At 44.6% G+C, this 110,685-nt stretch overlaps 2 protein-coding genes across 3 annotated transcripts; one reads left to right on the top strand and one right to left on the bottom strand.

Annotated features, from left to right (window-relative positions):
- Positions 1-237: 237 nt before the first annotated feature.
- LAS1L (LAS1 like ribosome biogenesis factor) lies at positions 238-71,102 on the bottom strand. Of its 2 annotated transcripts, none has more exons than XM_077285086.1 (13): positions 70,900-71,100; positions 66,608-66,733; positions 61,009-61,078; positions 60,128-60,209; positions 53,018-53,185; positions 28,603-28,649; positions 24,119-24,225; positions 21,016-21,101; positions 15,328-15,534; positions 14,425-14,572; positions 13,759-14,111; positions 9,575-9,713; positions 238-526 (listed from the first exon to the last, which is right to left on the bottom strand). In XM_077285086.1, the coding sequence occupies exons 1-13, from the start codon at positions 71,028-71,030 to the stop codon at positions 442-444; spliced, it is 1,749 nt and encodes a 582-aa protein (XP_077141201.1). In that variant the 5' UTR covers positions 71,031-71,100; the 3' UTR covers positions 238-441. The 2 variants fall into 2 exon arrangements, with proteins under 2 accessions (XP_077141201.1, XP_077141200.1); XM_077285085.1 differs by lacking the exon at positions 238-526 and adding an exon at positions 8,553-8,716 and having other exon boundaries at positions 70,900-71,102.
- Positions 71,103-74,405: 3,303 nt separating this feature from the next.
- Positions 74,406-79,100, top strand: C1GALT1C1 (C1GALT1 specific chaperone 1). The gene is made up of 2 exons (XM_077285092.1): positions 74,406-74,540; positions 78,008-79,100. Exon 2 carries the CDS (start codon positions 78,013-78,015, stop codon positions 78,964-78,966), a length of 954 nt encoding a protein of 317 aa, XP_077141207.1. The 5' UTR covers positions 74,406-74,540; positions 78,008-78,012; the 3' UTR covers positions 78,967-79,100.
- Positions 79,101-110,685: the final 31,585 nt, after the last annotated feature.

The raw sequence follows: 110,685 nt of genomic DNA on the forward strand, positions 1-110,685 counted from the left end.
CGGGACTTCAGTCCTTAAGACAACTAAAATGGCCCTGGATGTGTTAATTTGTTACGGTCATGACAGACGCACTAGTACGATGGAATTAGACCTACCAACAATTCGGTTTCCAGGAGTCCATCAGGACACCACCCTTATGCAATAAAGAGTTATTGTTTTTTTATAAATCCAATGTATCCATTATCTATAACCTTATATCCAGAATTGGGATTGTAAAAACGTACACTACAGAAGCTTATTAATAAAACACAATATATTTTAGAACGAGGGGAACTTTGAATGGGTGTAGGGCAGAACAGTGCATACAAACATTATAAAAGAAAGAAAAAAAAATACAATAAGTGTCTTTCTGTTGTAAACTTTTGCAAAGAATAATATGAATATTTCCACAGCCACATCACAGACTTGTTGGAATTGTTCTTTGCAGGTGACGACAGGACTTTAGAAGAGCCGCAGACCGGCTTTAATGTGATTCAGTTCGCTCTGGCTCCAGGACATGTCCGTTGCAGTGGTGATGGCAGAGGAGCTACAGATATACAAATTCATGGTTAATACAGTAGAATACTGCAGGGACTTGTTTTTTTTAATCAATCAGGTCACTAATCCTCTGCACAATTCGGCTCGTATTACCTTACTCAGGTCCTTTGTGTGGATATTCATGGATTCTCGCTCTCCAGTTGGGTTATGTGGCCACATGGTGACCCCTGGGAATTACATGGCTGTGTTCTCTGAAGGGGTCACCATGTTAGTTGGCAGAATTGACTGTATGATGCAATTGCATAGACTGTATCACACACATTCTCTACAGACTCTGTTCTGAGCTATGATATTCATTATAACCAGAATAGGAGTCTTTCCCAGTCAGGGAGGAATGAGCCATTAGCTTATTGAGGAGAACATAAGGAGAAGGATCATTGTCACCACAGCAGACAGAGATAATCCGAGCTGCCCGGGTGATGCTACACTGAAGCAAGGGATTGATGGAGCAGATGAGTAAAAACAGGGCAAAATTTGGGAATGAAAATGGAGGCCAAACTGCATAGGAGTTAGTACACAATGTACAACAGAAGGGAATCATGTTGGGGGTTCAGGAGTGAAAGGAATATCAGCTTGACCGATTCTTTAAAAAAATAAATAAATAAATAAAGCCTTTCTACAATCCTGGCAGTAATGTGGATAATGGTTCTGATGATACAGACAGCAGCGTGTCCGGTGTGTTCCCAGCACACTAGCGTGGACTCACACGTAATGTGTAGCTTTATGGCATAGATTTAACCTCAGGAGTAGAGTTGAGCGACTTACTTTTTTCGGATCGAGTCGGGTTTCGCAAAACCCGACTTTGTCAAAAGTCGGGTCAGGTGAAATCGGCCGATTATTGCGTAAAGTCGGGGGCAGACTGAAAAACGAAACCCAATGCAAGTCAATGGGGAATCAAAGTCGGCAGTGAGTGGAGGACATGAAAACACCTACAGTGCCCATTTTAATGCCAAAAACATCAATTCTTATTACTGAAGCTTGTCAATCTTAATTTACTTTATAATAATAGTTAGGCATTGAAAACTGGGGGTCATTTGCCCAAAGTTGTGGGGGGGGGGGGGGTAGGGCTGGCTCAAGATTTTCGTGGGCCCAGGAAACGCGGAATACGTCACGGCGGTGGAGCAGGGAGAGGTGAGTATTTCAACTTTGCAAGTGCTGTGATCCTGAGCAAGCAGGGGGGGCCCACTCGTTGGCATTGGCACTGGCACAGGGCCCCTCATAGTACGGCGGTGTGTTTGACGGCGGGTGGCGCCTCCCACCGGCAGAGACACTTTTGCGTACTATGAGGGGCCCTGTGCCAGTGACGTCACCAACGACTATGCCCCTCACCTGATGAAGGAACCTGCACTTCCATCTGCACCTTCCTCTTTGTCCCTGTGTAAGGTGGTATAGTATGCGGGAAGGGGAACCTGGCTCAGCAGGGTCAGATTCTGGCTGTGTAGAGTGCAAGGGGAATGTAGTGGTCTGGGTCAATGTACCAGCAGACTCATCTAGCAGTGGCTGAGCAATGGGCAGGATGAGGAGGAAACACAGTTAGTAGGCCCAAATAATAAAGTGGGCTAAATGCAGTTCAAAATTGGTAACAGGACTAAACAGGCTGCATTGCTTTGTTCAGCGGAGGACAACTGTAATGAGCGGCAGACACAGTTAGTAGACCCAAATAATAAAGTGGGCTAAATGTCTGCCAAAAAATTGTTCATAAATAAACAGGTGGCATAGCTAGGTACAGGGGTGGGCTCCTCTGCTGAGTGTCAGACAGTGGTAGTAGGCGCAAAGTATTAACTGGTCTAAATGGAGGCCTGGGCCCCTGTACATTTTAACTATCATTTCAACAAATTTGTATTGGCAGTGCCATTGAAGGATTTAACAGCCCAGACTACAAAGTGGTGGAGCAGGGAGAGGTAAGTATTGCAAGTGGTAGAGCACTGTTCGAGCGGGGGGGGGGGGGGGGGGGGGGTGTTTTGGGGACGACACTCTCGTGGGCGGCGGTACTGGCACAGGGCCCCTCATATTACGACGGTGTGTCTGATGTTGGTTGTGCACCACCACGGTCAGAGACACTTCATTGTACTATGAGAGACCCTGTGCCGTCGCCCAAGAGTGGGCACACGCACCTGTCCAGGCAAATGGCACTCGCACGGGTGCTTGCACCAGGTGGCGACCACGGCCCTGTTGGGGGGGGGGGGGGGGGGGAGTCAGCCCATTTAGGGAGGTATAAAAATGGCCTATGGTGGACATTCAGCAGCTGCAAATGGAGGAATTGGAGAAGTCAGTTAGAGGAGGCCAAAAGCAAGACATTTTTCAGGCAAGCTACGTGTCAGCAGGGGAAGGTGGGGCCAAATAATTTGAAATCCATGATTGGTTCATTTTAATGAAGGTTAGATCATCAACATTTCAGGTAGCCAGACGTGTCCTTTTTTCGGTCAGTATTGAATCAGCAGCACTGAAGACTCTTTCTGATAGCACACTAGCAGCAGGGCAAGCGAGCTCCTGTAATGCATATTCTGCCAATTCAGGCCAGGTGTCTATTTTAGATGCCCAGTAATCAAAGGGGAATGACCTGTGAGGGAGAACATTGATAAGGGAGGAAAAGTAGTTCGTAACCATACTGGAAAAATGCTGTCTCCTGTCACTTTGAATCGATGCAGCAGTACCTGTCGTGTCAGCGGTCATTGCGAAATCACTCCACAACCTGGTCATAAAACCCCTCTGTCCAACGCCACTTCGGATTTGTGCACCTCTAACACCTCTGCCATTTGCCCCCTACAGCTCGTGTGAGAACCATCACCGCCACTGTGTGCTGGGAATGCCTGAACCAAACGGTCTACAAGAGTTGCTTGTTTAGTAGCCAATATTTGCTCAAGGTTCTTATGTGGCATGATATTTTGTAATTTTCCTTTATAATCGTGTATCCAGGAGGCAGGCTAACCAGTAATAGTCATCGGTCATCATTTTGATAATGTGGGGGTCCCATTTTAGGATACGCAAGGCATACTCAGCCATGTGGGCCAATGTTCCTGGTGTCAACTCACTGGTCCTGCTGGGTTGAGGAGTACTTTCTTGCAAATCAACATCACTTGTGTCCCACAAAAACCCTGTACCTGACCTTGCAACGCCACCAGTTTCTATTGCCCCCTGAGAAGCATCCTCCTCCCATAAATATTCATCCCCATCATCCTCCTCCTCTTCGTCCGCCACCTCGTCCAGGACAGTTCCCTGAGCAGACAATGGCTGACTGTCATCAAGGCTTCCCTCCTCTTCGGCTGCAGAAGCCTGCTCCTTAATGTGCGTCAAACTTTGCATCAGCAGACGCATTAGTGGGATGCTCATGCTTATGATGGCGTCGTCTGCACTTACCAGCCATGTGCACTTACCAGCCATGTGCATTCCTCAAAACACTTAAAGACTTGACAGAGGTCTTGTAGCTTCGACCACTGCACACCAGACAACTCCATGTCTGCCATCCAAGTGCCTGCTCGTGTATGTGTATCCTCCCACAAATAAATTACAGCACGCCTCTGTTTGCACAGCCTCTGAACCATGTGCAGTTCCACCTTGTTGCAACGTCAATTATTAGGCGGTGCTGGGGAAGATTCAGTGATCGCTGATGGTTCAGCATACGGCTGGAGTGTACGGGCGACCGGCGGATGTGCGAGCAAAGTCTTCGAACCTTCAGGAGCAGGGCTGGTAACCCTGGATAATTTTTCAGAAAACACTGCACCACCAGGTTCAAGGTGTGAGCCAGGCAAGGTATGTGTTTCAGTTCTGAAAGGGCTATGGCAGCCATAAAATTCCTTCCATTATCACTGACTACCTTGCCAGCCTCAAGATGTACACTGCCCAGCCATGACTGAGTTTCTTGCTGCAAGTACTCGGCCAGTACTTCCGTGGTGTGTCTGTTGTCGCCCAAACACTTCATTTCCAACACAGCCTGCTGACGCTTACCACTAGCTGATCCATAATGGGACACCTCGTGTGCAACACTGGCAGCTGCGGATAGGGTGGTGGTGGTGGTGGAGGATCGAACGCCTACTGCCAACTGTTTCCTAGACCGTGGGCTAGGCAGAACTGACCCACTATGGCTGTCCCCTGTGGACTCTGCATCCACCACATTAACACAGTGCGCCGTGATGGACACGTAACGTCCCTGGCCATGCCTACTGGTCCATGCATCTATTGTGAGGTGCACCTTTCCACTGACTGATTGCCTCGGTTCTGTGTAGGCCATCAGGTCTTTGAAAGCTTCGCTTTCAACCAACCAGTAGGGCATCATCTCTAATGAGATTAGTCTAGCAATGTGGGCGTTCAAACCCTGTGTACGCGGATGAGTGGATGAGTACTTTCTTTTCCTAACGAGAGTCTCTTGTAGGGTGAGCTGGACTGGAGAGCTGCATATGGTGGAACTAGCGGTAGTGGTGGACATGGCAGATTGAGAGAGGGTTGGTGATGGTATTCTTGATGTTGGCCTACATACAGTGTTTCCCACCAAAAACCTTGTGATTCCCTGACTGCTTTGGCCTTGCGACGATACCTCCACATTTGCTGCTGGTGGTGTCCTAACCGGTGGGGCTTACAGTGAGGGAAGCAATGTAGCGTTGCTGACTACCTTCATTCTGAGCACGTGCACCAACGGAACGTGACGTTTGGTAGTTAGTCCAGGCTTGCAAGTGCATGCTGGTTAAATGTCTACACATGCACGTTGTATTTAAATTTTGAAGATTCTTCCCTCTGATAAAGGTCTTTGAGCATTTCTTAAAGATAACTTTGGCAATTTTTTAACCAAGATCCGAATGATCAGTGCACACTGCACTCTTCCTACTATGGAATACCTTTTCAGGCATTGCACGCTGTGCTACTTTCACCGGATGGCCACGCTGTCCTTAAACTGTTTTTGTTTTTGACACACGTTTTTGGCCTGATACGGGCCTGCCAGATGACAGCTGTTACGATGAAGATGGCTGCTGCGGATCATCTACCTCCGTCTCTGAGCTACTGGCAGCAGCACCCTCTTCCCCCAATGGCTGCCAATCTGGGTCAACAACTGGGTCATCTATCACCTCCTCTTCAATGTCATGTGCACCTTCCTCTGTGTCACCGTGTAAGGTGCTATAGCGTTCGGGAGGGGGCACCATAGTCTCATCAGGGTCAGATTCTGGCTCAGTACACTGCGAGGGCAATGTAGTGATCTGAGTCAATGGAACAGCATAATCTAGCTGTGGCTGTGCATCAGTGCACTCCATGTCCGATTCATCTTGTAATGGGCTGCTAACAATTTCCCTTTCTAACCCAGGCACGGTATGTGTAAAGAGCTCCATGGAGTAACCTGTAGTGTCACCTGAGGCATCCTTCACTTTTGGTTTGGGTGAAAGACACAAGGAAACGTCTTGCTCCTGACCGGGAGCATCCACTGCCTACTCGCTGCGTTTATATTTGGAACTTTCTGAAGAGGAGGCGAAAGAGCTAGAGGCTGAGTCAGAAAGGAAAGCCAAAACTTTTTCCTGCTGCTCCGGCTTTAAAAGCCGTTTTCCTACTCCAAGATAAGGGAGCCTTCGAGGCCTTATGTAGCCAGACAATTACGCTGGCTCAACACCTCCAGCCTTAGGTGCCATTTTGCTTTTCCCACTACCACCAGATGCTCCACCACTACCACCACCATCATCAGTACCAGCTGGCAACGACCGCCCACGGCCTCTTCCACCAGACTTCCTCATTTTTGGGAAAATCTAAACCAAAATAACAACCGTTATATGGTACTGTAAAACAAGGTAGAAGGTGTATATAAACTTGAGAATTTAAATCTCCCTTTTTTTGGGGGGGGGGGTGAGACTGCACCCAAACTCAGGGCCAGTGTATAACACAACACAATGTAAGTGGCAGAACGAGGCTGGCTGATATACGACAAACTAACAGAACTGACGTATATCCACTTTGTGACAATTTGAATCTCCCTTTTTTGGGGGGAGACTGCACCAAAACTCAGGCCCAGTGTATAACACAACACAATGTAAGTGGCAGAAAGTGGCTGGAAGATATCTGAAATTGTACTACAGTCCTTGTATTTTTTTCAATCTCCCTACAATGATCTCAGGACAAGTATGGCAGCAATACAAAGGACTGCTGCACACAAAAGTGTGGACAAAAACAAGATAACTGTGCAAAAAGGAGCAACAGGATTTTTGCTTTTAAAAAAGCAGTTGGTTTGCACAGCAGCGTGCAAACAGCAATGCAGCTATCAGGGAGCCTTAAAAGGCAGCCTAATAAGTTACAGAGCTGATGCACAAAAATATACCCTCCACTGTCCCTGCAAAAAAAAGGTGGTGTTGGACAGTGGAAATCGCTACAGCACAAGCGGTTTGGGGGTTAATCTTCCCTCCCTAACTATATCCCTTCTGATGAAGCTGCAGCAACCTCTCCCTATGCCAAGATCGGCAGAAGTAAGATGGCGGTCGGCGTGCACGCCCCTTTATACCCCGTGACGCCGAAGAAAGCAAGCCAATCACTGTCATGCCCTTCTCTAAGATGGTGGGGACCGAGACCTGTGTCATCACGCTACCCACACTCTGCGTCCTCCTTCATTGGCTGAAAAATGGCGCTGAACGCGTCATATGAAACACGACTTTGGTGCGAAGATCGGCGACCTCATGGCCGATCCCACACTAGGATCGGGTCGGGTTTCATGAAACCCAACTTTTGCCGAAAGTCGGCAATTTTTGAATTTGTCCGATCTGTTTCGCTCAACCCTACTCAGGAGATCTAGAATAATTCTACACTTCTCAGAATCATATACAATTCAGCATGCAATATGTGGGTGTTACAGCGGATTCACGGTGACCTCATCTGCAATGTAACAATATGCTGGGTGTGAATTCTCCCCCAAATTTTTTTTTCTCAGCAATGTATGAAGGATCTTAAAATCCACTTTTTTTTCCACTTCCCCTTGTTGACCAGTTTCAGGGCAGACAACACTTCACCTTCTGCCTACCGAGAAACAAGATATCGCAGCCCACGTTCTTATTAATCCATCCGTTATGTTCAGGAACCGAATTAGAGCAAGGTAAACAATAGTCACCCTCCTCACTGTAGGGCAGCTGCCAGCATGGACCAAGTATGCAATACAAGAAAAAGAGGCTTTTATACACAAAATGACATCCAGTAAAGGGAGAGATATTGTACTACATAGCCCACCTCATGCTGCCCACCCCTTCTCTCCCTGCCTGTACAAAGATGCAGCAGACACCTTATCTTAAGTGAATGCGGCCAAGTTTCTGGATCCTCAGTGCCTGGATGGGCCTAGCAGGGATCCACGCTACTCTAAAGGTACCTTCACACTAAGCGACGCTGCAGCGATATAGACAACGATGCCGATCGCTGCAGCGTCGCTGTTTAGTCGCTGGAGAGCTGTCACACAGACGGCTCTCCAGCGACCAACGATGCCGAAGTCCCCTGGTAACCAGGGTAAACATCGGGTTGCTAAGCGCAGGGCCACGCTTAGTAACCCGATGTTTACCCTGGTTACCAGCGTAAATGTAAAAAAAAAAAACACATACTCACATTACGGTGCCCGGCGTCCGCTTCCCTGCACTCCTCCTGCATCCTGTGTCTGCACTGTGTGAGCGCCGGCAGTACAGAGCACAGCGGTGACGTCAACGCTGTGCTCTGCTTTTACTTTACGGCCGGCGCTCACAGTCAGTGCGGGAAGCAGACGGCGAGGGACGTGTGACAGACAGCAGGAGGTGAGTATGTACGGTTTGTTTTTTTTACTTTTACAATGGTAACCAGGGTAAATATCGGGTTACTAAGCGCGGCCCTGCGCTTAGTAACCCGATATTTACCCTGGTTACCATTGTAAAACATCGCTGGCATCGTTGCTTTTTCTGTCAAACACAACGATACACGCCGATCTGACGACCAAATAAAGTTCAGAACTTTCAGCAACGACCAGCGATATCACAGCAGGATCCTGATTGCTGCTGCGTGTCAAACAACGATATCGCTATCCAGGATGCTGCAACGTCACGGATCGCTATCGTTATCATTGCAAAGTCGCTTAATGTGAAGGTACCTTAAAGCTTTGTTCTAGCATACTGCGGGGGTCCTGGCGATCAGTCCTCCAGGAATTGTTTTTTGGTGGGACTGGTTGCACTTTTGAATGACACCATTCATTTTACCATATAGTATACTGGAAAACAGGGAAAAAAAAAATTGCAAATGGGGAAAATTTGTGAACAAAACGCAATTCTGACTGTTACAGTGTACATTGTGGTAAAAATGACGTTGCAATATGATTTGGTTCATCAGTACGATTCCAGCGATACCAAATGTATCCACTAAGGCTACTTTCACACTAGCGTCGTTCTACGCACGTCGCAATGCGTTGTTTTGGAGAAAAAAAACGCACCCTGCAAAGTTGCCCGCAGGATGCGTTTTTTTCTCCATAGACTTTTATTAGCGACGCATTGCGACAGATTGCCACACGTCGCATCCGTCGTGCGACGGATGCGTTGTGTTTTGGCGGACCGTCGGCACAAAAAAAGTTACATGTAACGTTTTTTGTGCGTCGCCTCCGCCATTTTCGACCACCCCCTCCTCCCCGGACTGCAGAATGGGCAGCGGATGCGTTGTAAAACTGCATCCGCTGCCCACGTCTTGCAGAAATTTCACAGCATGCGTCGGTACGTAGGCCCGACGCACTGCGACGGGCCCGTACCGACGCTAGTGTGAAAGTAGCCTAAAATAAGTTTTTGGGGGGTTGTGTTGCCACTTTGAGACCAGCAACATTTTCAGTCAGCCTTTGATAGCGGCATTTAACAGGTTAAATAATCATAGGTGTTAAAGGCAGGTCCCCGTGAGCCCGTTCCATACACCAGTTTCTGAACATGTACGGCAGATGTCGTGAAGGGGTTAATACAGTTTCTGCTTTACGTCGGAACAATCCCCCCCCCCCCCCCCCTCCACTGCCATCATGGCAGGTGCTATGCTGCCAATCTATGTCAGACATGCTAGCCACTGAGAAAAATAAAACTAAATGGTCTCCCACCTCATTGGGATATCCCGGGACTCAGAGTCCTGCTGTTCCAACACAGTCATCATAGAGTAACTGTCAACCAAAAGGCAGCCAGGGTCTTCAGATTGTCCAGGGACCACTCCTAGTGGATACTCGCCCCACTTCACAGATTCTGCAATACAGTAGAGAAATGCAGTCCAAGCACTGGGAACTAAAAGATCTCATCCCGGAAAAATAGGATAGTTATCGAATCATACCAATAGGAAAGAGGCTTATATACAATTGTGCTCAAAAGTTTACAGGCACAATTTTTGCTTTCTTGGCCTTTTCTCAGAGAATATGAATGATAACACCAAAATGTTTTCTCCACTCATGGTTAGTGGTTGGGTGAAGCCATTTACTGTCAAACTACTGTGTTTTCTCTTTTTAAATCATAATGACAACCCAAAACCTCCAAATGACCCTGATCAAAAGTTCACATACCCCGTTTCTTAATACCGTATATTGCCCCCTCTAACATCAATGACAGCTTGAAGTCTTTGGTGATAGTTATGGATGAGGTTATTGTCTCAGATGGTAAAGCTGCCCACTCTTCTTGTCAAAAAGCCTCCAGTTCTTGTAAATTCCTGTGCTGTCTAGCATGAACTGCATTGCTTGAGATCTCCCCAGAGTGGCTCAATAATATTGAGATCAGGAGACAGATGGCCACTCCTGAGCCTTCACTTTTTTTCTGCTGTAGCCAATGACAGGTCGACTTGGCCTTGTGTTTTGGATCACTGTCATGTTGGAATGTCCAAATACGTCCCACGTGCAGCATCCGGGCTGACTGCAAATTTAGTAACACGTATACATAAACATATACAAGGTCGCGCTGGAAAAAAGCCACTAAAAACGCTAAATGGGCATCCACAAGTAATACTTAGATAAAACTGGATAATTAGTAATAAAAAAATTATAGTCCATGATCAAAACAGCCACAGTAAAAACAGCCACAGAAGATGCAGAGTTAGTTGGTATAGGTATGTTACCTTGCAATATAAAAAATGCTGGTAGAAGGAGGATTCTCTTACCCGCAGTGTTGAGCTTCTACGAAGACCAGGTGTCTTTAAGTTGCCATACGGCGGTAGTTTCTAGTCCAAAATGTAAAAGTCTTTCTCCAGGTGGCAGCCCCGGCTGGTGGCAGCCCCTATTCACCAGGATGCAGGTAATAGCGGGGTCCTGCTGAGCCGACGCCACATGTGGTATGCACGGTGATTCCAGCTAGTCTGCAGGACCTTTGTGACGTAGTGACCCACGTGACCGCTACTACAACCCGGTGATGTGTACGAAGTGCGATAGGGACCTCTATCCTACGCGTTTCGGAGACGCCTGTCTCCTTCAGGGAAGTTTTTATTGTGGCTGTTTTGATCATGGACTATATTTTTTATTACTAATTCTCCAGTTTTATCTAAGTATTATTTGTGGATACCCATTTAGCGTTTTTAGTGGCTTTTTTCCAGAGCGAAATTGTAGATATGTTTATATATACAATGTGTTCCAAATTATTATGCACAAAGAGTTTAGGAGTGATAAGGTTAGAATTTTTTTGTTTGTCATTTAGACTCATTGATGGTGATGTGTGTCAGGGCTCTTTATATCACTGAAAGCAATTGCAGATACCTGTGCAAATTAGTTTGGCAGATGTGTCCAAATAAACGCAAGACTACTTAAGAAGGCTGTTCCACATTATTAAGCAGCTTACATTTTTTGCCAAAATGGGAAACAAAAAGGATGTGTCGGCTGCTGAGAAGCAACAAATTGTGGAGTATTTAGGTCAAGGCATGACTACAATCAACATTGCCAAGACACTTCATCGTGATCATCACACAATCAAGCAGTATGTAGCTGATTCCCAGCACACACGTGTGCGTGCTGATAAGGAAAAATTGAGGACTCTTTCCAACAGGCAATTGCGTAAGGTTAAGAGCAGCTGCAAAAGTGCCTTGTCATAGCAGCAGACAAGTTTTTGAAGCTGCTGGTGCCTCCAACGTCCCCAGAACAACAAGATGCAGGGTCCTTCAGAGGTTTGCAGCTGTGCGTAAGCCATCCTGTCGACCACCTCTATCCACTGCACACAAGCAGAAACGGCTCCAGTGGGCCAAACGATACATGAAGATTGACTTCCAAACTGTTTTGTTCACCGATGAGTGCCGTGCAACGCTTGATGGTCCAGATGGATGGAGTGGAGGATGGCTGGTTGATGGACACCCCATGAAAACACGGCTAATGCACCAACAAGGAGGAGGTGGAGTAATGTTTTGAGCTGGAATCATGGGGAGAGAGATGGTCGGCCCCTTTATGATCCCTGAAGGGGTAAAGATGAACTCCATAATCTATGTGGAGTTTCTAAAACACTTCCTGCCATGGTTCAATAGGAAGAACCGTGCTTTCCGCAGCAAGATCACTTTCATGCATGATAATGCACCGTCTCATGCTGCAAAAAACACATCTGCATCTCTGGCTGCTATGGGCATAAAAGAGGACAAACTTATGGTGTGGCCACCATCTTCCCCTGACCTCAACCCCATTGAGAACCTCTGGAGCATCATCAAAAGGAGCGTTTATGATTGCGGGAGGCAGTTCACATCTAAGCAACAGCTCTGGGAGGGTATTCTGTCCACATGCAACACAATTGAAGCAGAAACCATCCAAAAACTGACAAATTCAATGGACGAGAGAGTTCAGAAGCTTCTTTCGAACAAGGGGTCCTATGTGCAAATGGAACATCACCTAGAATAAAGTTTTCACTTGAAAACTGTTTGATTTCATTTTGTAATAAGCTGATAATGCTTATAACTTTACAATTGACCATTTTTTTGTTCAAAATAAAAAAAAAAAAAAAAGTTGAAAACTCTGCTGTGCATAATAATTTGGAACATGCATTTTGAGTGTTTATTTTTTTTAAAAAAAGATACTGTTTTCATAGGCAGTTTGTTCCAAAACATTGCAATTATACTAGAATAGTAGATGACTGGAAAACAACAATGACTGCAATTCAGATAGGTAATTTAGAGAAAATATGAGGAAATATTATTTGCATAATAATTTGGAACACAGTGTGCGTGTTACTATATTTACTCCATTATTGTACAATTTTTTGTGGGAAATTGTTGGATCCGCTGCAGGACAATAAGCCTCTGTGACACTTTGCGCCACTTTGTTACATTTTGATTGCAAATTTGCCTCCAGTATTTCCTGACAATGTGCTGCATTCATCTTTCCTTCAACTTTGACCAAGTTTCCTGTGCCTTTATAGCTCACACATCCCCAACCCATCAGTGATCCACCTCCGTGCTTTACTGTAGGAACGGTTTTCCTTTCATCATAGGCCTTGTCGACCTCTCTCCAAATGTAACGTTTATGGTTGCCGGCAAAAAGTTCAATTTTGGTCTCATCACTCCAAATTACCTTATTCCAGAAATTTTGAGTCTTGTCTCTGTGCTGTTTTGCATATTGTAGGCGAGATACTTTGTGGCATTTGCACAGTAATGGCTTTCTTCTGACGAGTCGACCATGCAGCCCATTTTTCTTCAAGTGCCTCCTTATTGAGCATCTTGAAATAGCCACACCGATAGTTTTCAGAGTCCTGTTTCAGGTGTTATTTGTGGGTTTTTCTTAGTTCAACTAGCTTTTCCTGTAGATCCGTTGACAATTATTTTGCTTTCCCCATGATTCACAATCCAGAAACGTCAGTGGCTGGATGAAAGATGCAAGAGTCTGTCTGGATCCCACAAACTCACTCAGCTTTTATGCACACACACTGATTACAAGCAGAGAGGTCACAGGTGAGGATGTTACCTTTAGTAGCCAGTCAAACCCATTTGTGTCAACTTGTTATCAGGCCAAAATCACTAGGGTATGTGAACTTTTGATCAGGGTCATTTGGGTGTTGTGGGTTGTCATTATGATTTAAAAAGAGAAAACACAGTAGTTTGACAATAAAAGGCTTCACCCAATCACTAACCATGAGTGGAGAAAAAGTTCATATTCTCTGAAAAAAGGCCAAGAAAGCAAAAATTCTGCCAGGGTATGTAACCTTTTGAGCACAACTATAGGAAGCAATCCAAGCAGCTCTGCCCTAAAGCCACCAGTGATGGAGCTGCACATATACCATCTGCCATAGAGCTACATTCTACACATTTACTGTGAACATGTGTTCTGTACTCTGCTGGCAATACCTGAGCTGACACCCCAGACAGAGCCTTCAAGGGCTGCTCTCCTCTCGGTCGCAGCTTTCGCATTAATCATCTGAGTGTATTCCTCCTCGTAAGACTCTGTGATCATCTCCTCGTCCTCTGACTGTTCACTGCTCTCTTCTTCCTCGTCAGGTTGTGCTCTACCCCACTGGCTGAAGGATTGACTTTTAGTATCCTGCTTTATTCTCCACTGCAAGCTCTCCACGGTGTAGATGGGCTGGTCATTGTAGTCTACCGAGCCATCAGCCCCTTCATCCTGGATGAAGATGAGGCAGAGGCACAGCAGCTTCTCCTGCGTGGTAACTGCCACATTTGTTCTCAAATTTGAGAAAATCCTAAATAAGAAAAATGATGAGTAATGTTGGAAATAATCATATGATAGCTGTGATTATGATGCTTGGGGACATAGGACACTTTAGTTACATTTTGTTTTTATAGTCCGGATTCAGTTTTCTAACAGGACTTAAGCATGTATCAATTTTCTGCTATGGAGGGATCCCCAACCCTCCCCCCAAATAAACAAAAGAAAAAACACAAACACCACTACATAGTAACCAAACAAATATTCCTCCTTTCCCCAGGCAATAGAAGTCATACTTCAATTCTGAGTTCCATGGGTGCTTCCCTCCTGGTAACAGGACTACTTACAGCTGTAATAGTTGTGGGGTCGTCCGGCATGGGGATTCAAGACACTTCTGCAGCAGATTCTTCCACTGTAGAGGCACGCTGTAGGTAAATAACTTCCATTTGCTTTTCACAGATATTTGGTTACGAGAACCACCAGAACATTTTTTGTCTGAATAAAAATAAATAAATAGATTTCTAATGACATTACATTTTCACAGTAAGATTCATTGTTACAACTTTGCCATTCATGAAATGCAGCTGTTCTATCTCCAAGAATCCCCATCACCCATGTAAGGCTGCTAGTAATATAGCTTGTCGGAAAGAAAAAGCGCAGATAGTGTCTTATCTCACGATTTAAAGGAAGATTCGCCAGTAATGTAACTGCTCACCTGATGTAGAAGATTCTTAGGCATATAGTGCCGGCTGCCGCAGATCCACCGGTTGACCGTAGCTAAATCACTGAATAGGAGGATTTGTGGGTTGTGGTATTTTCCTGAAGGAGTCATATGTACTCCGAAACGCGTAGAATAAACCACTGTTCAGTTGAACACTTTGTCTGTTTCTGGATGAGCTGGCAGTGCGGATCATAACCCACAAATCCTCCTATTCAGCGATGTAAGGCTGCTGTGATATGGCTGTGTGGGAGCCAAACATTTAGTGCCAAGAACAAGGTTGAACGCCATAAGCAGACAGGTGGTAAACCCTTCTGCAAAGGTTTTGTAGCTTTGTTTTGATGGGATTCAATTCTGTTGTTGGCACCAGACATTCAGCTGGACTGGTTCTACAACCATCTGAAGGTGGTCTACTGGCTTGTATACACTGTCGGACACTGTATACTGACGCCAGACTCCCTTTCATGACGCCAACACCAGGTAATATCTCGGCAAACATAGATTCCGGATAGGTCATATAATGGCCACACACCTGCTCTGTAGTTGGCTTGTAAAATCTCAGAGATCCAGCAGCTGAGATAGTGGACCCGCGTTTGTGTCTTCCTCTCCTTGGACTTCCCCAAGCCAGCAAACATCATCTCCAATAACTCCTGAGTGAACGCTTGGGAGTGCAAGACCTTCAGCAGTGGCTGCCAGAAACGTAGGAGAGTGCGGGGTAGGCGAAGTTCTTCTCCTTGATCTAAATGCATAGGGGCAACCCACAATAGAATCATTAGGAAATACAACCTGGAGAAATGTACTTGAGCAGAACTGCAGAAGTATATTAGTTGTGTAAATGGGAAAAAAATTACATGATTTCATTTTAGGGGAAAAAACCAAATCAAGCTGGTTCCAATTTATTCCTCTGGAACAACAGATTAACAAGGTTTACATTACAGCCTCATGTACAGACCAGTGCCCGAATACGCATGAGAGCCATATACAGGGGCCAGCCATTTATACCCAACTATAGTTCATCAATGTTTGTTTTTTTTAACACACTTTAGCAATAGACCCCAATTAAATCTACGAAAAGAGACTCCCTTTTACAACCATGTTATATATTAGCTACAAAAAGTGGTAACACAGCACAGTAGGACACGACAGTTGACACCATAATTAGTCGGTCAATTTTCACCAACGACAAGCGTTTTGTGTATCTACATGGAGCAATTCAGATTCTAATCACCGAGAACCATAATTATTGGTTCTTTCCATAACCAAGGCTGTTATGTCCCAATACTCATAGGAAAGTGTAGGGCGGATTTCTTTAATGGCAGAACATTAGGCCCTGTGTTCTAGTATGTAGGCAATGGTTGATTCACAGTCACAAAGATACCTTCATACAAGTCTGCAGACCTAAATTGTTTTACCATAATCAACTTTGTATTTATAGGTATAATAAAATAAAAAACACTTATTGGTTTTCATTAAAAAGTCAACCAAACAAGAAGTGAAAAACCAAAATAGAACCACCACCACCCAAAATGGACAACACACTGCAAAAAGCCTGGGGGCCGTGTCTGACCCTGATCAGCTTACTGTACTCGCTCTGCCTTGCAGCAGAGGTTAGCACCCTATAAGATGCGCAATTGGCGCTCCCGCTCTTCGACGGCTATCCCATCTAGCCCTATCAGGCCCTGGTAAAGGAGGCAAGAAAAGAACATGGGGACACACATGCTGGGTACATTGATGCACATGTGTAAACCATGCTATGACACTAGAAGGGATTGTAAGGGTCAGATGTATGAAACTCAGCATTAACAAATCTATGTGCAATAAGGCCCCAGCTTGATAAAGTGCAAAAGGGAGTTGTGTACATGAATAGTCTCACGAATCGAAGTCTGACCGATTCAAAATAGGGGGCTGTCCCTTAAATTGCCCCTGCATACCAGTGGAGGTTGCACCCTATGTAAGTGCAAGAGACGCCCCGCTCCTGATGGCTGACCCTTCCGTCCCCATTTACACAAATCGGTGAGGGGATAACAACCAATTTGACAGATAAGGATACATCAATATGAAAAGGGGATACACTAAATTCATTCAAATATAGGATAAAAAAAAAAAAAAAAATATTCAAGCTACCAAATTGGCAATAGGGTCATTCCATATCAAGCGATCCAAAATATGAATATTTTATTTACCCGACGTCTTTAGATTTTTTTTATTTTTTGTTTTTATGAAGTACAACTTTATTTAACCCCTTAGTGACGGAGCCAAATTTTTGAAATCTGACCAGTGTAACTTTATGTGGTAATAACTCTGGAACGCTTCAACAAATCCCAGTGATTTTGAGACTGTTTTTTCATGACACATTATACTTTATGATAATGGTAAATCTAGGTCAATATGTTTTGTGTTTATTTATAAAAAGTAACACATTTTAGTAAAATGTTAAAAAATTTGCACTTTTCTAAATTTGAGTGATTATCTCTTTAATCCAGATGGTCACACGACCGCGAACCATTAATAAACAACATTTCCCACGTGTCGGCTTTATATCAGCACCATTTGTAAAATGTTATTTTGTTTTGTTAGCATTTTATGAGGTTTAAAAATGTAGCATCAATTTTTCATATTTTCAAGGAAATTTACACAATTTCTTTTTTTAAGGACTTACCCATGTTTGAAGTGACTTTAGGGGTCCTATATATTAGAAAAACCCCAAAAGTGATACCATTTTAAAAACAGCACCCCTGACATATTGAAAACTGCAGTCAGTTAGTTTGTTAACCATTCAGGTGCTTTACAGGAATTAATGCAAAGTGGCATGACAGAAATGAAAATGTGTATTTTTACCACCTAAATGCCTCTAACTTCTGAACAGATTACTACAGCTGTCAGACTGTAAGGCCGCTATTTGGTCATGAACTGACATGGCAAACATCAGGACCACACAATCATGATCTGAGGGCACCAATTTGGATAAAGAGGAAGCCCTCACACTCTGTTAACCATTTATAATGATGTAGTCACTACTGACAGCAGCATCTAAGGGGTTAAACAGATTTGGACGGTGCAAACACTGATCATTGCTGATACAGCAAGTTGTCAGCTATAGTGCATAACCGACAGCTGCTGGATTGTCACCTGTATGGGGAGGCTATTCTCTTATATCTCAGGTCAGTTAAAAGACGTATTGGCGGTCATTAAGGGGTTAATTACAGATTAAAAGACTTGAATTTTTTCTTCATCAGCTAATTATTATTTTTTTTTTTACAGATTTCTAAAGTTTTGAAAAAGCGCGGACTTTGGCCTGGTATGGCTTTTTATTTTTTTATCATATCTCGGGCTAGAATTAAGATAAAGAGTTGGGAGAGGCATTATTTTTCTCAGAAAGGTACCAGCTTTTATTTGATATGTCACAAGACTATGTGTCTTTATATTTTGTTTTCGAGAAATCAAATTCAAAATTTTGATGCGCAATTGTGAAAAAAGCGTATGTTTTAAAATTGTGAAAACATGCATGCGTGTTACTTGTGTTCTTGATTATATTTGTACAGGGATTCAACTTGGGACCTATCAAATTTGTATTTTAAGCCTTGAATCATCTGATTTTATGTTTGTCTGAGTTTCTTCCTTTTTTCTTTTCAAGTTACAACTTATTGAATTCAACATTTATATGCAACAATAAAGAAACACAAAAAACAAACACCGAAGTGCCTGAATAAATACATCTTAATCATCATAACACAACTTGCTCAGCATTTTCAACCTGAATGCATTGAACAAGCCAAAAGATAAACAGGTCATCATAGCCTCAAGTGTGATTCTCTAAATACAGTCTGATCCTAATTATATGTTAAAAACCAGATTAAAAGAACCAATATTTTTATGACCTATTTATACTTGCAACAATTTTGTTTCTACTATATCACTAAACATGTAATTTCTGAAGTGTTTAAGAAGAATAGTACAGTAATTAAATCCTCGTACTATAAAATATGAACTAATCAAACAATTAATAGTAGGTTTTTACACTGGCCTGTTATCATCAATGTGTCCCTTCTAGTGGGTGAAATGTCATCTTGTCCATAAGCGCTCACTAGCAATGGGGGTTTCCTTCTGTTTCAGAGTATGTGCGGCTGTCATGGTGCTCGGCTCCACCTGAGTTATATCTGATTTTTGTAACTTTTACAATGTCTGGTTTTCTTGGATACACAAAGGACGGCGCTGGACCAGAAAAGTCACTTCTACGTCTTCATTTTCACAATCTTTGGAGAGTCCAGTAGCTGCCACCAGTGCCAATCATATTCACAGGTCACATCACCAGTTCTGTCATCCATTGCCAATCTTGTGCCGCCTTCTACCACCTCATGGTCTTCCCTGTCTTTGCTGAATGAAGAAATCCTTGTCTTTATTTCTGTTTCACTTCATGTGATGACAGTCCGGTATTGCCGAGTCCCTGTGATGGGTTCGGCTTCCTGTAACCGAGGTTTTTGAAAACTCTCCTCCGCTTAGTAGTCCTGGTTCGTACAATACATGAACTGGATGTTAAGAGTATTTTTTCTCCCTCCATTTGAGGAGTTGCCTGGGTGATAAGATTTGGTGTGAATACGGCCTCTGGAGGCTCTCATCTGCTCTGCAGTCACCGTCTACCCCTGGTCATTCTCAGCCCTAACAAAGCTTCTCCTCTGTCCTCTCCTGCTTCTAATACTCTAACATAATAAAATACAGTAATATCTAAAAATCATGGATTATTTGGTAAATATGGACCCCACACTTTTGGACCACCGGCTGAACAGATCTGAATTGGAGATTTTCGAATTCAGACTAATAGTTTTATTTTTTTAAATATGATCCAATCACGATCCCAACTTGTGTTTTGGTACAGATGTGGCTAGGAGCATAGCAGGCACACAGTTTTTGAAATTTGGAAATAAAACGCTTTTTTCGGAAATGCGTTTTAAAATTATACCGTATAGTAACATGCTTATGGCGATAAGTTCGTATTACTTATCAACAATGAGATACTACAAAGTCTTATGTCTGTTTCATAAATCGAGAAGTGTTTGGCCATGAACCTGCTGAAAAGTGACCATAACAAATACAGTTTGCTGGATTTTACCGCTGCAATGCATCAGCAATAGTTGGTGTTGGGGTTACCGTTGCACTGTGAGCATGCATATAGTTACTCAGTCCTATTAAAACCTCAGTAGTATGTGCCAAACAATAGCCGACATCACAAAATGGTTTACACTTACAGGGGTCACATGTAACAGCAATAAGTAGCTGTAGGAAGGGGGATGAGTTATGGGGCAATATACTTGGGACAAGGACAGTATAGAAGATTTCAGACATTCAGAAGATGATTAAAAAGTTGATAACAGGAATATGGTTTGCATACAGATATTTGCACTATTTAAGTTTCAGGCAAATTTGGCAAAAATGACAACAGGAATAAATTCGTTAAAAAAAATTAAAAAAAAAAAGAAGAAGTGAAAGAGGTTCTATTTAAAACCAAAGCAGCTGTGCACATGACAATGCATTTGCCCTTTTGTTATATTGGATTTTAGTAGAATGGTGTAAATACAATAATTTTGATTTCACCAACGTGCAAGAGCGCTGTAAATGGCCAAGTGCCATGGAAGCATTAACATTGATGGCGACAGACAGGGCAACTCAAGTGTCTTATACAAGAAAATTCCAGGCAGGGTCCAGTCTCTCTAGTTCTAGTAATATAAAGTGCACACGTTTCTATCATGGGTGAAGACAATATTTCTGAAACAGGAAGTCTCTTGTCCCTGCATTTATCATTCCCCTCCTCACCCAGCTGCTCCCTCCTCCCCCTGCCAGGGACTTTTGCAGTGACTCATGACTTGTGCAGGGAAAATTGACCTCCTGTTCTACATAGAGCTTAGAAGGATTCAGCTAGTCAGTTTTTAATCATGTGATGTCATAGAGCTAATGAAAAAAAGAATTATTTGGGTAGAAAGGGCAAAATGAGCAATTGTAAGTACATAGTGCTATATCGTATGATAACTGCAACATATTAATAGGAGGAGTGCTTCTTTAATATTTGATCCCATGTCAAGGCCACATAGAATGACAGACAGACATGAGCGCTGCTGCATGTACACATACTAAGCTTGACCACAAAGTGGAGAATTACTATTTGTGTCACATTATAGTCAAATCACCAATATTAAAAACAGTGGTGCACATGCATTGGGTACATTACCTGGCTCTATCTTCAGGGTCAATAGTTGTTTTCCAGTAGGTACAAGTAAACCGTCTTCAAGGAGAACATCTACTGCAGTCTGAACGCTGGGAGGAGAAAAACACAAGTTTTCTTTTTTTAATACATGCAGAGATTCTTCATATATTCTGAGACCGATATATACATATCCATCTCTTAACTTGACGTGTGACACAATTGTTCAGAACGTTTAATCACTAAAATAATCACTCTCGCAAAGCTTGCATGTTTTTGGTGGATTCAGAAGAAAAGGTTGTCGGAGGGTGTGCTCTGATGCCTGAGAGGAAACATTTCTCTGCTGCTAAGAAAACTGCCAATCTGACTGTAATCTCTCTCTGGAACTGAGGAATCAGTAGAGCATCACTTCAGGAATACCCTGCAGCAGTTTTGGAGCGGTGCTTCCTCACAGACCAGCGTTTTGTGCTCTGGCCTACCCTGGTCCCGGTCCTGGCTGCTGAGCTTTGTAGATTCTGTTGAGTCAAGTGTGAAACAGCTGCTCCTTCCACTTGGTGAGCTACAGAATCGTGGAGGAGAGTGGCGAGGGTTAAGTCCAGGGTGCTATGGTGAATTGACAGCAGTAATCTACAAGAAAAGCTAGGTGAAGGGACTCCATTAAGGTCTCATGTGGGGCCCAGCACAAAGATGGACCTGGTGCTTCCCCCTAATCCAAGCATATATAATAAACCACTGAAGTAAAAATAAACACGGCCCTCGAGGCAAAAACAGGAAAACAAAAAAGTAGCACAAAGCACAGTCCTTGTGGTAACGGGGGATCTGCCAGCTCAGAGTTGACATAACATACAAGTTCAGGTTAGCACAAACATGAACACTTCTCTGGAGTAAGCCTGTCCATGCACATTGAATGCCTCAGGAGGTTGACTATTAAAACCCTAGACCACACCCTGGAGGTGGAGATAAGGTGGACAACCTCCCACCCACTCTATGGTTCTTATAAAGGGCTAATTAATCTAATGCAATGCCATCAGATCCAGTCCCTCTAAAGATAGTAGCTAGAGTGTGGGCAATAGCACAGAATAGATTGAGGGGCTCGGATAAGTCACTAATTTCACCCAGGGTACCGCTTTGGTTTAATCCTCACCTTCCACATGTATATTCTCTGCCTGATGTGGTCCTCTGGGCGAGGTATTTCTCAGATACATCTGATTGGCTTACCTTTGAGGATTTCCAAGCTCGATACAGGATTCCTTATACCACTAAGTTCCTATATATACACACTCACACAACTTCGTCACGCAGTGTATGCACAATTTTGGAAAGCCAGTCCCTAGGCTTTTTTCAAAATTGGAGGGGCTGTTGGGGACATCCTATTTACCTAAACCCCACACAAGCTTATTCTCTTCTCCAGTCATCTGTTGACAAGCCTTATGATAAGGTGAAATTGGTGGCGGATACATCTGACTTAACAGTGGAGGGAGAAGTGGAAGATACATTTTATTTCTCAGTGGTGTGCAAAACTGCCTCTTCAGAGAGGAAGAGGACTTTAACTCTATAGCACCACCTGTTGGAGGCAGCGATCCAACAAGTCAAAAATCGACCCTTCAACGAGCCTTGCAATATGACGCATGATAAAAGCCAAATCAGAATCTAAACTTTACACTGATGAGGGTCAAAACACCGTGTCTGCAAAGTTGAGATTCTGATTTGGCTAGGAGAGAGGCTCTGCACTGAGGTCTAAGGAGTAAGGTTTCTCCTTGTGGAGAGAGACATACCAGCCCTGTCATGCCAATGTAAGAAGGATTGCTGGGTCCAACAGGTGGCGCTATAGAGTACTAGGCCTCTTGCTCTTTGAAGAGGCAATTTCCTTATTTATTTTCCCAGATGAGCAATGCCCATTGAATAAGCCTCCTTACATTGACATACTGGCCGTGGTATGCCACTCTCCACAAGGAGAAACCTTACAAGTCATTCCTCAGTGGCGAGTGCTATGGACAAAGTTTCCTACACTCCGGAAAGATTGAGGGGGTTTGGGATGGCTCTGGTTAATTTGTGTTTTTATTGTCAAGCGGCGGTGGGCTCCTCTCTGCACTCAATTTGGTCCTATCCAAAAATTCTTCCATTCTGGTCTGAGCTTCTCTTTATTCATGAACGCTCTGAATTTAGGTGTTGTCCCCTAAAGTGTGTATTATAGTGGAGCTTATTGATGGCTCCGACGATGGACTATTTTTTAGATTTCTGTTCTAGAAAAATAATTACAGTATTTTTCAGATTATAAGCATTTTTGAGATACATTTGGGAAAATTGCTGCCGGAGGCTGTGCATGAGCAAACTGAGATCTCAGGAGATGCACGACGGGACACCCCATCCTCCCAACCTGGATTCCGTTGAACTGCCCCATTCCTGCCACCAGCCTACTGAAGCAGCAACCTTGCCCAATCAACGTCAACCCCCCGGCAAGCTGCAGTAAAATGGGATTAGAAGACGTACCACCATTTTATTTCAAGTATTTTCCCCTATTTTGCGCCCCAAAATTTGTTAAGCGTCTTGTAGTCCGTAAAATACGGTATAATGGCATGGAAATCCACGGAAGTCCCCTGAATGATCCACTGGCTGCAATTAGTCAAATATACTCCACTATATAGCCCTCTATATAAACAGGAGATGTGGTTATAAGTTTGATAAGGTTTGGGGGACGGCGATTAGTAATAGACACTGCCCATTAGGACTCCCAGCAGAGCCTTCTGTATGGTCAGTGCTATCAGATGTCTGCAAAAGGTATTAATCGCTGCCGCGATGAAAACTAAATCTCCGAGCAGTCAAATACTCGGAGGTCACCCGTGCGGGAAAACACGAGCAACGAGTACACTCGCTTATCAGTAAGTTACCACCTTTTCTAAAGATAGGTGATAACTTATTTTCACGGTCACACACAGCAGATACGCCGAGAGCCACAGCAGCCTTCATTCCGGAGTGATTTATATTAACCGTGAAGGCACAGTTTCATCTCTATAATTAAGCGATCCTACATCATGCAGTTTGTTGCGTGCAGCAGCACAGGGCCCCCCTTTTTTGGCCACGAGCATGTCAGCCCGAGACCTTCCCCTTACAATGCTCTGCCCTGCATTACCTGCATTGCTGAACTAGCTCTGTGACTTGTGCTATAATCCACTCCAGATTAGCTGTGGCAGTCCATAATTTTCGAAACGCAGAATCACACTGTAGTTCTCCAAAAATCTGTATTTGAGAGAAAAAAAAAAAAATTACATATGTAATAAATTTATTTTCAAGAAGACAAACCACACGATAAGAATTTGTTTTTGCTCGCATTATGCCATGATCCTGTGGGATTCTCAAGGACTGAGCCAACGATGAGTCGCCCGTGGTGCGGCATCTTGTGTCCTTCCCCACTTTCCATTTTGGAATAGAGCCATATGATTAACGGAGAAGAGAGATAAACACTCCCCCACACTGAGTCACACAGATCAGCAACCAAGCAGCCACCAATACAGAATATGCCCCTACTAGTAGCGTAGCTACTGGAGGGTGGGATAGAGGGTGCCCCGAGCCCCCCACTCAGGGAGGCACACTCAAAGCTACCGCTATCGTTAACTACATCGGCATGCACAACAGGTAGTGCGGTAGTGTAGGGAGACAAGATCCCCATGCACTATTGCTGTCCGTTGGCAATACAGTGGCATAGACACCAGCGCACATGTAGGGCTTCAGAGTCCTGGCGCGGTGATGTCATCTGTATGAGCTGGTGCTATGACATCAGCACATTAGTCTGCCGCAGCCGAATCTATGGACTCATCAGGATCCAGGACTAGGAAATTATATGATGAAACTTATTATGAGATTGTGGGGGCATCATATATAATGGGAGACCCTGAAACTGTGTGTGGGGTGTCACTCAAAGTGCAAGGGCCATTATACATTTTGGGGGAGTTGTGGGCCCTTCATACTGTTTTCAGGGACGTTTTTTTTTTTTTCATACACATACACCACACCAATTGTAGGTAAAAAAGAGGCATAGGCATATATGATAAATAAAATCATACATTATAAAAGTAACACTCATTTTAAAACAAGACAAGGAAATTTATAAAATTACTGATGGCAAAAAACAGGAAAGGATGAAACGGATAAAAGCCGCAAAAAATGTACCGCCCTTATACTTTTATACTATAAACAATATAACATGCATTATAGCTCATTAAATAGTATATATACGCGGGGCATACTGCTAAATAACCTATCCTGAGGACAAACAATTTTTTAATAACAGTATTTTATATTATAAAATAATTTATGTGCATATACTACTCTATAAATATACGTTTCTGGGATTCAATTTTAATTAAAAAAAAAAATGCATAGTGCTAAATCCTACGGTTATTATGATGCAAAACCTATTAAAGTTTTACACCTCCCAGGACAATATGTCCATCTATACGTATAACAACTGCCATAATGGCTTCCTCAAATAGGGGTACGCAACTTGAGGAAGCCATTATGGCGAAACGGCGCTGTGGGGGTCACTGACACACTCAGGAGAGGACACATATGTATGTGAGTAAAATAGGATTCTAGCTGCTATGGTTAAATTTGGATCTGCTAATTTTTTTGCACTGGGCACTTTCATTTTAAACAGTTGTTATACGTATAGATGGACATATTGTCCTGGGAGGTGTAAAACTTTAATAGGTTTTGCATCATAATAACCGTAGGATTTAGCACTATGCATTTTTTTTTAATTTAATTTGAATCCCAGAAACATATTTATAGAGTAGTATATGCACATAATAGTATTTTATATTATAAATAATTATAAAATAATTTATTAAAAATCGTTTCTGTCCTCAGGATAGGTTATTTAGCAGTATGCCCCGCATATATACTATTTAATGAGCTATAATGCATGTTATATTGTTTATAGTATAAAAGTATAAGGGCGGTACATATTTTGCGGCTTTTATCAGTTTCATCCTTTCCTGTATTTTGCCATCAATAATTTTATGAATTTTCTTGTTTTGTTTTAAAATGAGTGTTAAATAAAATCATACTTTTATAATGTTTACATATATGCCTATGCCTCTTTTTCACCTACAATTGGTGTGGTGTATGTGTATGAAAATTGCCTTTGGGAGGTGGTAAGTCCACTATTAGATTTTGGTTATGTTTTCAGGGAGGTGTACATTGGAGGTCTCAGGGGACATTATTAAATGTTAAGTGGGCACCTAAGCATTATTTTTATAGCGGCACTCCGGGTATCGAGACCAGAAAAGATGCACAGGGAAAATTATTACGTTCTAGGGGCAAAATGTGGACACCATTTTCTAGGACATTAGTATTTTCTAGGAGGCAATGGCAATTTAACCATCTATAGGGCATATAAGAGGCTTTATTACTATGCAAGGGGCACAGTGGTGGCATTACAATGTGGGGCAGTAAGAGGAGCAGTCATTGTGCCAAACAGTAGGCGCAGGAATAGGGACACATGGCAGCAGCGGCCCAGCATTGGGTTGAGGAGTTTGTGCAGGTTGGGGATAGATTGAGACAGTGCAAGAAACGTGAGATGTCAAATGTGTCTTTGTTGCAGTCTCTGCAGATGAGTCGCGGCTGGAAAAGGTTAATGACTCCATCAGAAAGAACGCCAGCAGTAAGTCATTATCTGTAACTGTACTGGGATCACTCGCATATTCTGCAGGACAGGTAGTTTCTGCCACTATATGGCGGTATTATCAGTTTTCGTCTTTGTACTGAGATTTATTTTCAGTTATCGCTCTGTCACCTGCTGAGGTTCCCTTATACCCACAATTAGGGTCTGCTACCATAGATGTAATCAGGGTTAGCTGGTGAGGGGCGCACTCAGATGTTTTAACCCCCCTGAGCTGAGCCCCTAGCTACGCCTCTGGCCCCATCCTCACATTTCGGGGTGTAATGTGGCTGTAAAGGTATATGGAGTTGCCTAGTTACTGTGTAGGTGTCAGAGCAGAGAGTCCCCACTTCTGATGTAAAATGGGATTATTTGGTTTCCTGGAAAATCTCCTGAGTGTGAGTTGCTGGTTTGCACATTAGGGAAGCTGTAACCGGAGCCGTACTATGTGAGGCAATAATACAGCAGCAATGAACGTCAGCGGTGAAGTCCCCGAAAACTGTCAGCAGCAGCATCTCAACTCAGGAAAACCAATCCCCTTCGTGTGTTATTGAGATTAACTGTTCACCAGCAGAGAAGGTTATTAAGAAGCCGACAAAGAACTTCAGTCTGTGTTTAGGGAACGGTGGGTGACAAAGTGGTTCTGCATAATTGAACAATTTTGGGAGAGTCTCTGGTCATGGACTTGGGATTCTCAAATGGGACGACATAAGTGGGTTTCAAAGTGGGTACGGCAACGGCAGAGCCGCCACTGATGACATCCCATGGAAATCCCCAGCCCATGCCCAAGACTCAAACGAAAGGTCACTGAATGTAAGCAGAAAAACAAAAGCAGATCGTAAGTTACAGTAGTGAGGGAATGATAGGGACATTTTAATTTATATTAAAGATTCAAGGTTATTATTGTCGTCAGCGTGCCCGAGTGCTACATTCAAGTCGCCATAGCTGCCTAACAGCCACAACACATGCAGGGGTAGCCCAACAGGCAGTCCAGGCATCTGCTGCGGCTGTTAGTCAGCCAGGGCGACTTCAACATAACACATTCCAGCACGCTGAAGACTATTGGCACGTAAGTGTGCTTATCCAAGCTCGCTCATCACTAGTCGTTCGTTTAATATTAATTGTTAATTTAATATTAACAACTGTTTGAAAACCTAAGACCCCTTTTATGTGTCAGTTGGTGGAAAAAAAAAAAAAAAGTTGTGTTACTTCAGTTTTTAAAAACATATGGGGGGGGGAATGGGACATTCTGATTGGATAGAAGATTTAGCCAATCAAGGGTTGCAGATCAACACTGTGCCATTGTAAGCAGGGCTGTGGAGCTGGGATAGAAGGGATGGAGTCGGTATAAAATATATAATACATTGGGTACAGTAGCTCATTCAGTGCAGGAGGTGCTTTAAGTGTTTTCAGAATAATTTGGGAAAGTTATGAACTGTCTTATAAATGTCTGTTCTGTTCCTGATCTAAGGATCTGGGCTTTTAGTTGAGATGAATCTGTGCTGGAGTTGTGGAAATTGAGGAGTTGGAGGTTTGGTTTATGGACTCCACAGCCCTGATTGTAAGCAGAGTGTGGCTTTGTGTTATGATGCCTTGAATTTACCATCGCCTGGAGAAGATGAGATTATATTTAGTGTGCATAAAAAAAAACAACTGGAATCCATTCTCCTTACATGCTTCCTAGTGATATTACGGTGCCTGTAACCAATGGCCCAGGTGCAGCTATGAGGACATCTCGGCTACTTCGCTGCAGTAGACCCTGGGAGGTGACGGCATTACTCGCTCTCAGGAGGTCACTGTGTGTCAGCTGCACACTGGCCCAATGATTCATGATAAAAAACCCTGGCCTGGAATCCCCTAATGGATAAAATGACCAGAACACCAGGCTGATGTGAATGACGGGAAATAACCTGCCCGGCTGCTGAGTGCAGGGAGGAAGAGGCGCAGGACAGTACCTTGAACTGCTCACTTTTGTAGGATCGTAACGTCTCTCGGAGCTTCACTGTAAGGAAATGAATAAAGTAAATAAAAAAAATAAAGAACTAGACGAGATTATCTGCCAGGAGGAAAATTAAAAGCAGCAAGAATTAAATGTTATCTGTTTCCTGGTGAAGCAATTCAGCCACAACTGCAGAGTGAACAGCGTGACACTTATTGCAGAAGTGACGAGGCGGAAAATTCCCCTAGAAAAGCCAATATCCCCCGCTAATACAATACAGGAGGCATTGCTCAGACTAGGACTCTACCTAGAAAATACCTATAGTGGACATCAATGAAAACACACCAATACAGGTCACCAGTCTCATATCTAAAGGGGTTTTCCATGAATGCATTCTAAGTCAATGGATCTTTGAATAATATTTCCACAATAGGATGTGTTTCTCTCAGCACAGGAACATTTTAGGCTTCTTTCACACTAGAGTCGGGCTCGGCCCGTCGCGGTGCGTCGGGCCGAGGTCACCGACGCCAGCGTGGTCTCCGCCGCACAGTGGGTGCATTTTTCCAGCGCATCCGCTGCCCCATTGTGAAGTGCGGGGAAGTGGGGGCGGAGTTCCGGCCGCACATGCGCGGTCGGAAAAAGCGGACCGTCAGGAGCAAAAAAACGTTACATGTAACGTTTTTTGGTCCCGACGGTCCGCCACAGCACGGCGCAACCGTCGCAGGACGGTTGCGACGTGTGGCAATGCGTCGCAAATGCGTCGCTAATGTTAGTCAATGCTAAAAAAACGCATCCTGCAAGCACTTTTGCAGGATGTGTTTTTTCGGCAAAACGACGCATTTGCGACGTAATGCAGTTAACGCTAGTGTGAAAGTAGCCTTATTTAAACACATCTAATTGTGGAAGTTACTACAATTCCAAGATCTATTGATTAAAATCAACTTTAAAATTAACTTTGTTCGGGGTTAACCCCTTAAGCCCCGAGAGTGGTTTGCACGTTAATGACCGGGCCAATTTTTACAATTCTGACCACTGTCCCTTTATGAGGTTATAACTCTGGAACGCTTCAACGGATCTTGGCGATTCTGACATTGTTTTCTCGTGACATATTGTACTTCATGTTAGTGGTAAAATTTATTCGATATAACTTGCGTTTATTTGTGAAAAAAAACGGAAATTTGGCGAAAATTTAGAAAATTTCGCAATTTTCCAACTTTGAATTTTTATGCCCTTAAATGACAGAGATATGTCACGCAAAATACTTAATAGTAACATTTCCCACATGTCTACTTTACATCAGCACAATTTTGGAACCAACATTTTTTTTGGTTAGGGAGTTAAGGGTTAAAAGTTGAGCAGCAATTTCTCATTTTTACAACACCATTTTTTTTTTATTTTAGGGACCACATCTCATTTGAAGTCATTTTGAGGGGTCTATATGATAGAAAATACCCAAGTGTGACACCATTCAAGAACCACATTCAAGAAGTTTATTAACCCTTCAGGTTTTTCACAGGAATTTTTGGAATGTTTAAATAAAAACAAACATTTAACTTTTTTTCACACAAAACTTATTTCAGCTCCAATTTGTTTTATTTTACCAAGGGTAACAGGAGAAAATGGACCCCAAAAGTTGTTGCACAATTTGTCCTGAGTACGCTGATACCCCATATGTGGGGGTAAACCACTGTTTGGGCGCATGGCAGAGCTCGGAAGGAAAGGAGCGCCATTTGACTTTTCAATGCAAAATTGACTGGAATTGAGATGGGACGCCATGTTGCGTTTTGAGAGCCCCTGATGTGCCTAAACATTGAAACCACCCACAAGTGACACCATTTTGGAAAGTAGACCCCTTAAGGAACTTATCTAGATGTGTGGTGAGCACTTTGACCCAACAAGTGCTTCACAGAAGTTTATAGTGCAGAGCCGTAAAAATAAAAAAATCATATTTTTTTCACAAAAATTATCTTTTCGCCCCCAATTTTTTATTTTCCCAAGGGTAAGAGAAGAAATTAGGACAAATTGCACAACAACTTTTGTGGTCTGAGTACGCTGATACCCCATATGTGGGGGGGAACCATTGTTTGGGCGCATGGCAGAGCTCGGAAGGGAAGGAGCGCCATTTGGAATACAGACTTAGATGGATTGGTCTGCAGGCGTCACATTGCATTTGCAGAGCCCCTGACGTACCCAAACAGTAGAAACCCCCACAAGTGACCCCATATTGGAAACTAGACCTCCCAAGGAACTTATCTAGATGTGTTTTGAGAACTTTGAACCCCCAAGTGTTTCACTACAGTTTACAACGCAGAGCCGTGAAAATAAAAAAAATCTTATTTTTCCCACAAAAATGATTTTTAGTCCCCCAAATTTTTATTTTCCCAAGGATAAAAAGAGAACTTGGGACAAATTGGACAACAACTTCTGGGGTCCGAGTACGCTGATACCCCATATCTTGGGGTAAACCCCTGTTTGGGCGCACGGGAGAGCTCGGAAGGGAAGGAGCACTGTTTTACTTTTTCAACGCAGAATTGGCTGGAATTGAGATCGGACGCCATGTCACATTTGGAGAGCCCCTGATGTGCCTGAACAGTGGAAACTCCCCAATTCTACCTGAAACCCTAATCCAACAACACCCCTAACCTTAATCCCAACGGTAACCCTAACCACACCCCTAATTCTAATCCCAACCGTAAATGTAATCCAAACCCTAACCCTAACTTTAGCCCCAACCCTAACCCTAACTTTAGCCCCAACCCTAACTTTAGCCCTAACCCTAGCCCCAACCCTATCCCTATCGGGAAAATGGAAATAAATACATTTTTTTAATTTTATTATTTCTCCCTAACTAAGGGGGTGATGAAGGGGGGGGGGGGGTTGATTTACTTTTATAGTGGTTTTTATATCGGATTTTTATGATTGGCAGCTGTCACACTAAGACACTTTTTTTTTTTTTTAGCAAAAAAGTTTTTGCGTCTCCACATTTTGAGACCTATAATTTTTCCATATTTTGGTCCACAGAGTCATGTGAGGTCTTGTTTTTTGCGGGACGAGTTGACGTTTTTATTGGTAACATTTACGGACACGTGACAGTTTTTGATCACTTTTTATTCCGATTTTTGTGAGGCAGAATGACCAAAAACCAGCTATTCATGAATTTCTTTTGGGGGAGGCGTTTATACCGTTCCGCGTTTGGTAAAATTGACAAAGCAGTTTTATTCGTCGGGTCAGTACGATTACAGTGATATCTCATTTATATCACTTTGTTTTGGCGCTTTTATACGATAAAAGCTATTTTATAGAAAAAATAATTATTTTGGCATCGCTTTATTCTGAGGACTATAACTTTCGCTGATGATGCTGTGTCGCGGCTCGTTTTTTGCGGGACAAGATGACATTTTCAGCGGTACCATGGTTATTTATATCCGTGTTATTCCACTTTTTGTTTGGCGGTATGATAATAAAGCGTTTTTTGGCTTTTTTTTTTTTCTTACGGTGTTCACTGAAGGGGTTAACTAGTGGGACAGTTTTATAGGTTGGGTCGTTACGGACGCGGCGATACTAAATGTGTACTTTTGGTTTTTTTTAGATAAAGAAATGTATTTATGGGAATAATATTTTCTTTATTTAGGAATTTTTTTTTTATTTATTTTTTTTACACATGTGGAAATTTTTTTTTTAACTTTGTCCCAGGGGGGGGACATCACAGATCGCCGATCTCACAGTTTGCATAGAACTCTGAGATCGGCGATCTCACTCATCGCTGCAGGCTTACAGAGCTGCAGCTGCAGCCTGCTCCTGACCCGGAAGTACTCCCTGCAGGACCCGGATGCAGCCCCGCAGCCATTTTGGATCCGGGGACTGCAGGGAGAAGACGCTCGGTACAAGGTGAGTACATTCCCTTGTACCGATCGTCTCAGGGAAGCCCGCAGGGAGCCCCCTCCCTGCGCGATGCTTCCCTGTACCGCCGGCACACTGCGATCATGTTTGATCGCGGTGTGCCGGATGTCAGCTGCGATAGTCAGCTGACACCCGGCCGCGATCGGCTGCGCTCCCCCCGTGAGCGCCGCCGATCGCGTATGACGTACTATCCAGTTACTGGGAATTAAGTCCCAGGTCACCTTGACGGGATAGTACGTCATATGGGATTAAGGGGTTAAAACCCTTTTGAAAGCAGAAAGGTCAGGAGAGTAGACCACGCACCTCATTTAAAAGGGGTTTGACACTATCAGACGAGTTGAGTGCATGATTTGTAACTCTCACTAATATACAAGTATTACAGATTCTTCTTCCTAACAGCCATTCTGTTCTTAAAGGGGTATTCCCATCTATAAATATCCTATCCCAATATTTAGAAGGAGGAATAACCACCTCCAGTGAGAAATGTAGGATAGTTCTTCTGATTTGCTACGTTGCTTACCCCGTGTGATGGGCATTGCAGTGTAGCTTAAGTATCCATGGTTACAACCACTCACAGTGACCGTTAAATGAGAGTTGTTGTAACCATGGATACCTAAGCTACTGTAAAGCCCTGCACATGGAATAATCTACATAGTGAAGTCAGAAGAACTATATATTTCTAATTGGAGGTATTTGCTAATATTATTGCACTTATTACTACCTATAGGGATAGGATCTTGGAGATGGGAATAGCCTTTTAAATGGCTGCTGATGGAGGTGTTTGTGACCATACCAGGCCATCAGCTTCCAACTGGAAAAAAACAAAACAATTTACATGGAAGTGTATGGTACGGTCACAAACTCCTCTACTAGCAGCCATTTTGATAACAGGAGTCTGTGAGGAAGGCAGCACTAAAGAGGGCAAGAGAAAAAACATGAATTAGTGTCACAAATCATATGCATAACACATGTTAAAATACAAAAAGTGAGCAACAGACCTATTCATCATAGGATAATGACCCCCTATGAAGCAAAGATGCAAAACACACCGGTTGGGAGGATGTCACTGCCCTATTCATGAGTAAGATCTTTATTAGATTTTAGGTTTTAATAACCTTCTGAAAACGTACTTGTTGCATCCAGATGGCCCAAGAAATGAAGCGATACATCGTGACATACGAGTACAAGCGATGTCATTACAAATTATTGGGCGACAATGGCCCCGGGTGTCACTCCTCAGTAACTTATTTGCCAGGTGCTGAATGGTCTCTTCCTGTATTTTGCATTGCCATCATGAGGATTGTGACTTTGCATCTTCTTTTTTGTACTATAAATGGGGATAGCACAGTCAATCGTATATTTAGTCTTGTAGATAGATTTATATTTTTCAGATTTTTAATGTTCTGATTTTTAATGAACCTGAGTAAATTAGTTTTTTTTACGTAAAACGTGTTCGCATGTCGTGTAGATGGCAGCACAGTCGTGGCAAAATGGTTTGAAATGGACACAAATGTGGGTTTTCATAACGTTTCCCACTTGTGTCTTAGATCTGTTAGAGGTTTATGGTTTGTGTAGTACAATTAAGGATTTCACAACTTTTTAAACTTTTGACTTCTGTAAAGGCTCAAAATTGACAGTGTTGACCCTTATATTGCCTAGATTTCTGCATTTCGCCCTGGCAGCTGGATATCCGGTCTAGGTCACATTCTGACTGATGCCAATACATTTTTTGCCTAATCAGGGCTTTACGTTTAGCACAATAAGTGTGCCGATCTGCTTTTTGAGGACTGATCATAAGTTTTGGAAAAAGAATGCCAGAAAAATCACCAAATTGCTCTTGGAGGGCGATTAGATTCCTTTGCTTATTCATGCCAGTGTTCTCCATGGATGAAAAGCCCCCACACATCAGGATGCTATGCAGGACTCCTGGTAGCGCTCACCTTTTCTTCTCCAATTACTCTTCCAGAAGTCCCAACAGGCTGAAGGAGGCTTTATCAGAAAATAACGTTACCCCTGTTCTCTGCAGTGCAGAATATCAGTCTGTCCATGATGGGGTTTAGAAATGGCTTCTTCGTTGCCCTCCTTGACATCAGGCCAGCCTAGAAAAGCCTTTGCCTCACTGTGCACCGACTCCTGCCATTCCTGAACAAGCTCTGCACTGGTGTGGAAGCGATCCTGTGGCTGAACCCCCTTATAAAAGACTGTCGCTATACATAATCAAGCGTTAATGCAAATTGCCAGTATATAAACTGAGGCAGCAAACCTTGAAAATGCTAAACTTGTGGCCACAACTGTATTTTAGAGTCTTTATCCCAGCTATGTGAAGAATTAGGAGGAGTGGATAATCTTTTGATCATTGTACTAACCCAAATAATTGGAGTTTTGTGAATCTGGTAGTAGGGGTGGTAAGAAAGGGTAGCAGCGAATTTTTGCTACTCTGTTGCTCCTCCGTAATGCTCCTGTAGAATGTTAGAATAAATTGACAAGTGGGTGTCGTTGTTCCCTTTGCCCTACAAAGTCTAAAATGTTTATCCCTGACCTCAGGGACCGGTACGTTTTCACGGTAACTATGCAGTCAGATTCTACATCCATAAACATTTTTTAGTCAAAACCATATTTGTACTAGAAAAAGGTCTTTCCCAGAAATGCTCAGTCCTTCCCTGGAGTGCCACCTAGTGGTCATGCACTACATTTCCTCCTAATATTCACAATTGCTTTATTACAGTAATTGGAGTGTCTAGATTCCTCACTAATATCTTTAAGCAAGACGACAATTACTAATTTCACTGCTGAGTAATTAAAAAGGAGAGGTGTGGGGGTGGGGGACAGATTCTATAAACTAAAACCTTGAAAGATTTTAGACTGCACATTACAGAACTATGTACTTAATGCTTTCACATACTTTACTAGATGTATTGAAGTACAGCTCTTAACTTGCCCCTGATGGAGCTGGTGCGCACAGCGAAACACACATGGGTTTACTCCACATTCTCGTTTTCCCAGGCATGGTGGTCTTCATTTCCTCCCCTTATGAGGGTGATGTCATATTCCGTAGTTTTGCATGTATTTTACAATGTATTGATTTTTTCCTATATTATTCATGTTTTGTTAAAAAAGGGGAGTCCTTCCCCAGAACATGAAACTTCAGGAGCGCACTACTGCCAGCCCCCGGCTTCCTGGCTCTCAGGGACTGACGCTCCTGAGAAGTGACAAATCAGACTAGTGGCAGGTCACATTGCTGTTCTGAACTAAACGCTCTCCCAGGCTGCTGGCAGCTCACACTCCTTACCTAGGTTACCAGCCAATCCCACTGCAGGGTGGTCGGTAACCTAGACAACAAGCTGTATAACATACATTTACAGGTTCATTTGTTTTGGGCACAGGACAAGATTTTATTAATATTGGGTAAATAGCATATAGCTTGTAAAACCAAGCAACATTGCAATCTTACTCATTAAGAAGCTTGAAACTGCACCTTTATTATCTTTTGTTTAGTTTGGATTTTTTTTGGGTTTCCCTGGAAAGAGTCTACACCAGTTTGTGTTTTATATACTTGCCGTGCGGTCACCTCTATATTTAACTTATGAAAGTAGCATTTTTTATATTCCTGATGAGCCATTCTGCTTTGCACATACAGCTTTTTGTGATTACTTATTCATATCCATATATTTGCATGGTGCCCCGCTGCTTTTGATAATCTGCAACTATGGGCCCAATTCATTATTGTATTTGGCGTATCTAGTTTTTTCACTTTAAGTCCATTTATGTGTTCCCGTTTTATTTGGGCCACGTTGTAAGGTTTCCTGTAGATTCATCAGTTGCAACTTAGAAAGTTTTTTTTCTCTCGCACAAATGTACTCTAGTCCTCCAATGATATTTTATGCATGTCTGGATTTTTCATCTAATTTTCAGACATTTTACTGTAACTTGTGATTTAAAAACAAACAAAAAAAACTGTGAAGACCAAAATATAATAATTTTAAAATTTGGCAATAAATGAATGATCCACTTGTCATTTTGAAGAATTTGCTGCAGAGAATATCAAAGAATAAATGTGTTTGAACAGAATAAATTTAAAAAAATATTAATATAAAAAAAAAAAAAAAAAAAAAAAAAAAAATCGCTGTGTGCACACGGCAATACTGGAATATTAATTACTGAACGCATTGTCAATTAGTCAAAAGAAAAAAATCTAATTTTAACCAAAATATAAAAGATTTAAAAGATTGTCAAACGTCATCAATAAACATTTTTCAGCAAGTTTTCTTGATTGTGAAGGACAGCATAATACAAGTAAAGGCGAGACACTGCATACACTACTAATACAATAATTTTGGAAGTTTTTCCCTAATTTCTACTGACAGGATTCAGAAATCTGAGAGTTCTCTCTCCCTGGGATCGAGGATTAAGGGATGCAGTTTGTTTTGTCAGATGCAATCATACCAGACCTTAAAGGGGGTTTACCCACAAAAGTACATTTTAATCAGTAGATTATGGAATAATAGTTTCCGCAATTGGTCTTTCTGCACGAGGTCTGTCTATTGTACTAAAGAAAGCAACCAATACAGTGTGTTCCTTAGGGTACTGTCACACAGTGGCACTTTTGTCGCTACGACGGTACGATCTGTGATGCTCCAGCGATATCCATACAATATCGCTGTGTCTGACACGCAGCAGCGATCAGGGACCCTGCTGAGAATCGTACGTCGTAGCAGATCGTTTGGAACTTTATTTCGTAGCTGGATCTCCCGCTGTCATCGCTGGATCGTTGTGTGCGACAGCGATCCAGCGATGTCTTCACTGGTAACCAGGGTAAACATCGGGTTACTAAGCGCAGGGCCGCGCTTAGTAACCCGATGTTTACCCTGGTTACCAGCGTAAAAGTAAAAAACAAACAAACCGTACATACTCACATTCCGGTGTCCTTCAGGTCCCTAGCCGTCTGCTTCCCGCTCTGACTGACTCCCGGCCGTAAGGCAGTACAGAGCACAGCGGTGACGTCACCGCTGTGATCTGCTTTCACTTTACGGCGGCACTCAGTCAGTGCGGGAAGCAGACGGCAAGGGACCTGAAGGACACCGGAATGTGAGTATGTACGGTTTGTTTGTTTTTTACTTTTACGCTGGTAACCACGGTAAACATCGGGTTACTAAGCGCGGCCCTGCGCTTAGTAACCCGATGTTTACCCTGGTTACCCGGGGCCTTCGGCATCGTTGGTCGCTGGAGAGCTGTCTGTGTGACAGCTCCCCAACGACCACACAACGACTTTCCAACGATCACGGCCAGGTCGTATCGCTGGTCGTGATTGTTGGAAAGTTGCAGAGTGTGACAGTACCCTTACTCCTCAGTGCTGACTTGATAAGGAAGGAAGATGTTTGCGGACATCCTCAGTCCTGAAGCATCTTTTTTGTATGTGTTTTTTTGCAACATATTTGGTAGCGGAATTTTTGGTAAAATATTGAATAAACTAGTAAGCACTGCCATAAAAATACACCAGTCACTCCTTTAACCACTTGTAACCATGTTTTTAACTCCGAAGTGCTTTAACCCCTTTGTGACAGAGCCAATTTTGACCTTAACCCCAGAGGTATTTTCAGTTTTGCGTTTTCATTTTTCGCTCCCCTCCTTCCCAGAGCCATAACTTTTTTATTTGTCTGTCAATATGGCCATGTGAGGGCTTGTTTTTGCAGGACGAGTTTTACTTTTGAACTACATCAATGGTTTCACCAAATTGTGTACTGGAAAGCAGGAAAAAAATATAAATCCAAGTCTAGTGAAATTGCAAAGAAAAGTGCAATTTTTTTTTTTTTTTTTTAACTAGGCTCACAAAATGCTAAAACTGACCTGCCATTGTGATTCTCCAGGTCATTACAAGTTCAGAGACACCAAACATGTCTAGGTTCCCTTATCTAAGTGGTGAAAGAAAAATCCAAAGTGTGTAAAAAAAAAAAATAAAAACATTTGCACCATTTTCCAATACCTGTAGCGTCACCATTTTTCGTGATCTCAGGTTGGGTGAGGCCTTTTTTTTTTTTTTTTTTTTTTATTTAGGGACCACATCACATTTGGAGTGACTGAGGGACATATATGCCAGAAAATACCCCAAACTGAGAGCATTCTAAAAACTGCACCCCTCAAGGTGCTCAAAACCCACATTCAAGAAGTTTATTAACCCTTCAGGTGCTTCACAGGGGAAAAAGATAGAAAAAAAAATACGTACGCTACTTACCGGGTAGCAGTGTTTTTTCAGGAGCCATGACAGCACAACGAGAGAGGGGATCCGCCCTTCAGGGACAGGAAACCTCAGACATAAAAGGGCGGCACCTCACTCCCCCGTCAGTTGGTTTACAGAGTATGAAAGGACCTTCTAGGTTAGTAGCACATAAACAATTTTAAAACATGGTACAATTCACCCAGTGAATAAACTTAGGAATTAACTAAAGGAAGTGTCGACCCCAATAAGCAAAGAGGGTAGGGAATATAAGGGTGCTGTCATGGCTCCTGAAAAAACACTGCTACCAGGTAAGTAGCGTACGTATTTATTCAGTCGCCATGACAGCACAACGAGAGACTTTCAGAGAAGTGAAAAGTGACTAGGGAGGGACCACTGCCTCCAGCACCCTTCTCCCAAACGTGAGGTCGGAGGAGCCACCTAGATCTAATCTATAGTGCTTAAGAAAGGTAGATGGAGAAGACCATGTGGCCGCCTTACAAATGTCTTCAATCGACACCTCTGCTCTCTCAGCCCAGGATGTGGCTACCGCACGAGTGGAGTGAGCCTTTATACCTTCTGGAATTTCCACGCCACCTGCGGTATAAGCGAGAGATATCGCCTCCCTAATCCATCTGGCTAGTGTATTTTTTGATACCCTAAGCCCCTTCCTAACTCCCTGGTAGGATAAAAATAAGGAGTTATCTTTTTTCCAGGTGTCTGTTACTGAAATGTATTTGAGAAGACACCTTCGTACATCCAAACAATGAAATCTATGTTCCTTATCATTAGAGGGATTAGAACAGAACGAAGGTAGGACCACCTCTTGGGATCTATGAAATTTTGAAGCAACTTTTGGAAGATAAAGGGGGTCAGGTTTCATAACAACTCTATCTTCCCTAAACTGCATATATGGAGGTTGTCTAGACAATGCTTACAGATCACTAACCCTTCTCGCGGATGTGAGGGAAACTAAGAGGGCTGTTTTGACCGACAGGATTTTGATTGGGACAGTATCAATAGGCTCGAACGGGGCTTGTGTTAGGGTACTGTCACACAGTGGCACTTTTGTCGCTACGACGGTACGATCCGTGACGTTCCAGCGATATCCATACGATATCGCTGTGTCTGACACGCAGCAGCGATCAGGGACCCTGCTGAGAATCGTACGTCGTAGCAGATCGTTTGGAACTTTCTTTCGTCGCTGGATCTCCCGGTGTCATCGCTGGATCGTTGTGTGTGACAGCGATCCAGCGATGCGTTCGCTTGTAACCAGGGTAAACATCGGGTTACTAAGCGCAGGGCCGCGCTTAGTAACCCGATGTTTACCGTGGTTACCAGCGTAAAAGTAAAAAAAAAACAAACAGTAAATACTTACATTCCGGTGTCTGTCCCCCGGCGTTCTGCTTCTCCGCACTGTGTCTGCGCCAGCCGGAAGACACAGTGCGGAGAAGCAGAACGCCGGGGGACAGACACCGGAATGTAAGTATTTACTGTTTGTTTTTTTTTACTTTTACGCTGGTAACCACGGTAAACATCGGGTTACTAAGCGCGGCCCTGCGCTTAGTAACCCGATGTTTACCCTGGTTACCCGGGGCCCTCGGCATCGTTGGTCGCTGGAGAGCTGACTGTGTGACAGCTCCCCAGCGACCACACAACCACTTACCAACGATCACGGCCAGGTCGTATCGCAGGTCGTGATCGTTGGTAAATCGTATAGTGTGACAGTACCCTTAGAGCTGAGAGCACAAGATTTAGGTCCCATGGGACTATTTTCTGTTTAATAACCGGCCTGGATCTGGTAACCGCCTTGAAGAACCTAGATATCCAGTGATTACAGGCTAAGTTGGAATTATATAGCGCCCCCAGAGCTGAAACCTGAACTCTGAGGGTGCTGGTGGCTAAGCCCATCTCTAGGCCCCTTTGTAAAAATTCTAAAATTTGAGTAATATCAGGTCTTTGATCAATTTGCGCTCCTGAACTCGATAGGAACCTTCTCCAAACCCTGACATAGATGTTTGTCGTGGAGGCTTTCCTACTCTTAAGCAGTGTATTTATAAGATTTTGAGAAAATCCCTTCCCCTTTAGAAGTGACCTCTCAAATTCCACGCTGTTAGGTGTAAGTTGGCTACTCGTGGATGCAGGATTGGACCCTGGGAGAGGAGGTCTGGTATTTCTGGGAGGATCCATGGCTGGGAAATGGACATGTTCCTCAGCCATGGGAACCACGATCTTCTGAGCCAGAATGGGGCTATTAGTATCACTCGGGCCCTGTCTTCCTGAATTTTCCTCAGAACTATAGGAATTAGGTTTAGAGGGGGAAAGGCATAGGCGAGACTGAAGTTCCAGGAGATTAGGAGAGCGTCGACTGCATACGGGTTGTCCCTTGGATTTAGGGAACAGAATTGATGTAGTTTTCTGTTTCCTCGACTGGCAAAGATCTATTTCTGGACATCCCCACAAATGTACGATCTGATTGAAGACAGCCGGTTTTAGAGACCAGTCCCCTTGTTTGAGTTCATTGCGGGTTAAATAATCGGCCATGGTATTTAGTTTTCCCTTTATATGAAGAGCCGTAAGGGAAAGTAGGTGATTCTCGGCCATCTGAAAAATACGATTCGCAACGTCCATTAACGACCTAGACCGCGTACCTCCTTGATGGTTAATATAGGCAACAGTCACCTGGTTGTCAGAGAGTAGTCTGACATGTCTACCCTGCAGAGGTGTAAGGAACCCATTTAAAGCGCGTTCTACTGCCAACAATTCCTTTAGATTGGAGGATGTGTCTCGTTCAGACTGGGACCACAGACCCTGAATACAATTATCCTCCCAGTGTGCCCCCCAACCCATGGGGCTAGCATCAGTTATTACTCGCGTTATCCGATTTGTCCAGGGTACCCCTCTACGAAGATTCGGAATGTGCGTCCACCAAATTAGTGAATTCGTAGTCTCAACAGATAGTGAAAATTTGTTATCGAGATTAGCGTCCAGCCGACGAAAATTATGTAGAACATCCCACTGCAGAGACCTGGAGTGAAACTGTGCCCAGAGCACCGCCGGAAAACAAGTAGTAAGAGAACCCAAAAGTGACATTGCTCCTCTTAAGGAGACTACGGGATTACTAATCGCTCTGGTGACCAGCCGATGAATACTGTCCACTTTTGAGTCCGGCAGGCGACATTCCTGCTGACCCAAATCTATAATAAGACCTAAAAACTCCTGTGATGTTAAGGGCTGAAGGCGCGATTTCTTGAGATTAATAACCCATCCTAAGTTATGTAATGCTGCCATCACCTTTTCCAACTGGTCTTTACAGTGTGACTCTGAACATCCCACAATTAATAAATCATCTAGGTAGGGAATTATTAGTACGTTTTGTTCGTGAAGGTGTGCCATAACCTCTACCATGATCTTAGTGAAAACCCGGGGTGCAACTGCAACACCAAAAGGGAGTGCCTGATATTGAAAGTGCTCTACTGTGCCGGCAAGAGAAACCGCCACCCTGAGAAAGCGCTGATTTACATGTATTGGGACATGGTAATAGGCGTCTTTCAGATCTAAGACAACCATGAAGCAATTGTGAAAAAGAAGCTTTATTGCCGTTTTCACAGATTCCATTTTAAAGGATGGGATCAGCAAGAATTCATTCAGGCCTTTTAGATTGATGATGGTACGATATGACCCATCAGGCTTTTTTATCAGGAATAAAGGGGAATAAAACCCCTTACCTCGTTCTTCCGTGGGTACTCTAATCAGAACCCTCTTTTGTTGGAGATACTGGACCTCTGACTCCAGTGCCAATTGTTCTGCAGGAGAAGAACGGATGGGAGTTAATTTAAATTGGTCCTGAGGGATATGATGGAACTGGAATTTTAAACCTTCTTTAATGATACTGAGAATCCATGGACTATTGGTGGTGATCTTCAACCAGGCTGGGTAGAAGGCTAAAAGCCTACCGCCCACCTGGGCAGCCAGTCATTGAGGTTTTTTAGAGTCCCGAGGGGAGTTAAACATATATCCTCTACCTCTTCTTCTGCTGCTGTTATATCTGGTCGATTCTCTATTTGGATCTCTGTCAGATCTTCGGCGATAAGACCATCCTCTGTTGTAATCTCGCCTATAAAAGGGTTTTCTCAATAGAGGGAACCGCTTTTTACTGTCACCTGCCTTCTCAAGCAGCTCATCTAGCACCGGTCCAAACAAATGAACCCCTTCACAGGGGATGCCACATAGCTTTAATCTGGCCTGTAAGTCTCCTGGCCAACATTTTATCCAAAGTGCTCTGCGGGCTGCGTTGGATAAGGCTGAGGATCTTGCGGCCAGCCTAACAGAATCCGCTGACGCATCTGAAAGGAAGGCTGCTGCATCTTGAATTATGGACATAGAAGATAGGATTTCATGCCTAGGAACTTTATCCTTGAGTTGGTCTTCCAGGTGGCCTAGCCACACCATCAATGACCGGGCTGTGCAAGTGGCCGCAATTGCTGGCCTCAGGGATCCCGCAGATGTGTTCCTTAAAGGGGCTTGGGAGACATCAGCTTTCCTATCAAGCGGGTCCTTTAGGTTTCCTAAATCCTCAAATGGGAGAGAAGACTTCTTGCACGCTTTGGCCACTGCTGCATCCAATTTCGGGACTTTGTCCCAAGAAGATGAAGCCTCTTCCTCAAAAGGATACCTCCTTTTGAATGCTGGTGGAAGTGACCCCTTCCTTTCGGGTTTCTTCCATTCTTTCGTAATCAGTGACTTGATTTTATCTACCACAGGAAAAACCCTTCGGGATTTACGATCTATGCCCTTGAACATAATGTCCTGAATGGAACATTCTGACTGGGTCTCTTCAATCCCCATAGTGTTGTTGACAGCCTTCACTAGGTGATTAATCCTATCTAGTGACAGACAGGCTGGGCTGGATTCTATATCCTCTGAAGATGAAGATGATGGAAGAGAATCCGAGCTCACACCACCTGACTCTGAATCCACATCTGAGGCTGGGGATGAAGTTTCCTTCCTTTTTTTGGAAACTGTCTTGTGAGACCTGGACTTCATGGAATCTCTGACCTCCTGTTTAACCATGTCCCTAAGAGCAGACGTAAGGTCAAGAGCCTCCTCCTCAATTAAACGCTGTATGCAGGATCTGCACAGCTTCTTTTTATGCCCATCTGGTAGTGGCTCCGTACACATGGCACACTCCCTATGCTTGGACTTGGAAGCACATTTTCTCCCCTAATAAGGAGAGAGGGAATACAAGGAGGGACAGCAATCAGAAAGCGTACTTTCACATAGCTCACTTACCCATCCCTGCAGCGAATGGTACCGTGATCGGGGGGTCCTTCTTAGCCGGAGAATCCTTACGGCCTGAGGACTTGGTAGATTTCTGAGCCGCTTTAGCTCCACCAGCGCGACTACTGCCACTAGAACGCTGCTGGGAGCTTCTCAGAGACTTTCCTGTCTGAGGCTGCTCAAGTGGTTGCTGCTGATGTTCACCGCACAGCTGCGGTGTTCCCTCCGGTGACTCCATACAGGAAAAATGGACAGGAACACGCAGAGGCGCCTGTGCACCTCTTAAATCCATCCCCCTGGGTACCACCCCCGGATGGGGGTCAGCAGGGAAAATTTCTCCAGGTGCCGCTGATCAGTATTTCACCGATAGGCTCCGTCCACCGCGAGCCGCGCCCCCATGATGAGCGCCGGACACCCTGAGGCCAAAATCCCCCCTGACACTGGGCGCCGCCATTAGCCGGAAAATCAGCGCTACCGCGCATGCGCGGCTGCGTCATCACCCCGTGCCGCGTCACCCGGACACGCCCCTTCCGGTCGCGGCTGCGGCGCTGAGAGCAGACGCGCCGAACAAGGACGGCAGCACTCCCCAGCCAATGCAGACTGCAGTGCCAGCGGCGGACAGACCCCAGAGGCCCAGCAGACGCGGCACCATGGGCTACCTACCAGGTATGAAGCGCGGGCACCAAAGAAGCTAACCCATTTACCTTGGGTTGCTTCCTCCTGCTGCCACCTACACCAACAGTCCCCCTGCCGTGTGGTGCTTCCATCATCCTGACCAGGCCGAGGTAGGGGACCCCCGCTACCTGCACCGGCCTGTCAGGAGTGGGACAACTTCTTTTCTTCAACCTTCTTCCTAAGGCCTGTCTGAAGAGGTTCCGCTGTCAGGGACAGGAAACCAACTGGCGGGGGAGTGAGGTGCCGCCCTTTTATGTCTGAGGTTTCCTGTCCCTGAAGGGCGGATCCCCTCTCTCGTTGTGCTGTCATGGCGACTGAATAAAAATGAACATTTAGCTCTTTCACAAAAAAATAAATAAATAAATCACTTCAGACCCCAAATTTTTTATCTTCACAAGGGTAACAAGTGAAAAATGGACCAGAAAATTTGTTGGGCAATTTGTCCCGAGCAAATTTGTCCCATATGTGCAGAGCTCGGAAGGGAAGGAGCACTGACTTTTTGAATGTGTTTGGAGAGCCCCTGATGTGCCTAAACAGTGGAAAAACCCAACAAGTGAAATCATATTGGAAACTAGACCCCTTAAGGATTTTATCCAGGGGTATAGTGAGCATTTTGAACCCACAGGTACGACACAGAATGTGATAACATTAAGTTGTCATATTGAAAAAGTCCATTTTTTGTTCACAAAAAAATGTTTTACTTTAGCCCCAAACTTCTCACTTTTGCCAGAAATAACACCAAAACGTAGACCACTCAATTTGTTACCCACTTTCTTACGAGTGCTACGATGTCATGCACGTACTCAAAAAGTTCTGTTTGGACTAACGGCAGGGCTCAGATCAGAATGGGCACAATATGAACGTTAACGCCTTCACATGTTTTGAACAGCTGACATGTGCCCGCAACAGCCGCGGTTGTTAACCCGTTAAATGCTGCTGTCAATCTCTGACAGCAACATTTAATGTAATCGCGCTGGAAGCGCATCACTAATCCCACCCATCGGTGACCCCGTCACATGATGGCGGGTCACCGATGGGTCAGCATGATAACCAGAGGTCACAATCAGACCTTCATGGTTGTCATAGCAAGTGAGCATTTCTGCTACATACAAGCGATCTGATCATCGCCTGTGTATAGCAGAGGCGATCAGACAATTGCAGCTTCTAGTCTCCCATGGAGATTATTGAAGTGTGCAAAAAGGAAAAAAAAAAAAAAAAAGGTTTGATTTCAACCTTCATGAAATTTTCATATAAATATATATGAAAGTTCAAATCACGCCAGAATCACACTTTTTTGTTTGCCGCAACATTGAATTAAAATGCAATAACAGGTGATCAAAAGATCGTATCTGTACCAAAATGGTACAAATTAAATACGTCAGCTTGATACGCAAAAAATAAAAAAAAAAAAGCCCTCACTCAGCCCCAGATCACTAAAATGGAGACGCTATGGGTCTAGGAAAATGACGCAATTTAATAAATTGATTAATTAAATGGTGAGAAAAAAAAAAACAAACAAAAAAACAACAGTTTTGGAACTGCACTTTTTTTGCACTTTCACCGCACTTGGAATTTATTTCCTGCCTTCAAGTACACAATATGGTAAAAATTAATGGCGTTGTTCAAAAGTACAACTCGTCTCGAAGAAACAAGCCCTCACATGGCCATATTGGAAAAAAATTGGAAAGGGCTGTGGCGTGAAGGGCTTAAAACTCAGATTTGGCTCTATTTGGGATAGATTGTCATATCTGCAGAGCCTGTGTGGTTCAAGAGCATCAGAAATCCCCCATGTTTTTTTGTAAATTATACCTTCTAATATATGTTTCTTTACCATGAGTAGTTTGATGCCACACAAGTATCAAAATTTAAAGTTGGAATTTTTTTTCACTGTCACTTTTAGGAATCCTTTACGTTCTGAGGAACACACCTCCGATTTGATTGCACTAGATTTCCAGTGTTCAGGTATACATCCAATATATACATCCAATATGGCACCAATGTTACTACTGGACACACGGCTGTTCCTATAATAGATGGTGCACCATTTGGTCTTTCGGGTAAAAATTATGGAATTCCAGGACCCATTCAAAACTTCTAGAGACATTGGAGCGACCAAACAAGAAAATCCTTCCAGGAATTATGACCCACAGAGGGGGGCATGCCCATAAAACACATTTGCTGATTATACAACTTGGTCTTTCTAACAAAACATTTGTCTTGTAATTGCGAATTATTATAGCAGGAAGAATAAACTGTACTGGAATGAAGGGCAAAGTGTGGAGGAAAATGCAGCCAACTACAGTGGGGCAAAAAAGTATTTAGTCAGTCAGCAATAGTGCAAGTTCCACCACTTAAAAAGATGAGAGGCGTCTGTAATTTACATCATAGGTAGACCTCAACTATGGGAGACAAACTGAGAAAAAAAATCCAGAAAATCACATTGTCTGTTTTTTTATCATTTTATTTGCATATATTATGGTGGAAAATAAGTATTTGGTCAGAAACAATCAAGATTTCTGTCTCTCACAGACCTGTAACTTCTTCTTTAAGAGTCTCCTCTTTCCTCCACTCATTACCTGTAGTAATGGCACCTGTTTAAACTTGTTATCAGTATAAAAAGACACCTGTGCACACCCTCAAACAGTCTGACTCCAAACTCCACTATGGTGAAGACCAAAGAGCTGTCAAAGGACACCAGAAACAAAATTGTAGCCCTGCACCAGGCTGGGAAGACTGAATCTGCAATAGCCAACCAGCTTGGAGTGAAGAAATCAACAGTGGGAGCAAGAATTAGAAAATGGAAGACATTCAAGACCACTGATAATCTCCCTCGATCTGGGGCTCCATGCAAAATCCCACCCCGTGGGGTCAGAATGATCACAAGAACGGTGAGCAAAAATCCCAGAACCACGCGGGGGGACCTAGTGAATTAACTGCAGAGAGCTGGGACCAATGTAACAAGGCCTACCATAAGTAACACACTACGCCACCATGGACTCAGATCCTGCAGTGCCAGACGTGTCCCACTGCTTAAGCCAGTACATGTCCGGGCCCGTCTGAAGTTTGCTAGAGAGCATTTGGAAGAATGTCCTATGTCTGATGAAACCAAACTGGAACTGTTTGGTAGAAACACAACTTGTCGTGTTTGGAGGAAAAAGAATACTGATTTGCATCTATCAAACACCATACCTACTGTAAAGCATGGTGGTGGAAACATCATGCTTTGGGGCTGTTTCTCTGCAAAGGGGCCAGGACGACTGATCCGGGTACATGAAAGAATGAATGGGGCCATGTATCGTGAGATTTTGAGTGCAAACCTCCTTCCATCAGCAAGGGCATTGAAGATGAAACGTGGCTGGGTCTTTCAACATGACAATGATCCAAAGCACACCGCCAGGGCAACGAAGGAGTGGCTTCGTAAGAAGCATTTCAAGGTCCTGGAGTGGCCTAGCCAGTCTCCAGATCTCAACCCTATAGAAAACCTTTGGAGGGAGTTGAAAGTCCGTGTTGCCAAGCGAAAAGCCAAAAACATCACTGCTCTAGAGGAGATCTGCATGGAGGAATGGGCCAACATACCAACAACAGTGTGTGGCAACCTTGTGAAGACTTACAGAAAACGTTTGACCTCTGTCATTGCCAACAAAGGATATATTACAAAGTATTGAGATGAAATTTTGTTTCTGACCAAATACCGTATTTTCCGCTTTGTAAGACACACTTTATTTCCCCCAAATTTGGGGGGGAAATGGGGGTGCGTCTTACAAAGCAGATATACCGCTTACCGTTACAGGCTGGGATGAGGGGGTGTCCGCTGCCGCCCGCTGCTGCTGTTGCCCGCCACCGCGGTTGTCCGCTGCTACTCCGGTGCTGCGGGGGCTCTGACGACATTTTGTGAAAGACCAGAGCCCCCCGGCAGTTCGTCCATGCGTTCCTTCCTGTATGACTGACTCCGGGAAAATGGCCGCCGGAATCTCGAGAGATGAGATCTCAGCGCTGAAATCTCATCTCTCGAGATTCCGGCGGCCATTTTTCCGGAGTCAGTCATACAGGAATACATGGACGAACTGCCAGGGGGCTCTGGCCTTTCACTATGTCGGCAGAGCCCCCGCAGCACCGGAAACAGCCCTGCAGCCCCGAAGCCCCCCTGCAGCACAGGAGCCCCCCCGCAGACCGCCTCATCCCAGCCTGCAGCACAGGAGCCCCCCTGCAGACTGCCTCATCCCAGCCTGCAGTACAGGAGCCCCCCTGCAGCACAGGAGCCCCCCTGCAGACCCCCTCATCCCAGCCTGCTGCACAGGAGCCCCCCTGCAGACCCGCTCATCCCAGCCTGCAGCAATGATCCACTCCTGCCTCCAACAACGACCCTGATCCACCGCAGCCACAACCCCTGGTAAGTAATAAGACGCATGGATTATAAGACGCCCCACCAATTTATTAAAAAAAGTTTTTTCCTATTTTTCTCCTCAAAATTTGGGGTGCGTCTTATAATCCGGAGCGTCTTACAAAGCGAAAAATACGGTACTTATTTTCCACCAGAATATGCAAATAAAATGATTAAAAAAAAAACAGACAATGTGATTTTCTGGATTTTTTTTTTTCTCAGTTTGTCTCCCATAGTTGAGGTCTACCTATGATGTAAATTACAGACGCCTCTCATCTTTTTAAGTGGTGGAACTTGCACTATTGCTGACTGACTAAATACTTTTTTGCCCCACTGTATGTGGCAAAGCTGAAGGACACCAGCAGGGCTAGAATGACAGATTTTTAGAGACTGGTCGTACATAGTCTGTTTAGCTCCATCAATCCCTATTTGAGAGACGTGGTACAACATAGCAGGCTCCCGCCAAAGTAGGAACCGCTATATGCACAAAACAACCAATCCCCAAAAGAGTCCTGAAGGTATTGTCTGGAACAGGAGGTTTGGCAAGAACCATGCAGTAAAGCCTATAGTGTATAATTATGGAACAGCCTCATTATTAGAGACCCTCAAATAAAATGATCATGCCCGGATCACCTACATAAATATATAGGTAATATAAATGGAAACAAAAGTTGTGTAGCAAGACGGTCATAAAAAAAGACTCATAAGATGAATGATCAAAAATGTTTATGTGAGTAATCAGGTCCTGGAACTGTCAGATGACCTGACTTTTCAAGAACATTGTGGGGCCTACATTCTGGAGGATACAGAAGAGAATTGGTCTGAATAATAGTTTGGTATGTGATTGATCAAGTCCTGGAATTAATTGTGAAATGGGGTAAAATGTGTTTTACTGATAAAAAATATCCTTTTTATTACCTGTTCAATAAAATTCCTCTCTACTTTGGCCCACTAAACAGAAAATATACTGCCTCCTTTCTCTCCGTGGAGTCAAATAGTAGACACTCGGCAATATTCTCTAGGAACTGGAGAAATGTCAGTGGTCCTTGTGACTTTTTATAAAGGACAAAGCTGTTATATGTAGCAATCTGGATGAGGTAGATTCCTACCTTTGTAGGCCCTGGTCTTCTGCTTCACCAGGTGCCACAGGTATTGCCTCCACACCCCCAACCTAAATGTAGCAGCTCATACTTTTTCTGGAGCGGCTGCAGGCTGCTATTTCTAGGCTGGAGGGTCCAATAGCCATGGTCCCTTACCAGCCTGAGAATACCAGCCCCCAGCTGTCTGCTTTAGCTTGGCTGATTGACAAAAATGGGGGAGGCCTTACGCAATTTTCTTTTAGGTCATCCGTGTGTCAGTGTTAAAGACATTTTGGGGCCTGTGTTGCTGTTAAAAACAACCAGACATCAGATCAAAGTGGGAAGAGGATGTCGGCCCCATATCTGAAGAACAATGGAATGAAATACTAGAAACAACACCTATACTACTATCTCTGAGTCCCAAAGAATGTCCCAAATTTTCCTTATCTACAGGGTATAAAAGACACCTAATATATTGTTTAAAATTGGGGATCAGACTCAAGACTCATGTCCGAGATGCGGTACGAACAGGGCCCTTCTGATGCATATGCTATGGGAATATGTTGATATAGGTCATTCCTGGGTGGGAGTGACCTCTGTGAAGAGCGGAACAAAAATGGTTACCTCAATGAACCAAAAAGAATTTGTGATCAATATTGACCTGTCCATTCAAGGACATTTTAGCTATAGTGTGAAATCCTATTTTTTGTTTGTGAAACTGCCACTTAGGCGAAACTGTACTGTTTTGTTTGTTGTGAAACTATCACATAGCCGAAACTGTTTTTTTTGTCTTCTCTTTTCTCTCTTTGTTTAAACAAGCAAAACTTGTATAACCACTGAAACTACCTGTACAACTATATAAAGAGGGGATAGCACCTTGAAGGCAGGCGTGCTTCAGAGGCTTCCCAGTGATATACTATACGAGACGTGTCTTGTGTATTATTTCTGGTGATTCCCCACTTCCAAAGGCTGCTCCGACTGAGTGGTCCCGACACCTCATAATTAAACAAGTATTCGACATACAACTTGATCCTAGGGTGTGCATACTGGGCCTTCTGGGGGTGGTGGTAGATTTAAGATTCCGTGACTACCACCATTCTGAGAAAAATGTTTCTGGCCAGGAAATTGTTAACATTGAACTGGTTAGACCGTAATCCCCCCCAACATTGGAGGAATTGAAAGCTAAAATTAATAATACCATATGCCTGGACAGAGGTACTTACATTTGAAGTAACTCAATAAAAACGTTTATAAATATATGTGAACGGTGGCTGGTCACCCCTAGGGTGGCATCTGTGGACCTACTCAGAATAACTGTACTAAACCCGTTGGCTATTTCGGCTTTTTAAATATTGTATGTCGAGGACATAGATACCAATTATTTTCTGTTCGTAAACATGCTGTTTCTAAACATACAACCAATACTAGTTTTGGTATAATCCCTGTATTTAATAACGTGTCACCAGTCTTTGGGAAAATCTTCATTTGGACAAAATTGATAACTTTGTTTGGCATGGAATACCTTGGCAGGTATAGAACTATATAAACTTTAAGGGTTAAACTTGTTTTTGCCAAGTTTATTGTGTTTGTACTATACTGTATAATGCATGTAATTGTTTATAAAATCAAAATAATCAATAAAAAAAACACCAAATAAAAAAACCACAACCAGACATGTCAACGTTTTTTGTGTCTACAGACACATGGTCCATGGAAACACAGTGACATGTAGGCAGACCTATTCTGAATGTGTCTGTGTGTAAAGGCCCCGTCTCACATAGCGAGATCGCTAGCGAGATCGCTGCTGAGTCACAAGTTTTGTGACGCAACAGCGACCTCCATAGCGATCTCGCTATGTGTGACACGTACCAGCGATCAGGCCCCTGCTGCGAGATCGCTGGTCGTGTCGGAATGGCCTGGACCTTTTTTTGGTCGTTGAGGCCCCGCTGACATTGCTGAATCGGTGTGTGTGACACCGATCCAGCGATGTCTTCACTGGTAACCAGGGTAAACATCGGGTTACTAAGCGCAGGGCCGCGCTTAGTAACCCGATGTTTACCCTGGTTACCAAAAAAAACAAACAGTACATACTCGCCTTTCGGTGTCCAGGTCCCTTGCCGTCTGCTTCCTGCTCTCACTGACTGCCGGCCGTACAGTGAGAAGTGAGAGCGCAGCAGTGACATCACCGCTGCGCTCTGCTCTCAGTGTACGGCGGCTCAGTCAGTCAGAGCAGGAAGCAGACGGCAAGGGACCTGGACACCGAAAGGAGAGTATGTACTGTTTGTTTTTTTTGGTAACCAGGGTAAACATCGGGTTACTAAGCGCGGCCCTGCGCTTAGTAACCCGATGTTTACCCTGGTTACCCGGGTGCTGCAGGGGGACTTCGGCATCGTTGAAGACAGTTTCAACGATGCCGAACTCGTTCCCCTGATCGTTGGTCGCTGGGGAGAGCGGTCTGTGTGACAGCTCCCCAGCGACCACACAGCGACTTACCAACGATCACGGCCAGGTCATATCGCTGGTCGTGATCGTTGGTAAATCGCTAAGTGAGACGGGGCCTTAAGTGTCTGCGGTACGTGTGAAATCTGTGACCACATGTGCCGGAGACACTGGCGTGTGAAAGCCATTAATGTGTATCATCGGTCCTTAAAGAACCTCAGACTGAATATATCCACAGCAAGTAGTGTTCACATTGCAGGACCTGTGGTTTTTCCTTTTTAAGTGTTTAATTGGCCCTTTTTACTGGTGGGTTACAGAGCGGACCCATCTGAAAAATACATTGTGTGCAACTACCCCAACAAGAAAACATTTCTAGGAGAAAAAAATAAAAATAAAAATAATATCCCAATGCCTTATGTAAAAATAACAGACGAAACAAGAACAGCACAGTTCTGGCATCACTAACCGGAAAGGGTTTGTTCTTTCTGATCTTTTAAAGATAAGGAGGGAAAGCCGCCTTCTTCTGCTTCTTCTGAATCATTGCCATCTTCAGACACCCACTCAGGATTTGAGGAGTTACCCAGCTGACGAGACCAATATACTCGCCTCAGCCAGTCCATCACAAAGTCCCAACCTGCATAAAAACAAGTATCTTGTAAATAAAGCGGCTAAAATCTGCAGCAAAACGAGATTATATGCAAATCACTAATAAGCAGTCCATGGACCTCTCCCAAAATCTTTATATAATATTACACAAATCTTTTGGGCATATGTAAAATGGTACATCACAAAACCAGGAAACCAAAATGTGTTCCAATAGGCAAAACAAATTGCTTTTCTCCAGTCACCTTCCACGACAGTCACCTTGGAGGAGGTCTCCCTGCCCAAATAGAGGACAGGAAACACAAAGGTTAAATAACCCTCCCCTTCCTGCCATCTCCAGTGTTTTTTCCTGTCCCCCAGTGGGGCATGAAGAGGTCCGTCCAGGTGCTGCCGCAGCCGGCGAGCGGAGCCCTAACCGTAGAAGCCGGGCGGTCCAAGGTTTCCCCTCACCTCCTCCAGATGACTGCTCCCATTTCCATGCTCTTGTGACTCAGGACCCCCTTCCCGCGCCTCTTTGGGAGGTAAAGAGGGGCAGTAATGTGCAGCCGGGGTCCTCCCTGAGGTCCCAGGCGTCGTCCTCCCCTGCAGCTGCGCGCACCGGAAGTGAGGCCAGCGTTTGCATCTCGGCGCCATGCTGATCGCAGGCGCGGTTTGCGGTCAGGGCTCTGCACCTTCAGCTACTGGGGTCGTTCCTAAGGATCCTCCCTGCAGATCATGGGAGGAGGAGCACACAACTGACGCTGGACCTCGATCCCTTTATATCCTGGTCGGGAGCCTCCAGGTAAGACGCAGAGTCTGTCTTGTGTGACAGGTCTGACCATGGACGGCGACAAACCTACTGCTGCATCTGCAGATCCCAGCGTTCACCCTCCTACCGTGAGTAGAGGGGCTGGTCCCTTACTGTCCGGGCTTGATACCTACGGGTCACTTAGTATACCTTCTCTCTCTTTTAGGGAGAAAAGGTCTCTGCCCCAAAGAGCAAACCCAGCCGAAAGTGTAATGTTTGTGGTTCCAAGGTCCCTTCAGCTTGTAAGAAGACCTTATGCCAACCCTGCACGGATGATTTACTACGTGCAGAACAGCCCTCTCTCCTGGATAGTATAAAAACTCTCATCAAGCAGGAGGTGCAAACCTCCATGACAGCCCTTTCCCAGCCCCCAGTGCCTCATCCCCCTCCCCCTAAAAAGAGGAAATTTGCACCGGCTGAATCTGACGAAATTCATATCTCAGGGTCAGAGGACATTTGGGAAAATGAGGGCTCCACATCCACCCCTACGCCTGATAAAAAAAAAAATACTATTTCTCTTCCGAGGATATGGAAGAACTAGTTTCCATAGTGAGAAACACCATGGGGGTGGAGGAAGTAGGTGAAACATTCTATTCAGGATGAGATGTTTAGGGGGCTGAAACCCAGGGGTAAAAAAGGGTTTCCGGTTCATGAAAATGTCCAGAACCTTATATTTCAGGAATGGTCTTCCCCAGAAAAGGGACTTCGCATACCCTCGGAGTTATTTTAAAATAAAAAATAAATAAATAAAAAAAAAAAAAATAGCTCTCCCCTTGAAGGTGATCGTTCTATTTGGGAAATCCCTAGGGTGGACGTCCAGGTCTCTAAAATAACCAAGAAGACGTCCCTCCCCTTTGAGGATTCCTCCCAATTAAAAGATCCAATGGATCGGAAAATTGAAAGCCACCTGAAAAAATCCTGGGAAACCTCTACTAATCTGATCAAAACCAACAACTTCTACTTGTGTCGCCAGATCCTTTTTCTCTGGCTTCGTAAATTGGAGGAACACCTCTCTTAGGGGACCTCTAGAGAGGAGATCATTCATGCCCTTCCTCCTAAAGTCCACGGGCTTAGCTGATGCCTCAAGAGAGTCAGTTTGGGTGGCAGCAAAATCCATAGTCCTCTCTAATTCTGCTAGGAGAGCCCTTCGGTTAAAATCGTGTGTGGTGAGGGGGGGGGGGGGGGGGGACACACATCACCTCAAACTAAGCTGTGGCATCCCCTTACGGGGACACCACGTGTTTGGTCCAGTCTTGGATGATATCCTTGAGAAAGCTTCAGATAAGTAGAAATCGCTTCCCGAGCAGAAGTTTACTAGGAAGCGTTTTTTTCGTCCCCCTCGTGAACAGCCCCAGAAGGAATTCAGGGGAAAGGGTAAAACTGGACGGTGGAGCTACCCGAAAGGAGGTAGAGGCAGGAACATCCTTGTCCCTCAACAACAGACCCTGGACAGACAGTGACTCTCCGGTGGGGGGGCCGACTCTCAGACTTCCTTGCTCAATGGCAGTCCATATCCAAAAACCAGTCGATCCTTCACACCATACAGTTCGGGCTGAAATTGGAGTTCGAGAGTCATACTCTTCCCCCCCCCCCCCCCCCCCAGTGTCTGAGAATTACCCCGTTACAGTCTCCAGACATCCGAAACTCCTTCCTCCTACAAATACAAGAAAAAGTAATTTCTCAGGTGCCCCATCAGGAGATGGGCAGAGGCCATTACTCTCGCCTCTTTCTCATAAGGAAACCCTCCGGGAAATGCAGGGTCATCAAACTTAAAACCCCTAAACCAGTTCATCAAATACCGGAGGTTCAAGATGGAATCGATCAAGACGGCAATCCCTCTGATTGGAAAAAACTGGGTGATGGCTACAATAGACCTGAGGGATGCTTACTACCACGTTCCGATCCATCCGGATCACAGGAAGTTCCTCAGGTTCGCAGTCTCCCACAACCAAGGGATCACCCACTTCCAATTCAACACACTACCATCCGGCGTCTCCTCAGCACCGAGAGTGTTTTCAAAAATCATGAGGGAAGCGGTTATATTCATCCGTGTCCAAGGAATGTGTGTCGTTCTTTATTTGGACGACTTCCTCATAGTCGCTCCATCGACATCTCGGTTGAACCAGCATGTGTCAAAAAGCCCGGGAGATCCTCGAATCCCTAGGCTGGATCCCAAATCTTCAAAAATCAGACCTACACCCTTCCAAGGAAGAAATTTCTGGGGATCCTCCTAAACTTGGAAAAAAGGACATCCTTCCTTCCCGAGGATCATCAACACGACCTTCGCCAGAGAATCTCAAAATTCAAACAGCTGAGGTCACCAACCTTGCGAGAATCCATGTCCATTCTGGGATCGCTGACCTCATGTATTCAGGCAGTATCCTGGGCTCAAGCGCACACCCGAACCCTCCAATCCCACGTCCTTCTATACTCTCGGAGGTACCACAACGTGCTGTCCAGGTGAAGTCCGCTTCCCGGACATGTGAAGTCAGCTCTCTCCTGGTGGCTGAATTGCCAAAACTTGCGGAGGGAGGTGAGCTGGGATCAGCTCCCCCTAAAAATTCTTTGTATAGATGCCAGCCGAAGAGGTTGGGGAGCTGTGGTGGAGGAAACATTTTCAGGGATTATGGCCCCTGAACATAAGATCCAGATCTTCGAACCTGAGGAGCTAAAGGCAGTGGAGGAAGCACTGATAGCTGCCTCACCTCTAATTCAAAATCATCATGTTCGGGTCTACTCCGACAATGTAAAGACAGTAGCCTACCTTTGACACCAAGGGGGGCACGAAGTATGCCAACTTAAAACTAATCGCGGAAAGAATATTTTTCTGGGCAGAGAAACACCTGTTGTCTATCTCGGCAACACATCTCAAGGATTCAATGCCCGGGCGGACTTCCTGAGCAGGAGGGATGTTCATCTGGGAGAATGGTGTCTGAACCAAGCAGTCTTCCTATCCCTGACCGCGAGATGAGGGAGCCCAGACGTCGATTTGTTTGCAAATGCTCAGAATGCAAAAACAAAAACCTTTTTCTCTCTGTCCGGCTTCTGGAGCTCGGGGGGTAGATGCTTTCGCCCATCCATGGAATTTCAGCCTGGGCTATGCCTTCCCGCCTATCCCTATGTTGGTGAAAACCCTGCAGAAAATCCGATTGGACCAGGTCACAACGATTCTAATTGCTCCAATCTGGGCAGGGCGCAGCTGGTACAGCGCACTGATGGACATGGCATTAGAGGGTCCCTTACTTATACCCCAGACCACCGACCTCCTTTACCAGGGTCCCCTACGTTACTCAGACTTAAACAGACTGAAACTAGCGGCTTGGTTACTGAAGCCAGCATCCGAAAAGCCAAAGGTCTCTCGGACAGGGTAATCCAAACGCTCCAAAAGAGCAGGAAACCAGTGACAAATGCCATCTATGGCAAAGTACGGAAAAAGTTCTCTTCCTGGTGCCTTCCCAATGTCCCTGATCCCTTCCACCCAAACATTGCTTAGATACTGGACGTCCTCCAGAAAGGGTTGGAGCTAGGTCTTTCCCCAAGCACTCTCAAGGTTCAGATTTCTGCTCTTAGTTCTTTTTTTGACCACGACCTGGCGGGCCACGGCTGGATCAAACAATTTATGACCTCTGCAAGTAAAATACGTCCTAGACTCCCTAGCCGGGTCCCTCCCTGGGATTTAAATTTAGTACTCAACAGTCTAACCCAGGCTCCTTTCGAGCCCTGGTCCTCAATATCTTTTAAAACCCTGACTTCTTTGAAGACGGTTTTTCTGGTGGCAATTACCACGGCTAGACGCATAGGAGAACACTTCCTAACTATAAACTCTGATAGTATAGTTTTGCGTTTTGATCCCTCCTTTATGCCCAAGGTTGCCTCAGACTTCCATAGGGGTCAAGATATTGTGCTGCCCTCATTTTGCATAAATCCTTCTAATGCGAAGGAAGAAAATTCCCACACTCTGGATGTCCGCAGAGTGGTCCTCCATTACCTGGAACAATCCAGGGATTGGAGGGTTGACCAGCATCTTTTTATTCAGTTTTCAGGCCAAAATAAAAGGTAAAAAGGCAGCTAAAAGCACAATTGCAAACTGGATCAAACAGGCCATTTGTCTAGCGTACTCTATAAAAGATCTTCCTCCTCCTGCTTCACTAAAGGCTCACTCCACCCCGTCGGTCTCTACATCCGGGGCAGCGAGAGGGAACGCTTCATCTGAGCAGATATGCAGAGCAGCTACATGGTCTTCTGTACATACCTTCACCAGACATTATAGACTGAGCTTTAACAGGGATCTAATATTCGGCAGACGTGTTCTGCAAGCTGTGGTCCCTCCCTATAAAAAAGTTAGTGTTGGTATTACTCCAAGGTGACTGTCGTGGAAGGTGACTGGAGAAAATAGAATTAGTCTTACCGGTAATTCGGTTTCTAGGAACCTTCCACGACAGCACTAATTTCGCTCCCTAATTGATATTCCTATTGGACGATTCCTGCATTTTTGTGATAACTATACATGCTTGTGTGTCCAGGAAAAAAAAAAAAAAAAAAAAAACACTGGAGAAAGCAGGAAGGGGAGGGTTATTTAACCTCTGTGTTTCCTGTCCCTCATTAGGGCGGGGAGACATCCTCCAAAGTGACTGTCGTGGAAGGTTCCTAGAAACCGAATTACCGGTGAGACTAATTCTATTTTTTTTCAGTTTCTTTAGTCATTAATTAGCGTCAACTCCTACATCTTGCAAGGAAAAAAAAAAAAAAAAAGCAAGCAGTGATGCATATGGACAGAAAAGTAATTTTGACTGTGCAATGGTCCTAATAGTCTTGGTGGAGTGGAAAGAAAATTATTTGGAAGTTAGGAAAAAACTGTGATCAGTATTCACATCAAATGTAGAAGAGGAAGGGAGAACTTAGATGTTGGGCCACAGCAGTATCATTCAAGGACTTTTCCCAGAGAAAAGTGACAGATGTATGATCACTGGGTATAAACCATGGTCCACCAACAATCCAGAGAACAGGGGTCCCATGTGGATATAAATGTGGGGAGCATCATGACCGCCTTGAAAATCACTTCTATAGGCTCCAACAGTCAAAAGGAGAGTGGAGCTGTGTCCTGGACGCACCCCAATGCTGCATTTACAAACGGGATTTGGGGTCTCCAATCATTTAGACATTTATTATGCATCCTGTAAAAAGTAGATTAAATTTATTTAATGGAAATAATAGTTTAAGAGCTTGTCTGGATATGAAATATACAATGCCAGGACTTACCTACCACTGCATATAATAGCCATGCAGAGCAGGCAGGCACAGATTACCAACCACCCGTAAATTCACAGGCAACACCATTCATAGGTCACGCACCCACAAATCGGCCATACACATGAAAACCCTAGAACACCCCTGCCTAGAGACCGGTTGTGTTTTACCAGATCCAAGACCAACCGTGATGTTTACAACCTGCCTCCATTTAGCTGCTCACTGCCTTTATTCTATGTCCTGTCTGGTAATGGCAGCAGTGTGAATGTGCAGCTGAATATTGCACTTATACTAACAATGCTGGCCCGTGGTTTCAGTTTAGTTTCTTGCACTCGGTACATTTGGGGGACACCCCCTTTGGGTCATGCATCTTGTCTATTAAGTTCCCCACAGCAGGGGCACAACAGTCAGGTCCAGGTCCTGCTACGCCCTCCGTCTATTTTGTAGTCTGCAGGCACATAGCGAGGCGAGATAACAGAGCTAGGGACCATCCTGATATGGTACAGCTTATCGAGATGAGATGGCTTTTACGTCATTCTGATCAAAATAATGTCTGTCTACTATGTAGCCCATGTTACTACTACTGTATTACTACTAATGTACTGCGGAGTATCTATTCATGGTTTTATTCTCGGTTTAGGCTACATTTATGTTTGTACCCGTTGCCTGGTTATCACAGAAGGATACATGGGCATTCCAGTTTGGTTATAACTGATTACATCGCGCTATACACTGCATTCTCATCTCTTCCCCTGCGGATGAGATAAATCCGAAGATGCCAATAAAACCCCCATACAGAGGCATCGCTGCACGGGAGACAAATAATTACCCCACAAATTGATGTATTCTCATATAGGCTCCTAAGAATGTCTAAAATCCAATCATGGCCCAGATAACCCTTACAACTAAATAGAAATCCACAGATTAAGAATACTTTACCTTTGCGGCACAGACTCAGTTTTGGCAACTTTCCATGAGTTGCACTGTGACGAAGGTTTATCACCCATTCTGGAATATCTAGCTGAAAGACAAAAGGAGACCATTAGTTAAGAACATCAGTATGGATCTGTATTAAAATAAAAAATAAGATAAAATAAACACCCCACACATAGTAAGTAGCCCGTCAGTAACCCACTTCCTAACTTATTTAGCTATACGAGCATTAACCAGTTTTGACTTTCTAATTCCTATTAGCCATCACTGTACATAATGACTAACAGGAATTGCGAACGGAAATTTAGTCCACTTTTAGCATCGCCAAGGCTGGTAATAGCCACTTTCTGCAGTGGAACTTGGCAATAAGACTTTTATGCTTAATGAAAAGAAGGTGCTGCCATGTGACGTATAGACCCGCCAGTTCCTAGTCTGCAACCTTTATAAGTGAACTTAGAATTCCTCCAAGAGTCAGGTCAGAAGGTGCAGACGGAACTGGATAAAGGGGCGTTCCACTGCATGGTGTTCCCACCCGCCCAAACAAACCAGGTTTTCTGACTGCATGACCCAAATTTCATAAGGTCAATTTATTCAGCAAAGAAAACCAGTAGTAATGATACAACTAAACATGCAGTCTTAGGATTCACTGCTAAACTGGGTTTGCCTATTCAAATACCTCATTCCTCAAATGTTAAATGCAGGAAAAGGGGCAAAAGTAAGTGCAGTTTGGTTGTACCCTTAAGCTGGCTAAACATGTTTGTGTTTTTCACAGAACACATATACCCATTTCACTTCCACATACAAAAAAACAAAGTAGGAAAAATAAATAAATAAAATATCGGATGTGTGGCCTTTGGAACAGAAGGAGTGAGAATATGGGTACTCACCTCATTAGCCAGGCGCCTTAAGGGAATCGCAACGGATTTCTGTTTCGGTCCTGTGATTATATTTACAAATCTGGAAAAGGAAGAAAATAAGAAAAAAAATTTAAATAAATATTTACACATGTGGCCAAAAAGTTTTGTGACTGACAAATTTTGATTCTCAAAGTTTGTTGCTTCACTATTTTTCGATAGTTTCTATGGTTACTGATGTACAATTATAAACATTTCGAAACTTATTGACAAATGCACAAGTTTATGGAAAGCCTGAATATTTACAGTATTGACTGATGTTTCACTTGATAACGGCATGGGGTTCATCGCAGTTTCAGTGTCCTCTTTGACCACCCGCTTTTTGGAGGTTTAACCACAGGTTCTCAATGGGAATGAGATTTGAGGAGTCTCCTGGCTATGGACCCAAAATGTCAATGTTTTGCTCACCGAGCCACTTAGTTATCACATGGTCTCCATTATGCTAGAAAAGCATTGTTCATCACCAACTTGCTCCTGGATGGTTGGGAGACGCGGTTCTTGGAAGACACTTAGATCTCATACTTTAATCATGACAGTGTTGTTAGGAAAAATGGTCAGTGAGCCCACTACTCTGGATGGAAAGTCAGCCCTTTCAAGAATGGCCTCAGGATGCTTTACTGTTGGTAAAACACAAGACTCATGGTAGCGACCACCCTTTCTTCTCCTGAAAATCATTATTCAGGATGTCTCGAAGGGGGCGTCAGAAAACAACTTTACCCCAGTCCAATCTCTGGACTGATGTTTTTCTTGGAGAGAAATGGTATCTTTATTGGTCTTCTTGACACAAGAACAGCCTCCAAAAGCCTTCATGTCCCTGCGTTTAGACACACTGGCACCTGCCTGCTGCCATTCCAGAGCAAGCTCTACATTGGTATTTAATGGATCCTGTAGCTTAGACTTGGGCAAAGTGCGGCCCACTGGCCACATTCGGCCCACTGGCCACATTCGGCCCACTGGTGTTTTCAGTTCTGACTGCATACGGAAACTGCTGAAAGCCTGAAAAAGTGGTCCACTGGCAGCAACATGCACTCGCCCGCAGTCACCGCTATACGCGTCCTCAGGATGCAGAAAGCATTGAATACATACTCCATATAGAGGGGCTATGCGCGGACTCATACTGCATAGATGGGCTGTGTATGGGGTCATCCGGTATATAGAGGGATGTCCACATACTTAATTCTCCTCAATATTAAGTTGACAATTAAAATATGTTAATACTTAGTAGATTTAATTTCAGCCTATTCGGTCGGCCTCCACAACAGTCAAGGTCTCATGCAGCCCCTCGGGAAAATTGCCCACCCCTGCTGTATCTGAATCCTCTTTAGGAGATGGCTCTGGCACTTGCTGAGCTTTCTAGGAAGTCTTCTTCACAGTAATTGAACCCCTCCAAGATCAGATAAATGGATGATCTAGAGGCCACCTTACATGCAGCAATCTCCCAAATAAGTTTTGATGCAAAATAATGATGACAGCACATGTTTCCTTGGAGGTAACCATGGGTAACAATACAACCAAACTTTCAAGCACCAGCCCATTTTAAAGGGGTTGTTCTACTCAGGGATATGGAGTCCGTCAGCCAAACCACCGACTTCTCAATTTCCCGAACCCCAACCCCACAGCACTGGTCACTACTGAGCATGTACATAAAGTGTAGCACAGATTCATCTCATCTACGACCCCACAGCACTGGTCACTACTGAGCATGTACATAAAGAGCAGCACAGATTCATCTCATCTACGACCCCACAGCACTGGTCACTACTGAGCATGTACATGAAGTGCAACACATACTCATCTCATCTACGACTCCACAGCACTGGTCACTACAGATCATGTACATAAAGTGCAGCACAGATTCATCTCAACTAAAAGCCCAGATCCTTAGTTCAGGAACAGAACAGACATTTAATAACTTTCCTAAATTATAAAAACATTTACAGCACATCCTGCATTGTACTACTGTACCCAATTTTATACCACGATTAAGACCTTAACAGGTCGAAACGCGTCGGTCGTATCATGTACCCCATCATTTGCTGTACCACTATGAAATAAGGATTTTAATGGATTTGTCTAAATATATTGAACTCTTATCCAAGTTTCACGCTGGAGAGTTACTTTTTTTTTTCTTCACTGTACCCAATTTATTATACATTTTAGGAGTCGGAGTCTGTCCATTTTATACCGACTACACAGCTATGGTTCCACTACTGGGACAATCCCTTCTGAATTCCTATTTTTCCCACTCACGCAAAATAGCAATTCTACTCATCTCTAGAGACGTGACATCCAGAGGAAGTGAGAGCTGCGGCTGCTGAAAAAAAAAGTGTGAGCAGGTTATTTTGTGTTGGGTCTGAAATACACCTGACCACTCTATGACAATCTACATTTAATGCAAATTGACATTATAAAAACTAAAGCAGTAAACGCTCTGAAAAGCAATGTTTGTGTTAGTCTCAAAAATGTTAGCAACAACTGTATACTATGCATGTCACTCAATGATATTTTACTTAAAGGGACTGTCAGCACAATCACTGTTCAAACTCAGTCCCGCTGTTCAGTGCTTCGCAGTGGCGCCAAATTATTTATATATATATTTATATATATATATATATATATATATATATATATATATATATATATATATATATATATATATATATATATATATATATATATATATATACACATATATATACACACATACATACACATACACTCATTCCCACCTGCTTGTTGTCCCTCCATCACCCCTCCCCCTTAAATCACAGCTCTGACATCATAGACCAAGAGAACTGAGTGATGGAAGGAAAACAAGCAGGTGGGAAGGTGTATTTAAACAAATATTTTTTTTTATTTTTTAGTAATTTCATCTTTTACATTTTAAAACCACAAAACAGAAAATGGGCAGATGCAAAAGTTCACCCTGCATGATTAGTAGCTAGTAGTACCCCCCTTTTTGAAAGTATCACAGCTTGTAAACGCTTTTTGTAACCAGACAAGAATCTCAATTCTTGTTTGAGGGATTTTCATCCATCACTCCTTGGAAAATTCTTCCACTTCTGTGAGATTCCTGGGTCGTCTTGCATGCACTGCTATTTTGACGTCTAGTCACAAATTTTCAATGATGTCCAGATCAGGGTACTGTGAGGGCCATTGTAAAACCCTCAGCTTGCGCCTTTTCAGGGAGTCTATTGTATTGCAGATTTTGACGTGTGTTTAGGATTATTATCCATGTGTAAAAGCCATCCTCTTTTCCACTTTTTTTTTTTTTGCAGATGGTATTATGTTTGCATCAAAAATTTGTTGACAATTAATGGAATCCATTCTTCTCTCTACCCGTGAAATATTCCCCGTGCAATTGGCTGCAACACAACCACAAAGCATGACTGATCCACCCCCATGCTTAATGGTTGGTGAGATGTCCTGAAATTATGTGCTTCTTTCCTCCACACATACCTTTGATCATTGTGGTCAAATAGTTCTATTTTAATTTTAACGGTCCACAGGACTTGTTTCCAAAATGCATCAGACTTCTAAAATTTTGCTTGCCCCCCCAGACCTTATCTTGACCTCCACCACTCCTGTTAACTGCTATTCTTAACCCCTTCACGACATGCGCCGTACTATTACTGCGCATGTCGTGTCTCCCCCTTTGATGTGGGCTCCGGCGCTGAGCCCACATCAAAGTCACGACATGTCAGCTGTTTTGTACAGCTGACATGTGCGCGCAATAGCGGCGGGTGAAATCGCGATTCACCCGCCGCTATTAACCTGTTAAATGCCGCTGTCAAACGCAGACAGCGGCATTTAACCGGCGCTTCCGGCTGGAAATGACCTCATCGCCGACCCCCGTCACATGATCGGGGGTCGGCGATGCATCAGGATTGTAACCATAGAGGTCCTTGAGACCTCTATGGTTACTTACCACAGGGGGCGCTCACAGCACACCTGCATTTCTGCTACATAGCAGCAAACATCAGATCGCTGCTATGTAGCAGAGCCGATCGAGTGGTGCCAGCTTCTAGCCTCCCATGGAGGCTATTGAAGCATGGCAAAAGTAAAAAAATGTTTTTAAAAATATGAAAAAAAAAATAAAAAAAATTGAAAGTTTAAATCACCCCCCTTTCGCCCCATCCAAAATAAAATAAAATAACAAAAACAAATCTACACATATTTGGTATCGCCGCGTTCAGAATCGCCCGATCAATAAAAGCATTAACCTGATCGCTAAACAGCGTAGCGAGAAAAAATTCGAAACGCCAGAATTACGTTTTTTTTGGTCGCCGCGACATTGAATTAAAATGCAATAACGGGCGATCAAAAGAACGTATCTGCACAAATGTGGTATCATTAAAAAAGTCAGCTCAGCACGCAAAAAATAAGCCCTCACTTGACCCCAGATCACGAAAAATGGAGACGCTACGGGTATCAGAAAATGGCACTTTTTTTTTTTTAGCAAAGTTTGGAATTTTTCTTCACCACCTAGCTAAAAAATAACCTAGACATGTTTGGTGTCTATGAACTCTTAATGACCTGGAGAATCATAATGGCAGATCAGTTTTAGCATTTAGTGAACCTAGCAAAAAAGCCAAACAAAAAACAAGTGTGGGATTGCACTTTTTTTGCAATTTCACCACACTTGGGAATTTTTTTCCCCATTTTCTAGTACAAGACATGGTAAAACCAATGACGACTTTCAAAAGTACAACTCGTCCCGCAAAAAACAAGCCCTCACATGGTCATATTGATGGAAAAATAAAAAAGTTATGGCTCTGGGAAGGAGGGGAGCGAAAAACGAAAACACAAAAACGAAAAAGGGCCGCGGCATGAAGGGGTTAATTACATTTCAAACCGAGGAAAGAGCAACTTGAAAAACGCTTTGCTATTATCTTATAATATTCTATTGCTTTGTGGGCCTCCACCATTTTTCAGAGCACTAGGCAGCTGCTTAGAAGAACCCATGGCTGCTGTTCTTTGGCACAAGGTTAGAGGAGTCTAGATAAAGCTAGGAAATTTGCATCACCTGGACTTTCCTAATAATGATAGCGAACAAGCCATAACCCCAACAGGCCAATTAAGGTCTGAAGCCTTGGACAAAGTTATCCGAGCACACAAATCCACAAGGGTGACCAAACTTTAGCATGGGCCCATTTTCCTTTTTGTAATTTTTAAAATATAAAAGTTTTTTGGGCCTAAAATACAAAGGAAATGTGTCAACTTTAGGCCATTCAGAGATAATGTCATCTTTATCTTGCTTAACTGTTCACAATAACAGTAATTTTGACCAGGGGTGCCAAAACCTTTACATGCCACTGTACAACCACCATATAGTTTAACATATTTAGTGCCACTGTTTACAGTTGTTACCAAAGTGCAATTGCTCACAGGATTCTCTGAGTGTGCGTCATTAGGCTTCATTGCACTATTACCCTGTGATTAACTAACCCTTAGTAAAGACCATAAAAATTAGCACCAAATAAAAAGACCCATCTCTTTAGAACTTTATGACAGATTAAAAAATAAATACACACACATACCATGCAAGAGATAAAACCAGTAACATGCTTACCTGACAAGAGCCAATCCATAAAGTAACTCCAGTTCTTGTTCTCCCATCCCGCCACTAACATCCAGGATTTTGCACCGCACCAGATCAGCGGTGCACTCTACAGCCAGGGGCATGCTGTTCCCATACCTGCAACAAGAAAGTTGAAAATTCACTATACAATCGGCTGTTCAGTTATACACTGCCATTGATTTAACAGAGATCATCAGCTCACACTCATCATTAAACAATTATTTCCATCTCAGACATGTATGTCATACCCAGAGCACATGCCATAAATGCATAATAGTGGATTTCACCCATGTCAAAAAAGGGTCCAATTTCACTCTGCTGACAATACAGGGGTGGCTGCAGATGTATGGCTCCCACCGGTCACTTCTATGGGATTTCTAAAAAATAGCCAAGCAAACATCCTTCTCTGCTAGATTTCTAAAACTTAATATGGACAAGACAGAATTCATCTTTACTTTAAAGGATAGATTAGTTTGGGGGGTCAAGTGACATGGAGGTAAACGGCTTCCCACTCTCCCCAGTCCCACAAGTTCGCGGCCTCAGGGTAATCCTTGATTGATCTCTCCTTCAAACCACATATCCAAGCCCTTTCCACTTCCTGCCGACTTGAGCTCAAAAATATTTCCCAGATCCAAGCATTCCTCATCTAAAAATCTACAAAAACCCTAGTCCATGCCCTCATCATCTCCCACTTTGACTACCGCAACCTTCTGTTTTGTGGCCTCCCTTCTAACACACTCGCACCCCTCCGATCTATTTTAAACTCTGCTGCCCGACTAATCCACTTATCCTCCCCGCTATTCCCCGGCCTCTCCCCTCTGTCAATCCCTGCACTGGATCCCCATAACCCAGAGACTCCAGTTCAAAACCCTGACCATGGCATACAAAGCCATCTACAACCCGTCTCCTGCATACATTTGTGAACTCGTCACCCGATACTTACCAGCATGCAACGTCTGATTCGCACAAGATCTCCTTCTCTCCTCTTCCCACAATTGCATACAAGATTTCTCCTGCGCATCCCCCATACTCGAACTCTCTAACCAAACATATCAGAATCTCGCCTACCATGGAAACTTTCAAAAGGAACATGAAGACTCACCTCTTCTGAAAAGCCTACAACCTGCAGTAACCACCAAACCGCAGCACGATGTGCTCTACCCTCACCTAGTGTATCCTCACCCATCAGTTGTAGACTGAGCCCTCGCGGGCAGGGTCCTCTCTCCTCCTGTACCAGTTGTGACTTTTATTGTTTAAGATTATTGTACTTGTCTTTATTATGTATATCCATTTTCACATGTAAAACACCATGGAACAACAACATGAATACCTGTCCAGGCTAGCCATTCATCTTCATCATCTGCCGAAACTGCCCCGTAAAACACAGGTGAATGAAGATACTAAAATCCATCAAATGCAATGCGGATTTTCCTTGATAAATGTCCCTAGGGTTACACAGAAGAGGATCCCATACACACATGACTTGTCAGACCCTGCTCATTTTGGTGTGAAAGGGCAGCTTAGATGCCAGCAACCAAGTGAATGTTGGTCCAAGAAAATATATATATATATTTTTTTTTAAAACCATGATAGAGGTTTCAAAGCACAGATTAATCAATTCACCAGTTCCACATATATGTTGAAGCTCCTGGATCAAATGTCTTTGGTACACGGACTTAGAAGCAGGACTGGTTTACCAGTCAGATAACACTGGTCAACAGCATTTTTGGTGCCAAAGATATTTCATCGAATTTAGGGTATTTTTGGGGTGCTGATTCTGAATATGTCATCAGTTTTGCCAGATTGGCTCAAGTTTTTGACATTTTTGGTATCTTATTTATAGCACTTGTTGGTAAATGCGACGCATCATCTCATTAATTTCTTTGGATTAGTACTTGAACTGAGCAGTTCTCAATATAGTTTTGTGTTAATTAGTGTTCTAAAAGTTTGTTCATAGCTTGATTTTTGCACTAACTTTATGTTGTTGTCTGTTTTCCAGTGAAAAGCATGAACTCATCAAGAAGAAGTTGTCTTAACGATCCAGACTCATTCTGTTACATTTGTGGTGAATACACACTGCCAAAACATAGAAGAAACATAACAGACTTCGTAAAAAAAGTGTATTTTGCCTATTTTGGGGTTATGCTTGGGGACCAAGACAAGTTTTGGGCACCACACAGTGTGCAAAGCATGTATAGAATTATTACGAAAATGGAGCAAAGGACAAAGAAAAAGCTTCAAATTTGGTGTTCCAATGGTGTGGAGAGAGCCAAAAAATCATCATGATGACTGTTATTTATGGTAAACACAGGTACAGGCACATCTTCACAATGAGGGACAGGCCTTCTTGCAGATTCCATGTTACTCCCATTTTCGTTTCTTATGCTTATTGAATCCTTGCACTACACAGAAATAACAGTCATCATGATGATTTTTTGGCTCTCTCCACACCATTGGAACACCAAATTTGAAGCTTTTTCTTTGTCCTTTGCTCCATTTTCGTAATAATTCGATACATGCTTTGCACACTATGTGTGGTGCCCAAAACTTGTCTTGGTCCCCAAGCATAACCCCAAAATAGGCAAAATACACTTTTTTTACGAAGTCTGTTATGTTTCTTCTATGTTTTGGCAGTGTGTATTCACCACAAATGTAACAGAATGAGTCTGGATCATTAAGACAACTTCTTCTTGATGAGTTCATGCTTTTCACTGGAAAACAGACAACATAAAGTTAGTGCAAAAATCAAGCTATGAACAAACTTTTAGAACACTAATTAACACAAAACTATATTGAGAACTGCTCAGTTCAAGTACTAATCCAAAGAAATTAATGAGATGATGCGTCGCATTTACCAACAAGTGCTATAAATAAGATACCAAAATGTCAAAAACTTGAGCCAATCTGGCAAAACTGATAGCATATTCAGAATCAGCACCCCAAAAATACCCCAAATTCATTAAAATATTTTGGACACCAGAAAAAAAAATTTTTTTTGTTGACCTGTGTAATAGGAGAGACGATGGCCCATCTTTCGGATAAATTGATAGAGGCCATCAATATCATGGTGGAAAGTCTCTTTAAAGGCAATCTGACAGCTGATACATGCTGCTCCATCCACGGGCAGAATGCAGACGACACGGGCAGAAGATTTCAGCCATGTATGTTACAATCTGAAATGCAGCAGCATTTCATAGAAAAATACCAAGGATCCACCTGTCCAGCAAGTCTCCATGCGGCTCGGTCCTGTGCCGCTCTAATCATATGTTTATCTCTGAAACTCCGCAATGTGTCCATGTATCAGGTTCCCAGCCCTCGTTATCAATTCTACATTTCATATGCTTCTGTATGAAAGGGGAATAAGCCAGAACGACATGGGAGAACACACCACACACACTACCTGCAGCCATAGTGGTAGTAAGCAGGCGAGCACAGAGCAGGTTGTCTGTCAAGGGTCAGTGAAATTATTACAGGGCACGAAAAGTGGGGGGAGAAGGGGAAACATTTTTGGTAGGTGTGGGGAAGGGGTGTATGTTCTCCAAAATGTAGAGCCCAAGTGATGGAATTCTGGTAAGCCAAATTCATGGAGAGATCAGAAATATACGGTATCGGTCATTGAACAAAACACTAGACGGCTGACAGAAGAAATAGCTCCAGAGGGACCCCACTATCTATTATAGGGTACAACTGATCGTTATGCAGGTGGCTACGCCACGGTAAAGGGGGGGAGGGGGGGCACGGCGCCACACACTCCACCGAGCAATAAAGGAGGTGGGGGCACGGCGCCACACACCCCACCGAGCAATAAAGGAGGGGGGGCGGCGCCACACACCCCACCGAGCAATAAAGGAGGTGGGGGCACGGCGCCACACACCCCACCGAGCAATAAAGGAGGTGGGGGCACGGCGCCACACACCCCACCGAGCAATAAAGGAGGGGGGGCGGCGCCACACACCCCACCGAGCAATAAAGGAGGGGGGGCGGCGCCACACACCCCACCGAGCAATAAAGGAGGGGGGGCGGCGCCACACACCCCACCGAGCAATAAAGGAGGTGGGGGCACGGCGCCACACACCCCACCGAGCAGTGAAGGAGGGGGGGCGGCGCCACACACCCCACCGAGCAGTGAAGGGGGGTGGGGCGGTATAAAAGGCACCACATTACTCCAGGCACACACACTACACCGCCTGGTAGGTGACACGATACCTTATATCACACTGGTTACACATCCCAACAGCTCACTGTACCGGTACACAACATGCACGCACGCTTCCGCCCCTCACCTGCTCTTCCAGGCGGAGATCTGGTGCAGCGCGTCCCGCTGGAGCTTGCAGTCCCGGCTGTACAGATACTCCAGGACCTGCTCCCATTCCGCCTTACTGATCCAGGCTACTACCAGCCGCCTGTTCGCCATGCTCAGCGGCTGCACACTGCGCGACCTTCTCCTCCAATCAGTGTTCGCTTTTGTTTTGGTGCGGAGTAACAATAAACAAGCCCGACCGGGAAACGAGAGCCATTACTTTAGGTTCCGGGCTGCGTCTGGCGGACGTTTTACCTATAGTAATGACAACTGCTCTAGAGAGTGGAGTGTGGCCAGAATATCATTGTAACCGTCACACGTTCAGTATTTGGTCAGTATTTTACATCAATATTTGAAAGCCAAAACCAGGAGTGGGACAAATAGAGGAAAAGTGTAATAGAAACATATGCACCACTTCTGCATTTATCACCCACTCCTGGTTTTGGCTAACAAATACTGATGTAAAATACTGACCAAATACTGCTAGTGTGACGGCAGTCTTACTGTGCATCTATGTGATTCACAGGGAGGCAGCATCACCCCCACCCCAATACTTCACCCACGCTCCAATATACCTCACCCACCCAATACTTCCACGTCCCAATACCTCACCCCCACAGCAATACTTCCCTCAATATACCTCACCCCCACCCCAATACCTCACCCCCACACCAATACTTCCCTCAATATACCTCACCCCCACCCCAATACCTCACCCCCACACCAATACTTCCCCCAATATACCTCACCCTCACCCCAATACTTTCACGCCCCAATATACCTCACCTCCACTCCAATACTTCACCCCCCACCCAATACTTAACCCAGGTACGGACTGGGACTCAAATTCAGCCCTGGCATTTGAAATCACACAGGCCCATGCTCTACTTGTCCCCAAGCACCAGATGGGATATATTACTAATATACCCTGGATGGACGAAAGGAAGATTTACTACAAGACCAATATTTCTGATGATACCCGTGGCCTGCTGGGGTAAGTAACGGAGTCAGAGACTTTGTGCTTCTTCTCAACTCTTGATAGTATGGGTATCTTGAGAACACTGATTCTGTTAACAACGTAGCAGACAAGGCAGCCCATGACCAAACAGGCCCTTCTGGCATTTGCCAGAATTGCCAAATGGCCAGTCCGGCCCTGACTTAACCCCACTCCAACCTCATCCTCACCCAACCAATACCTCACCCCCACCCAATACTTCAACCCACCCCAACCTCATCCTCACCCCCACCCTAATACTTCCTCATGTTTTATCCAGTTCCTTTCACTTAAAATATAACCCAGATTTACAGAATTACTAACATGAACTGAAGATGTCAGATAGTGGCAGAAATCACCGTGGAGGAGACACATCAGTGCCATCAGGTGATTCATATGGCGCAGGCTGAAGACATCGCCTGATCAGATTTGATATTGCTTTGCTCGTGGTTGTGATTAGAACCTGATCTGAATTCTCGTCCTGACACCTCTCCTATACACTTACACACTCGATTTTACAAACAAGTGCTTTCAATGGGTGTTGGGGCCTAAGGCCCTGAATACACTGCACGATCGCAGCTGTAAAACGACCATGGATTGGCTACATGCAAGCTGATTGGCGGTCATTTAACAGCCAGCAGTCAGATAGCCATATAAATCAGACTGAACATGGAACCGCAATGCTTGGACTGGCCGGCGGCTCTCCTGATCCGAGTGTGACAGCTTCATGTATTTCTATGCAGCTGTCAGACTTGGATGGGGAGAGCCGCCGGCCAGTCTGGGCACTCCTTTCCGATCTCAGATCGATTTATACCGCCATCATACTGTGCCCTTAGACTGACTTACCGCATTTTCAAGAGCACAATAATAAATGTTATTCATAATCAGCCTGTCTGAAAGGCCCAGGGATTGTCCTCTTTCAGAAAACCTGTCCCGTCAGTATAGTTAGGTGTAAAAAAAATAAAATGTTTTATGAATAATGACAAACCCATTAAGTCAATGTCAGACACCGCTGTAGGTGACTTATCTCACCCAAGAACAAAAGGATGCAATGAACATTATTAGCAAGTTATCATTGGAATCACCAACTATTCCATATCTACGGGCTCTATCGATGAACGAATCAATTTGCAGGACCCTGGTCCAGTGGCCAGGTCAGAACTCCTGGTGAGGAGCACAGTGAACAGTCTCCCGCCTCCCGGCATCCCCGGCTCTTCTTCTGAATCATGGGCAACACATCACATCTTTGTTACAGCAAGACACACAAGGCATCGCGCCCTCCTAATCAGAAGAGACACCGGGACGCTGCCAAGTAGGAGGACGTTTGCCGGACCCCATCCAGGAAGCCAAGTGGCCACCGACAGGGTCCTGCGACCCAATCGGCCCATCTCTATTGTGCTCACTATCTAGTCTCCCCATAGCACACACATGCACACAGGCCAACTCTACACATCCCCAGTGCGGTCCGATTTTTAAAGACTGAATGGAGAAGGTGGAGAAACTTTATTTTTCTCTCCACTCAGAAAAATTGACCCCACTCTGATCAGTATAACCCGACTGTTTTCTTGGATGGGTGGTGAGCACCTGCCCTCCAGGGAGGCACACTGCTGGTCCTCCTCCCTATACCTAGCCACCCTGTGAGCCATAGTTATCACGCTGCTTCTGGGGTCCCACAATTCATATTAATAACAGTGATCAGTCCATTGAGGGACCTTTATAAACAATGAACGTTGGGTCCGATGCATCAAAGCTTTCATGCCAGAATTCTGGGGTAAAAGATTTAAAAAGTCGCAAAATGTCGCGTTCTCACGCAAGCGGTATGGGGGTGTGGAGCAGCGCTGTCAATGTGACGTCAGACTATCAGATCCCGGGATCGTGGGTAAAGCACAGCTTGAGGGTTTTATAACCAGACTGTAGCTGAGGACAGGGGTCTCCCCAAACTGTGAAGCCCCTTTAAATGCTTATTCCCCCAAAATTAAGTTATCACTATCCGTATGATAGGGAGCATCTTGCTGATTGATGAGGGTCTGACCACTTTGACCCCCAACGAGCCCATAATTGGGGCTTTGGAACCTCGAGAACGAGGCCGTGCGGTCCTGAATGGAGCGGAGGTGCGTGAGCGCTTTCTGAGGGGCTGCGGGAAGCTTTGGTGGCCCATTAATGTGGTAGCCCCCCGGACGTAGTGGGACAGTTGGCCGCCAGCATGCTATACCTTCAGCAGAGCCTTATGGCTACATGGAGTTCTTGTCCTGACTATACAGAAGTGCGATGGTCCTGACCAGACCGTCCTGACCAACCAACCAAATTGCGGCAGTAAACCCCTGCACTGGAATTGATAACTGGAATCTGGCGCCCTAGAACTCTTGTTCCCTGGGCTGTCTATACTAGTTCTCTAGACTCAGGGGACTTCCCATTTACTGGTCCTAAATTCTCCTTCAACTTTCCACAGTATCATTTATTTCCGCATCTAACGTTCAGGTTGTGTCTTTTTTTTGCCAGGATCAAAGATGGCGACAAGTCAGAACAGTGACACGTCACGACTGTACACGTGACTCCATGTCACCTGCGCATGAAGGCGGAAATCTAAGATCCGGCAGAGGCAACAGCAGACTGAGCTCAGGAGCGGCAGGGTGAGTGCGGTGCCCGCGGGCGGGGACACCGGGATAGGGGGTCTGGCGGGCACTGGGGTGTTAACCCTTCCTTCTCCTGAGCAGCTTACGTCACGGCCGTGTGCATGTGTATGAGTGAAGCGGCTGCAGCCCTATAGTGGTCGGTGTTGTCATCTTCCCATAGACACGGGATGTGAAGGCTGTGCTGTCAGCCCCGACATAGATGTGCTGCAGTCCGGGATCACTGTTCTCACACGGCACATACATACACGGCACATACATACATCCACGGCACATACATATACACGGCACATACATCCACGGCACATACATATACACGGCACATACATCCACGGCACATACATATACACGGCACATACATCCACGGCACATACATATACACAGCACATACATCCACGGCACGTACATATACACAGCACATACATCCACGGCACGTACATATACACAGCACATACATCCACGGCACATACATACATCCACGGCACATACATATACACGGCACATACATATACACGGCACATACATACATCCACGGCACATACATACATCCACGGCACATACATATACACGGCACATACATATACACGGCACATACATACATCCACGGCACATACATACATCCACGGCACATACATACATCCACGGCACATACATATACACGGCACATACATATACACGGCACATACATACACGGCACATACATACATCCACGGCACATACATACATCCACGGCACATACATATACACGGCACATACATATACACGGCACATACATACATCCACGGCACATACATACATCCACGGCACATACATATACACGGCACATACATATACACGGCACATACATATACACGGCACATACATACACGGCACATACATACATCCACGGCACATACATATACACGGCACATACATATACACGGCACATACATCCACGGCACATACATACATCCACGGCACATACATACATCCACGGCACATACATATACACGGCACATACATATACACGGCACATACATACACGGCACATACATACATCCACGGCACATACATATACACGGCACATACATCCACGGCACATACATATACACGGCACATACATCCACGGCACATACATCCACGGCACATACATATACACGGCACATACATATACACGGCACATACATACACGGCACATACATACACGGCACATACATATACACGGCACATACATACACGGCACATACATATACACGGCACATACATCCACGGCACATACATCCACGGCACATACATCCACGGCACATACATCCACGGCACATACATCCACGGCACATACATATACACGGCACATACATATACACAGCACGTACATATACACAGCACATACATCCACGGCACATACATCCACAGCACATACACCCCCACACCGCATACATACACGGCACATACATACATACATACATACATACATACATACATACATACATACATACATACATACATACATACATACATACACAGCACATACATGGCACATACATACATACATACATACACAGCACATACATGGCACATACATACATACATACATACACAGCACATACATGGCACATACATACATACACGGCACATACATATACACGGCACATATACACGGCACGCACATATACACGGCACATACATCCACGGCACATACATATACACGGCACATACATATCCACGGCACATACATATACACGGCACATACATATACACGGCACATACATATACACGGCACATACATATACACGGCACATACATATACACGGCACATACATACATCCACACTGCATACACGGCACATATACACAGCACATACATACATACATACATACATACATCCACGGCACATACATACATCCACACCGCATCCACACAGCACATACATATACACGGCACATACATACATCCACACCGCATACACGGCACATACATACATCCACACCGCATACACGGCACATACATACATCCACACCGCATACACGGCACATACATACATCCACACCGCATACACGGCACATACATACATCCACACCGCATACACGGCACATACATACACCCACACCGCATACACGGCACATACATACATCCACACCGCATACACGGCACATACATACACCCACACCGCATACACGGCACATACATACACCCACACCGCATACACGGCACATACATACATCCACACCGCATACACGGCACATACATACACCCACACCGCATACACGGCACATACATACATCCACACCGCATACACGGCACATACATACATCCACACCGCATACACGGCACATACATACATCCACACCGCATACACGGCACATACATACACCCACACCGCATACACGGCACATACATACATCCACACCGCATACACGGCACATACATACATCCACACCGCATACACGGCACATACATACATCCACACCGCATACACGGCACATACATACATCCACACCGCGTACATGCATATACAGCACATACATCCACAGCACATACATACACATTGCTTGCAAGGGGCAGTAATCACTGATTGTAATATATGTTAGTCCCTTGAGAGTCCACACTGCACTATCTGGGGGTCCCGCACACAGGTGGTCCGGCTTATCTCAGGTTGCGTTTGCTGTGTCAGCCTCTATTCTAGCTAGAATTGTTCAGAAAGTGACAGTTCACATTACAGGGGGCTGTCTGGTGTCACCATTACATGGGACTGCAGCCCCTTCATTCTGCTTGTCAGCATGGCTCGCCAGGGTCAAGTCCTTATGATCAATGGTTTAGTCCCATAGCCATAAAATCCCAGCCTGAAGGTAAAAGAACGTTGAGTCAGTGATTGGCTGCTAAAGCCATATGGTGCCGAGGCTCCGACTGATCCACAGGAGAAGAGGAGAATCCCCCGGTAGGCCCCTGTGCAGGAGTGGACCCCCACCTTCCCATATAGCCACTAGTTGGCACAATACTCTTGATTCGCTATGTACAGACGGGCTCCTTTAGTAAACGACACACTGCCCAGTGTGGAATTATATACATTTGTGAATGAGGTAATGAACTATTTGTATGTAGCTGAGAAGTGATCCCTGAAGTCGATTAATACTTGCGTTACCCAGTCCAACAATATCTGCCTGTCGTGATTCACTTCAGCCAGGTAAACAAACACCTTCAGGGAGCAGCGGAGAGGCAGTAGGTGAAAAAAAAAAAAAACATTAATGCAGACTAAAAGGGTTAATCACTCATTGTCTGCAGCAAGCATATGAGACCACAATGTTACATTATCTTACGGCAATAGCATCGCTGATTTTGCAGAAACGTTGCTTCTATGGGCAGTGAGTATATACTGTTTTTATTTTAATTGGGGACAAGAATTGATTAAATTGTGTTTATCCAGTAATGGAAAACCCCTTTAATTATTTACCGTTATCAGCCTATTAATGGATGCTAATTTTGTGTTCTAGGAAAGATGATTTCCGAAGGCGGTTCGTTCATGCGGGGCATGTTGATAGGAGGTGGCTTTTGTCTGGTGGTGACTCTTCTCGGACACATTAAGTTGGGGCATGAATCTGCCTCCCCTCATGAGCACCATCACATCCAGGCACCTAACAAGGAGGACGTATTGAAGCTTTCACATGCAGAACGGATGGACTTGAGTAAGAGCATGCAGGTCTACTGTATCATCCTGGTCAAGCCAAAAGACCTGAGCCTCTGGTCTGCCGTCATAAACACGTGGAGCAAGCACTGCGACCGGACTGACTATTACAGCTCTGAACACGTTAAGGTCTTTGAATCCATCGTTGTTGACAGCAGCGACATGTGGACCATGATGAGAAAAGCCCTCCAGATGGCTTATGAGAAACATAAAAAGGAGTACAACTGGTTTTTCATCGCCCAACCCTCTACTTTTGCCATCATTGAAAACCTAAAGTACTTTGTCTTGAAGAAAAATCCTTTGGAGCCTTTCTACATTGGTCACACTGTAAAAGATGGAGACCTAGATTATGTGGATTTGGCAGGTGGCATTGTGCTCAGTATCGGGTCAGTAAATCGTCTTATCCATGTCATGAACGAGCCCGATAAATGTCCAGAAACTGGTGGCCTCATATGGAAAATTTCAGGAGATAAGCAGTTGGCCATGTGCCTGAAGTATAAGGGAGTAGTGGCCGAAAATGCAGAAGACTCCGAAGGCAAGAACGTCTTCAACACCAAATCTGTAGGGACCTTAATTAAAGAAGCCATGGCAAATGATCCTCAAAAGGTTGTTGAAGGCTGTTGCTCAGACATGGCGATCACATTCAGTGGCATATCTCCGAACCACATGCAGGTTATGATGTACGGTGTGTACAGGTTACGGGCGTACGGGCACAGCTTTAACGACGCACTAGTCTTCTTACCGCCTCCAAATTCCGATAACGACTGATGAACTTGACAAGTCTTCTATTCACATCACTAAATACTCTAAGTTGTGCTTAATTCTGAAATCCGGAGACAAGGACTAAAGAAGAAACTAATCAATCAAGTATGGTGGCTCTATTTATTTATGGGGGAGGAAGAACGGGATCCGTGTACATGTGTAATTTACTCTCTTCTCTGTACATTATAGAAGCTTCTGTCTTTCCACATGTCGGGACTGCTCAATACTTGTTTCACTACTTGGACTGCAACTGATTTTCCTCGGTGATGATTTTTGCACTCAAATTCTATTTTTCTACGTCATACAGAACTGGGTTGATCTTTTCAGTTTCCGTGGTCAGCGAGCTTTGTACAATTCTTCAGGCTGCTCCCTATGGGAGAGTGTAAATGAGCTGACTTGTGTCTGTAACCTCCATCGTACATGGGTGATATTGCCAAATTACATTGTTTGGTGTTAAAGTACACGTTCCCTTCCTACGAGGCTCGAACCCCATTACCTCATACACCTAGGGCATAGGGCACCTTTGTATACAAGTGAATAGGACATGGCATCCCCTAGCGAGGCCCTTCTGGTATTTTAGAAGGTGATGTGATGGCATCTCTACATTTTTATTAGGAATCCACAAGCCAGAGCCCTAGTGGCATCGTTGTTCTCCCTGTGAGATACGTAGAACTGGGGGGGAAGTAATATGGAGGGGGCATCATGGTTTTATGGAATATAAACCAGCTCACCCGTGATGCATAAACCAATCTTCGGGAGCACGGACCCGCTGTGTCCAGGCGTATAGAATCCAAAAAAAGAAGAGAATGTCCAGCTTCACCGAATTCGTAAAAAAGAGTTTTCTTTATTCACAAACTTTAAGCATAGAGGATACAGACTTCAGCACGAGCCATATGGGTAAGAATCTCAACGCGTTTCTGGAGACTAAGCTCCCTTATTGGAATGTCATGATTAAGGGAGCTTAGTCTCCAGAAACGCGTTGAGATTCTTACCCATATGGCTCGTGCTGAAGTCTGTATCCTCTATGCTTAAAGTTTGTGAATAAAGAAAACTCTTTTTTTATGGATTCGGTGAAGCTGGACATTCTCTTCTTTTTTTGGATCATGGTTTTATGCAGCAACGTTCTCTCCCCACATCTTATAATTGCCATGTCGCAATGATTCTGCTGCATATTTTCTTATAATGGTGCATTGTGCTATTCCTACAAATCAATGGCCGACTGGGCTTTACCATTCTACTTGTCACAAGATTTGCCTACACAATCTGGACCTGATCGCTGTGTCAACAAGTGTAGGGACGCGCATTATTGACAAAGGGAATGGCACTAGCCAGTTGTCAATTTATTCAGAGTTTTCCAGGAGGCATAACCAAAGAACAAAATTCAGAATGTGAGGACTTGGATATGTTAACACAGCCAACACATCCCTATTAAAGGTTTCTGTCCGGGCATAAAATATTGACTTACCACTAGGATAGATCATCAATATCCGCGCAATGACTGTCTGTCACCCGGAACCACCATTGATCAGCTATTACTAGGTTTTGGAGGCAGCTAAATATTAAAAGGAGCAACTGTAGCTCCAACAGACTCGCAGTACTTCGAGGATCGATAGCCAAAAAAAAACCACGAAACACAACCCCCATCCCCGGAAAAAAAAGTTTTATAACTGGTAAGAATATTATTCCATAGCCACTAACGTCTGCATTAAGAGGTGAGCGGTGCTGATGTCGCCTCTACAGATATCTGCAGATAGCACTGCACGCATCCCGGCAGACCACCGCTCACCTCCCAATGTATAAGTGATCGAAGCCAGAATACCCCTTTATGCAAAACCAGCAGTAACAGTAACAGCTTAAAAAAATACTATGAAAAGATAACTTTTTGTTAGTTGCAAGATCTCACAAAAACTTGACAAACTCTCCACTGTCTGCCACCATGGTAGATAATGGTCACCTCTGGCCATGCCTGGAGCCCACCGCACACAAGCCCAGACACCACTCTTCTGGGTATCTGCATAATAACCATTAAAAAAAGTTTTTTTTGACGTTAATGGTTTTTCAAAGAAAACCTCATCCTGGTGATAACAGAGAACTGTAGAGTCGTAGGAAAAGCTCCAGGAGTATTTCATGGGGGACGTAGATCCGGCAGAAGCGGGGTCAGATCCACTTTTATTGGAGTCTATTACAAATTTTTATTTTTGTCTTTCTGTAATACAGGATGTGAGCGGTGATTATTCTTTTTACTTTTGTGAGCCCCTGTTATCAGACACTATAGAGGGGGTATGTGCTGTAGATGGCACGTGTCCTTATTACAGCTGTGTCCACCCTTCCTATGCTGCTGACGGGTGCATAATCCTGCCTATCCGGTCTCCAGCAGTATAATAGTACTGTCATTATAACCTCGCCTTGTAGTAATGATTCACTCTGTAAAGTCGAGGAGGAAAAAACAAATCCAATCCATAAAATTAAATTTACTGACGCTTAATGATTTAATAAACTCTGATAAAATGGCTTGTGGAAGAGGATGTTGGATCTGTCTTTAATTCGCCTTTATCTCGACAGCGAAGAGTTAAGGCCATCTAATGCCCTAAAACATCGGTACACCTACTATTACTTCATCTCTCATTAATTGTGGTGCTTGGATATGAGTGTTTTTTCGAAGAATCATAATGGAAAAATATAGATAAGAAAAGATTTTAGCAGACATCGTTTAAAAATCAATCAATCAAAGAATGAGCCTGATGACACCCCTCAAAAATTGTGCTATTGCAGTAATCCCCCATTATCCAACCACACAGTAAAGACCACTGAGGATTCGCATGGAGAAACCACTATTCCGATTTTCTAACTTTCCTCTTTGGCACATTAAAGGACACCTGTCCCTGTAGAAGCCGTATGCTAATTAGGTTGGCAGTACATTGGGGTTGTGTTGACGCACTGGGAGGATGCAGTGCAACTGTGTAGACACGCCCACAATGCATTTCCAAACTGATTTGCATATGGCTTTTCATGAAGGTTTTAAATATAGAAAAGTTCCTGTTCAGTTCTCCCACACAAACAACACTCAGGACTGTTTTTTTTTTTTCGTTAAAGCCAGTTTGTGTTGTCCCATAGATCTGCATATTTTATTTTCTGAAAGTTTTTATTCATTTGTCACATTTATAAAAATGTTTTAAAAAATGTGGATCTTTGAAAGTTAAATCCATCGACACCTTTTATATCTTTTGTTTGTTGCTACTTTGCCAAGAAATCAGTGTTTTAATTCATATGCAAATAAGGTGTAGTTTTCTGTTCCCAACAGCACTTAATGAGCCTCTGCCTCCTGAGGATGTTTCCCTGCTTACCACCAGCTCAGCTTTGATTGACAGCTCACTGTCTGTGTGAGGTTAGGTGCCAGGCAGGGAAATCACAAAGTAGGCTATCAAGCTAAAGGGGCTGGCAAAAACAGGGAAATAAGTTAGTGGCTAGTTAAATGCTTTGTCACACCCAGAGCCCATAATGCCTCATCTGCATATGAATTAAACAGCTAATTTCTTGGGAATGCAGCAGCAGATAGAATATATGAAGGTGTCCATGTATTAAGCTTGGAAGGGTGGGGGGGTGTTGATCTTACTGATATTCCCTTTTTAAAAACTTGGATTTCTCCTTTTAAGCTGTTCTATGAAATTTTGAATACCGTACTCTTGTATTTCCTCTTCATCTTAAAGGGATTGCGCTGACCACCAACCATTTATGGGGGTGTTCCTAATCTGATGCAACCAGTTTAAGAAGGAAATATTGTGGACGCACCATTTTATGTGGGATGCGGAACATGCAAAATACATGCCGTGGTGTGAACATAACCTTACAGGGTTTCCCAACTGGCTTCTTGATCAAGAATTTGTGTTTTTTCTCTTTTGTTATGAAAAAAAAAAAAAAATTTTGTTTAGCAACATGAAACATTTTGATCTACTCTCTGGTCAATCTGCAGAACTGGATCAGAATGGCTTCACCTGTAGAGCCGGTCATCTGCATATGACTTATAGAACTGTAATATTATAGCTAGCTTGTAAGGGGAGAATTGCTGGCTATGTCATATATATATTTTTTTTCTATATTTTTGACTGGTATGTGGATATTAACAGCATTTCTTGTATAAAATAATTAAATGAAGAATAAATATTTGCAATTTTTTTTATGGTCTGAAAAATTTACGATAATGAATTTCTGTATGAATTAAACAATTATTTTATATTACATGTGTTGTATTATTATTTTTTTTTTATTTATTCCTGTCTTGCCTAAACTAAATTTCTTTCCATTGTATTACATCCTGGCCAGAGATGCATTAGTGATTCTGCAGACTTAAGAGCTGAAATCTTCCAGGTTTAATGTGATTTAAACTTTCTACTTGCATAAGAAGTTGGTCATTCATACGCTATAGTAGCCGCCAACCACTATTTCTTCAGACTCCAGCGTACAATTGTATGGTTGGCTCATCATGGATGTTTTTTCTTCAGTTCATTAAGATGCTTACCCCAGAAACCTGGCGTAAACACCTTAATTAGTCACAATATTCTTAGTCAACTTTTCAGTTACACAAAAATATTTCTACTTTTGGGGTTCATAGTACACTCTAGTAATGTCCAACTATGCCAATTTGGGCAGTACATGGACAGGGTGCGGTTACACCTGCCTATCAACTAAATCATAACTTCATAAATTACTCTTAGGCCCAGGATGGCTTACTATGTTCACTACAGCGCACACATATACACATCACTGCTACATACACACAACTGTCCTATATAAACACACACAGCACTGCTACATACATACAAACACTACACATCACTGCTACATACACACAACTGTCCTATACACTCAGCTCTGCTACATACATACACACTACACATCACTGCTACATACACACAACTGTCCTATATACACACAGCTCTGCTACATACATACACACTACTCATCACTGCTACATACACACAACTGTCCTATATACACACAGCTCTGCTACATACATACACACTACACATCACTGCTACATACACACAACTGTCCTATATACACACAGCTCTGCTTCAGCCATACACACACTACACATCACTGCTACATACACACAACTGTCCTATATACACACAGCTCTGCTACATACATACACTGCACATCACTGCTACATACACACAACTGTCCTATATACACAGCTCTGCTACATACATACACTACACATCACTGCTACATACACAATTGTCTTATATACATATAGCTCTGCTACACACAAACACTACACATCACTGCTACATACACACAACTGTCCTATACACTCAGCTCTGCTACATACATACACACACTACACATCACTGCTACATACACACAACTGTCCTATATACACACAGCTCTGCTACATACATACACTACACATCACTGCTACATACACACAACTGTCCTATACACTCAGCTCTGCTACATACATACACACACTACACATCACTGCTACATACACACAACTGTCCTATATACACACAGCTCTGCTACAGCCATACACACACTACACGTCACTGCTACATACACACAACTGTCCTATATACACACAGCTCTGCTACAGCCATACACACACTACACATCACTGCTACATACACACAACTGTTGTGAATTCCGTTCTCGGGCTCCCTCCTGTGGTCATGAGTGGTACTGTGTGAGTTTGTTCTTGGGCTCCCTCTGGTGGCCTTTAGCGTTATGGCTGGGCTCAGCTGCTTCATTTCCTTCTATGCTGGGCCTATTTAACTCACCTGGACCTTCATTTGTTGCCTGCTGTCGGTGTATTCAGTCCTGATTCTGAGCTCTCCTGAATATTCCTTGTGACCAGTCTCCTGCTGGAGAAGCTAAGTTTGCTTGTTCATTTTGCTCATTATTTCCTTGAAAACGTTCCTCAGTATATGATGAGTTCAGTCCAGCTTGCTTTTATGTGATTTTTTGCTTGCTGGTTAGTTCTGGGGTGCAGAGTGCGCCCCTCACATCGTGATTCGGTGTGGGGGTTCTTGTATTCTCTGCATGGTTTATTTTTGATAGTTTTTGTACTGACCGCACAGATTCCTATCTATTTTCTGCCTATCTAGTGTTAGCGGGCCTCATTTGCTAAACCTGTTTCATTTCTACGTTTGTAATTTCCCCTTAACTCACCGTTATTATTTGTGGGGGGCTGTCTATAACTTTGGGGTTATTTCTCTGAGGCAAGTGAGGTCTTTGCTTTCTCTCTAGGGGCAGTCAGTTTCTCAGGCTGTGAAGAGGCGTCTAGGTTTTTAGGTAACGCTCCACGGCTGCCTTTAGTGTGTTGGATAGGATCAGGATTGCGGTCAGTATAGCTTCCACATCCCCAGAACTTGTCCTAACATTCTGGTTATATGTATCAGGTCAGTTTTGAGATCCTACCACCGGATCATAACAGTACAGCAGGCCACAAAGTGTTAATGCAGCAGAAGAGGGAGAAGATAAATCCTGAAGTCATTTTTTTCTTTTTTTCTCTGCACTGTGTTTAGCCTCTCTCCTCCCCTTAATCTCTGGGTGGTTCTGAACTCAGCTGCAGATATGGACATTCAGAGTCTGTCTTCTAGTGTGGATCATCTCACTGCAAGGGTACAGGGCATTCAGGATTATGTAGTCCGCAGTCCTATGTCAGAGCCTAAAATACCAATTCCTGAGCTGTTCTCCGGAGATAGATCTAGGTTTTTGAACTTTAATAATAATTTTAAGTTATTCCTTTCTCTGAGACCTCGCTCCTCTGGTGATTCTGTTCAGCAAGTTAAAATTGTTATTTCTTTGTTACGTGGTGACCCTCAAGATTGGGCATTCTCTCTGGCGCCAGGAGATCCTGCATTGCTAAATGTGGATGCGTTTTTTCTGGCACTTGGAGTGCTTTATGAGGAACCTAATCTGGTAGACCAAGCAGAGAAGGTTTTTCTGGCTCTCTCTCAGGGTCAAGATGAAGCAGAGGTTTACTGTCAGAAGTTTAGGAAGTGGTCTGTGCTCACTCAATGGAATGAGTGCGCCCTGGCGGCGATTTTCAGAAAGGGTCTTTCTGAAGCCCTTAAAGATGTTATGGTGGGGTTCCCCACGCCTGCGGGTCTGAATGAGTCAATGTCTTTGGCCATTCAGATTGATCGGCGTTTGCGGGAGCGCAAACCTGTGCACCATCTGGCGGTATTTTCTGAGCAGAAACCTGAGCCTATGCAATGCGACAGGATTCTGACCAGAGTTGAACGGCAAAACCACAGACGTCAGAATGGGTTGTGCTTTTACTGTGGTGATTCTACTCATGCTATCTCAGAGTGTTCTAAGCGCACAAAAAGGTTCACCAAGTCTGTCACCATTGGTACTGTACAACCTAAATTCATTTTGTCTGTTACTTTGATTTGCTCTCTGTCATCCTACTCAGTTATGGCTTTTGTGGATTCAGGTGCCGCCCTGAATTTGATGGATTTGTCATTTGCCAGGCGCTGTGGTTTTATCTTGGAGCCTTTACAATTCCCTATCCCACTAAAGGGAATTGATGCTACGCCATTGGCCAAGAATAAACCTCAGTACTGGACCCAAGTGACCATGTGCATGGCTCCTGCACATCAGGAGGTGATTCGCTTTCTTGTGCTACATAATTTGCATGATGTTGTCGTGTTGGGTCTGCCATGGCTGCAGGCTCATAATCCAGTCCTGGATTGGAAAGCAATGTCTGTCAAGTTGGGGTTGCCAGGGAATTCATGGCGATGCTCCTTTGGTGTCAATTGCTTCTTCTACTCCTTCTGAAGTCCCTGAATTTTTGTCGGACTACCAGGATGTATTTGATGAGCCCAAATCCAGTGCCCTACCTCCTCATAGGGATTGTGATTGTGCTATAAATCTGATTCCTGGTAGTAAGTTCCCTAAGGGACGACTTTTTAATTTATCTGTACCAGAACATGCCTCTATGCGGAGTTATATAAAGGAGTCCTTGGAGAAGGGGCATATTCGCCCGTCCTCGTCCCCTTTGGGTGCGGGGTTCTTTTTTGTGGCCAAGAAGGATGGTTCTCTGAGACCCTGTATAGATTATCGCCTTCTAAATAACATCACGGTCAAATTTCAGTACCCCTTGCCACTGTTGTCCGATCTGTTTGCCCGGATTAGGGGGGCCAGTTGGTTCACCAAGATAGATCTTCGAGGAGCGTATAATCTTGTGCGCATAAAGCAGGGCGATGAATGGAAAACAGCATTTAATACGCCCGAAGGCCATTTTGAGTACTTGGTGATGCCTTTTGGGCTTTCTAATGCCCCCTCTGTGTTTCAGTCCTTCATGCATGACATCTTCCGAGAGTATCTGGATAGATTTATGATTGTGTACCTGGATGATATTTTGGTCTTTTCTGATGATGGGGAGTCTCATGTGAAGCAGGTCAGGATGGTATTTCAGGTCCTGCATGCCAATGCCTTGTTTGTGAAGGGCTCTAAATGTCTCTTCGGAGTCCAGAAGGTTTCCTTTTTGGGCTTTATTTTTTCTCCTTCTACTATTGAGATGGATCCAGTCAAGGTCCAGGCTATTCATGACTGGACTCAACCTACATCTGTGAAGAGTCTTCAGAAGTTCTTGGGTTTTGCTAATTTTTACCGTCGCTTCATCACAAATTTTTCTAGTGTGGTTAAGCCTTTGACGGATTTGACCAAGAAGGGTTCTGATGTGACGAATTGGTCTCCTGCGGCCGTGGAGGCCTTTCAGGAGCTGAAACGTCGATTTTCTTCGGCTCCTGTCTTGCGCCAGCCCGATGTCTCTCTTCCCTTTCAGGTCGAGGTTGATGCTTCTGAGATTGGAGCAGGGGCTGTCTTGTAGCAGAGAAGCTCTGATGGCTCTGTGATGAGACCATGTGCTTTCTTTTCAAGAAAGTTTTCGCCTGCCGAGCGGAATTATGATGTTGGTAATCGTGAGTTGTTGGCAATGAAGTGGGCATTTGAGGAGTGGCGACATTGGCTTGAGGGAGCTAAGCATCGTGTGGTGGTCTTGACGGATCACAAGAATTTGACTTATCTCGAGTCTGCCAAACGGTTGAATCCGAGACAGGCTCGATGGTCGCTGTTTTTCTCTCGTTTCAATTTCGTGGTTTCATATCTTCCGGGTTCGAAAAACGTGAAGGCTGATGCCCTTTCTAGGAGTTTTGTACCTGACTCCCCGAAAGTTTCTGAACCGACTGGTGTCCTCAAGGAGGGGGTGATTTTGTCTGCCATCTCTCCTGATCTGCGACGGGTGTTGAAGGAGTTTCAGGCCAATAGACCTGACCGTTGTCCACCGGAGAGACTGTTTGTCCCGGACAGATGGACCAGTAGAGTTATTTCCGAGGTTCATTCTTCGGTGTTGGCGGGTCATCCTGCGATTTTTGGTACCAGGGATTTGGTGGCGAGGTCCTTTTGGTGGCCTTCCTTGTCGTGGGATGTGCGTTCCTTTGTGCAGTCCTGTGGGATTTGTGCTCGGGCCAAGCCTTGCTGTTCTCGTGCCAGTGGATTGCTTTTGCCTTTGCCTGTCCCGAAGAGGCCTTGGACGCATATTTCCATGGATTTTATTTCGGATCTTCCTGTCTCTCAGAGGATGTCTGTCATCTGGGTGGTTTGTGATCGTTTTTCTAAAATGGTCCATTTGGTACCTTTGCCTAAGCTGCCTTCCTCCTCCGATTTGGTGCCACTGTTTTTTCAGAATGTGGTTCGTTTACATGGTATTCCGGAGAACATTGTGTCTGACAGAGGATCCCAGTTTGTGTCCAGATTTTGGCGGTCCTTTTGTGCTAAGATGGGCATTGAATTGTCTTTTTCGTCGGCCTTCCATCCTCAGACGAATGGCCAAACCGAACGAACTAATCAGACCTTGGAAACTTATTTGAGATGTTTTGTTTCTGCTGATCAGGATGATTGGGTGACTTTTTTGCCATTGGCTGAGTTCGCCCTCAATAATCGGGCTAGTTCTGCTACTTTGGTTTCACCTTTCTTTTGCAATTCTGGTTTTCATCCTCATTTTTCCTCGGGTCAGGTTGAGCCCTCTGACTGTCCTGGGGTGGATTCTGTGGTGGATAGGTTGCAGCAGATTTGGAACCATGTGGTGGACAATTTGACGTTGTCCCAAGAGAAGGCTCAGCGTTTTGCTAACCGCCGTCGCTGTGTGGGTCCCCGACTTCGTGTGGGGGATTTGGTGTGGTTGTCTTCTCGTTATGTCCCGATGAAGGTTTCCTCTCCTAAGTTCAAGCCTCGTTTCATCGGTCCTTATAAGATTTTGGAAATCCTCAACCCTGTGTCATTTCGTTTGGACCTCCCAACATCGTTTGCCATTCATAATGTGTTCCATAGGTCATTGTTCCGGAGATATGTGGTGCCTGTGGTCCCTTCTGTTGAGCCTCCTGCTCCTGTCTTGGTCGAGGGGGAGTTGGAGTATGTGGTGGAGAAGATCTTGGATTCTCGTATTTCGAGACGGAAGCTTCAGTACTTAGTTAAATGGAAGGGCTATGGTCAGGAGGATAATTCCTGGGTTGTCGCCTCCGATGTCCATGCGGCCGATTTGGTTCGTGCCTTTCATTCGGCTCGTCCTGATCGGCCTGGGAGCTCTGGTGAGGGTTCGGTGACCCCTCCTCAAGGGGGGGTACTGTTGTGAATTCCGTTCTCGGGCTCCCTCCTGTGGTCATGAGTGGTACTGTGTGAGTTTGTTCTTGGGCTCCCTCTGGTGGCCTTTAGCGTTATGGCTGGGCTCAGCTGCTTCATTTCCTTCTATGCTGGGCCTATTTAACTCACCTGGACCTTCATTTGTTGCCTGCTGTCGGTGTATTCAGTCCTGATTCTGAGCTCTCCTGAATATTCCTTGTGACCAGTCTCCTGCTGGAGAAGCTAAGTTTGCTTGTTCATTTTGCTCATTATTTCCTTGAAAACGTTCCTCAGTATATGATGAGTTCAGTCCAGCTTGCTTTTATGTGATTTTTTGTTTGCTAGTTAGTTCTGAGGTGCAGAGTGCGCCCCTCACATCGTGAGTCGGTGTGGGGGTTCTTGTATTCTCTGCGTGGTTTATTTTTCATAGTTTTTGTACTGACCGCACAGATTCCTATCTATTTTCTGTCTATCTAGTGTTAGCGGGCCTCATTTGCTAAACCTGTTTCATTTCTACGTTTGTAATTTCCCCTTAACTCACCGTTATTATTTGTGGGGGGCTGTCTATAACTTTGGGGTTATTTCTCTGAGGCAAGTGAGGTCTTTGCTTTCTCTCTAGGGGCAGTCAGTTTCTCAGGCTGTGAAGAGGCGTCTAGGTTTTTAGGTAACGCTCCACGGCTGCCTTTAGTGTGTTGGATAGGATCAGGATTGCGGTCAGTATAGCTTCCACATCCCCAGAACTTGTCCTAACATTCTGGTTATATGTATCAGGTCAGTTTTGAGATCCTACCACCGGATCATAACACACAACTGTCCTATATACACACAGCTCTGCTACAGCCATACACACACTACACATCACTGCTACATACACACAACTGTCCTATATACACACAGCTCTGCTACAGCCAGACACACTACACATCACTGCTACATACACGCAACTGTCCTATATACACACAGCTTTGCTACATACATACACATACTACACATTACCACTTTTTGAAGTTCCTTTCAGATGTCTTCAACTTGCAGCATATGTGCAGCTTGATCAATGTGCAGGTCCCAGTAGCGTTCTCTCCTGCCCTGCACCGATCAGACTGATCAGTGTTGGGTTAGAGGAGAACTGTTTTCTCACTGATCAGAAAGGATGCTGTCTACGTTCTCTTTGATTGTAGGAAGCTGCCTCTGGACTGTGACACACAAGCACACTTTTTGACAATTTTTTTTTTAGTTGGAATGTCACAGGAAGATGACCATGCAGTCACTTCTCTGCAGCGTTTATCACCCCCAGCGAAACAGGACATCGTCAGGGGGGCGGCACTGCCCTCACCACTGTCCCCTGCTGATGTCCTGTTTTGGTACAAGGGGTGGTGATAGAGAAGTGCCAAAGCTTCTGTCTCAGCCACACGCATCTTTGGTGGCCTGCGAGACTACAGGACCTTCCTCCTGTGAAACTCACCTCAAACAAAATGAAACCGGAAGTGGACTAAAAAAAAACATACAGGGAATAGCAGGATAGGGAATTTTGTAATTAAGAAAATTACAAAAGTGGTTAGGGATTACAGAAATATTTATAAAGGGCTTTATAAAGTCCACATTTTTTTTATGCGTAGATTGTTTAAAAATAATAAATGGAGGCATTCTCCCCTTCAAGGGCCACCATGGGTCTAGTGCAGGCCACTCTGGAAGACTGCATCTGCTCCATAGTTGGTGCCTGCTCCATTCGGAAGTCACAGCCCCACTGAAACCTGTGATTGGCTGCAGCGGTCAGATGACTAGCAGAGTGCGTCATTGGATATTTGCGTAAGACGCATCCTTCACCTGACTGCTGCAGCCTGTGCTGTGATTTCCGTTAGGAGCAGACATTGCTTCCAGAGCTCCACAGCACCCTGTGCTACATCCACAGGGGCCCTGAAAGAGGAGTATGCCTCCATTTGTTATTTTCAAACAATTCATACCTAAAAAAATAATAATTTTAATTTCGGACAACCTTTTTAAAAATTCCAACTACAAACTTTTGTTTTGCCTGATCTAAAACAGTAAATCTGCATTTGCGGAAGAACCTGGTTAACACTTTATTGGATGTGTTGGGCAGCTGGCTCTCTCCATTGACACTGACTAGTAGTCTTTTCATGTCACAAGCGTCTGACTGAACTGGTCGGACACGCTCGGCACGTTCTGGAGAAAGCGTCACTGTAAAGATGTAATGGGTGCAGCAGGGCACATGAAAATACTGGATAGACTAGGAGGGGAACATAACATCCCTAACCTTAATCTTTATTATTGCACAGGTGAGAGAACCTGTGTCAGTTTCTGATGCCTTGATGATCGTTCCACTATACTATGCTATACTAATGAAACCCTGATCTCATGGAGTCTGGGAGGACTGGAGTTTGGGAAACACTGGTCTCATTGCTATTTCTCAATTTTTCTGAAGTAATTTGCTCCTTTTAATGGCTTCAGCATTTGCAGTTTATTCTCTATATATTTTGCGCCACTTTCTAAGGTGGTTTTTTTTTTTTTTTTAAAGGGATTGTCTGGGCTTCTACTAAAATTCTGTAGTCACTCTGTGACTGCAGACTATTGAATCCTTCCTGCGAGTGCATCACACGTTATTAGGATTCTCCGGTGTTGCCAGCATGACTGGTTGGTCACGTGACCGCAAGTATGTGATTTGCATATATGTGGTCATGTTAAGACTAGACGTACAAAGCGAGGCCGGTCATAAGTGTTGAGCAAGTCTAGTCACAATGTGGCCGGAAGTATGTAAATCACATACGTGTGACCACCTGAAAAAATCCTGAGTGTGTATGATGTGCGCTCCGCAAGTATTCATTAGTCTGCAGTCACATAGAGTGACGAAGAAGTACAGACAAACCTTTTAATTCTCTTTAGAATTTTCGTCATCGACTTAACTTATCCATATGTGTTAAACAGAAACCTGAAATTCCATTTTACCTAATGGTGCTTCTTTGGTTGATCGGACACCAGTCCCCCCCCTAGGAATAACGTTCCACATTGCATTTCCCCTGGGTCTCTCCTGTCCAGAATTAAGAGTCAGTCTGCAGTCTTTTCCGCTATAATGGATCTCCCTCTTCACCTTGTTCCTTCTATTCTATCTCTCTTTGTATGATGTGTCCAAAGTAGGCAAGTTGTAGCTTGGTGATCTTTGCTTCGAGTGACATGTCTGGCTTGGTTAGTCCCAAAATTGATTTATTTGTTCTTCTTGTCATCCATGCTATTAATAACATCCTTCTCCAGCACCACAATGGGTTTTTTTTTTTACGCTGAGCAAAAAATGCAGCTCTTACAGTTCCAGCACAGTGGATGAGATTTCCAGAAATCTCATGCCAACGTGCTGACTTGCAATGTGGGATTCATATCTGCAACATGACCATTTCCCTTGCAGGTACGCTGAGTTTTATATGTGGATTTTCCCCATAAAATCGTATTAGATATGGAAAATCGGCAAGAAAAAATACTCCTGTAATCCACACTGCATCAATAAAGTTTTGTCAAAGTAAAAAACCAAGAAGTATCAAAAATATTAACATCCTGAAAAGAGGTTAAAACAGCCACATTAAGGCTATGTGCCCACATTGCGGAAATGTCCGCACCATTTCCGCAGCTCCCTGCCGCGAGTAAAACGCATTCAGAATTCGCATGCGTTTTCCCACAAAACACAAGCGTTTTTAGCTTGCAGAAAGCTTGCGCTTTTCCAAGCGTTTTGAAGCATCGCTTGGAAAAGTGATTGACAGGTTGGTCACACTTGTCAAGCATAGTGCTTGACAAGTGTTCCCAACTTTTTACTATTGATGCTGCCTAATTACATTATTAAACTGTGCAAATACTCCTTGTGGAAAAAGATATCTATTTATATAATTGCCTTGTAATGTTTTAATTTCCTGTTCTGTCCAGATGTCACCGTATCCCAGAATTCCAAGCGGAGGAAGTTCACCGACCACCATATTGGGACACCCAAGTGATGGATGTCTCAATATGGAAACTGCTGCTGGTACTAACCTAATGCACGGTACCACCAGTGGAACACCGTCGCACCACACACACATCACACACACGCAACCTCTTGCGCGGTTCCACCAGCAGAACACCGCCGCACCACACACACATATCACACAAACTCACGCAGCCCCTTGCGCGGTACCACCAGCGGAACACCGTCGCGAACACGCCGCTGCCAGGATCAGCCAAATGATTCACTGACTGCCACCATCTTTGTACAGGAGGAGCACATTTTTAATGTGACCGCTGCTCTCTGTGTGCACTAAGGCTACTTTCACACATCAAGTTTTTTCATTCCGGCTAATTACGGCTATTTAATGAAAAACCGGAACCGGCAAAAATAAAAACCGGAATTGGTTTTTCCCCATTGACTTGTATTAGCGCCGGATTGCGCCGCATGGCCCAGCGTTCCTTCAGTTTTTTTCCGGATCCGGCAAAAATGTAGATTCCGGCGTCTGGAAAAAACGTCTACTGTAAAGTTTTTCGTCTGCGTCGAAAAAGCCGGAAGGGCCGGATCCGGCTCGTCCTGCTTTTTGCTACAATGCATGTCTTTGGACGCCGGAATGCGCCGGATCCGGAAAAAGGCGGATCCGGCGGCCTGATCCAGTTTTTTAATCTGAGCATGCTCAGAACCTATAGGGCTGCCCCAGGACACATATATATATATATATATATATATATATATATATATATATATAAAAGAATGCCATTGAGGCCCTCACTCATTTGCAGCCTTCCAGCAAGAGAGCCAACACCCTGCCTTCCAGCAAGAGCCTAGCCTGCCTGCCTTCACGAGGCTCTGTCCCCACACATTACCACGCGAGGCTCTGTCCCCACACATTACCACGCGAGGCTCTGTCCCCACACATTACCACGCGAGGCTCTGTCCCCACACATTACCACGCGAGGCTCTGTCCCCACACATTACCACGCGAGGCTCTGTCCCCACACATTACCACGCGAGGCTCTGTCCCCACACATTACCACGCGAGGCTCCGTCCCCACACATTACCACGCGAGGCTCCGTCCCCACACATTACCACGCGAGGCTCCGTCCCCACACATTACCACGCGAGGCTCCGTCCCCACACATTACCACGCGAGGCTCCGTCCCCACACATTACCACGCGAGGCTCCGTCCCCACACATTACCACGCGAGGCTCCGTCCCCACACATTACCACGCGAGGCTCCGTCCCCACACATTACCACGCGAGGCTCCGTCCCCACACATTACCACGCGAGGCTCCGTCCCCACACATTACCACGCGAGGCTCCGTCCCCACACATTACCACGCGAGGCTCCGTCCCCACACATTACCACGCGAGGCTCCGTCCCCACACATTACCACGCGAGGCTCCGTCCCCACACATTACCACGCGAGGCTCCGTCCCCACACATTACCACGCGAGGCTCCGTCCCCACACATTACCACGCGAGGCTCCGTCCCCACACATTACCACGCGAGGCTCCGTCCCCACACATTACCACGCGAGGCTCCGTCCCCACACATTACCACGCGAGGCTCCGTCCCCACACATTACCACGCGAGGCTCCGTCCCCACACATTACCACGCGAGGCTCCGTCCCCACACATTACCACGCGAGGCTCCGTCCCCACACATTACCACGCGAGGCTCCGTCCCCACACATTACCACGCGAGGCTCCGCCCCCCACATTACCACATGCAGCACTTCCTTTCTATGTAATTCAACCACTTCAGCCAAGGTAAACGTACATTTAATTGCATCCGCATTCTCCCAAACAGCCAAGAAGAGTCGCCAGGTCCATCTCACAGGCCGCAGGAAAATCCGGACAACGATGCAGTAGCTGATCAGCAACAACAATATCGACTAAATAGTAGGAATTAGTTATTAGTATTATTCAGATTTTTAATGATTATTATTGTTATTAACTTCATTTTAAGGTAATTTACCACCTGCGTAAGCGCTATTGAATGGTGTCATTATTTACTTTAGTTTAATCACCAGCAGCATTAATTAGATAGCAATGAGCGTGCCGAGCATTAGCTGGCTGGAAACAGCTAGTATATATATATATATATATATATATATATATATATATATATATATATATATATATATATATATTAATGTACTTCACCATCTTTCATTTTTGTAGGAAGCAGAAGAGGTGCTTCCGGAAGAAGACCGAAGGGGTGGAGAAAGATCTGGAGCGGGATCACAATTGGTATGTTTCTTTCATGCATCGCGGAACCACAAACCACACACTACACCCAACATATAAAAACAAAAGATTACAGAAAGAACAATGCACACAACACATAGAAACAGACCATTGGACACATCGCACAACATGAACAGAATGGTCATTATAGATATAAAAATGTACACAACACATAAAAAGGCTAACTACAAGCACATAATTTTTATGTTTTTCTTTTAGAGATCAGATTCTGGTGCTCCATCAAGAGGTCCTCCCAGTGGCTCCCAGGGTCGTCGGCGTGAGAGTCGAGGCGGCTGTCATCGTGTAAGCAGCTTTTTTTCTTTTTTTTGTATTTTCTTTGTTTTGAATCTAATTTTATTTTTTTGCCCTTTTTTATAACAGGCTTCACAGCGTGCTCCTGATTCGAACAGTGAGGTCGGCCTCAATATTGACCTCCTCATCGATCTGATCCGAGACAGGGAGCCGCTGTGGAACATGGGTGACCGCCGCAATGCTGATGTCATAGTGACCCGTCGACTCTGGGAACAAGTATGCCAACAGCTAGTTGAGAACCGGGAGGACCTCGATGTTTGGGCCCACAATCAAGAACCTAAGTATACACAGTTCAGTTATGTTGATGCATTCTAATTATTGTATCTTAACCAATTTGTGTTTCTCCTTTTTTACAGGTGAGAGGATTGTGAAACGGTGGCGGTCGATCAGGGATCGCTTTAAGAAGGAGTTCAACAAAGAGATGCGGGCCCCGAGTGGTTCTGGAGGACGCAGGAGCAGATACAAATATGCCCAAGCCCTGTCGTTCCTCAGGTCAACGATGGTGACTTGAAGGTAAATATTACCCACCACATGTAATAAGCAATGTTTTACATGTCTAACCCTCTTTTGTTGTTTCAGCGAGGGCCATGCAATATCAGTATATTAATTACTTTTTTTTTCTTTGTTCTACAGCACTGTCGGGAGCACTCGGGAGCCTGCAGCTGCGGTGAACCCTTCTGGGGCGATCCCTCAGGAGTCCACCACTGAGGGACACTGACAGTCTCGGCCCCTCTGCACCTTTCCAGCCTTCCAACCCATTTGATCCCTCTGTACCACCCACCAGCGCTGGAGCATCCTGGCCGGTTCCATTGCATGAATCTGCTGGTGAGGATATAGCTTTTCCTGTACCCCACCCCTCTGCTGCTGCCACCTCTAGTACACCTGTGGCTTTCTTTGGGCGCCAGCGGCAGAGGGGTCAGGTACAGAGCTATGCGCCCGAGTTCTTGCACCTGAACGCATCCTTCCAGAACTGTCTCAAAGTTTTGTCCGAGCAAATGGCTGCAGGTTTCAATTTAATAAATAAAAGCATACTCGAGTTGCATACACTTCTGCTAACGATGCGTTCAGAGGCCAGTCAGTCACCGAACCACACTTTTTTCCAGTCGGTACTCGAGCAAATGGAGAAGCTATTTACTGATCAGCAGATGCAAGTAATGGAAGCCTGCCAGTCTACTCTAGCGCTCATTGCCTCCAAAGCCACCGCACTTGCCACCCCTCCTGCACCTGCCCCCCCTTCAGCCACTGTCCCTCACTACAGCCACTACCATCCTCCTGACCCGTACCAGCAACGTGCCCGAGCCCCGTCCCACCAACCTCACCATTACCCACATCGTGACCGTGCCCCGTCCCACCATCCAGACCACTACCAGCATCCCGCCCGTGCCCCTTCCCACTATCCAGACCAGTATGAACATCCCTCCCCATACCAGTTTCCAACAACATCTTCCGCTCCTCCCCTCCCTGCCCACTACCACCAGCCTCATTCACCCGTCATGTCCCAACCCCCTTCTCCACCCATCAACGCTTCAGCCTCCCAATCCTCCAAAACCATCAGCTACACCCCTCCATCATACCAAATTCCTAACCCAACTCCCAGTTTCCTGTCCACCCGTTCACTTGCTTTCTCCACCCCTTCACCACTACTTATTGATCCTTCCCCAACACCACATTCCTCTCTCCACACTCCCACTGTCGAAGTGTCCCTATCTGTCAGCCCCTCCAGCACTATCTCCACCCCGACGTATTCAAACCTCTAAGTTTTGGCGCAACCAAATAAAGTTTATTTTTGTGTTGCCAAACAGAATTTTATTATTGTTTTGTTCAAAAATGTTTTAAGAAAACTGTGTTTTTAAAGAAAATTTGTACTTTCTTTATAAGGTATAGTTAACACTTGGGTTAAAGATGGTTTATTGGTAGAGGTAAAATACTTTGGGTAGAACCCAAAGAGGTACACAACTTGGGTAAAAGAAGGTAAAATACTTTGGGTAGAACACAAACAGGTACACAACTTGGGTAAAGGAAGGTAAAATACGGTTACAAGGTCAAAGACAAATTGTTCAAACAATCTCATCCTGCCAGTCTATTCTTCCTTCCAGTGACAAAGTTTTCTGCGATTTGGTCCCTAATTTGGGAAACTGTCACAGAACTTCTATTCGTAATGTTGTTATGATCAGCCAAGGTGGTTTCTTCAGAGTGTTCCTCAATGGAAATCTGTTCCTTGGATATCACATAATTGTGCAGGACAACACAAGCTTTCACCACCTCGTCAACAGTGTCTGTATTCAAGTTTATAGATGTCAGTAGAACTCTCCATTTGGCAGTCAAAATCCCAAAAGCGCACTCCACCATTCCCTGTTCACGTGTGAGGCGGTAGTTAAAAATTATTTTAGTTTGGGTTAATCCACAACTGGAGTAGGGTTTCAGCAGATGTTCTGACAGCTGGAAGGCTTCATGGACACCGTTCTCTCCTGGTTCTCCTCCTATCTCTCTAACCGATCCTTCACTGTATGTTTTGCTGGTTCCTCCTCCTCTTACCTTCCCCTTACTGTTGGGGTTCCTCAAGGATCAGTCATAGGCCCCCTCCTCTTCTCTTTGTATACTGCCCCTATTGGACAAACAATCAGTAGATTTGGTTTCCAGTACCATCTCTATGCTGACGACACCCAATTATACACCTCTTCTCCTGTTATCACGCCGACCTTTTTAGAAAACACCAGTGATTGTCTTACCGCTGTCTCTAACATCATGTCCTCCCTCTATCTGAAACTGAACCTGTCAAAAACTGAACTCCTCGTGTTCTCTCCCTCTACTAACCTACCTTTGCCTGACATTGCCATCTCCGTGTGCAGTTCCACCATTACTCCAAAGCAACATGCCCGCTGCCTTGGGGGTCATCCTTGATTCCGAGCTTTCATTCACCCCCACATCCGAACACTGGCTCGCTCTTATCTGCATCTCAAAAACATTTCTAGAATTCGCCCTTTTCTTACTTTCGACTGCAAAAACTCTTACTGTTTCACTTATTCATTCTCGTCTGGACTATTGTAACTCTCTACTAATCTGTCCTGAATGCTGCAGCCAGTATCATATTCCTCACCAACCGTTACACCGATGCCTCTACCTTGTGCCAGTCATTACACTGGCTACCCATCCACTCCAGAATCCAGTACAAAACTACTACCCTCATCCACAAAGCACTCCATGGCTCAGCACCACCCTACATCTCCTCTCTGGTCTCAGTCTACCACCTTACCCGTGCCCTCCGCTCCGCTAATGACCTCAGGTTAGCATCCTCAATAATCAGAACCTCCCACTCCCGTCTCCAAGACTTTACATGTGCTGCGCCGATTCTTTGGAATGCACTACCCAGGTTAATACGATTAATCCCCAATCCCCACAGTTTTAAGCGTGCCCTAAAAACTCATTTATTCAGATTGGCCTACCGCCTCAACGCATTAACCTAACTATCCCTGTGTGGCCTATTAAAAAAAAAAAAACAAACAAAAAAACATAATCAGGTTCCTCGCATCATGTTCTCATACACTTTATGCAGTTAATAGCCTCTGTGTCTGTACTGCTACATACTTAGGCAGTTAACTGGTTCATGCAGCTTTACATGAACACCCGAGCCTTACACTATGGCTGGTCCAAATAATTAAAGCAATTGTTACCATCCACCTCTCGTGTCTCCCCTTTTCCTCATAGTTTGTAAGCTTGCGAGCAGGGCCCTCATTCCTCCTGGTATCTGTTTTGAACTGTGATTTCTGTTATGCTGTAATGTCTATTGTCTGTACAAGTCCCCTCTATAATTTGTAAAGCGCTGCGGAATATGTTGGCGCTATATAAATAAAAATTATTATTATTATTATTCCCAACATAAACAAAAGGCATTGGTGGCCCAGAGGTTTGAGGCAGTGGTCTTGGGGGGGGGGGGGGGGGGGGGGGGAGAATTGAAAGGTTTTTACATACAAATGACACCCCATTGCAGACAGTTTGAAAACTTGGGAATCATTAGAGCGGCCATACGCCCCAATATCCACCGCTACAAATTTGTAATCCGCATCGGCGATGGCCATCAGCATAATTAAAAAGTACTTTTTATAGTTAAAGGGAATCTGTCACCCCGTTTTTTCAGTATGAGATAAAAATACCATTAAATAGGGCCTGAGCTGTGCTGGACAATAGTGTATTTTGTGTACCCTGATTCCCCACCTATGCTGCCGAAATACCTTACCAAAGTCGCCGTTTTCGCCTGTCAATCAAGGTTGTCTGGTCAAATGGGCGTGGTGAAATCGCTTCTTCTCCCCCAGATCTTGCTTATCTTTCCGTTGGTGGCGTAGTGGTTTGCGCATGCCCAACAGGGGAATGCACTGCGCAGCTGAAGAAAAAGAGCGCGATCTGCGCTATTCTCCGCTTTTTCGCTGGCGGCGGCCATCTTCCTGAGGCCGCGCATGCGCAGATGGAGCGCTCTGCTGCCCGGGGCTTCAGGAAAATGGCCGCGGGGTGCTGCGCGTGCGCAGATGGGGATCGCGGCGGCCATTTTCCTGAAGCCGAGTTCGCATCTAGGGAATAGAATCTAGCCTCTTTCTCATTTCTGGGGTTATCACAAAATAAGGCAGAATTATCTCTTGGGACCTATAAAAGGCTGAAGGCACCTTATGGAAAAAGGCTGTGTCTGGTCTAATGACCACTCTATCAGAAAGAATATTGGTGAATGGTGGGCTGACTAACTCATGTCCGTATTGTCTGAGAGGAAAATGCGGTGTCCGTGAAAAATGGTCAGGTCAGGGGTTCCAGAATCTCCACCAACATATAAAATTTTGGGATGTCCGCAATTTTTATCTAGATTTTCCAGAAATCATTTAGGAGGAGGTTGGCAACCCTGCGCGCGCTGCCGGGAGGGGGGAATCAGGAGACGCGCGCTGCCGTGAGGCGCTTCCTAGTGATGCACTAATACGTGTCCCAGGCCACGCAGAGCATTGAACACCAGAGCCCCCAGACAATGCAGAGTATAGCATCACTGGGAAGACTGATCTCTATTTTCTATATATGTACGTACATTTGGCGACTCGCAATTTCATTTGGCTCCTAACTTTTGCCGTCAATGGCGCCTAGGTATTTTTTTTTAGTCTGGAGCCCTGTACTTTTGGTGTCTAAACATTGCGGTTCTTTAATGTTTGTGTAGAGAGACGGCGCCGGCAACAGGCACCAGCCAGCACTTCATCCGCCACCAGCGGCAGCCCACAGCCCGGGCCGTCACGTATGTTAACCATCATTCATTGCAATTTTATTACTGCATACGGGACATTAGAGGGGAGATGAAATATTGTATACATTACAGATGCAGTAAGGACCAGACGCGCTAGCACCCCTCCGCAAGGCTCAACACCTCCCTTCCGCCACTCGTCTTCTTCCCCCGGGTCAGCGGTATTCACCCCAGAGGCGAGCATTGGTAAGTGACCAAAACTGCGAGCGGTTCCCCACAGCGTGTTCAATTGTTAACCAGATATGTATTTGCTTCCTTAGGTGCGGCACAAGCAAGGGGTTGGGAGGTCAGCAGCTCTTCCGCATCTTCCGGGGATGAGCAACCGGCGTCCCTCCTCCGTAAGTATACAGACAGTGGGAGGGGTTATCGGTGGGATGTCACATTTGACAGCGAGAAAAAAAAACGTTCTCGCCCTCTGTGACAGGACCAAATTGAGTGTGTAGTAAATCTCAGGGTATGTTCACACATGCCGTATTTGCAGCGTAATCACCGTCCGTTCTCCGACCTCTTCTATTCACAGAAACGCCCACCGTGAGAGAGCTGCTGACCAGGCAGAAGCGCCTGGAGAAGACAGCAGCGCGCCTGCTGGAGGCCGCGACACAGATGTCGTAGCAAGTAAAGCACCAGGGTCGTACGCTGTGACACCTGTTGGCCCACCGCCGTGGGAGGATTTGAATTTTTTTCCTTTTTTGTTTTATATTTGTAAAAAATACGTGTTTTATATTACCGTTATGTTGTGTGCTGATTTAATTAACTAGCGGAGCAGGCCAGGGCCAGCCAAGCCAAGGCAGACACAAAAGAGTTGTTTTACCTTTCCATATAGTGTGCGCACAAAATGGCAGCCAGTGCAGAAGAGTTTGCAAACCGCATCCTAAAGTGCCTCCATCTTGTGCGTCCGCTTGCCAGATGCACAAGATGGCTGCCAGAGATGTTTTATACATCATTTTACCTAGTACATAGATAAGCATTGCTGCATAGCCATAACTATACACAGAAGAAACAAACAACAACTCAAAGATATTTCATACTGTTGATGAGCAAGAAAACCGATGAAGACGCCTGCAGTATACTGAGTATGGCGTTCCGGACAGAACGCTCCCGGGAGAAGAGGATCGTAGCTGGCGGAGGGTCGTTCCGGAAGGACGCTGGAAAGGCAGAACGTGAAGACGCAGCTCTCAAAAAATATGGAACGACTGAATCGCTGTAGAGTCGCGGTTTATATTCCGGGACGTCACATCCTGGGTGTCTCCCTGTGGAGAAACACGCCTATCTGGCTATGCTGCAATGCCCCTTTGTGTGTCGGATCGGTACACTCCGGCTGTTTGACATGGAGCTAACAACCAGCGAGAACGATAAGTGAGTCGCCGTTACGTCACTGGATCGCTCCTGCATCGTTCTGGAGTTGCTGTGTTTGACGTCTCTACAGCGACCTAAACAGCGACGCTCCAGCGATCTAGTTTAGGTCGGATCGTTGTCTATATCGCTGCAGCGTCGCTGAGTGTGACGGTACCTTAAGGCCATGTGCACACGTTCAGGATTTTTAGCGTTTTTTTCGCGTTTTTTCGCTATAAAAACGTGATAAAAACGCGAAAAAAACGCTTACATATGCCTCCTATTATTTACAAGGTATTCCGCATTTTTTGTGCAAATGTTGCGATTTTTTCCGCAAAAAAATCGCATAGCGGAAAAAAAAGCAACATGTTCATTAAAAATGCGGAATTGCAGGGATTCCGCACACCTAGGAGTCCATTGATCTGCTTACTTCCCGCACGGGGCTGTGCACACCATGCGGGAAGTAAGCAGATTATGTGCGGTTGGTACCCAGGGTGGAGGAGAGGAGACTCTCCTCCACGCACTGGGCACCATATAAGTGGTCAAAAAATAAGAAATAAAATAAAAAATAGGCCTATACTCACCCTCGATGTCCCGCGCAGTGTTCCCGCCTCACCGCTGCACGCTGCCGTTCGGTTCCTGTAGCTGATGTGCGGCGAAGGACCTTGCCGATGACGTCACTGTCCTGTGATTGGTCGTGAGCGGTCATGTGACCGCTCACGTGACCGTGACATCACGGAAGGCCCTGTGCGCACAGACCAGCTATAGGAAGACGAACGGACGCCGCTGATGAGATGTCTGGGTGAGTATAAGCATTTTTTTATTTTTTTTATTATTTTTAAACATTCTATCTTTTACTATAGATGCTGCATAAGCTGCATCTATAGTAAAAAGTTGGTCACACTTGTCAAACAGTATGTTTGACAAGTGTGACCAACTTGTCAGTCAGTTTTCCAAGCGATGCTACAGATCGCTTGGAAAACTTAGCATTCTGCAAGCTAATTACGCTTGCAGAATGCTAAAAAAACCGCGAAAAAAACGGAAAAAAAACGCAAAAACAAAAATGCGGATTTCTTGCAGAAAATTTCCGGTTTTCTTCAGGAAATTTCTGCAAGAAATCCGCAACGTGTGCACATGGCCTAAGAGCTTGTAATTCTCTTATCCTTCTAAGATAAGATCGTTTTATTGGTTCAAAATTTTAGGCTGTACCTCCACTAAAGGCTCAACTGGGGATCTAGTTAGGGCTTCTAAAACTAGATTAAGATCCTATGGTGGAACCTGACACTGAGTCACCAGTCTGGACCTGCCCACTGATCTTATGAAACTCAGTACCCATGGGTGGTCAGCAATCTTTAGGTAAAACAGGACACCCAAGGCTGATATCTATACTTTAAGGGTATGTGCACACGTTAGGATTTCTTGCAGAAATTTCCTGAAGAAAACCGGAAATTTTCTGCAAGAAATCCGCATTTTTTTTTTGCGTTTTTTTCCCGTTTTTTTTCGTGTTTTTTTTTAGCATTTTGCAAGCGTAATTAGCTTGCAGAATGCTAAAGTTTTTCAAGCGATCTGTAGCATCGCTTGGAAAACTGACTGACAGTGTTTGACAAGTGTGACCAACTTTTTACTATAGATGCTGCTTATATGCAGCATCTATAGTAAAAGATAGAATGTTTAAAAATAATAAAAAAAATAAAAAAATGGTTATACTCACCCTCTGCAGACAGCCGATCTCCTCAGCGGCGTCCGTTCCTATAGATGGTGTGGTTCAGGACCTTCGATGACGTCGCGGTCACGTGAGCGGTCACATGACCGGTCACGTGAGCGGTCACATGACCGGTCTCGCGACCAGTCACAAGACAGCGACGTCATCGCAGGTCCTGAACCACACCATCTATAGGAACCGAAGCGGCAGCATGCAGCGGTGAGAGGCGGGAACACTCCGGGGGCCATCGAATGTGAGTATATGACTATTTTTTATTTTAATTCTTTTTTTTACCAATTATATGGTGCCCAGTCCATGGAGGAGAGTCTCCTCTCCTCCACCCTGGGTACCAACCGCATATAATCTGCTTACTTCCCGCATGGTGTGCACAGCCCTGTGCGGGAAGTAAGCAGATCAATGCACTCCTAGGTGTGCGGAATCCCCGCAATTCCGCATTTTTATGAACATGTTGCTTTTTTTTCCGCGATGCGATTTTTTCGCGGAAAAAAATGCAACATTTGCACAAAAAATGCGGAATACACTGTAAATAATAGGAGGCTTATGTTAGCGTTTTTTTCGCGTTTTTATCACGTTTTTATAGCGAAAAAACTCGAAAAAAACGCGAAAAATACTGAACGTGTGCACATGGCCTAAGGCCGGGATCACACTTGTGAAATACTCGCACGAGTCTCGCATCTCAATACCCAACACTGCCGCCGGCACTTGGGACCAGAGCGATCAGCTGCATAGAAATACATGCAGCCACAAGCTCCGGTCCCAAGTGTCAGCGGCAGTGCCGCGTATTGAGATGGGAGACTCGTGCGAGTTTCTCGCAAGTGTGATCCTGGCCTAAGGGTATTAACGGACAGACCCAATTCCAGTCCTTTCTGTAAGAATTTGAAGATCTTATCTCACGGTACGGATATACTTACAAAGGGATTTATCTTGGGGAATTTTAAAAAACTCTCCCAAACCCTTGCATAAATCTAAGTTGTCACTTTCTTCCTAAACCCCATGAAGGCAGACACTAGATTTTTAGAAAACCCCTTTGACTTCAAGAGTTGCCTCTAAAACGCCATGTTGTCAGATGGAAAATCTCTATTCCGGGCAAACCACTGGACCCTGGGACAGTAGGGCCGGAATTTCTGGGAGAACCCATAGATCCCCCACTGCCATTAACCTTAGCCAGGTAAACCATGTCCTTTTGGGCCAAAAGAATGCAATCAGGATCACTTCTGCCTGGTCCAACAGAATCATCCTTTAAACTATCGGGATCAGGGAGATCGGCGGAAAGGCACTCTAGCTCCAGAGTCAATTTGTGGAACAAAGCATTCACCCCACAGGAGAACTCCCTCTAAGCTAGGGAAAACATTTTTGACACCTTCCTGTTGGTTTTGGATGCAAAATGGTCTATCTGGGGCTGACCCCATAGTACTGCTATCTTTTGAAATATTGACTGGTTTAGAGACCATTCGTCCTGACATAGCTGGTGACAACTTATAGTCTGCTGATGTTGTCTTTCCCTTTCAGATAATCTCCTGACAGAGACAAGAGAGTCTCTTCTGCCATCATGAGTCGCCCCGTTTCGGTCATGAGTCTGTTTGGGCCATCAGCGACCGCGATCTTGTGCCCCCCATTTATGTAAAATATTGTCATCCTGTTGTTTGAAAGTACTTATACATTTTATTTTTTTTAGACCAGGTAATGTCTCTATAGCCAACCTGACTGCTGTCAGTTCCTTTAGATTTGAGGAAGATTGTCTCAGAGCTGATGACCACTACCCCTGGAGAGCTATTTTCCACATGTGCTCCCCACCCGAAGGATTGCATGCTTGGTGATGACCAACGGATTCGGAATCTCCCAGGGAACTCCCTGTAACAGATTCTCCCGACTGAGCCACCAAACTAGGGACTCCCGAGTTGTTTTTGACAGATGTACTCTCCTGTCTAGGTGTCGCTTTTATCTATTTTGTTTCCGGAACCGCTCAGAGCATTCTGAAATGTGCACGTGCCCATGCAGCTGCTAGAATTCACGACGATAATGACCCCTTAATGGACATGGCCATCCTCAGCGATACTATTGGGTTGTTGATCAGACTGGAAACTGTTCCCATTATTTTGTCTGTTCTTTTATCTGGGAGAAAAGACATTTGTTTGCATGAATCGAGCAGAATTCTCAGAGATAATTGTCTGCGCTCCAGAATCATACTTGACTTTTTTGCATTTTAGAGCCATCCCAGTGAGTTTAGAACTTTGGTCATGTGATCTACTGGCAGATTGCAGTCTGATCGTAATTTCCCCACTTTTAGGGAGTTGTCTAAATATGGGATGAACAACAAGCCTTTTTTCTCCGATTTGGGTCCATATCTCGGCTATTACAGTACTTTTATGAAAACCCTCGGGGCCATCAACAACCTACCCCTAAGGGAAGGGCTTGAAACTGCTGCCAACTTCCCTAGATATTTACAGCCATTTGTAGGAATTTTTTATGTTGCTGAAAAATAGGTACATGGTAATACATATCCTGGAGATATAATATTGCCATGAAGCATTCAGGAAAGAGGAGTTTCACCACTGTTCCTATAGTTTCCATTTTGAAATGTCTGATTTTTAAAACACAAGATCTTTCAGGTTAACTATGGTTCTTAAAGAGCGATCTGGTTTTCGCCATAAAAAGAGAACTGTAGAATCCTCTCTCTTTTTCTGAGTCTTGAACCTGAATAAGAACCCTCTTCTGTACTAAGCACAGGATTTCCGTCTCCAAGGCCTGCTGTTTTGCTTCCGATGACTGGATTTTTGTAATCTGGAATTTCTCTGGTGGGCGGTAACTGAACTCTTGCTTTAGCCCCTGACCTATGGTATCTGAGATCCATCTGCTCTTTGAAATCTCTACCCAGGCAGTAAGAAACATTTTTAACCTTCCACCTACCTGGAGCCTGGCGTCATTGTCTTCCTGGTCTCTTCGGGTGACCAGCAGGAAAGGAGTCTTCGTTAAATCCTTTCCCTCTCCTCTGGTCATTCCATTTGGGTCCCTGGTTCTTGTGGATTAAAACTGTCTTTTTCCTGAGGGACAAAAGGACCTCCGCTGAAAGGAATGAGTGGGAAAACCTTTTTTGGCATCTGCCGCCATATCCAGTATCTCATCTAGGACCGTCCCAAAATGATATTCTCCTTGGCATGGAGTACCGCATAATTTACTTTTTGATTGGTTAAAAAAATGGTCAGATCATCTGCAAAGAGACCGGCGAGCAGAGTTGGATAGAGCGCATGAGAGGGCCGCGAGTCTTTTAATTTGACCATGGGCAAAGATTTTGTTGTGCTTTCATTTTTTCCTCTCCTTCTTCCAGGAACAATAACTTTATTCTTCCATCGACATAGCTATATGAGAGCATTTACCGTACATGTTAACTAATGTTATCTTTTGACAGTCCGAACGTGTCGACACCAAAGGTGTGTTTATTAATTCTTTTACTTTTTAAGGAGGGAAACTATAATTGGTCAGTAATGCAGTATACAATGAAAATCATGGTCTCTTACAAAGCTCAGACCGTGGCTGAGCTTCACAAGTGGCAAGATAGTAGAGACGGGGGTCTTCAGCAGGCCCCTGGTTACCACGTAAAACCATCTGTGCGCACCAGGAACAGCGCCATTTCAAACACCACCGTCAGTGGCATAGTGTCCGAGATTGGGGAAGGGGAAGAGTTCATTGATACTCCGCACAGGAGAATGGATCTTTATTACACCTGCAGGTCAAATCAGCTACTAAGAAAGCATGAACCAGGCATAAGGCAGCACTCTCAGCCCGTAAGAAACGGGCTGGGATTCCTGGGCATGCGCACTGCACTTGTCAGACGCTCCCCCAGGTCCCCCGCCTTCCAGCGTTGTTCTGTGCAGCTGTTCCAAACGCCAGCAAGGATACCTGTATATTCCGGCAAGCTGGTGTGTGGTTTGTCTTGGTGTCTGTGTTTGTATGTTGTAAGGCTAATGCACACGGCGGGGGACCTGGGGGAGCGTCTGACAAGCGCAGTGCGCATGCCCAGGAATCCCAGCCCCGCACTGTGCATAATGCATAACACAGTGCGGGGCGGGGATTCAGTAACCGGGTGGCCGCATTGCCCGCACAGGCGCAGACCGGAACCCGGCATCAGAGCTAGGACGGCCAATGCTCTATGCACCTGCTCCAGGCAGAAGAGCAGAACGCAGGCGCCGGATTTCGGATGAAGACAGTGCTGAGGGGGCGGCGACAATCGCCCCAGAAGAGATGACTGACGGCAGTTGGGCGCTTCAAAGAGGAGGCTTCAGACCTGCCTCCAGGTACAAAGATAGGTATTTGAGCAAAATTATAAATACCTTTATTGTGGGAATATCAGCAACAAAAACTAAAAGAGTCACCTTGTTAGACTGCAGCAGGCATGCCACTGGTCTGAACTGTCATGTATAAGGATCATGTATAAGGAGTGCACCGCCACTCAGCAGGCAGAAAGCCAGGAGGCAGTGGTCATGCGCTTCTGAAGCAAAACCCTTGAACAACGATCTAGCCATTTGGAAATTATATCTAATGACAGCAGAAAACCAATATAACTCTTAGGCCGGGATCACACATACGCGACATACGAACGAGTCTCGCAGGTGAAATCCCTCCTCTGGCGCCGGCACTTGGGAGCGGAGCGTGCAGCTCCATGTATTGCTGTGCGGCTGCACGCTCCGCTCCGGAATGCCGGCGCCAGAGGAGGGATTTTACCTGCGAGACTCGGCCGTATCTCGCGTATGTGTGATCCCGGCCTTAGGAAGCGACTTTACAGCAGATGCGTGCGACATGTGTGCCAAGCGCTGCTTGTGACCTGAACCTTGAGATGCATATATACAGTGGGGCAAAAAAGTATTTAGTCAGTCAGCAATAGTGCAAGTTCCACCACTTAAAAAGATGAGAGGCGTCTGTAATTTACATCATAGGTAGACCTCAACTATGGGAGACAAACTGAGAAAAAAAAATCCAGAAAATCACATTGTCGGTTTTTTTAACATTTTATTTGCATATTATGGTGGAAAATAAGTATTTGGTCAGAAACAAAATTTCATCTCAATACTTTGTAATATATCCTTTGTTGGCAATGACAGAGGTCAAACGTTTTCTGTAAGTCTTCACAAGGTTGCCACACACTGTTGTTGGTATGTTGGCCCATTCCTCCATGCAGATCTCCTCTAGAGCAGTGATGTTTTTGGCTTTTCGCTTGGCAACACGGACTTTCAACTCCCTCCAAAGGTTTTCTATAGGGTTGAGATCTGGAGACTGGCTAGGCCACTCCAGGACCTTGAAATGCTTCTTACGAAGCCACTCCTTCGTTGCCCTGGCGGTGTGCTTTGGATCATTGTCATGTTGAAAGACCCAGCCACGTTTCATCTTCAATGCCCTTGCTGATGGAAGGAGGTTTGCACTCAAAATCTCACGATACATGGCCCCATTCATTCTTTCATGTACCCGGATCAGTCGTCCTGGCCCCTTTGCAGAGAAACAGCCCCAAAGCATGATGTTTCCACCACCATGCTTTACAGTAGGTATGGTGTTTGATAGATGCAAATCAGTATTCTTTTTCCTCCAAACACGACAAGTTGTGTTTCTACCAAACAGTTCCAGTTTGGTTTCATCAGACCATAGGACATTCTCCCAAAACTCCTCTGGATCATCCAAATGCTCTCTAGCAAACTTCAGACGGGCCCAGACATGTACTGGCTTAAGCAGTGGGACACGTCTGGCACTGCAGGATCTGAGTCCATTGTGGCGTAGTGTGTTACTTATGGTAGGCCTTGTTACATTGGTCCCAGCTCTCTGCAGTTCATTCACTAGGTCCCCCCGCGTGGTTCTGGGATTTTTGCTCACCGTTCTTGTGATCAATCTGACCCCACGGGGTGGGATTTTGCGTGGAGCCCCAGATCGAGGGAGATTATGAGTGGTCTTGAATGTCTTCCATTTTCTAATTATTGCTCCCACTGTTGATTTCTTCACTCCAAGCTGGTTGGCTATTGCAGATTCAGTCTTCCCAGCCTGGTGCAGGGCTACAATTTTGTTTCTGGTGTCCTTTGACAGCTCTTTGGTCTTCACCATAGTGGAGTTTGGAGTCAGACTGTTTGAGGGTGTGCACAGGTGTCTTTTTATACTGGTAACAAGTTTAAACAGGTGCCATTACTACAGGTAATGAGTGGAGGAAAGAGGAGACTCTTAAAGAAGAAGTTACAGGTCTGTTAGAGCCAG

This window comes from Ranitomeya variabilis, chromosome 2 (genome assembly GCF_051348905.1).
Source record: "Ranitomeya variabilis isolate aRanVar5 chromosome 2, aRanVar5.hap1, whole genome shotgun sequence".
NCBI classification, from domain to species: Eukaryota; Metazoa; Chordata; class Amphibia; order Anura; family Dendrobatidae; genus Ranitomeya; species Ranitomeya variabilis.

Coding starts and splice junctions, on each gene's coding strand:
- LAS1L (XM_077285085.1), bottom strand. CDS start 71,030: ATGGCGAACAGGCGGCTGGTAGTAGCCTGGATCAGTAAGGCGGAATGG. Junction 14,573..15,327: donor ACAAGCCAACTACAGAGCAG/GTGTGTGGCCAT, acceptor ATTTTTATTCAG/ACAAAAAATGTTCTGGTGGT. Junction 8,717..9,574: donor TCCCGGGATATCCCAATGAG/GTGGGAGACCAT, acceptor CCTGTTTTCCAG/TATACTATATGGTAAAATGA.
- C1GALT1C1 (XM_077285092.1), top strand. CDS start 78,013: ATGATTTCCGAAGGCGGTTCGTTCATGCGGGGCATGTTGATAGGAGGT.